Source organism: Rhinatrema bivittatum, chromosome 15, assembly GCF_901001135.1.
Source record: "Rhinatrema bivittatum chromosome 15, aRhiBiv1.1, whole genome shotgun sequence".
Lineage (NCBI taxonomy): Eukaryota > Metazoa > Chordata > Amphibia > Gymnophiona > Rhinatrematidae > Rhinatrema > Rhinatrema bivittatum.
In genome coordinates this window covers 30,730,405-30,838,071 of record NC_042629.1, presented here as the reverse complement: position 1 = coordinate 30,838,071, position 107,667 = coordinate 30,730,405, and the positions used below count along the sequence as shown (strand labels likewise).

Below are 107,667 nucleotides of genomic sequence, written 5' to 3'. Positions count from 1 at the left end.
ACATCCTTGAACCCGTTTGAAAGTTACGGGGCAAGCACCTTCCTTCCCCATCCGAGAGGGCTGCAAATCTAGTAGCAGCAGTCACCCGGGCATGCTCTGCGGACCAGCCAGCTTGTGTCAGACTGGATTCCCAGCTGCTGCTGGAGAACGTCTGATGGTGCCAACAAGAAGACTTTAGTCCTAGTTTCCAAACATATGCCCCAGTGCACTGTGGGAGCTGTAGTCCTGTTTCATAAAAGGCGCATCAGAAAGCCAGGACTGAAGAAGTGTCCATCCAAAAACTGGGTCACATGGCAGCTCAGAGTTACCCTCCTACCAACCAGGGCAGTGGTGTGAGCTGGGAGGTCAGATGCCCAGCAGAATGGCTCCATCTACCACACCTTGCAGAGTCTCTTTGAAATGAGCCTTCCCCCACCACTCTTCGCTGCATAGGAGAATGGTCCAATAAAACAAAGTTCTCCAGCTCCAGGCACCGCTGCATACAAAAGGAGAGATCGGGAAGGAGATGCGTGTCAGCCGGAGCCAAGGCTCCCACTGGCTGACCTGATGCTTGCAGCGGGGGAGGGGGACCCCTTTCCTCTATTCTACAATCACAGCTGTCACAGGTTCTGGACTTGATTTGCTTTGGTATCGGCCTTTTCAGGTGCTCTCTCAGTGAGAGAAGTCGGCTCGTTTTAAGGACCACTGCCTTTGTTGTTTCTGCAGGACTGGCTCCTAAGCGCACTGTTCGGAGGAGGCTCCGGCCAGCTTGCCCTTGCTCCGGTTCCTGGGAAGCAGTTTCTTGTTGAGGAGGCGGGTCAGCGTGGCCCCCTTGCGACGCTGCTCCTCGGCCCTCGGATGCTGCTGCTGCTGCAGAAAGACAAGATCGTTGTGGGACTGGCTCATGCCGGGGTCCTTCTGCTGGTGCCGCCGGCGGAAGAAGAGCCTCGCGCTTTTCCGCAGAAATCCACCTGCAGGGGAGAAAGTGACAGTCAGGAGGGGAGCAATCCACGCCAAAAGCATCACGCCCTCTTTCATTGGCCTTGGTCATGTGAGGGCCCAGGGGCCTAGGCAATGCTCCTGGCCCCCAGCAGGGAGAGCAGTCATTGCTTAGAAATACATTAAAACTCTAATTTCTCGGCAATTAATTATACTGAATTTATTTTTGAGTATTCATATTCCAGTAATCCTAAATATTTGCTCATAGCTGATCGCAAAATATAATATACTGAAACAACAAGAACATACAGAACAAACCGAGAGACCACTGTCATTATTAAAGTAGTAAATAAAGGTTTATTTTGATAAGCAAGCAACTACTGCGTTTTCCCCACATTTCTCTCCCCCATTCCCCCACCTCAAACTCTCGGGAACTATTACAGCTCTAGCAGAGGCCAGAACGAGAGGAGGAAGGGAGGTGAGGGGGAGGATCAGGTGTGGAGAGGTGGGCAGGGATTGAAGGACGGGAGTCTGTGAGGGACAAGTTACATGGGTGACTCTGATCCAAGCACAGGTTCTGAGTTATAGGCTAGGACTGAGAACTTATACAGCACGGAGGAGGGGTCAGCCCAACTGCCCTGCCGCCTAACAACTTCCCACCCCGGGACACTGAAGTGTTAGGACCAGGGTTGTTTAAACTTTCTCCCCCACAGCTCTGCCAGGGCCAAAAGCCAAAGGGTTAAAGCAAAGTAGCCAGCAAAATGCAAGAGTCTCAGGCCTTCTGCCTGTGAACAGCTTCCATGCAAGTGTCTCTGGGAACCTGTCATGGAGCAGGGTTCTGGTGTCAGTCTGCTATTTGGACCTGTACAGGTGCTGAAACGATGCAACAATGGCCAAGAACTCTTAGAACTTGGCCTTGCAGCCTGCAGAAGGGGGGGAAACAAGGAGCGGGCAACAGAAACAAGACAGCAGCCCCTCCGTTCAGCAAATGCAATCCACGAAAGCAACAGCCTCCTCCTTCACAGAGTTCAGAGATTTAAAGACAGAGCAATTCAGTGCTTAGAGCAGGGGGCTGTGAACCAGGGAAGCCAGGGTTCAAATCCGACTGCTGCTCCTTGTGACTTTGGGCAAAGTCGCTTTACCCTGCATTGCCTCAGGTACAAATATAAAGGTGAATTTTAAAAGCCCTGCATGCGCCAAAGCAGAGAGATACGTGCAGAAGTCGGCCGGCGCGTGGCATGCAGATTTTAAAAGTGTGTGAGTTTGCTCGTATCTCCTGGCACACAAACATTTTTTTTTTGCAAAAAAAGGGCAGCCTGGGCATTCCTAGATTTCTCAATGAAATCTGTGCACAACGTAACTAACTCTGCTATAGATGGCGTGTAAGTCCTGAAAAAACCCAAAAACCTAAAGAGGGTAGTGGAGTTTTAAGGGTTGGGGCTAGCAGGGTAAAAGGTAGGCTAGTTACCTAGGGGGACCAGGAAGTCCTGTCCTTTACCTGGGTGAACTGGGGAAAGGAAGAATTGCATCGGTGTGCACGTCTACTAAACTCCTCCCACTTACACGGTAGAGGCCGGATTTGTTCGCACATGCGTGCGGTCTATATAAGATGATGTGCACATTTACATGCATGCCGCCTACTTTCTATCATGCACACACATGTTATAAAATGCAGCGTCCATGTGCACCTGCATGACTGTTTCAAAGTTACTGTGCCCAATTGTGAGCCCTCTGGGGATAGGGAAATACTTACAGTACCTAAATGTAACTCACCTTGAGCTACCAAAGGGAGGGTATGAGCTACATTTTAAAAAAAAGATAAGTCGATTGAGGGGATGCTGTTCTATCGTCAGATAAGTCGGGACTTTGAAATCTCTTTGAAAGAGGCTTGAGTATTTTATAAATAATATCTAAGAAAAATTGGTTTTAAGGGATAAAAAATTGTGTTGCAGTTTTCACTAGGGTTTGCACAGAATTTAAAAAAACCCATAGGTGGAGGAGGTTTGGTTGATGATTATACTTGAAAATCCAACAGACCTTATGCTGGGCTGAGAAATTTATATATGAAACCCTTCCTCTACCTTTTCAAAAATGTTTTGTTGTTTAATTACCGGGTAACGTGCAAGGGTCCCACGACACTTTGCGGTTTACCTTTCAAATAGTATGTAAATTTAAGACTTGATTGTCAGCAAAGAATTATTTTTGATATTCGGCAGAAAATTAAAATACACTGGGGGTTTATTTATATATTAGATTGTCATTTTGTCAAACACCCCAGAAGATTTGGGTGCTGTTTTTGAGATTTGGTTCTATAATGTGCGACATAGTCTGTGTCTGCACCTGTGCACAAAGGGTTTATATCGAGTACAGCGGGGTACGATTTAAAAAGGTCCGAGGCACTGAAGGCTGGCTACTGACTGGCCTTTGCTACACAGGTTCAGGACAGGCATTCTTATCACGTTAATTCAAAAGTCACCCAAATTGATGAGTGGAGTTTTACACCAGGGCCTTGTTTGTGATCCTTAATCCAAAGCATATGGGCAGACAGATCCTAGTCATGGAGATTACGCCATAACAGACGTTGTGAGGAGAGATGGGCCTTGGCTGGGTTAAATAGGTCATTTTAGAGTGGTAGCTAAGCTGTAGCAGGAGATGGACGAGGACGTGATATTTGCAAGAACAGGAAGCCAGGGGAGGGTTCCAGTTGTAATATACATGATTGCATTTAGATAACAACAACAACAAGATGCATCTCTGATGATCTCTGTCTGAGAGGTGCGCAGTGCTCTGCTGTCAAAGAAGGCAGAGCCAGAGCTGGAGTCTCGTAGCTACAACTCCCCACATTGAGCCTGCAAGCGAAGGGGAAGTATTCTGGGGAAGCTTTGTACTTTGCTCTCTGACCACCCAAGTTCTTTTTTTGGCCCAGGCATTATGGAGGTGGAAAATACTGGTTACAATTTTTCCAGTATTTAGCGAAGCAACTATGCAGTGCAAGTCTAAGAGAACATAAGAAATTGCCATACTGGGTCAGACCAAGGGTCCATCAAGCCCAGCATCCTGTTTCCAACAGAGGCCAAAACCAGGCCACAAGAACCTGGCAATTACCCAAACACTAAGAAGATCCCAAGCTACTGATGCAATTAATAGCAGCGGCTATTCCCTAAGTAAACTTGATTAATAGCTGTTAATGGACTCCTCCTCCAAGAACTTATCCAAACCTTTTATAAAACCAACTACACTAACCACATCCCCTGACAACAAATTCCAGAGCTTAATTGTGCGTTGAGTGAAAAAGAATTTTCTCCGATTAGTTTTAAATGTGCTACATGCTAACTTCATGGAGTGCTTCCTAGTCCTTCTATTATCCAAAAGAGTAAATAACGATTCACATTTACCTATTCTAGACCTTTCATGATTTTAAACACCATGATTTTAAACAGCCATCTCTTCTCCAAGCTGAACAGCCCTAACCTCTTTAGTCTTTCCTCATAGGGGAGCAGTTCCATCCCCTTTAGCATTTTGGTCGCCCTTCTCTGTACCTTCTCCATCGTAACTATATCTTTCTTGAGATGCGGCGACCAGAACTGTACACAGTATTCAAGGCATTATGACATTTTCCGTTTTATTAACCATTCCCTTCCTAATAATTCCTAACATTCTGTTTTCTTTTCTGACTGCCGCAGCACACTGAGCCAACGATTTCAAAGTATTATCCACTATGACACCTAGATCTCTTTCCTGGGAAGTAGCTCCTAATATGGAACCTAACATTGTGTAATTATAGCATGGGTTATTTTTCCCTATATGCATCACCTTGCACTTATCCACATTAAATTTCCTCTGCCATTTCGATGCCCAATTTTCCAGTCTCACAAGGTCCTCCTGCAATTTATCACAATCCGTTTGTGATTTAACTACTCTGAATAATTTTGTATCCACGGCAAATTTGATTACCTCACTCGTCGTATTCCTTTCCAGATCATTTATAAATATATTGAAAATCACCGGTCCAAGTACAGATCCTTGAGGCACTACACTGTTTACCCTTTTCCACTGAGAAAATTGTCCATTTAATCCTATTCTCTGTTTCCTTTTAATCAGTTTGTAATCCACGAAAGGACATTGCCACCTATCTCGTGACTTTTTACTTTTCCTAGAAGCCTCTCATGAGGAATTTTGTCAAACACCTTCTGAAAATCCAAATACACTACATCTACCGGTTCACCATTATCTATATATTTATTAACCCCTTCCAAAAAGTGAAGCTGATTTGTGAGGCAAGACTTGCCTTGGGTAAAGCCATGCTGACTTTGTTCCATTAAATCATGTTTTTCTATATGTTCTGCAATTTTGATCTTTCGAACACTTTCCACTAGTTTTCCTGGCACTGAAGTCAGGCTAATTGGTCTATAGATTCCTGGATCGCCCATGGAGCTTTGTCATGCTTTGTTCAGGGTATGGGCCACACAGCGAAAAGATGAAGCTTGAGCTGTACAGCAAATGCCATCATAGAAACAGAGAAACGATGGCAGAAAAAGCCCAATTGGCCCATCTAGTCTGCCCAGCAAGCTCCCACACTTATTTTCCCATACTTAGCTACTTCACCTACCAAGTTCAGGGCCCTTGTTGGTAACTGTTAGATTCAAATTTCCTGCCATCCCCTGCCATTGATGCAGAGAGTAATGTTGGAGTTGCATCAAAGGTGAGCATAAGGTTTAATAGTTAAGGGTACTAACTGCCGCATCAACAAGTTACCCCAATGCTTGTTTACCCAGATTGCCTTGTTGGATGTTGTCTGAATGTAAATCCTCTTTTCCACATTTATCCCTGCCGTTTAAGCAGAGAGCAATGCTGTATATGCATTAAAAGTGATGTATGAGGCTTAATTGGTTTCAGGTAGTAACCGCCGTAATAAGCAAGCTAGCCCCATGCTTATTTGTTTACCCAGATTGTGAAGTTCAGTCCTTGTTGGTTGTTATCTGAATGCAAATCCTCTTTTCCACATTTCCCCTTGCCATTAGTGTAAATTAATTTTTGAGAGGTTGATAAGTCCAATAATAGTCAAGGCAGTTTACAGCATTATTAATAATTCAGGTACAATAACATGACTTGCCCCATGCCAGTGGGGAAAGTGAGATTTGAACCTTGGTTGCTCTGGTTCTCAGCCTATTGCTCTAATCACTAAGCTGAACAAAGTTGGGGCCAGCAGTGAGCCCTGTGAAAGGCTATTGATCTGCTTCCTCCATGCGCTTATCCCTTGCTCAAGGTGCTTTCTGAATAATCTGTTACCCAGAAGTGTTTCAATGACTGCAATAAGCCAGTCCTGGAAGTAGTCTGGACAGTTTTGGAATCAGATCAGCTGCGAGGTCCAGGCTCCAGAGCACCGCGCCTCTCTTCAGAGCCTTCTGAAATCCATTCTCAGTACAGATGGTAAGTGCTAGCACTTCCTCACATGCGCTGCTGCCCTTGCACAATCTGGCTGAGTCAATGTGAAGGATGGTTTCTATCATTAAACAGGGCACTCAAGGATCTTAGAGCGCACACAGTAGTGCAGCTGCTTGATAGCCCCTGCATGAGGTCATTACCAGGTTTTGGAATGGCAAGATCTTTTTTTCCCCCCGAGCACCACTTCTTTGGAAGTGACCTTGAGCTGGTAATTCTTGTGTAGGACTGGGTCAGCCCCACCTGAACATCAAATACAAGTTGTTTCAGTAATTCTGGTAAGATATTATCATAAAGGGAAAACAAAGAAAGGGATAATAACCAATCTTCATAATACATTTTTATTTAAACGAAAAAGAGCACGGCATCAGACGTAGATGGTGTAAGTCGGGGTACATCCACCGCCTCTCACCACGCAATCGGCCACAAGCGGTTTCAGCTTTTAAACAGCTGAAATATTATTCACTTGCCGGTTCAAATTCAATATCCAACTCTAAAAATAACCTAATCTCCCACCACGATCGAGTTAAATAACTGGCAAACGAATATTTCAGGGGTTAAAAGCTGAAACCGCTTGTGGCCGATTGCGTGGCTCTCGGCTTTCACCATCTACATCTGATGCTGTGTTCTTTTTCATTTAAACAAACATTTATTATTATTAAGATTGATTAAACTAAACTTTGTTTATTATCCTTTTTTTGTTTTGTTTTCCTTTGATTATATTTGAGGGATATCTGCCATGTTGTTTTCAAGATATCATCATAACCAGCAGCTCTACCACATTTCAGGACGTTTTGCAATGTAATGATCTCAATAGGGTTAGGGCTTATACACATCATTCCTTACCTTTCAGTCATCAACAGTCCAAAGAAGATGTGCTGGAACTTCCTCAGCGCAGACTGTGTGACCAAGGATGAGAATAAATGTAACACTATCCTTGCAGCATACAGCCTTCTTTGTACTACTATTTATAAAGTCAGCTACATGGCAATTCCTCATGGCTATCAACCCATATACATTCCTTGCCTCAGTGAAGAAAGCACAGCCTTCTTTAAATGAGTGCAAATCATCCAGTGATCCTAAGGTAGCAGATTACATCATAAACCTTCTTAATGCTGCATTCGTACTAAATGGGAGGAAACCAAAGCAATGCTAAACTTTACTCGTGTCAGCCGGAAATACTGGAGCCTTATCCACTGCCTTGGAAGAGGCCCAAAAACCACCTTCATCTGTCACCCCGCACCATTGGAAAAGAACATAAAATGCGTGATTTATCAAAGTGAGGCCGCATCGGAAGAAATACATGGGTGTTCCATGTATTTCTTCCGATGCGGCCTCACTTTGATAAATCACGCATTTTATGTTCTTTTCCAATGGTGCGGGGTGACAGATGAAGGTGGTTTTTGGGCCTCTTCCAAGGCAGTGGATAAGGCTCCAGTATTTCCGGCTGACACGAGTAAAGTTTAGCATTGCTTTGGTTTCCTCCCATTTAGTACGAATGCAGCATTAAGAAGGTTTATGATGTAATCTGCTACCTTAGGATCACTGGATGATTTGCACTCATTTAAAGAAGGCTGTGCTTTCTTCACTGAGGCAAGGAATGTATATGGGTTGATAGCCATGAGGAATTGCCATGTAGCTGACTTTATAAATAGTAGTACAAAGAAGGCTGTATGCTGCAAGGATAGTGTTACATTTATTCTCATCCTTGGTCACACAGTCTGCGCTGAGGAAGTTCCAGCACATCTTCTTTGGACTGTTGATGACTGAAAGGTAAGGAATGATGTGTATAAGCAACAGTCTGTGTTGAGCAGGGCTGGTACTTCCATTAGGCAACTAGGCAGCTGCCTAGAGTGCCACACCTTGGAGAGAGCGGCAAAATCTCATCAGCGTCAGACTCCCAGTGGAACCCATGGCCAAAGAGCGTGAGAGGAAAGCTGGTGTCACTGGCGCAACCCATCACATTGGCAGCTAAAGAGCATGAGAGGAAGTCGGGGGCTGCAGGCATCCAGTCAGCAATCAAAGAGTGCAGGAGGAAGCCTGGGGCTACCAGTGGAGCCCATTGTGTCAGTGGCCTAAAGGTGAGGTAGCTTCCACCATTAGATAAATCCGATAGGACATGGGAGAGAAGGGGAGAAGCTGAAGATTGCTTATAGCATTGGCCCCGGTGTTGACTGTGTGGGAAATCCAAGACTAGCACAGGTCAGGCGAGGAGCTCCATCCCTACCTGGCTACCTAAGGTCATGTATCAGGAGAAAAAAAATGGTTTCTTGAGGCTCAGGCTACAAGCAGTTCACCAGCAATGTTTGCATTTGAAGCAGCAACGATATCCAACCTTAGCACATGCCTACAAGCAATGGCTGGTTGATTAGAAAAGTATAAACTCAAACTTAATCCTGCAAAAACAGACCTGTTATAAGTCAGCAGACAGAAAAGGGAGCTTGACTTCTTTCTCATAATTGTAAGATTCACATTAAAGCACAAGAAATGGTCCCGAGTCTAGGGTTATATCTGGACTGCCGATTAACAAAGGACACACAAGTGTCCCATGTGGTCAGGGTCTCTTTCATGTCCCTATGACATCTTCACCAAGTGCATGCTTTTCTTGACAAAAAGAGATTTGTTGACAGTTGTTTACATGTTTTAGTAACAGGGAGCATAGATCATTGTAATTTCCTGTTTGGAATAAGGTTGCCATTATTCCTGAATGCAGTGACGTGTCTTGTAGATCACGTTATGCCAATTTTATGTACTCTGCATTGGAGAAAGGAATTCATTTTAAGACTCTCTGTGTGGTTTTCACGTGTCTCTGCCAACTGTCCCACAATCTATGTCAAAACTGTTTTGCCACAGCACTCTTGAAGGGTAATTTTATAACAGCCTGTGTGAAGCAAGTACACGGGGACTTCAGCTCTAATTTTCAGAGTGGACTTAATGCATGTAAATCTGTTTTAAAATCAGTGGGTGTTCACATACCCGGCATGGCATACGCACACATACTGACATGTGCTTGGGAGCAGGGCTACTTGTCTTTGCCTAGGATTTTGAAAATCCAAATGGTTTTCCCCACTCCAACTCAGTCTCAGAAACGCTTCCTTCAAATGTCCAAAATAGCTTCCGTGCATACAAGCATCGGGGTAAGTTTATGCATGTAAAACCACATTTTATGCGCGTACACAATTTGGAAAGTTACTCCATCAGGCTCCGCTTGCAGTTTTATTGTTTCCAGCAATTCAAATGATGGTAATCAAAGCTTATGTTCTGCCCCAATATTGTGGACCTCAGGTTCTTGAGATGCTCAGTCAGAGTTTAATTACCCGAGGTTCTGAAAGACTCGAGACTTTGGGCAGTTAACAGAATGAAAGCATTTCTGGATGAATGCTGAGGAAAAAGCAAAGCGTGGAGGAGAGTGATCTGCCTTTTTTTTTTTTAAAGACAGATGGTTTCCTCTGTCTAAGGCTAGGAATGTGTTGTGACTATTATATTAGGGATTTAGGAAGTGGCGTGACGGAAGTGTTTATTTTAGATGCACTGTTTTGAGAGTGGGAAATGTGGGTGGAATGGGTGAGCACAAGATGTGGGTGGAATGGGTGAGCACAAGATGTGTTTTATGGGGTTGCTGTAGAGATGACAGAGAGTATGTTTTAGTGATTGGGATTTTGTAATAAAAAGCAAGCAATTATAAATAAATAAAAGCAACCCCCCCCCTCCCCCCCCCCGTCCATGTGGTGGTCATTGATGTTTCTCAGTTAGGTGGCTGGGTGGGGCAGTGCTGGCTGGGAGAAGTGGTTTCATTTGAAACGAAATAAGAAATAGCAACAATGTGGATACACACTTAAGCCCAAATTCTCAATTGGCCGCGCATGTAAAATTGGGGGTTATGTGCATGGCTGGTTCTGAAAGGGCCCGGCCACACGCTTAACCCGGTTATGCGCAGAAGTGCTGGGCCTCAAGAGAGGGGCGGGCCGGGACAGCGCCATTAGACGCTGCCCCAGGGAAGCAAGCACCGGCAGCCGGCAGGCACACGGAGTTTACTTCTGCTCCAGAGGAGCAGTAAATATTGAAATAAAAAAAATTGGGGAAAGCTAGGATAGGTTTAGGGGTCAAGGAGGAGGAAGGATAGGGTTAGGGAACTGGTTTAGGCCCGATCATGTCGCTGCATGTATTTTTCTAAAATCCCCCCCCCCCCCCCCCCCCGTGTGGAGGTCACCCACTCACATGGACATTAAAATATGATGAGCACATGCGTGCGGGACCCGTATTTTATAACATGTGCATGCCGGGAACCGCCGGGACCTTTTAAAAATCAACCCATTTGGTTGCTGTCAGCGCAAGAATGTGGGACCTGCTTTTGTCCCATCACCTCTAGACTCAGCCATATCAGTCTGAAGACTGGTGCAAGCAGAAGCCCACATCTAGAGATGGATTGGCCTGTCAGGACTCTGGGCATACCCTGGAGGGCCAGTCGTGTGCCTGGTGTTGATCGCAATAGGCCCCATGCCTGCGGAAGCACTGTGATCAACACCAGGCACCCACGGGAGCGGGAACTTCCTGCAAGGCTCTCTGCTTGATTCTACTTACTTAGGCCTATATCCACTGTTCTCCTTCAGCTGCGGCAGCAGGAAACATTCTGGCTGCCTCCCCTTTGCACCTACTCTGCCTCTACCAGCAAGATGCACCTAACAGACCTCCCTGCTGCTGTTTCAAGGCCTCATCTGCAAGCCATGGCAAAAAAAAAAAAAAGTATGGGGGACTTGCAGCTCAACACTTCCCACTCCAAGGTAGATCTCTTCCCAAAATATTAATTGGCAGTCCACCTGTTCTCCTGGGGCCCTGCCTGAATCCCCCCTCCCCCACCAATTTAAGTTAAAACATTCTTTTTTAACTCGCGCCACTGAGGTGTCTGTGAGAGGAGTGTATGGGTGTGGGTGAGCATGTGCATGCGAATGTTTGTATCAGTCAGCATGGGGATCTGTGTGTGAGCGTCTGTGAGCGTGCATGCATAAGCAGGCGAGAGGAGAAAGTCTGTGCACAGACCTCCAACCCCGGCTCATCCATTAAAATCTCAGCGTGACTGGATTCAAAAGTTCTGAAGGGCAAGAGATTTTTAATCCTCATTTTTAACTATTATTTGATATGTCTGATTGGAAATACTTAATAACATAAGAAATTGCTATACTGGGTCAGACCAAGGGTCCATCAAGCCCAGCATCCTGTTTCCAACAGTGGCCAACCAAGGCTACAAGTACCTGGCAAGTACCCAAACATTAAATTAATAGATCTCACAGCTACTAATCTTTATTGATTAAATAGCAGTTTATGGACTTCTGCTCTAGGAACTTATCCAAACCTTTTTTAAACTCAGCTACACTAACTTCCCTAACCACATCCTCTGGCAACAAATTCCAGAGCTTTATTGTGCATTGAGTGAAAAAGAATTTTCTCCGATTAGTCTTAAATATGCTACTTGCCAACCTCATGGAGTGCCCCCTAGTCCTTGTATTATCCGAAAAAATAAATAACCAATTCACATTTACCCATTCAAGTCCTTTCATGATTTTGTAGACCTCTATCATATCCCCCCTCAGCCGTCTCTTCTCTAAGTTGAACAGCCCTAACATCTTTAGCCTTTCCTGATAAAGGGATGGAACTGCTCCCCTATCATTTTGGTCACCCTTCTCTGTATTGGTGTTTGGAAACTTAAAACAAATTATGTGAGTTTTTAATTATTGGACATGGATATTATTCATCAGATGTTTTCAAACATATTATTTTTATTAGTATAGTTTTATTATGATTGATGCTTTTTGTGTGTCTTGATTTTGTTTGTTTTATGAGGAATGGTAATGCTTCTGTTTTTCCATTGTTGCACTGCATACAGAGTCTGGCTTATTATGGTTTATAGTTTTGTTTTTGTGTGCATGTTTCTATTTTACTTTATGGTCTCTTTACTCTATATTTGGTGAGGGTCTGGGTGTTCTGCAAGTGTGTAGTGTCTTTGTAGGGATCTGTCACAGTATGGCTTGGTCTCTTTTCCCAGTAGGAGGTGTATTGGTGTTCTAGTTCTGGTGTAACATCTACAGTATTGCCTTTTCATAGGTATGGTTTTTCCTGTTGAGCGCTGGCAGTTAGTGCTGTTTTGATATGGGAGATTTACTATATTGAAATTCAGTTTACTCATGGCTTTCTGAGGGCCTTGTCCTCACCCAGCACACATTACAACAGGCCTAATGCAGTTTGGCAGGGGTGGTCAATTGGTCCTCCAGAGCCACAAACAATTCTGGTTTTCAACTTAGCCACAATTAATATGTATGAGATACAGTGGAGGCAGTGCATGCAAATCTATGTATATATACCTCAAGAATATTTAATGCATAAATTCTGAAAACCAGACATGTTTGTGGCTCTGGAGGACTGTACTTGGCTTCCCTTGCTATATGGATTCCAAGCCTCTTTTTTTTTTTTTTGCAGGGTTTTCTAATTGTCACTATAGCAGCACATGTAAATATAATATTCATGTCGTTCTAAGTGATATTTTTATCAGAAAACTGTACTCTGTCCTTTTGCATGTTTTTCTAAATAGTGTGTGGAGAGGATGGGACCTGGTTGCTGGGTACAAGGCTGTAAGGTTTGCTTAGGACGCCTATACTCTTGCACTGGCTCCATGTAGGAAAGCAGGATTCCATCTGGAGCTGTGCTGGTTTGGGTCTGTGGCTCTCCCCAGGCACGTGGATGGACTCAACCGGGGCTTCAATTTCTTTTGTTTTAAGCCTCAGAGGAAGATGATAGTGGGGACCAGAAGTGATAGCTGATCACTAATGGTCCCCACTCCCCTGCTGTAGGTAGGCAGAGCTGAGCCTGGAGAACTATTAAAACAATGAACTTTGTGAGCACAAATGATATTTACCTGGAAAAATGACAAGGCCTTTTTTTCCCCATTTTTGTTCTTGTTGTAATAAAACTGATAAATTTCAAGAATAAATAAAATAAAAACTGAAAACAAGGTCCCTACACAGTCAGTAGGCATGTGCTGGAGTGGTGGGGGAAAGCTACAGTCACAGAAAGGGAGGGGTTGAGCCTGGAGGAAGTGCCTGTGCAGTGTTAGTGAGGCTTCTGTCTGAGGTGGCTCGACTGAGAGGGACAGCTGCCTGTGGAACCAGTTAATCTGCTGGAGAGTGGGAATGGGAAATGGAGGGGCCTGCTGCAGGCTAGGGAAGGACTTTATATAATGATGCGGTAGTGCTGGGGGAGGGCACTCACTGAGTGAGTACATGAGCAGCAGGACAACAGCAGAATGTGTGTGTGTGCTTGATGCTAGCTGGCAGCATGGCTGCCTCATTGCTTGGAAGCTGGTTCAAGAGATGATTAGTTGGCAAGAGACTATGAAAAATTCATCCAAATTTTGAGGGGCGGGGGCACTAACCTGTTGAATAAATGGAAGGGATACTGCAGCTTAGTTTGCTCACCCCTGGTCTAGGTTGTGATCTAAAAATGTGAAATTTATGTGGAAGATATTTTGGCTCAATTTTGCCAGGTCCTAGTTAAATAATTTGGCTTGACATGCTTTTCGGCATTGGTGAAGTATATGCGTACAGAAATTGCATGAGAAATCTGGATAGGTATCCTATAGGCTGGTTTTGGAAAAAATCCCCCAGGCTGATAGCTTCCTACCTTCAATCCCTGCCCTCACTTGCTTAATGCTGCCAGCGCTTGAAAGATACAGATGACAATACTTTTCCATCAAAGTAGCCACCTGCATAACTAGCTACATCCGAAAGTATGACTAGCTACTTTTTGTTACATTTTATGTAAGGAAATAGAATTTGAACCATTCTGCTTTCAGGAACAAACCAGTATTTCAACTTTTACATTCCCCAGATCATGAAATAGATTCTTTTCATTAGCTGCCACTTACATACAACATCTGGCATATGGTTTTGTAAATTTGTATCTAGAATTAAACCGATACTTAGGAAATAAATCTCAGTGGGTCTGGAGCAAATAAGCCTTAACTCTGACTAGGGTGAGTTCTTTTGCCTTTTGAATAACCAGCAGGGTAACTGGTTACATTTACAAGACATAGGATAGCTACAAAAACGGTGCAGGGCCTGCAGACAGAGGCTTCAAGAAGACAAAAGTGAGCTCTCTGGGGGAGATAACAGGAGCATTCAGATGTCTCACATGCCTCAATGAAGTACCAGGCAGTAGCATTTTGCACGGAAGCTCAAGGAAACGTCAGAGAATGGGTTTCTCTTTGGGACTATCTTTAGAGCTTACTGCAGCGTGCGAGTATATCTATTGTCTTATGATTTATGTTGTCTGTACTGCCTTTTTATTGATTCTTGTGTAACTTGTTCTGGCTGGGTAAGAGAACTGAAAAGTGAAATGATACAATGAGAAGCTGAGGAGGATAGGGAGGGGCTCCGAGGAAATGTCGGATGCCTGGAACCCCCACCGTGACAGAAGATAATTCTGCTTGGCACAGACAGATAGGATGGGGCTAGGGAAAGAGAGGGAGATGATCAGAGATCAAGCAGGGTCTCCTGTGACACAGCAGGGAGGTGCAACTGAATGGCAAAGAAGGTCCTCATCTACCACATGGACTCCGTCACCAATGTTACTTTGAAGCAGTAACTTTTACGTCAGCATCTAATGGGGTAAGGTAAGCTTTACATGCTGTACATGAAGAAGATAAAACGCCTACTTACTGTGCAGGAAATTAATTCAGAACAGCAAAGCAATCCTCTTAAGGTTACAAAAGGAGAAGGGTAAGAGACAAAACCGGAGAGGCAGCAAGGGATGAGAGAAAGCAGAGGATGCAAAAGCAGCATAAGAGGCAGGAAGAACTGGGAGAAGATTACATCGGCTACATTTTTCTGTATTTTAAATTCAGAAATGCTAACTTTATTTCCTATTTATTGAAAAATAATGGGCAACATCCCCATTGCATTTCACTCCCAAGTGCTCAGGGATGGTGATTGCATAGTTCTAGATTAGCAAGAACCAGTCACATAAAGCAACATGAACTTTGCATTCCTACATGCTTGTAGAAGTTGGGTTTTTTTTTTTTACAGAAAAAAAGAAAAATGTTTGATGCTATGGCGCTAGATCACCTCCTCTGGGCTGGCTGAAGAGGGGCTTCAAACAAGGCACGCATGTTAGCCTGCTCCTGATTGGCCAGGAAGGGGACGTGGGAGCTTCTGCTGCACTTTCCTGGGTCAAAAAGGTGAGGGCTGAACCACGCCCCTTCTGCTCCACCACGTCAGCTGTTACCAGCACTTTGGCAAACCAATGATTCCAGTGTTGGGGGTGGGGGGGGGGGGGGATGTGCAGAGAACCTTTCTGACTCCCAAAATGGAGAAACAATTTCTCTCACACATGCAACAGCAAATTAAATAACTCTGCCACAAGGCAGGGAAGTGACAGAAGATACTGAGCAATGGGAGGGAAGAAAAGTGCTAGAAGCAATGGAGGAAGGGGGAAGTAGTTTATGATACCTTTGGATTTCTTCAAGGTTCCTATTTCTGACACACTCTGGTTGCTTCCAGACATTTCGTCGTAGTCTTGGTCCATCCGACCGTGGTCCCACTCTTGGAAGGGGCCATGCTGATCAGCTGCCAGCCCCTCCCAGTCGTCCTGCAGCCCCTCACCCGACGTGAGCACAGGTAGTGTATGTGAAGGCGCCAGCGATGGCTTTGCTTCTGCCGGGGTGGAATCCTCCTGGGCGCAGCAGGCCTCGGGAGCAGCTGTGCCATCCATGGTTGCTGCATAATTCATCATAAGCGAAGCTTCGTCGTGCTGAGCGAGTGCTGTCTGGAGTAAACACAGACAGACGGATAGGAGTGTTAAAGAGGTCTGTCACTGCAGGGGAGAGGTGGAGGATGGTGAGCAATGGTGCCTGCAACAATCAAGAAGGTCTCTCAACATACCTTCGAGACTCCTGAGATTATTATGGTGCTTTTCTTTCTGGGTGACTTTGGCGTCTGTTTTGCAGATTCCCGTAATTGGCGGATAGCAGCTTCGGCGACTGGATCAGCACCATTCAGCACCAAGAGCTCTGTAAGAAAAGGAGAGTGGCTACTAAGACAAGAAGACGACGACTATGCCGTTTCATATTGGAGAAAGCAGCTCCAGCTTGCCCTGGCTGCTCCTAACAGCAGCCTCCTTGGAAGTGCATCCTGAGCGTGAGCCCACCTGCTCTCCTTAGAGTGGCCCTGCAGTGCATGTCATCTGGGACGCCCCCAGATGAGCTGGGGCATGAGAATGACAGGGGCTTTCATTAAAGCTGCTTTTCTTTTACTTTAAGGAGACGTGACTAGTTCAAGGCTTTGGTAGGTGGGACTGGGGAGGGGAAGCCTTCTAGGAGCAAACACAAGATGGCTGCTTCTAAAAGTACCAGGATAATCTTCACTTCACCTCCTTTCAAATGAGCTTCAAAAGAACACATTTCAACCTTCTTGGGAGATTTACTAAGCCATAATAAAGTCATATCGTAGGTTAAACAGCTAAGTGCTGTTTATCACATGGTATTGCCGTATCGTGGCACTATCACACCATATTGTGGCAATATCACATGACAGAACACAAGATTTCCTCCCCCTATGGAAATAAGCTGCTTTGCATGCATAAAACTGCCTAATGAATACAAAGCAGCTTATGCATAAACATCCTATGGTAATAAAATAACATGGTTGACTTAGAAAAAAAAAAAAAGTCAGACCTGTTATTTTAGTATGTTTGAGGGAGGTGGAGTTAATTTTCCCAAGGAAAGCATCAGGCACTAATGCAGGTTCCCCGATGGTCACGTGGGAAAATTAGAGGGTTGATGTTGCCCTAAACACCCTCCCCCAAACCAGCAAAAAATAACTCTGGGGTCACTGGAGAACCCTGCTGCCTTCACTGAGGTGGTTCTGGTCCTGCAAAATAAATGGGGGGGTGGGGGGGGGAGGGGAAGGAGGGACAACATATGGGGTTGGCCCCCTCCCATCTCCACCCCCCACCCCCATTATTACGTGTAAAAAAAAAAAAAAAAAAGCGGCTTCAGTGTGTGAAGATTTCCTCTCCCTTTCCGGCACATCCCTCTCCCATCCAAATAAATAGTCCCTGGGGTCTAGGGTTACCCCACCCCCCACAATAATGACCCCCCACCCTTAAAATGAATCTTTGGTAGCCAGGGGTGGGCCTGGAGTGCCACCCAGCCGACCTGACCTCAGGGCGAGGTCCTGGGCTTGACAGGCCACATGGCCTTGCTCTGATCCCAGACCTTGCCCCATCACATGATAAGGGCAAGGTCAACTCAATGATATTTTGAAAACTGGTTTTATGGGTTCACCTCTGGCTATCGAAGATTCGTTTTAGAGCTATGGGGTGTTAGGGCAATGTTCCCTCAAATTTTTTTTAAAGTACCTGCACAAAGTTTTCTTTGAATTTAGCTTATAAAACTTGCACACAAATTTGGGCATTATGAGCCAGTATAATGCAAATAATATTGGGATTTCTTGTGCGCAGGGTTCATGACCTCTGTGTGCACACACTGCTTAGAGCAGGGGTCGGGAACCATGGCTCGCGAGCCAGATATGGCTCTTTTGAGGGCTGCATCTGGCCGCAGACAAGTGTCGCCATACTTCGCGGTTCCCGCTGACCCAGCTGCTCCCCGGTCCTCCGCCGCCCGGGCTTAAAATGCTGTCATCCCGGGCGGAACGAGGAGGACAGCTGGAGTCAGCGGCACCGGCGTGCTCTCTTTTCCCCCCCCTCCCCCCCGCGGCCCGGAAGAGGAAGTGGAGAGCATCGGGTGCCTGCGCGGGAAGAAGAGACCACACTAGCGTGGTCTCTTCTTCCGCGCAGGCACCACGCTGCTCACCACTTCCTCTTCCCGGGCCGCGGGGGGGAGGAGAAGAGAGCACGCCGACTGGAGTCATCAGGGGTGCCTGCGCGGGAGTCATCGGGTGTCAGCCGGGTGCCAGCGCTGGAGTCATCGGGTGCCTGCGCGGGAAGACCCGCGCAGGCACGCTAGTGTCCTACGGGAAGAAGATTGCAGCGCGGCTCGGAGGAAAATGAAAATCTTCAACCGCGGCCGATGGGCCTCCGCCTTCGCCTCCGCGAGGGCTGAAAATGAAGGAGGTTAGCGTTGGGAGGTGGCTGCTGCTGCCGCGAGTTCCCGGTGGGGGGGGGGGGAAGGGGAGAGAGTGAATGAATGAGCGAGCAAGCATGTGTGTTTGAGATCCTGTGTGTGTGAGTGAGAGATTGCATGTATGTGAATGATTGAGAGCCTGTATATGTGAAAGAGAGTATGTCTGTGATTGAGATCCTGCCTGTGAGAGAGAGAGCATGAATGTAAGTTTACCATTGGGAACCTGTATGTGTAAGTTTGTAATTGAAAACCTGTTTGTTTGAAAGAGTATGTGTGTATGATTGAGATCCTTTGTGTGTGAGAGAGATCATGTGTATGTATGATTAAGAGCCTGTGTGTATAAGTAAGAGAGAGATCATGTGTGTCTGATTGACAGCTGGTTTAGGTGATGGAGCATGTGAGTATGTGATTGAGAGCCTGTGTTTAAATGAGAGAGAGAGACCATGTGTGTATGTGTGTGATTGAGAGCTGATTTAGGTGAGGGAGCATGTGAGTATGTGATTGAGAGCCTGTGTGTAAATGAGAGAGAGGACATGTTTGTAAGCATGTGAATGAGAGTCTGTGTGTGAGAGAAAAAGACAGCATGTATTTATGTGATTGAAAGCCTGTGTGTGTGTAAGCGTGAAAAGATAGACAGCATGTGTGTAAATGTGTAATTAAGAGGCCTATATAAGTGAGAGAGAAAAACATTTGTATATGTGAGTGACTGAGAGCATGTGTGTATAGGTGTGTCATTGAAAGCCAGTGTGAGAGAGAGCGCTGGTATGTGACAGAGAGGAGAAAGTTCCAAGCAAACCACCCCACCTCCTGCTAATTCAGAACAATCTCAGGACACCTGGATATCAAACGTTCCCAGGTATGCAGAGCAAAAAAATGTTTGTATCCTTATTATTTTTCATTACTGGATCTTTGTGTCTGCTATTTTGAAATATTTTGTTGGTATCTGGAAATGTTTTATATGAGTTTTTATTATTGGATATTCCACTCATTAGCTGTTTCGAAATATGTTCTTTTTGTTAGTACAGTTTTACTGCTGATGATTTTATATTTCTTGATTTGTTTTATAAGGATGTGTGATGTTTCTTTTTTCCTTTGTTACACTGCATACAGAGACTCTGGCTTGTTGCAGTTTCCCAATTCAGTTTTTGTCTGCATGCTTCTTGTTATGCGTTTTGGTCTCTTTATTCTATGTTAGGTGAGGGACAGCACGTGATTCAGGTGAGGTTTTCTGCTGGCGTGTAGTTTCTGTGTAGGACTCTATAGCAGCCTGACTGGTCCGTTTTCCTAATAGGAGATGTATTGGTGTCCTTAAAGGCCTGGTGTAATATTTTCAGAGACTTATTGTACTTTAAAAGTGTGATCTTACATAAAATGCACACATTTACTTGTATTTAGTTTTAAACATATTGTATGGCTCTCATGGAATTACATTTTAAAATATGTGGCGTTTATGGCTCTCAGCCAAAAAGGTTCCTGACCCCTGGCTTAGAGGGAGTAGTGGTTAGGAAATGGAGGTTGGGGTCTCCCTCTCCCCCCCCCCCCAGACCAGCAGGGTAGGATGGGTTGGGGGTATCCTAAATAAACCCCTAAATGGGGTTTTATTTTATTTGGATGGGGGAGGAAGGATAGGCTGGGGGGAATCTTCACACTAAGAGGCACGATTGCCCTCACTTTTTAAAATTAATTTTGGCAGGGCCAGAGTTGTCCCAGAAGGCGGCGGGGGTCACTTTGGCCTTTGGGAAGAGATGTACATTTTTGGGCCTCAGGCCCTATAAGCGACGGCAGCTGTGGCCGAAGTGGGCAGCACGACTTTTTTGTTGCATGTTCGTGCCGCAATAGGAAGGCGCCCAATATCATGAAGGCGCTCCCCTCCACGATTGTGGGCTTCTCCCCCTATAAGCTATCTCAGCTCAGTACTTTCCAGTGTATTTAAAACCTCAAATTTTCAAACCACAAGAGAAATGCCCAAGTTGGCTTTAAAAACCGGGTTGGTATGCATATAAGATTTATCCACATGACTTTACTGGTTTCAAAAGGTGGCACCAAGCTCTGGTGTACAACTTCCGAAAATTGTTAAGTCAAGAATACGTCCCCGAAATGCCCCTTGCAATGTGTGCAAAGTTCTGTGCACAGTCTGCTAAAAATGACCATCGTGCGCCACCATCCCATTGATAAACAAGCACAAAGTGGTAGCTGAGATTTCTGAGGCTATGAAACCCCGTAAGACTGAAGAATTTAACAATTCTCTTCCATCAATTCCGGCAAAACGTCAATTCAAGTTCAGACAAGCACTTTGGAAAATGATAAGTGGACACTGCTCACCATTTCAGGGTTTGCGCGGTGGGGACAGAGAGCTTCCAGGTTTGTGCTGGGCTAGGAAGGGGGTATCGGGTTTAACGTTTCTGCTCTTGCATGCTTACCTGTGTCGGAGGATGAGAGCGTCTTGCTGACCGGAGGGCCATGGACTGCCATCGCCTGCATAGAGAAATTCCTCTCCATCACTTTAACCTTGGTGGGAGTTGCCCTGGGAGAATCTGAGCAATGTAAGACATCCGTTATAAATCACTAAAGCCATTTACAGTGGAAAGGAGTAATATTAGGACTTTTTTTTTTTTTTTTTAAATAGAAAGAGTGGTAGGTGACTGGAACAGCCTCCCAGGGGAGGTGGTGGAGGTAAAAGTAATGCAAATTCAAGAAACCTGTGATCTACTTCCCATGTTGGCTGAGTTTCTATGGAGACAGCGTTTACAGCCCCTAGGAATTTTGGGGGGGGTCACACAAGGCTGACACCTACTGCCTGGGTTCAGGGCCCATGATTGTAGGGTTCCATAGGGCGTTCTGGTGTATTGGGAGGGGCTATAGAATAGGAGGAGAAATCCCCAGGTTGTTCCCAATGAAGGCTTAAGGCGCCAGATCCTGGCTCTGACTCTGAGTGAGCTGAAGGCCACTGCCGAGTTGAAAAACAGAAAAGATAAAGAAGCCCATGAGCGACCCAGAGGGGCCTTGGTGGTGGGGAAGTGAGGCTCATGCAGTGCGTCTATGAGGCCGGCTGTTTCAAAGAGTCCAGTATGCCCTCATATCAAACACCATTTGCCATCCCTCAGAGCTAGGCAGATTGCTAAAGGCAACGTCAGGCATTTTAGTTGCCATCCAGGTGGTCTGGTATCAGTGCCATGTGGTGATCGGTTCATCACAGCTGGCAGGGTGTGGTCCAGTACTACAGGAGAAAGGCAGGAGGCAGCAGTAGGACAGATAGGTATAGGACAGAGATAAACTGACAAGTGACAGCAGACACAGCAACAGGGTGCGAGACTGCTAGAGAGAGAAACCGGATAAACAGAGATGAAGGTGAGGGACAGATCCTGGAAATCTGCATGAGATGCCTCCACCCTAGCCCTCTTCAGTCTACGACTTCAACCCCTGCACAATGCGTGCAACAACTTTCCCCAGACTTTCATGCATGTCCCGGACTTGTCCCCACTTCCAAGTCCAATGCGTCCCCTGACCACAGCACCATGTCTACTAACCCAAACTCCAATGCTGCCTGCCCCTGACCCCTAGCCTTGCATTCAGCCCCCTAAGTAGCATGTCCCTGACCTGAGCCCTGCAACACTCTCCCATTGGCCCGCGGTTTTGATTTCACAGCTGTGACAGTGGTGACCACAGTCCCACATGGCATCACCGTCCGATCCGTCTCCACCTTCCTGGCAGGCAGTGGGGTGGGGACCTGCCGTAACCTCCAGTCGCTGGGTTCTATGTAAGAGAACTAGAGAGAGGACAAAGTCAGACCAAGCCCGAGCCCCCTCCACGCCAAGAACCAACCCCTAAGCTCAAAACCCAGATGTATCTCCAGCTCAAAGTAAAATCCCAACCCAGCCCAAACTGAAATTCAGACCCAGACTCAAACCCAAACCCAAGCTCCAGCCGCATGGCATTGCTAAGGACAGAACGCATCTCTGGGCTCCATCGCCTTGCACGTAATTACTACCACTGAGAAGCTTCATTTCTCAGCTTCCTGCTGCTTAATAATGGCGCTCAGGCCACGGGCGTCCACAGACTCCGATTTTAGGTGTTTATAAATTGTAAAATTTAGGGGTTTATTTTCTAGCTACTTAGGAGTTCTTTGGGGAGGGGAGGGGGGGGGGAGGAAAAAATCAGTGTTTATCAGTGTTTCCACAGGCAGGAACTTGGGTATCTTTTCCAGTTGAATCAAATCCATACATTTGTGCAGCTGAGGAGTCGTCGGGGCAGAAAAGCACAAAAATGGGGCACAGCCTTCTCTTCTCTGCCCAAAACCGCTGCTGGCAACCTCCTCGCAGAGTCCATCAAGGGCGTGGGGGCCCTTAAAAGGCAGCGCACCCCTTATGACCGTTTTTCGCCTGTAGGATGGGTAAGAAAAGGAAGAATCTTGGCATCCCCTATCAGTTTCTACTCCAATTTGTGGGCCTAAGGATTCACGTGTCCTACAGGTTAAGTCGTCATTGCAGGTGTGCAGGGGACATCAGGAGACTTTAGGCTTGTTTCACCTGTTCCCAACCGTTCCTTTTTGATGGAGCCCCCTGTCAGGGAAATCCAACTGAGCTTGTTCACCTTTGAGGGCCCTTAATGGGGAAGGAACAGACACTGTCGTCAGAGTCAGTTCCTCTGCCAGGTCAGAATGGTTTTGTGGCAATTCTCTCTCCTCAGACTATTGTCTCTGGAGTCAGAAAATGTAACACTTTAGGACAGCTGGAGGATTGTCCCTTGTATTGAAGCCAATTTTTCTGCAACAGCTAATCTTCAGCTAAACTGCATGAGTTAAATACGCAAACTGGCCTACTTGAAATTGACCTTTTAGCTCACACGAATGCTGCTTCTAATATATAAAATTGTTTCTTGGCTGGTGATAAGGATAATTTATTTTCTAACCTCTCACACTTTGGATGAATTAACAAGTTACATTCTAGAAATCTACATTTGTTACATTTCCCAACGGCTTCCTTTATTTCAGGGTTTGAATTATTTAGGGAGTATGTTGTGGAAAGTTGCAGTTTTCTTCTGATAAAAGGGGCTGATGCAATAATTGTGCGCAGAAAGCGGGCGCTCGGTGTTGAGCGCCCGTTTTCCTAACGCGCGCCCAGCCACCTCTCCTGGGCGCGCGATCCAATATTTAATCGAGGGATCGCGCTAAAAAGGAGGTGCTAGGGAAAAGTGTGCGATCCTAGCGCCTCCTTGCATTGGGTGCACAGGAGAGGTGGCTGTCGAGCGGGTTGGGAAAATGGATGCTCAATCTACGCGTGTCCATTTCTTCCGCTACCAGCACAGACACACACAAGATACACAGCCTGAACCGTGTATCTTGTGCATATTGGGTGTCCAGATTTTTTTTCCCCCCAATTTCTTTTTTTTTTTTTAAATAAATACTGCTTTGTTTAGTTCCTCCTCCTTAGTATCGCTACGATACTATTAGGAGGAATCATAGAAAGCAGGATTTTTCTTCCCCCCCCCCCCCCCACACGCGCCCTTGAGTGTGGCAGAACTTTGTGCCAGCTCCGGGCTGGCGTAAAATTTGCCGCGTTGCAATGGGCGCATTGGCCGCGCAGGAAATTTATTGGATCGCGGGGATTAGCCAATAGCCTCATCTACATGAATTTACATGGGATGAGCGCCATTAGCTACGCGGTGATCTGGACGCACTAATCCCCGTATTAGATGGGGGGTGATGGACGCGCGTCCAATTGCGTACGCAGCGGCCAGCGCACAGTATTGCATCGACCCCACTGTGTTCCATCTTGCTGACAGTTTCTATTTACTGGATAAAAGCAGGAGGAGTGAGGAGTGCACCCCTCGGTCTGACATTTCTCAGTTTCTTCAGTCCTCATATGATATGAAACGTTTGCCATTTCTTTCTTGTCTGATATGGATAGATATCATTTTTTTGCCAGTATTTTAGACACAAAAGTAGCCTGTTTTGTGGGCAGTGAAGTCAGGGATTCCCAGATGTAGCTAGAGAGAGGAGGAAGGCGTTCCTCTAGTTAAAAGCTAAGCTTCTCTTTCGGGGGGGGGGGGGGGGGGGCTTTATTTATTTAAAATTCCCATGTAAAATGTGTCGTGGGGTATCGGGGAAACAAGTTTTGTCTTCTCATCTTGAAATGTTTATTATGGCCAAAACTCCTGGGGCAGGTGGGGGCTGAGTAGGTCTCTTACGGGTGTTTTCCTAACTGATAACCTTATAAATGATTTTTGTTTGGCTGCCTTCCATTATTAAGGGACTTGATCTCAGTTGGATATTTAGATATATATATATATATATATATATATATATATATCCATATATATTTGGTACTATCGTTTTCTGTGATTATACCTGAGTTTGTATCAGAATTTTGATTCAAAACTTAATACAGATTAAATGGAAAAACAATGCGGAAGATTCAGGGTGGGCATAGGAGGGTGAGAGAGCAGTGGAGGAAATGTTTTTTGTATCGGGGGTTATCAGTTAAAACCTAAAATCAGAAGCCCTACCTATAATATAATATGCAGGGACGTCAGAGGCCCAGCTGTTAAAAGGCTTTGACAGAGTGCCACCATATTATGCTCATGGCCTCACTTTCTCCTCAATCAGAGCAAGGCATGATTCAGTGGATAGTTTTGTCCCCTTTCCATTGATATAGCTGCCTCCGCTTCTGCTGAAGCTTGTACTCCAGTCCCGGTCAGGCCCGGATTTAGGCAGAGGCAACATAAGGCAACCGCCTAAGGCACTGAATTTTGAAGGCACCAAATATCCAGGGCAAAGAGGAGCCCGCTTCCACTTGCTTTAAGGCAGTGTGCCAGCACAGCTTCAAAAGGATATCACCGTGGCCAAAACTGGGTGCCAAAGTTTTAAATCTGGCCCTGATCCGGTTTCCAGTCCCCGTCCCAGTGCATACTGGTCCTTGCAGCAGACTGTAGGGGCCAGAGTGCACCATACGAGTCCAGAAGATGAAGGCTGGACTCTGAACCCTAGACTGAAATGACTCTAGGTTGAGATACATTATTCTCATCCCAATACTGTACCTCTGCTGTGAAAGATCCAGGCAGAGCGCCGCTGCCGCTGACGAGTGCAAAGCTCTGCTGCCCCGAAGGCTGCTTTCGGAATAAATCTATAGGGACTGTGGCATAAGCCAAAAACGGACCTGCAGCAAAGAAGCATCACAAGAGCAAATGTCAAGGAGAAACTAAATACTTTCACCTGACCCTAGCGAATGAAACGGATCCCACTTTTACTGAAAGGCATCGCTTGGCTGCGACGGCGTCCTGAAGTAAAAATGTTAACTCAGCCGGACAGTCTAAAATGCTGAAACACAATTCTGCAAGTTTTAGAAGCACGAGCACTGTGGCAGCAGGATCAGTGGCAATGCACAATTCTCTAGTCTTGAGCCGTAGCCCTTCTCCCAAATCAGCTCCCAGCTGCTGGGAACATGCGTTTTTTACCACTCACCTAACACAGCAGCTCTGAGAGGATAACTTTAGAACAGCTGGCAGAGCAGTAACATCTGCAGGCACATTTAACGAGTATTTGCAAAGCGAAGCCGAGCATGCGCTCAAATGATCTCACACTAAGTTACGCCTGCTCCAAGCTGGGCGCCATTTGCGCTAGGGATCTTAAGTGCATCCTGCGCATATATCCCACCACCACCCCCTGGAACGCTTGACCTCAGTGCGTGTAAAATCCACATGAAACTGGGTTAGGCGCCTGCGTTTATGTGCACTGAGCCTGGATCAATTGTACAACAGCCCCCTCTGTGCACCGGGTTTTATGCACGTAGATGATTTTGCAAGCCTCGCCCAAAAAGTCCAGACCTCTCTTACCAGCTCACACCCGCTTTAAGCATGCGGGGCGAGAATATTTTTAGAAGTCATTCTAAATGCTTATGAATGGCGAGGGACTTGTCTATATCCAGGTTAAAGTCCCGATGACAGGCACTACTGCTCACAAATTTCAGAAGGGTTCATTCAGCCATTTCTTGTTCATGCACTTCCCACAGAGGAAGGGAGCACTTTTGGAAGATGAGGCTAAGGCAAGTAGGGAGCAGGCGGAGGAAGGGTTTATTATTGGGGGTGGGGAATTGATCATCAAGGCTGGGAATGGATGAGCTGTAATTCCAACAATAGAGCATTTTCATGAATTCCTGAGCAATCCATGCACACTTTTATATGTCATTTTCCAAACTAATTAAAAAAAAATTCATTGAAAAAATAAAATTCCTTCTCTGTATATATACATACCCGCACACACACACAATTTCTGGGTAAGAAGAGAGCGGTGAGATGTTATAAGCAACCTCCCCCTGAGTATTTTAGGTTTGCCTCCGGGAGAGGGTTGGGAAACACTGATTTAGTCTGTAAGTAGTGGTACGACCCCCTCCCCCCCCCCACCAAGAGAAAGCACTGACCCTTAAGTCTGTACCCTGCTCTCTGCCTCCACTTCAGAGTTAATCAATGACCCTGACATCTGAAAACTGCTCTATAACCCCCCCTCCAGGTAATCAGTGACTCTGCCATCTACAAGCTGCTCTCTGAACCCCCTCCCCCAGGGTAATCACAAGAAGTGCTACGCTGGGTCAGACCAAAAGCCATCGAGCCCAACATCCGGTCCAGATCATAAGTACCCAGCAAACACCAACAAGTAACTCGATTTCTCGTTACTCTCAAGGATTGCAGTAGCTTTCTTTACTCTACCTGGCTAATAATGTTTTGGACTTTTCTTCCAAACCTACCCCAGTGTGCTAGTTGCCTTGACCACGCCTTCTGGCGTCAGATTCCACAGCTTGGTTTCGTGATGAGTGAAAAAGTAATTTCTAGGATTTGTTTTAAATCTGCCAGTTGTTAGTTTTACAGCATGTCCCCTTGTTTTAGTATTATTTATTTACAAAAAGTAAATAACCAACCTGACTCCCCTTCTTCTCTCCCCCATCCCCACCTGGGATAACAGGTGACCCTGCTTTCTGCACCCCTCGTAATCAGCGACTCTGCTCTTCGTACACCCCCCCCCCCCAGGGTAATTTGTGACTCTCAGTTAGTAAGCTGCTCTCTGACCATAAGAACATGCCATGCTGGGTCAGACCAAGGGTCCATCAAGCCCAGCATCCTGTTTCCAACAGTGGCCAATCCAGGCCATAAGAACCTGGCAGGTACCCATCACCCAGGTAATCTGTGACCTTGCAGGCTGCTCTCCAACCTTGGTCTGCACCAGGACACTTACTCTCAGAGACGCTCCCAGCTTCTACAATGTGCAGGGTTAACTCCTTCGATTTGGCGTTTAACTCACTGTGGAAGCAATACAGGCTGTGTTAATATTCACACATCTCTTTTTATCAATGTTATCTTAAGAGACTCTCCCCTCTGGGCAGATTTTCAAAAACACAAACACCTACTCTGCATCGATGAGCAGCATTAACGAGGTGCTTTTTATTTCTGAAGTTCTTTACCCGGGTAAATTGGCCATCTTAAAACCACCCTCCCCACATCTTCCTGAAAGCACCGTGGTCCTCTGTAGAGCAGGCACTTGGAGCCGGCCTGGGAGACAGAGTTCCCAGGGGGAGGGAAATCATGCAGACAGATTTGCATGGTCAAACCTATACAGGCTATTTTCCTCTAAAATTTCAACTGCAAAAATAAGCAGCTGCAAAGTTGATGATTTTCAAAGGAAAAAAAGTACCTGGGGACTTTGCCTCCAGCCAGGAATTTTGAAGATTGCCCCTATGGTGCTTCTTCACAATGTCCTTGGGTCACTGGGAGCAGATATGTCTAGAACTGTCTCCCCTCATCTGGATTACCCACAAGGGGATCCTACTCCTAGTCCTCCTCTAATGCAATCTTCTATTATTCCATGCCGAAAAGGTAAAGAGGAGAGGCAGCGCAATAATCAGCTCCGAGACACAAGATCAAACGCCACAGAGAAGATCTATGGGGCGAGCCAGAGCACTGCATTAATGACCAAAGGTCTCTCCTCATCAGGAAGCTGAGATTTTGGTTGTTAAAATGATGAATCATTGCAGAACCGACCAAGAAAGGGCTCAGCAGAGAACTCTGGGTTTCTTAACCCACTGCAAGGCATACATTTGCACTGCCTATCACCCTAACCCGTTAAACTCCACCTTCCCACTGTCACTGCAATGCATTTTATGATTCACGTTGTCTATGGGGTTTCTTTGTTGTTTTCAAAATGGAAGAATAGAAAATAACAGGATATTTTGTTTTTCTTCTATTGCTTTAGTGTGCACGCTTTCCGAAACGGGGAACAAAATGGGAAAAAAATATTAGTGATAATGACATGGCATGACAATGTTTGGCCTGCACACCCCAAATATTTCAATTCTAGCCTTTGTTTATTCTGTTCTACCTGAGGAAGGGAGTGTCAGCTCTTAAAATGTATTCATTTAGTCCAATGAACAGGTATCGCCATCTTTTTTATTTCCATGTTCATATGAATTGGATCAGATTGGTTACTGCTTGTATCATATAGACAGTACGGACCAACTGGATCCATGGAGCATGAGCAGGGCCATCTTTAGGCGGCTTCCTCCCGCCTGTTCACCAACAACCTGCCGCCACTGTGCTATCCTACAAATGGCTTTCCAACAGCTTCCTGCACGTGCGTAGGGAAGTGGGGGAGCCTACACCCCCTCCTGCCCACTAGGGACTGATTCAGGAGAAAATCAGTAGGGGAAAATGACTTGTCACTTTTCTGAGTAAATACTGGAGTTTATTTTGATGGACAGAAGCCAGGACAGTAAAAAAAAAAATATATTAAGCATATTTGGATCTTAAAGCATAGGGTTCCCCACACATCTTGGGAAGAGTGTCATAACTTTGAAAACCATTGACATGAAACTTTTTAATGACCTCTTGAACCTGAATCTCCCCTCGTCCTTCGCTCCTTCCTTCAGCATCTCCCCTTTTCTCTCCTCCTCTTTGAGTCTCCCCTTCTTCACCTCTCAGCATCTCCTCTCTCTTTTCCCTCACCCAGGGTCTCACCTTTTCATCGCCCTTCCCTCCTCCCAGAAGGCCACAGTCCCAGTGGAAGCTCTGGGACCTCCTCCAGCTCAGCTCCACAGTCTTTTCCCCCAGTGGCAGCAGCAGCTCAGGTCTCCCTCCTGCAGGGCGGCTTCAGTGGCGATGCCGGCTTTGGTGGCAGATCTGATCTCCCCTTCCAAAGGCACTGCCCTCCTTCCTCCTACGGTGTGGCTGCAGTGTACATCTGCATGCTACTCCCACCCTGCATGCACTATCCAGGCCCGGCTAGTAGAAAAGATCAAAAGCCCACAGCGCTGTTTTTGAAAGGAAGGTAAACATCAGTGTAAACTCATTTTCTTCTTTGCAGAACCCCAGGTCAGTTTAAACTGAAAAGGAAGGACCCTACCCTTGCTTCAGGGCCATCTTTAGGCCTGTGTGTTGAGTGGGGTCTTTCTAGCTGCAAGACCTACCTAACGCATTTGCCTGAAGACGGCCCAAAGTGTGAGGTCATTTTGCTAACAAGTACACTCCCCAGGCCATTCCAGAATCACAAGGCATGAACTTAAACAAGTTATAATCTAAGTAAACAAGCTGTATTTGCAACTCATTTGTGCCTTGGAAAAACAATGAGATGGAGAGAGAGAGAGAGACTTGATAAAGGACAGAGGGTGAGTGGGAGGGGAAAAGGGCAGGGAACAGATGAGAGCCGGAGGACTGCGCAAATCACACAGCTATGTATTCTAGTAAAGGCTGAACAGACCGGAGATGAAGTGTAAAGAATGCTATTAAGCAAAGAATCTAAGGAGAAGGCCACAGTGAAACACTGCCTAAGCTCTATTACCGAAGATGAATTTCCATAGTTTACTATCAGAGCTGCTTTCCTATGCAATGCCAAAGTCAAGATTAACTGCACACTCACCACGATTACCTCTAGTAATGCTATGGTAAGCAAATGTATTGATTGTAATGAATCAGACAGACTTAAACACTGTCCGATCCAAGCCACCTTCTCCGAGTGTGCAAACACTTGCAGAAACTGGTCCTGTTGTTTCATTTGCTCAGTCCTCATGAGGTCTTTCCTTTCACTTTCAATTTATCCAGCCTGATTCTAACTTGGGGAGTTTGGAGGGAAGGCTGGGTTTTTGTTTGTTCAGTCTTGGGCAGGCTGGTGTATGAATGAAATAACTGCTTGTCACAGGCACATCTGAAGTCTTACATGATACACGGTGGGAGCCTTCTTTAAATGATGATACACAGAGGACTGGAAATCATGGGCAAATTAGGGACTGGGCAAACTTTATACAGAGCTTTCTTTCAATCCTTTATGGGTTCATTTTGTTTTAATAAGTCTTTGCCTAGGGTTAAATTTCTACCTTACATAAAATTTGCACTACTTCAACCCTACACAGGATAACGCAAACCATCGTTTAGGATTTTTTTTCCTACATAACTATCATCATATGATGGTGGAAACTGCAAGAATCTTTGCAAAAACTTTAAACCTGGCTCAAATGCACAACTTACAGCACATAGCAAATAGCTCATTGGCGTCCCCCTCCCAACCACGTCATTCACCTCTCGGGCCTTCACCAGCATCCCCCTCCCAACCACGTCATTCACCTCTCGGGCCTTCACCGGCATCCCCTTCCCAACCACGTCATTCACCTCTCGGGCCTTCACTGGCATCCCCCTCCCAACCACGTCATTCACCTCTCGGGCCTTCACCGGCATCCCCTTCCCAACCATGTCATTCACCTCTCGGGCCTTCACTGGCATCCCCCTCCCAACCACGTCATTCGCCTCTCGGGCCTTCACTGGCATCCCCTTCCCAACCACGTCATTCACCTCTCGGGCCTTCACCGGCATCCCCCTCCCAACCACGTCATTCGCCTCTCGGGCCTTCACTGGCATCCGCTTCCCAACCACGTCATTCACCTCTCGGGCCTTCACCGGCATCCCCCTCCCAACCACGTCATTCGCCTCTCGGGCCTTCACCGGCATCCCCCTCCCAACCACGTCATTCGCCTCTCGGGCCTTCACTGGCATCCCCTTCCCAACCACGTCATTCACCTCTCAGGCCTTCACCAGCAACCCCTCATAACTACATAATTCACCTCTAAGGCCTTCACTGGGATCCCCCCTCCCAACCATGTATTTCATCTCTATAAGGCTTCATCTACATCCCCCTCCTAAACATGTCATTCACCTTTACAGGCTTGTAAGCTCTACTGGCAGGGGAACTGATATAGACAACATCCAACATGGGCCCTGACTTTTAAGTCTGGGGTACTGACATGCAGACAAAAGGGAAAAAGCACATGATGGCTCCTATGGCAAGTCCCAAAACAAAGAACGTCAAGCAGCATTGTCTGAATTATCAAGAAGGCTCCTCACCCAGTAAAAATGTTACTATCAGTAATTTATGGGTCTGACAGTTGCTTGGTTTTGATTGATTGTAAATATTACTACCCTATCATAAGGCTTGGGAGAAACTGCATGGAGCAGCAGTTACTACCCTTGAAATAAACATGGGGGTATCTTGCATGGAGCGGCAGATACTACCATAAGAAGCTTGTTGGGCAGACTGGATGAGCCATCTGGTCCTTTTCTGCCGTCATTGCTATGAGCAGGTACTATCTCTTCTGTTTTTGTATAGCGTTACGTATGTTGAGTAGCGCTATAGAAGTGACAAGTAGCAATAGGCTTCACCACACTCAACTAAGTATTTCACCACAATATCACCAGGTCACACAAACCTCACCAATGAGTGGCTCTGGTGATGGAGGTATGTAAAGCTAGGAGGATTGTGTGAAGAAATCCATTTACTAATCCAGTTCTAAAAGCTATACTCAGAGCATGGCAGGGCCCTGCATTTCAAAACACAAGACGGCTGCACAATAAACACCATTTTTTTGTTTTTAAAGTCCTGGTCTCAATGCACTGGATCCAAATTTTCTTCAGCATAGCTGACGTACAGCACTTCCTAGGGTTTCCTGTCCTTATTTGCTTTCTCTGTGGCTCCTGCACTATGGTAGAAAGTAATCACTTCTTTTTTTATTTTCCAGTCATGGATAGCAGGATCTCTAGTCCTTTATCTAAAACTTACATTTCATACAATTATGGTGACAGAGAGAAAAAGATTGTCCCAAGGTCATAAAGAGTTGGCGGCAGAGCCGGGCTTTAGAATAAATTCCAGAACCCCTGGAATGGCAGCGCCAAGCTACAAGCCTTCGATCTGCTGACACGATCACTCTGGGGACCCTGATTAAGAAGCCTGCATGCATGCTCCTGCCTCTCTCTCTTCCCACCACTGTTGCACGTGACCACACAGAAGCCCTGAAAGCATTAGGAGAGGCAGCACAGACAACATCCAGGAATAAGTCTCTAGCACTTACAAGGAGAGCACCTCCTCCCAGGAGGGGGTGAGAGGGTTCTTTGCTGCTGCAGTGATGAATTTCTGGACAGGCTCGTTAAGCTGAGCCATACACACAGGATTACCGTTGCCTGTGAAGAGAAGGAAGGGAGGGAACACAAAGTCCGGATCTGAGAGAAGGTCCACAAAGCCTTCATTTGCCAAATATCTGATCCTATCCACTCAAGTGCCTTTTCTCTACCCCAGCAGGCTGCAAACCCTGGGGGTGCTGGCTGTCACTCTGGGCAACGGCAGGCATCAGTGCACACAACAGGGCTCAAAGCCCGGTCCCGAGGGCCACAAGCAGGGTTTTCAGGCTCTCGCTAATGAATATTCACGAGGTGTCACATTCATGTACACATGCTGACTATCCTGCTTGGGGGGGGTCTCAAAGACCGAATCGGAAGCTGCTGCAGAATGATGGCTGCTACTCCTCCCCAGGCAGAGACGGAAAGCACTGCCTAGGGAGCTCAGACCTCTGCAGCAGACGACAGATATCGCCCTGGCTTCTTTTGCCATCTTGGTTTTCTTGATGAAAATTACTTTGAAATTTCCCATGAATTGTACTTATACAAAGTAACTCTGCGACATACATCATGATACATCATGAGAGAAAACCTTCTACATGGTTCTTGTGAGTTTGTGCTGTGACAATTTTTTTTTTTGGAAATTGTGTCACATTTTTCAGTTTTGCAGAGGCACAAATACAGAAACACAGAATATGGCAATAGAGGGTGAGTAAAGAGCCCATCCAGCCCTTTCCTGTGGCAATACTGCAGACTTCTGTGCTTATTCCAGGCCCCCTTGAATTCTGTTACTGTTTTTGCATCCACCACCTCCTCACCCTGAGAAATATGGCCTTATATTACTCTTTGAGCCTCAGCCTGTGATCCCTTTGTTTCTTTTCAGTGAATGAGATTTGCTTCTTGTGCAATATTTATACCTTTCAGGTATCTCACAATCTCTATTATAATCGCTCTTCTCCCTTCTTTATGGAGAGATGGAGCACAACATTCTAGATGAGCTATCGCCAATGACCTGCTTTTTTTTTTTCTGCTGGTTACCCCTCTCCTCAGGCACTCAAGCATCCCTCTGTCTCTCATCACTGTCCTGCTGCACTATTTTGCTGCTTTAAAATCATCAGATATCATTACCCAAAAGGTCTCTCTCAGAGTAATGTCTCCACGAAAGTTAGTTTTACACATACCATGGCAAGAGTGAATCTCACTCGTAAGCCAGGGCATGTTGGGTATGAACTCAGTCTCTCAAATTTACTGAGAATGCTTTTTTTTTTTTTTTAATACTTGCATTGTGCCAAAGAGAGCCTACTCCTGGGGTTCATAGGATGGAATATGTACTGGCAACTTATCAAGGTGCGCCTGGAAGTTCTCTCTCATCAGGCCGGTGGTGCCCAATACAACTGGGACTATTTCTGTATCTTTCTTTCACATTTGCCTGGTCTCTGATTGCATGTCTAGATACTTAAGGATCTTTTCTCTCTCTCCATATGTTGGGTATAGTAGTCACCTGGCACCATTAGCTGTGATGATGTTGATTGTTCTCCTTTACCACAATATCCGGTTTTCTTGCATGAAAGGGAATGTCCCAGGTCTTCATACTCTGCAAGTCTACCAGGATTGTTTTCCCAGCGTTAGACTGCTTACACAGTTTCCAGTGGATGAGCCATGCCACCTTATTGTGCTCAGGCCTTCTGACAGCAGCATGTCACACCCAGTGACGAGATGTGTAACTGTTTTACAGAATCTGCATTTCCTGTACTACTATCCTATGCTGCAAATATCAATCTTTCATCTTTAGCTTAAAGTTCACCTCTCCTTAATTCCTCTGTCAGGTTTTGATCCACCCATGAGTAATTGCTAAACTCTTTGTATTTCCTACTATATTTATGCTTTTGTCAATTGTTTTTCTTTGTTTACTGGCCTAATTCTGTAACAGACTTTTATCTTGTTTTGCAAATCAGTTGCCTCTTTCACTAGGCGTGCTGGTGGATTCTCACTCTCATGCTTTCTACTTGTCAGAGTGCTTGTCCAAGTTAAAGGATGGAGACCCATTTTAGTCATTCACTTTCGTACTTCAGCACTTTTTGAGCATTTGGATCTGTTGATGCTGATACGTATACCTGGAGCTTTCTCTGTGTAATCTATTTTTTTTTTTTTAATTATTTAAAGGATTTTGAAAGAGTTAAAGTAAACCATAGGAAAATGCCATCATAAAAATCAAGCAAATTACAACACACATAAAAATCACAAAAAAAAAACCCCAAAACAAATTATAACTGCATCTAGTCCACATAATTGGAGAATGAAGAAAGAAGAAAAACAAAAATATCAGGAAAATCTGGAATAGCCATCCTAAGAAGCCATGACAACTAACAAATGACCCTAAATCTTCAATGCCTTATGTTACAAACAAAGAAAAAGAAAAGAGAATTAATTTCCCACATTTTTCTCTTTAAAAGATTTTCCAAATGAGAAGGGTCAAAGAAAGTATATTTGTTCCTTTGGCATTTGCAAGGGAACTTAAAAAAAAAAACAATAAATAAGTTTGCAATGCAAGCATCTGAGTTTTTTTTCTGAAGTGAAACTTTCCTGCTAAGCTGGGTAGACCGAGCAACAAAGAACATCCTCACTTTCTGGCCACAGAAAGAAACATCTTTCTACTTGCAGTACAAACACAGCACCAAATTCTTATCCTTCAAAGTATTTAAGAAGACTAACTATTTCATTCTTATAGATATTTCATCTGTAAGGACAAGTCCAGGCTATCCGTAGCCGGAATAATATCCAACTCCTTTTCCTCCACATTCTCATTCCGCACCCCTGATGGAAGACAATACGTGTTGGAAATCCCAACCATTCTATCATCTGAAATTTTGAGAGCCTCTCTTAAATAGTTCCTAAAATGTTCCTGAGGAGATAATAGCCTAGTTTAGGGAAGTTAAGGAGATGCAGATTATTGATCCTAATTGAATTCTCCATACCTTCCAGCTCAGAACGAAGAATTAGGGACTTCTTAATATGGGCCATCCCAACTCCTTGCAGACAAGATAATTGTTATCCTATCCTGTCCAAATGCCCTTCAATCTCTCCAAGCCTTTTCTCGTGGGCCTCCATTTTGGAAGCTGCATTTTCTTTTGTAAAGAAACAACTGAGAAATTGAGTCAGCTAGAATGCTCTCAGTCCTGCTGACTACTCCTCAAACATCCTTCAGCTTGACTCCCTTCTTAGCAGCCAGTGGAATTCCTGTTTCCCCTTTAAGGATACAGGAAGTGACACGGGTGAAAGCAGCGGTACCCAAAGCTCAGAGGGAAGCACACTGAACTGGGACATACTATCACCAACTTCCATCTCCTGAACAAAAACACATTTGGATTCAATAGGCTGGATATTCTCCAGGGCTTCTGAATCTGGAGTTAGCAGTGTCTAAGCAACCACTGTTCCTCGCTGCTCCACATCCTCCAGGCACTGCTTCAGTAGTGTTTCTTCCTCCAGCAAAGCAATCTAGCACCAGTTTATTGGCAGTGAGGGAAGGTCTCGCACTAAAGCTCAATGATGCTTCTGGTTCTGGAGAACTCTCACTCTTGGTGCTCATTTCAGAATGCAGATTCCTTTGGATAAGCTTCATTGAAGCTGCTGAAAAAGGAGAGTAAGCCAGAGCCTTCTGCTTTCTCTTCCACATAACCATAGTTGTAAGCAAAACTAATACAAAAGCAACACTAGCAGTAGAGATACTTCATCAGATTCTGCCACGGTGGCCATCTTGCGAAGTCATAAGAACATAAGATATGCCATTCTGGGTCAGACCAAGAGTCCATCAAGCCCAGTATCCTGTCTCCAACAGTGTAATCTATTTCTAAAAGGCCCATTCCGCTTTCGGCTCTTGGTATGTACAATCTTGCATCCATTGATTTATAGAATACTTGGTGGGCAAAGGAGGAGTTTATTTATTTATTTATTTTTAATTTTTATATACCGAAGTTCTTGTAGGGACTACAAATCACTCCGGTTTACATAAAACGAAGAACTGCTCAACAGAGAGCTGAGCTTTACATGGAACAGTAGAACATATGGAACAGTATAACTGGTTGACAATTTAACATAGAGCTAAATAAAGAAATAATAGTTTAACTGGTAATAAATAGTAATAAGTAAAGAAATATAATATATTATATAAGCAGTATAACTATTTAACGTAGCAATAAATATAAGCAATGCCAAATATATATATGAAATAAAGTAAATTTTTGATCTCAAAGATCATTGTCCAGTTGTAGATATTTTAGAATTAGTACTGGATACAGTGACCATAATTAGGGTAATTAGGATACTTAGTAATTAGGGAGTCTGTCTGTCACTTAAGCGTCTGGGAAAGCTTGTTGGAAGAGAAAAGTTTTCAGTCTTTTTTTGAATTCTTGATGACTGGGTTCTAGTCTAAGATCTGGATAGAGTTGGATAGAGTTCCTCTATCCAACTGTCCAAATTCTTTATGGAGCCAATTTCAAAAACTGTAGAAAAGTGTGGGAAAAGTGGGTGTTGATGGATAACTTGTATCTTATTCCATGCTGTTAAAGCACTTTAAAATCAGTTTCAGTCTCCTGTAGTATTCTTTGATGATCTTTTCTCAGAAACTTGTGCTGGATTGTTGCACCTTCCTCTACTCCTGGATATATATTTATATTACGCCTTCCTGCTCAAGCTTTTTTTATGTTACGGTATTCAGTTGGCAAAATGTTCCGTTGTACTTCATTTTCCCTTGAGAAAGGTCACTTTAGTGCATTTGACCAGGCTGAACGTCATCCTGATGTCACCTGAGAAGCTCTTCACTATTTGGAATTGTTTCACTAAAGAAGGTTCTCAACAGGTGGGTCGGGACCCACTGGTGTGTCGCAAGCTCCTGGGAGGTGCATCGCAGGGCCAGCAGACGGCTGCCTCCTTATCAGCCTGGGTGGGAGTTGGCTGACTTCTTTTACACTGGGCCCGTTGGAAGGCTCCTCTCACTTCCTTCTCTTCTTTCTGGCCCAGTGAGAGGCTGTTTCCTCCTTCACCCAGATCAAAGCTAGACATTGCCAGCAACGGCTATTCTGGGCCTGAAGAAACGTAAACTTTATCTTCCCCTGCTGAGTCTGGGAGTGATGCTGCTGATCTCTTCATCATGTGGAGGGTGGGGAAAGGAGATTGGGGATGCTGGGAAGATGAAGGTGGAACGGAGAGGGAGTGTGGGGGCTGCTGAGCAGGAAGGGGTGGGAAGCAGTGGGTTGGGGTAGCTGGGCAGGCAGGGGAGAGAGGGAGCACAGGGAAGAGGATGTGGGGGGTCTGGAATGCTGGGCAGGGATGTGAGTGGATGATTGAAAGGGAGTATTTGGGAAAAGTGAAGGATGGAGGAGGCATGGAAGGGGAGTGATAGGGTGCAAGAGCCATAATAGAAGAAATGCACATTCCCAAAACTGACCTATCTTTGTACTTTGCTTAGTGTAGGAGGTATTTTACTAGTAGGTAGGGATTTGTATCCATCTTCTTTGTTGCATTTTCTCATTCTCAATAGGCCATGCATTGGTGCTGCACTGCTGCCTTTTCACAGGAAGGGCTATTGCTGTTTGAGTTCTTGGAATTAGTGTTGCAATGGTATGAAAGGTTTGCTACACATGTACTGAGTGTTTTTTTCAAGTTTTGTATTTTACAAAAGCACCTGGTAGTAAGGGAGTTTGTGTTTCTGTTACTGAGATAGCACCAGAATCAATATCTTTTTATATGGCGAGTTGTATTAGAAATATCTTAGTTCTGCTCTGCATCCATTGTTTGGGGACCGGGGGGCGGGTTCCTGTGGATGCGGAGTATATGTTTACGTTTAGTTTGTGATGGTCAAGTGTTCAGCATGTCACGCATGTAAGCATGATCTGCCAGGTGTGTCCCTACAGAAAAAAGGTTGAGAACCACTGCACTAAAGTGATGATCACAGGAGCACTAAAGTTTAAAATCATCTACAAAATAGTAAGTGAGATGTTATCTGTAGATCATTAGTATCTCTAGGATAAAGGCTAAATTCATAGCCTAAAGCGTTAATAAGAGAATTCAGTGCCAGAGAAAACAGGAGTGGTGATAGGGAATCTCCTTGAAATATTTCTCGCTGGATGTTGATGTAGGAATGACATTGTCCATCTTCATAATTCAGATAGAGTGTAGTCTGCCACATTTTCATGGTGAAATTGATGTACTCAATCAGTGCAGGGTTCAAGCTGTACTTTTCAAGGCAATTTAGTATCCAAGCGTGGAGGATGCTATCAAAACTTTTTTTTTTTTTTTTATATAATCAATCTCTGCTATACTAGAGGTTTCAATTTCTTACAGCTGGCCTTGATGCCTTTATCCAGAATCAATTGGTCTTTGATTCCATACTCTCCTCTTTTGTTGCCCTTCTGTTCTGTTGTCATGATGTTATTAAAGTTTCTGTGCTCATATATTCTATTTGAATCTATTGCAGGCAACAGCTTGTAGTTTGTAAGTAGGCAAATTATTGGGCAGTAGGTTTTCTTGGGGGATGTTACATGGGGCTCCTTTTGGAAGAAGATGTGTCCTTCCTGCTATTATTTATGGCTATCTAATCAATTTATTTTTTTTTTTTTTTTTTAGTTTGCCAGGTTTTGCAGAAAACAGCCATTTCAAAACTAACTTTTTCCCACATCTGCTCCCACATCTGCTTCACTCCTCCCCATCAATCTGTCCCAGACAAACCCACTAGTACGGTGCTGCTCCAAAAGAGCCAAAACAGTTGATTTGTCCAAGAAGACAAATCAAGGAAGAGGTTTTTGGCCCTGACAAGTCCAATATTTGATCCGCGACACCTTCCTTACTTGCTGTAAGCTGCAATTTTTCAGAGACTAGGGCTCTCACTTTAAATAATGAATATTTCCAGCAGTGGTTCGTAGCCTTTGCCCTCCTGAAGAACCCCCACGAGTGCCCTTATTTTAACTACAAGCTTCTAACATCAGCATTATCAGATACCGTGAAAACCTCTATAATTATCAGAAGATCCAAGGAGCCACACCAGGTGTATTTAGTGAATCAAGGGTTTTGCCTAGCGCTGTTCCAGAATAATTGTACCTGCTGTGTCCCGGCTGGCTGGCAGCATGGCTGAAATGTTTTTCACCTGCAGCCTGAGCTCGTGGATCCGCGGAGGCTTAGGGGGGCTCATTCCCCGAGCAACAGCTCCTATGCTCTGCGCGTTCTGGAGGAAAATGGAAAGAATGCAAGATGGGATGGAAGAGCACTAATATTCAGATTAACAGAAGACTCATTAAACACAGGGTTTAGTTCAGCCAGACTTCTTCAAAAATATGAAAGAGTGCGGATTTATTTGAATTAGTGTAGGAAAGGAAGTCCCGTGGAGAAAAAAAATGATGCAAACTTTCACTAAAGATGCCTAGGATTTTAATCTTGCATTCTGACTGGCTCATGCTTGATGGTCCTTCTCAGTACAAGAAAAGCTTAGAGCGAGTGGATGCCAGGCACTGTTCTGTTGGAACATGCCATTACCTGTTCTTGGATCTGGCTATTCAGCTTTGGAACGTCCTGAGCTGGAAGGAGAAAAATGCGAGGAGACAGCAAGCAGGGTTACCTGGATTTCCTTCACATCAGTGGGTTTTGTGCTTAACATGACTGATGGACGGACAGAGCTCAGCAGAGCCTGCACGGCATCTCTGAGCGTTGGGTCGACCCCACATGTCCCAGCCATCTGACGGTAACCGAGAGGGAATTAAAAAAAATCAGAAGCTTTAGTCAATGACAGCATGATGGGCTGCAAGATGTGCAGACAGAGAAACAGACAGACACACAGTCACAGCTAAAAAAAAAAAAACTGTAACAAAATTTGCAACTAAAACAGGATGAAGTACAAATCTAAATCTAAAAATCACCCCATGCAAGCAGAAAGTAGTGGTTAGTGTGCTGGACTGTGATTCAGAAGTCCTTGGACAGGAGTTCAAGACTCTCCTCTGCTACAAATCCTGCATAACCCTACTCAGCTCTTGCAATCTTGCTGGGTCCAGAGACTACGCCCTCTGTTACATTGTTGTGCGATATCCAGTGAATTCCTGGTGAATGAGCTGGCAGACAGATTACCTTCTTGGCAGAGAAGGGAGAGCCTCCTCTCCTAGTACAATAAAAGCACCTAGATTTATACTCATTTGCAAAGGAATGTTGATCTTTATCTGCACTCTTGCCCCTCAGCATAGCCTAGTTCTTATCTGTACTCCTGCAATATGTATTCTTTTGGGCGGTCAGTTGTTCTCCTAAAACATGGGGTAACTTGAAAGGAGCAGCATTATCTGCTTACTGGTATCCCAAGGTCATTATTTTGTGATTGTGCAACACCTCTCAGAAAACCCTTGATCAGGCCTTGGCCTAGTCATACCAATAAGCCTTGCTGCTCTGTGTTGTGAGATACTGATGCATGTGTTTCAGTGTGATGTCTGCATGGAGCTCTGATGAACATCTCCTGTCCATTATGACCTAAATAGCAGTGGTGGAGCTGTATCTGGGAAAACACTGGGATAACTTGCATTGAGTAACCATGGTTAAAAAAACAAAACAAAGTTCAAAGACCATGGGGAAGCCAGATGTTTTGGACAATGGCCTTATTAGTTTTGATGGCTGAGTGAATTATTGGAAAGCTAGGTAACAAGACAGGGAAGGGGGATCTGGGCATTAGATTCAGTGATGGTCTTATAATAATAAAAGTGAAAGATGACAAGACCTTAAATGACCTACCAGTAGGAGCAGTGGAGACCAGTACTTTAACAAATTCTAGGCATGTTTATAACATACAGGAATATGGAGTTACTGTGGAGGAGTTGCTTAGCAATAGTGATCATAATGCAATCCAATTTAATATAATTAATGGAGGGTGGACATTAAGTAAACCTACTGCAGTACCATAAACTTTAAAAAGGGCAACTATGATAGAATGAGGAAGTTAGAAGAAACTAAAAGGAGCCGTTTCCAAGATTAAAAGTTTGCCTGGCATGTGGACATTGTTTAAAAATACCATTCTGGAAGCCCAGTTAAAATGTATTCCATGCATTAAAAAAAAGTCAAAGGAAGACCAAATGACTGCCAGAATGGTTTAATGAGGTGATAGAAGGCAATTAATGCCAAAAGGGCTTCTTTCAAAAAAAATGGAAATCAGGGCCAAATGAAATAAAACAGACAACAGCATAAGCACTAGCAAGTTAGATGTAAAACAGTAATAAGACAGGCCAAGAGAGAATTTGAGAAGAAGCTTGCCATGGAGGATAAAACTAGTAATGTAAGTTTTGTCAAAGTTCATCTAAAGCAAAAAGATTGCGAGGGAGTCAGTTGGACTGCTATAGATGATACAGAGGTAAAAAGGGTGATCAGAGAGGACAAGGAAATAACAGGAAAACTGAATGAGTTCTTTACCTTGGTTTTTACTGAGGAGGATGTTGGGAACATACCCACATCTGAAACATTCTTTGATTTTGATGATTCTGATGAAAACAAATTTCTGAGATAATGAAAGATATAAAAGATCAAATTGACATACTAAAGAGTAACAAATCACCAGGACCAGATGATATCCACCCCAGATCCTAAAAGAATGCAAACATGAAATTGCAAACCTGTTACTAGTAATATATAACCTATCATTTAAAACAGCCACAATACCAGAGGATTGGAGGGTGGTCACTGTAACCCCAATGTTCAAAATGGGCTCTAGGGCTGATCCAGGAAACAATAGATCTGTGTTCCAGGGCACAGACAACCAAGCCTGATGGGAAGGAAGGCGATGGACTTTAATGTTCTGTGTGGGTTCAGTTACATGGGGGATATGCAAAGATGATGGTTGCTCGATTTTGACTATGGCTTTGATGTTGTCTATTTATTCTGTGATTTTTTTTTTTTTTCTATTTTTTTTTTTTTTTTTTTTTTACTAGAGTAAACCACTCCAAACATCTTGAATGAATGAAGCGGGATATAAAATGAACTAGTGAGCCTGATGTTGGTGCTAGGCAAAATGGTAAAAACTATTCTTAAATTACTGCCCAGATAGCCACTTAGGAAATTGGATATAGTGGAATATAAGTGTCTTAAATAAAATAAGATAGGTAAACATAGCTTAATGGGGAAGAGGTGACATGGTTTAGGAAAGGGAAGTCTTGTCTTACAAAACTATTAGATTTTTTTTTTGAAGATGTAAATAAATATGCAGATGAAGGTGAGCTGCTTGGTATAGTGTATTAGAATTTTCTGAAGGCATTTGACAAAGTCCCCCATGAGAGACTCCTCAGGAAATTAAAAAGTCATGGTACAGGAGGCAGTGTCCTGTTGTGGATTAGTGACTGGTTAAAAGCCAGGAAGCAGATGGCAGTTTTTCTAATTTGCAGATGACACACAATTATTCAAAGCTGCTAAAGCAGCAGTAGATTGTGAGGAACCGCAGGACTACCTTGTGAGATTAGGAGACTGGGCATCTGAATGGCAGATGATATTTAATGTGAAAAAGCATAAAGTGATGCACATAGAGAAAATAATCCCAGCTACAGGTACATAATGCTGGGTTCCATATTAGGAGTCACCACCCAAGAGAAGTGCCTTGTTGTGGACAGTACATGGATATCCTAAGCTCAGTGTGTGGCAAACAGAATGTTTGGAATGATCCGAAAAAGGTATGCCTGTACGGCAATTAGATCTATTTTCTGAAATTTTTTTCTAACCTGCTTAGAATGTAGGATAACAAATAAAATAAATAAATATTCCCTCTGTATCGATCAATGGTGCATCTATACCTCGAGTACTGTGTGCGGTTCTGTTCACCCCATCTCAAAAAACACAAAAACGGACATAGAAAAGGTGCAGAGAAGGGTGGCAAAAACGATAAGGGGGATAGAAAAGCTTCCTTATGAAGAAAAGCTAAATAGATTAGGGCTCTTTAGCTTGGAAAAGAAATGACTGAGAAGGGATATGTTAGAAATTGATCAAGTCATGAGTGGGGTGGAACAGGAAAATAAAAGGATGGTTATTTGCCCTTTCAAGTAATACTAAAACAAGGGGACACTCCATGAAACTAACAGCCAGCAGATTCAAACAAATTGTAGAAAGTACTTTTTGCTCAACGCCCATCAAGCTGTAAAATCTGGTGCCACAGTACATGGTCAAGGCGATTAGCCTTGCAGGGTTTAAAAGAGCTTTAGACTCGTTCATGGAGGAAAAGTCCATAAAACGTAATTAGCCAGGTAGATCAGAGAAAGCTATTGCCGTTCCTAGGAGTGAGTAACCAAGAAATGGATCTATTTTACAGGATCTGCCAGGTACTTGTGACCCGGACTGGCCACTGTCGGAAACAGGATGCTGGGCTGGATGGACCGTGGTCAGACCCAGCAGGACATTTCTTGTGTTCTTATGTAAGCAGTGGTGGAAAAGGGGTTAGCAGTTCAGTTAGCGGGCAGAGGTGGTGGGGAAAATGGTGTTGGGTCGCGGGTGGGAACGTAAGATACTCAGCTACCCAAAGTGAAAGAATCGCAACTGGGCAGACAGGATGAGCCAATTTGGTCTTCCTCTCCCATCATTTTTTGTGTTGTTATAAAATTTGTGCTTCACATGTATCAGTGCAATGCCTGCATAGGGTCCTTCATCTGCCCATGCTGCTTTCCTGCACAGTTATTGAGGACAATCAGCCCAGTGGCACTGATCAAGTGATTTATTTTATTTCATTTACATCTGATATACCACCTTGTCATACAAGACCTAAAGGTGGTTTACATAATAAAAATCAAATTGCACAATACAATCTATTGGATTCCTAGTATTGCAAAACTCTCTCTCCTAGTTCAGCCAGCTGTTATTTTAGTAGGGCACAATTTGGATTGCTGTATTCCTCGAATAAAAGGCTTATACAATTAGCTAATCACATGCTGCTGACAGCTAGAGAAACTGTGCCAGGCACTGGAGCCCTCCGTGTAGACCTTCGCTGGATTTCTGACTCTGAGGCACACTTATGCTATAGAAAGTTATTCTGGAGTGCCGTGGATTTGGAAACCTTTCCTAGAATGTGTGAAAGTTAAGGGATCTAGCTAAACTGTATATTGCTGTATGTGGGTTTATCCATGTATTTACATTTTCTTTATTGTACTTTTTATTTGTGAAAAGATGTCTCTTTAACAGGAGGGTACTGTGTATCTGCGATATGTGGAGTATGTATTCTGTTTGGTTACACTTTGCGGTTCTCTCTTGTCTTGTTCTGCTTATTTTGTAATGGCGTTATCTTTACAATAAATTTTTTTAAAAATGTAAAAAGATATATACAATATAGAAGTGAACAAACATTGCCCAATTCCCCACAATATAAAATACTTATAGTACCTGAATGTAATCTGCTTTGCAGTGTCGAAAAGCAGAATATCAATCAATTAATAACTCAATGAACAAGCCTCAAAAAACAGTCCATCAGTAACCCACACTGCAGCTAAATCATTCATCAAGCTAAGAAGTCAGCATCACACTGGGAAGTCCAATTAACTATCAGCCATACAATAAAACAGTAAAAACAGCCAAGCAGGAGCATTAAAAAATGTATTCATCATCATCACCATTCTCTCAGGAAGGAAATGAAAGTAGGATCTTCATGATTTCTATTCTGCCTGCCACAGAAATGATCCCAAAATCCGGCTGCTTTACAAGCTGCCTCTGATAAGGCTGGGCTGCAAGATAACACTCAGAGACTTGAGCATCAGAAAAAGAAAGCAGGAGATTTAAACTTACTCACTGACCTCCTGCCCTGGCTTTGGCTGGATTTCAAGATTCACATTTGGGAAATTGATAAAGGACCACGTGACCTGGATATCTTCTCCGTCCTCCTTCATGTGAAGCTCCAGCTGGAGAGAGACAACAAAATTTGGCAGGTACAGACCTCGAGAGGAAGGGAACCACCAAGCTAACCCAGCAGCTGCACCTTTTGCTATTCCAGCCTGTGAACCCCCCCCCCAATCCCCAGTGACGCCATATACCAGAGTCCCAAGCGTTGGGCCAAAAGGAGATGCACCACTCATGTACTCCTTACAAATAAATGGACCACAGCAGATTCTGATCAACAGGGACTGCTGGGCTGCTGTCATCCCATGCTGCTAGCTGGGGTTCACAGGCCAACACACGAATATTTATTTATTTAAATCCTTTTCTATACCGTCGTAAAGGTGGGTACCGTCACAACGGTTTACAGTAAGGCACAAAAAGTAATGCTATTAACCTCTATCAGTTTACACAGGTGCCATAATGTTCAGTAACATGGTTTTCATCAATGTTAGTTGTTAAATGAGTGTGAACACTATCACGTCCCGTTCGATTCTATAGCGGTTTTGAGTCTAGGACTCATTCTATAAAGTAACTTATCCTTTACTGATGAATTCTATTAAAACAAAAACATACACCCTTAGTGATTACTGTTTGCGTGGGTGTTTTGTCCCTTGCACTTCCCTGGATTCTATTCTCCTCTCTCTTTTTGAAAGGCTTGTTTGAATAGCCAAGTTTGAAGATTTTTTCTGAAAGTTTTGTTTTCTCTTTGTAGTCTTAATTCCAATGGCATGGAGTTCCATAGTATGGGTCCTGCCAAGGATAACGCCCTTTCTCTTACCTGCGTTAGTCTTGCTGTTTGACTGATGGAATAGTTAGAAGAGCTCATTTTAAAACAAGTGCACCTCTACACACACGTATCGGCGCATGAGCGGATACACACTGGAATTTAAATAATGCGCACACTTTTTAAAATGCACCTACCGCAGGTAAGCACGCTCCAAATTTTAAGAGGTTACTTGAGCAAACCTACTTCACATTATCTTCCATAGCACTTTGCCGGTTTTTACGATCATACGTAAGTGGATTTTTAAAACATGCACGCATTGGGTACATTCCCAATTTTTCCCCAATTACTCCACCAGTTTCCCCAGTCAATCTTGAGGTCATCCAGACCCCTCTGATTCTTCATCCTGCATGACCCCCAGTTGACCCAGATCCCTCACCCTGCCCTATAAATCCTAAAACACGAGATCTCCAGCCTTGCTCCTCATTTATTTGCAAGTTTTTGTATACTGTCATTCGGTGGGTTCCATCATAACGGTTTACACCAATATCATAGATTCTAATACATGGTCAGTTCCTAAAATAAAATATTAATACAACTCAGCAGCAGCAGTAAAATTACGCGGCTAACAAGCCTGCACGTGCTGCGGCCTCCGGTTTTAAAATGCGGAGTTCCGTCCTGGAACGTCCATGCCCTGCCCCCTTATTTTTGGCACACGCACTCCTATAGTTGCACGAAAATCACGCCTTTAAAAATCCCCGATGCTTGCACGCAGCCCACATACGCGTGTATGTGGGCATTTTTGCACAAGCAAAGCTTTTAAAAATCGCCCCCTAACTAGTGTTCCCTGCAGAGCAGGAAATCTACTGCTGCGGGAGGGGGGGCGGGGTGGAGAGGGAAGAGCGATTAGGATTGTGAGCCTCTTGATCTGACCTCTCCGTCTAGAGAGGGATCCTAGAGCAAGGTGGTTGGCTCTTCCAGGCTTAGGCTATCAGACATTGTCCCAGCTGCATAAGATCATCTTCCCTCTGGGACCCGATACACCCGAAGCCTCTAACACAGATTTTTCCATTCCAGTTCTGGAGCCTCACCTACCAGGCTGGATGGCATGATGACTGCAATGAATACACATAAGATAAAGGCCTACAGAGGGTCTCCAATATATGCAAATACACTTTATACATATTCATTACAGACAGCCTCAAAAATCATTCCTGTGAACTAAGGCACCAGGACTAGGAAGATTGGGCCTTTTGATGCTTGCCTATCCATTCACCAGAACCGGGACAATTACTGCTCAGCCAGCAATTTAGCCGATTCATATCGGCACAGTTTTCTGTAATTCGTACTAGGGAGAGTGGCTCCCTTTTCCACCTGAAAGGTGTAACAATCATGAAAGGAATAACAAAATAAAATACCCTCTCTCACATAAATATATAGAAAAAGAGAGAACCAAAATAGGGGAATAGAAGGAAATATGTTTGGAAGATAAGGAGAAATAAAGTGTGGAAATATCAGCTTTATATTGGAGAAGAGTCCCTGAAAGAGACTGGGAACAGAAGGAATTATAATTTGGAAGCTAAAGAGGAAAAATAAGTATGAGATCATGAGGATTTCTGTTGGTGATTAGTTCCTGAAAGAGACTCTGATTACTTACGGGCACATTATGACATTTCGGGAAAATATCATCTCTAAAATTCTCATTAATCCTGCCAGTTATTTTAAATAATATTTTGGAGGTAGGTTTTTAGGGATGAAGAAGTGTATGAATGGGTATGAGTGTTGGGCATTTTATTGATTTACGGTTCAGCGATAGTAGTAATCGCATGTTACATTATATTTGTGCAGATATGTGAATGTATTAGATACGCTGTATAATATTTTTTGAAATTTGATCCCTTTTCCACCTCCCATATTTATTTATGTAAGAGTTTGTATATACCGTCATTCAGTTATTTACCATCATAACTGTTTACATAGTGGGTTCCCCTTCTGCAGAGACCCCTCAGGTACCTCAGAAGGATTCTTACAGTCGGGAGGAGCAAATTATACTTAGGCTAAGGCACGTCAAGGATTCAGGGAACACCGCTATTGCCCCTGCCTCAGGATTCTCATCTGACTTGGGTGTTTTGTTTTAAATGTATTAAAAGTCATAGAAATGCCCGAGGGCCATCTTTAATCTATCACTCCTGCCTCCTTTGTTTGGGTGCAATAATGAGTGATGTGCTTCATGCCCACAAACTGAGAAAGGGGCAGAAAGCCCCAAGGGATGCATCTGTTGAGCTGTGCTGATGCAGGTTCTGCACGGCTAAAAGGCGAGAGCAAGGGGTTTTTCTATATTAAAATAGCCTAGAAGGCAACAGATGTGACAGGGGATCCATATCTGGAACAGGGTTTTATTGTGTTAATGTCTTTATAACTTTAAAGACAAACCCCACCCTCTGCTGGGAGTAGAAAGGTATCAGTAAATGCACTGTAGCCTCCCCATCACCCTGGGTCACCAAGCAGCTAGTCAGACTACCCCTTCTACTTCTTATCTGTCTGCCAGAAAGGGGTGGACCTTAGAATACGACAGTGCCGATTGAGAAGAGAAACGCTTCCCTCCTTACCTGCAGATGGAGCGGGGAGACGCCCACGCTGTACGCTCGGTGGCTCCCAGCAGCAGGAGCAGTGCCCGCCACGGTAATGGAAAACCACATGGCCTGTCCCACGACATTGCAAGATACAACCTGAGGAGAAAGAGGTGCAGGGACAAGGTGAGAGACACTCCTTGTCACATCTGGGTGCAAGGTTCTGGTCAATTAATTTGTCTGACAGTCGCTCTCTGTCTGGCTTCCATGGCACTTGTACTTTTAGCAGATTTTTAAAAAAATCCCAGAGAGGTGCTCCCAGGCATTCATTTAGATCAGGGAGGCAAAACCGCATGCATACATTTGATTTTCCGATGCAGGGCTCATAGTAAATCAAATGTACACATGCATGTTTTGCCCCTACCTGGCTACCTGCACAAACAACAGATACAAAACAGTGTACCTTTTATGTGGATGCAATTTGCATTAAGTAATTTTCACAGGGAAACTACCTGCAATGTATGCACAGACTTTTGCAAATAGGCCGGCTACACAAAACTACTCCCAGATTGACTAGGTACAATAAAGCTGTAAGCACTATCAAAATCCCAGACCTCAGCTTTGTTACATCACAGAATCTGGCCTTCAACAAGAGGCATAGCCTGGTAAGCAAATAGCACAGCTTAGTGGCAGGCAGCCAGGTCAAGAGCCACACAGTCTAAGGAGTCTCTGCAATAAAAAGCTCTGTTTTTTCCTTTGCATGCATGGGGAACTCCAGGCTTCTGTAAGAGTTTGTCTAGCGGCTATTAAGAGATGGGAGTGATGCTGGGAGGCCTAATAACAGCAGCCAGGGATCTGGTAGTAAACAGACATCAGTGCTCTGGAAAATCCAAACAACTATTCCCCGGATGGTTGGGCAGCCCCACAGTCTGGAAAGCGGCATTTTACTTTCCTGGAGCCAGGCCCAGGATGCAGCTACTCCAAGAGTACTTGCAGTTCTTTCCTGCATTTGCAGTTCTCCAAGGGGCATGAACCCACATTTGTGGACACCCTGAATTCTACCTGCAGATGGCACCCACCTAGAATGATAGACCCGGTGCTCCCTGGCGTTGTCCATGGAAAGGAGCCAAAGATGGGAATCGCACCCAGCACTTTACACAAACATCAGGCCAATGGAGCAGTCCAAGTCCCTTAGCATTTACAAAAGGGTTCTCCCCCTAAAGCCTGGAAATAGTAAAGGAGCTCCTAAAGCAACCTGCCGGGGTTACCAGGAGTCGGGGCTCCTGACAGACCGAGACTTCCGGCAGCTCCCCAACCTATGGATTTATTTCAGAAGAACAGCAAATTAGAAGCAGCGGGGGGCTGTGACTTATACAGAGATTGGAGAAGTGTTTCAATAAGCATTAAGAACTTATAGACCAGGAATCTCACGTTCTTTTAGTGTGGTTATTACTATAGCATTTGAGAGATTGCATTTTCTTCCTTTTATTAGTTTGCCTTACACAAAGATTGGCTAGAAAAGGGGGTTGGGAGCACTGTGGCATGTTTTCAGGAACATTTTTGCATGTTGTAGCAGCAGACAATGAATATCTTATGACCTTGATGGAGGTATAATAGGGCTCTACAATCGATACTCTTAAGCAGAAAGCATTTCAGCTGTGTCTCAGTCAGGCTCAGAGAGCAGCTCACCCAGCCAAGGCACCTGACAGGACCTCACAGGGGACAAACAGCGGCTCACACAGCACAGGCATCCTTACAGGACCCCACAGGGCTCAGCCAGCATCTCACCCAGCACAGGCACCCTGATAGGGCCCCCTCAGGGAACAAGGAGCAGTTCACACAGCACAGGGCTCCCTCAGGGAATAAAGAGCAGCTCACAGAGCACAGGCATCCTGACGGCACCCCACAGGGTTCAGAAAGCAGTTCACACAGCACAGGCATATTGACAGGACCCCACAGGGCTCAGACAGCATCTCACCCAGCACAGGGCCCCCTCAGGGGACAAGGAGCAGCGCACAAAGCACAGGCATACTGACAGACCCCCATTGGGCTCAGACAACATCTCACACAGCACAGGGCTCCCTCAGGGGATAAAGAGCAGCGCACACAGCACAGGCATCCTGACAGAACCCTGCAGGGCTCAGAGAGCTGCTCACAGAGCACAGGCACCCAGATGGAGATTCAGAAGAGCCAGAAGGTCTGTTCTCAGTACATACTAGTCAAGTATGTAGAAAAATAATAAATGAAATCTTTCACCTCCAATACATGCCCAGTACTGTATGTACATCTCATCCCACACTCACGCCCACACTGCTCGGTGCTGCAGTGCACCTTTTCACCCTGCCTCCTAAACAAAGGCCAACTCCCTCTGCACTTACACATCCAGCTCGTGACACATTCTGTGCAAACACAGCAGCCAACCTCGTCGCACACCAGGAGGATCTGTCCACTGGCAGTGCACAGCTCTCCCTCTGACAGGACCAGGAGCTCCTGGCCTCACAATTAGAGCTTTGCTAAACAGAAGAGTGGGGAGGGAGGGATAGAAAGCAAGGGGAGGGTGTGTGTGTGTGTGTGTGTGGGGGGGGGGGTAGGAGTGGACTGAATGACCAAAAGTCGGGGCTCCTGACAGAGCCCACCCCTGCAAATTAAATACTTGCACAAGGGGGCTGAGGGTTAAAGGGGATAGATTCAGGAGTAATCTTAAGAAATATTTCTTTACAGAGAGGGTGGTGGAGGCAAAAAACAGTATCTAAATTCAAGAAAGCATGGGGGTAAATACAGGGGCTTTCCAAGGGTGTGATGGGAATTGAAAGGGCTACAGAAATTGGACGGATGGGCCATATGGTCTTTTACTGCTGTCCTGTTTCCGTGTGAGCAGAATGAGCGCTGATAGAGATTTTCAGCTGAAATGGTCCTAACTTTTGATTTCAGCTGAAAATCTCTTTCAGTGCTCATTCTGCTCACACGGAAACAGGACGGCAGTAAAAGACCATATGGCCCATCCGTCCAATTTCTGTAGCCCTTTCAATTCCCATCACACCCTTGGAGAGCCCCTGTATTTACCCCCATGCTTTCTTGAATTTAGATACTGTTTTTTGCCTCCACCACCCTCTCTGTAAAGAAATATTTCTTAAGATTACTCCTGAATCTATCCCCTTTAACCCTCAGCCCCCTTGTGCAAGTATTTAATTTGCAGGGGTGGGGGAAATACCAAGAAATGTAACTGCAGGTCAAAGGTTACCAAAGAAACAACATCTCCTGTTATCTACGGTGCTATGATTAGAAAGGCCACCAATCGGATTGCTGGCAAGGCCACGGCTGCTCCGCGAATGGTTGCTATTTTATGACATGGCTGCAGCAGCTAATAGCTGTGTCAGTGCTGGAGAAAATGTGATTTTGTGTGGGTCCTGACACTTCTTATTGGTCCAGCACAAGGACTGTATAGGCAGCATGGGATATACAAGATCCCTGACCCGAGGAGCTGCTCAGAAGGCTTTTATTACTGCTGAATCTGCAGCAAGCCCCATCGAACACTGCTGGGGAGGGGCCCAGAGGGACCAAACCCCAGGGGTGCTGGTGAGCACCTGCCACCGGACTTTGTCTGTTCATCTGGCCAGATGTACTCAAGCAGTCTGCCACATTTCTATAAGCAGACACACCCAGGAGAATAAAGCACCATCATTTTCCACATGGGGATTGTGCAACTCTCCAGTTCCATGTGGCTACAGTCCTTCTCATACATATTTTTTTTTGGGTTCAGCATCTCAGTCAGAACCAGAGCTGGGATCCAGTTCCATGAACCTTCATTGGCAACTACCCAATAATTCCCCCCCCCCCCCTATTTTAAATCCCCTCCCAGTTCCCTTAGCTCTCTACTACCACGATGACAGTCAGCTGGAGCCATGCACCAGGGCTGCTTCCGGATCCCTGCAATCATGCGCTCTAAATCTGTCCCCTAGGTGTTAGTGCCGTCTCTGTAGCATCCCCAACACCGGCCTAGCAGAAGTGGAAGACCTGAGCCAGGAATCAAACGTCAGGGCCACCAAACAGATCGCTTACACTTGTTTTTAATGTTGTCATTTTTCCTTCTGATATAGACATGTATGTTGAAACGATCATGTCAGGGTTAGTGTTTCATACTTCTCATTTTTAATTGGTGGAGGGGCTTTAGTCACTTTTTTGATGTGATTTATGTGCCTTCAGATGAATAAAAAAGAAAGAAAAATAATGGGCTGATTTGAATTACTACAGGTTGCTAAGCCTATGCCAGAAGAGGAGGTGTCACCATGGGGAACGTGAATGCACACTTACTGGTGGTAGCATCCGGGCTCCATCCCTTCCACCCACCACTTGGCCAGCTCGAATATTTGGAGTTAACCGTCCTTGTTTGGCCAGCTGGGGTCACCACAGAAGCAAGTGGACATGTTTCCTCCCTGGGAATGCTAGCCTCCTGCACCGCAGTGCTACAGCCCGGACCACAGAGGTTTATTTGCCCAAGACAATGCATCAAACATTGCTCCACCTCACCTTCTCTTCAGCTGATTTGACGACACTCATAACCTGTCTCACAGATAACTCCAGCGGCTGTTTACTACCATCATCTTCAAATGTAAGTCTTGGTGAATCCTGGAAAGAAAACAATGAAAAAAACAGCTCAATATACAGAAAACAGAGAGCCAGGCACACCTCATAGCCAGAGATTATAGGGGAACATTGCAAAGAGTAGCAGAGATTTATAAATCCTGTACTGATTGAGTATATCAAGTTTACTATGAAACGGTGGTAGACTACACTCCATCAGAATTATAAACATGGACAATAGGTTATTCCTAATATCAAAATCCAGCAAGCAAAATTTCAGAGAGATTCCCTTTCACCATTCTTGTTTTGCCTGGTGCTGAATCTTCTGAATGCTCTTATTAACTCTTTCAAGTTCCAGATATTGCCCTAATTGCAGCTCCACTAATGATCTACAGACATTGCACCTACATGACGCCTGAGATTTACGGAACAACTCAGAAGAGTTTCTCAGGTAGCATCAGCCTGGAGAAATGTGCTAAAGGGGCTTTCCATACAGGAAAAATAAGCAAAACTGAAAGCATCTGTCCAACTGAGAACTTCAGCAGGAAGGCCTTTAGAAATGCCAAAGGGTGACAATTTAATACAAGTTACTGAGAGAAAGGACCAGTAAAGAATATGGCTGGAGTTTGATTCTGAAAAGTGCTTTTAACACAAAATAAAATACAAACTACTAATCAACTTGCAATTCCCACACTCTCCTATAATTTTGGAATAGTAGGCTGGCCCAATAAAGATCCTAAACAACTGGACGGAAGAACAAGGAAACGTCTCTGTGCCCATCAAGTAATCTATAAGAATTGGGTAGGTTAGAAGTACTTTTATTTAATGTATGTTTGATTATATTGTTGTTTACTGCTCTGGGCAGGTCTTGCATCAGGAATCGCAGTCTATAAGTAATAAACGAATAAAGAATCAGCATATGCCGAGATTGTAAATTCCAAGAGCTGAAATTGGTATTGGCCTTATAAAAATAGATTATACTTATAAAACTGCTATTATAGGCCTTCAAGCATACCTAACAGCAGCAACAGATCAAAAAGTGCTGAAGTACCATAGTTAATGGCCAGAATCGGTGAATGGAAGGGACTGAGTGAATTCACCAGCGCATGAGAGGAAAGAAGCTATGGAATTTGAAAAACAAGTGTCTTTAATGAATCCGATCAGCAAACAAAGAAGAGTAATTGGCAAAAGCACAAAACTATAGTGGGACATACAGAACATAAGAAATTGCCATGCTGGATCAGACCAAGGGTCCATCAAGCCCAGCATCCTGTTTCCAACAGAGGCCAAACCAGGCCACAAGAATCTGGCAAGTACCCAAACACTAAGAAGATCCCATGCTACTGATGCAATTAATAGCAGTGGCTATTCCCTAAGTAAACTTGATTAATAGCAGGTAATGGACTTCTCCTCCAAGAACTTATCCAAACCTTTTTTGAACCCAGCTACACTAACTGCACTAACCACATCCTCTGGCAACAAATTCCAGAGCTTTATTGTGCTGGCTCAGGAATGGCTAAAGTGAGGCGAGTTTAAACCGGAAGATGAGAAACTGACAATTGCAGCACACAATCTTAGATTATGAACAAGCAAATTTACAGCCAACACAAACAAAAAATTGATAAAAACAAATAAATGCAAATTTTGTGAAACAGCACTAGAAACGGTGACACGCTTCATCGCTGGATGTCAAGGATTGTCAGAAGGCCTGTATACAGAAAAGCATAACAAGGTGGCACGGCTCATCCATTGTAAATCGTGTGAACACGAACATCACTGTTGAATGTATAACCATGAAAGTCATCTTGTAAACCATTGTGATCTAAGCATGGAATGTCTAAATGTTGCAATGTAAAGATAATATGACCACCATCACATTATCAAAACAGTTATCTTGTAAACCAACATGATACCCACGGGTGAATATCGGTATATAAAAACAAATAAATAAATCACTGTAACAGAAAAGCACTGGGATCACGGCCCTGATAGAAGTACAGAAAATGAAGAAGTTGTGATCACCTGAGACATTCCTATTCCAACAGGTAAAAAGATCAATGCAAGAAAACTGGAGATTGTGGTAAAGGGAAAAAGCATAAGAACAGCACTACTGTCTGTACCAAGCAACTATTCTGAGGATCATATGGAGAGAGAGAAAATCCTCAAGTACTAAATGGTGCAATCAGAGACTGAGAAAATGTGGCAGAAAGATACAGAAATAGTCCTAATTGCCCTGGGTGCCACTGACCTGATTAAAAAGGACCTCCAGGCGCATCTAGATATGTTGCCTGTGCATCTAACACCTTACGAACTCCAGGAGGAGGCTTTCTTTGGCACAATGCAAGTATTAAGAAGGGCATTAGTGGTAAATGATATTAAGTTATATTAGTTCTGGCACCATCTGTCATAGTTTGACAGACGGTGCCAGAACGTTAAATTAAAATAATTCTGTACTGCTGGTTATGTGTAAGAGATTGCTTCGATATGGACTTGCTAAACTACTCTAATTTATTGTAATCCACTTTGAGTCCAATTCGCATAAAAGCGGGAATATCAAATCTTTGGAAATACATACATGCATTTGAGAGACTGAGATCCTATTCAATGCACCCTGGCTTCCAGTGAGGTTTAGTCCTGTAAGGGCTGCGCAGAATTAACCCATTTGGAGACATTACTCTGGAGATTATACAGAATACTCCAAAGAGTAGTAGAGATTTAGAAGCAGTTAATCAGAATGCACTTCCCCCTGACACTATCAGTACAAGTTCTATATTGTTTAGTATACTGTGATTTAAGAATAATCAATTTAAAAAAAAATCAATTTGCTGTGGACCTGGGTGTACTTCCCAAGCCCTAGGCAGGCCAGAGCTGGGGATACTGCAGAAGCAGCGTTCACAGACCAAGGAAGAGGAGTCCCAGTCACTGCGTAAGCACACATGGTTTCGGAAGTCACGGTGACTGTGGCTACGGACTTTCACTGCCATAGCCGAGGTAGAAGGTGGGAGGGGAAGGTTAAAAATGAGGCAATCAGCTTAGTTGGGCTCAGGTTGCTGTAGCCCAATGGAGGCCAGTTCTAACTGAACTGGATTCCCAAGGATCATGAGGAAACTGCACCCATACTCAGGAATAGCTAGCCAAAAGACCTCCAAGTTTCAGAAGGATTTTTGCTGCATGAACTGCTTTGTCACACTGTGCATGCAATAAGGCATCGGAGAACCTGTTTGACCATCTGCATGGTAGCCAGAGATGGCAGTGTGCCCGGAGCTGTCTCCACACTCGCCCATTCCCTGACCACACAACTGAGCAGGGGTGTGGCTTCCAGCAACAATGGCCAAGGTCTGTTTGCTCATTGCTGCTGTCCCTGGTCCTCTCCTTTCCCCAACCTCATTCACAAAACAATAGACATGGCTGGTGCATTTGTGCTCTGCAGAAGGCCCTGGAGGAGAGGATGTCGAGGCCCTTGCTCGATGGTGACACCTACTGGCTGGCTCTAAAGAGCACCCATGGTCCACACCTCTTAGCCAAAGGACTATTACTTAGCCTAAATGATGGGGAAGGGGACGAGGGGAGTAGCACAGGGAACTATAGCATTATTGCAGGTTCTGAATGAACTGGAAGTCAACTGCAGCTGAAAAAAATCATTCTTAGGCTAATTTTAGGCTGCATCTCCTCAGTGCCTGCTGAAGCATATTCTGCCTGGGCCACGCGCACCCGAAGAGGAATCGCATTCATTCCTCGAGGCTGCTGTGAGGACAAGAAGGACAGCAGACTGCACTGCCAGGTTTACAGGTATTTGTTTTATTTATTTATTTTTTTAAAATGATTTATAACCCACCCTTTCCAGTCTTTCAAATTCAACATACATATAAACCATACAAGACCATAAATAAAAAAACAAAACAAAAATCTAAAAAGACTGAGGTGGTGTCCCTTAAGATGGAAATGAATACATTTGATCGATATTCTGCTTTTCAGACATTTCAAAGTGCATTACAGTCAAATAGTGTAGAGTGATCCTCCAAGCAGGAAGGGCGAGGCCACAGGAGGCCGGACTGCCAGCTGCACTATCCGTTGCCAACCATACCCAGAAGAATGCTGGGCTGCATAGAGAGAGGAATAACCAGTAAGAAAAAGGAGGTGATGATGCCCCTGACCAGGTCCTTGGTGAGGCCTCACCTGGAGCACTGTGTTTAGTTCTGGAGCCCATGTCTCAAAAGGGATAGAGACAGGATGGAGGCGATCCAGAGAAGGGCGACCAAAATGATGTTGAGTCAGTATCAGAAAACCTATGAGAGGATAGGATGAAGGATCTAAATATGTATATCCTGGAAGAGAGGAGGTGCAAGGGGGGTATGATAGAGACCTTCAGATACGTGAAAGGTTTTAATGTTGTGTAAAGGTCAAACCTTTTCCATTGGAAAGAAATCAGTAGAACTAGGGGTCACGAAATGAAACTCCAGGAAGGACGACTCAGAGCCAGTGTCAGGAAATATTTCTTCATGGAGAGGGTGGTGGATACCTGGAATGTCCTTCTGGAGGAGGAGGAGGAGAAAACCAAAACAGTAAAAGGATTCAAAGGGGCAAGGGATAAACACTGTGAATCCCTAAAGATAAAAGATGGAACTGAAGAAAAGAGTGCATGGGGGTAACTTGCTGGTGTGGCGGTTTCTACCCTTAACCAATAAGCCTTGATACTGTTGGCAGAACTCCATCCTTGCTCTCTGCTTCAATGGCAGGGGGAGAAGGGGAATTGGATTCAGACAGGGCCCCGACTTTTGCGATCTGGGAAACTGATGGGCAGACACACGGGAGCACACACAGGACTCATTCTACAGCCAAGTCCATAAGTAAAGCACGTGAAATAGCACGGTCTGAATTTTCAAAAAGGCTCATTACCCAGTAAAAATGTTGCTAGCAGTACATTTTTATGGATTATCATAAGGCTCAGGGATAATTGCAGCAGTTGCTACCCTTAAGAGAAACGTGGGGTAACCTGCATGTTGTGGAGGATACTACCATGGGAGGCTTGTTGGGCAGACTGGATGAACCATTTTGGTCCTTTTCTGCTGTCATTTCTATGTACCCACAGCAAACATTTGGCACACAGTTTCCTGCTTGCAGACCTATCTTGGTTTCACTAGTTTAAGACAGCACACAGGGGTTATTTTTGTTTCCGGCCATTTTGCAATGCACATCATCTGGGACGGAAAGCCTGCCAAAGTTGTTCTTCTACTGTCACGGTCTTATTTTTCATCTTGTACTGTTTTTGGCCTCTTTGCTGCCTGACTCGTATTTCTTCTCCTAAATTCTGGATCACCATTTAATGTTACACTTTCTTCTCAGTTTTGGTCTTTGCCAATGGTGCGCACCTCCTGTAGTGGGGGCTTGTCCGATTCTGTCTTTCCCTGTGTCTATTCCCCTTCTGAGCAGGAGATCTGCAGCCCCAGCAGAGAAGCGACTCTGGCTCAGCAGGACTGACCTTAGATGGCTGTGGGGCCCAGGGCAAATCCCCAGAGCAGAGCCCTTGATCCCTTTCCCAAAGATTAAGACTGAAGAGTGAGCAGGTATTTAGGATCCCCACACATTCACACACACACACCTTGCCTACTGCTACGGCTCTGGCACAGCACTTTTTCCTTCACTGTCAGCAGCTCCAGCACAACATCCCTTGCTTGCTCACCCCACCCACTGCCGAGCAGTGCTCACCCCCTCTCTGACCACATCCCCCTAATTTTCTCTCCCCCTCACTCTGCTCAGCAGCTCTCTTTCTCCCCCCTTACTCTTCAAAACCAAGCCAAGAAATTCAGCACCCAATCCCTCCTCATCCCACCTGCCTCCTCCTGCCACTGGTCCATGCTCCAGGGTTGTCGTAGACTGAATTGGGGCCTGGTGTAGTACCGAAATGTGCAGCTCGTCATGGGCTCCACATTTCATTGGCATCCTGCTGGCACTGTGCTCTCCTGGTAGCCAGGCCCATGAATGGTCCCAGCAGCTTCCCTGCTTTGGGAGAGTGCTGGTGTGGGCAGGAGGTGGGTACCTGCCCCAGCGCCACTATCCCACACTACAGGGCCGTCTTTAGGCCTGGGTGGTGCAATTACTGTAGATCCCCTCCAGCAGTGGGATCTGGTGCCATTCACCTTTCACCCCTGCCCCTAGTGGCCTTGAAATGCAGGATATAACTTTCCAGCACAGAGAACAGATGCCCCTACAGCAGAAGATTTTCAACTTTTAAACAGGCAACAGACCTAGGAATGACCATCTCAAGGCACTGGAGCCAGCTGTGTTGGTGCAGTGAGCGTTTGAGCAGCCCCAGTTTTGAACAAACTCCTTCATTGTGTCCACGGAAGGATAATGTGTGTTGAACTTAGCATCCCGGATTGGTTTGTAAAGTTGGCTCCTATGATCTCAGGAAACTTGAAGGTAGTCAGACATTGTAATAATGGGATAAGGACAGCTGACAGGCAGGAAAGAGCGTGTAATGTGCTCTTATATAGGGCACTGGTGATGTTCAGCCAGGGGCGTTGCTAGGTACTTAAAGATATAGGGCACAGACCCATAAGCTTTTCCCTTTCCTCTCCCCAAGATTTTGGTAATTAACTCATCACGATAAACTGCTTCCTCCCTTCCCTAGAACAAGCCTGTACAAACGCACAATTGGACATCACACTTTCAAATATTCAGTTTTAAATGATTTCTATTCTACACTGCCATGCAGCAGTCATCAGGGAATCATCATGAGACCCGTGTCGGGGAAATCACCCAGTCAGCTCGATTCCACACCCACCTCACATCCCTGCTCATAAAGCAGGAAGCACTGCTATAAACATTTTGCATCATTGTCACAAAGTGCCAGGCATGTATTTCAGTGGCATCTTCTAAGTAACAAAGAAATGCCTGGCCAGTTTCATCCATCTAGTAAAACTACCACTAAAATTATTCAAGAGCAATCAATCAATAAAAGTTCTTTTGGTGGTGAAGTCTAGGGTCTCCACAGAACCCCAATATAAAACCTCCATTCACAGAACCTCCCTCAAAGAATGTCAGAATTACAGAACTAGGAAACGTCTCCTTACCACTCGCCATAGAAAAATACTACTCAAACTCTAGTGTCACCTCACTTTAACAGCAAAACATCAGCATACCTCTGTAACATTTAAAATCAAGCAAAAACCTACTCAGAACCTATAGCAAACCTGCCATACCATAACAGACTAACTGCCAGATTCAAACAGTAACAACCCTACTCATGAAAAAAGACAACACTGCAAATATTACACCAGGCCCTAAAACACCAATACACCTCCTATTAGGAAAACAGACAAGTCAGGCTGCTATAGATCTCTACACAGAAACTACATGCTGACAGAATACCTCACCTCAGTTACACATGCACAACACAACACCCTCACCAAATACAGAATAAAGAGACCATAAAGCATAACTAGAAATGTGCACACAAAATCTGAAATGGAAACTATAACAAGCTAGACTTACTTTGTATGCAGTGCAACAACAGAAAAAAACGAAACATCAGTATTCCTTGTTAAATATCAAATACAATCAAGAAATATAAAATATCAACCACACCAATAAAAAAAAAAAAAAAAGTCAAATCATCAAATAATTAAAAATGCACACAAAAATGTTTTAAAAATTACTAGCCAGGTTCTTATGGCCTGGATTGGCCACTGTTGGAAACAGGATGCTGGGCTTGATGAACCATTGGTCTGACCCAGTATGGCATGTTCTTATAATAAAATATTTCAAAACAGCAGTAATTACAACTAATGAGGTTCATAGTCAAAAGCATTTAACCAGATAACTCAGAAGATATTCAGCTAAATGAAGATTTGGGCACTTATCGGACTTTTCAGCCAGGCCTTCGCGGAGAGATAATCCTCCCACTGTAACTTGCCCGCTAGCTAAGTCAGCTCTACCTGTTATCCATCAGCTACTCCAGTTTTTCCCGTTATTATGGCGTTCCCCTAAGATTATTTGGAAGTTTCATCAGGAATAGCCCTATGTTTATATTATACTTTAGTATATTTCTATTGTACCACATGTTCATTGTTTCTTCATGTTCATTATACCTCATGTTCATTGTATCCGCCCCACGGCGACATTTCAGTTTCTCTGTAAACCGGTGCGATATGTATCCTATACAGGAACATCAGTATATAAAAGTTAAAAATAAATAAATAAAATAAATATATTGGAACTGACTAATAAGTTAGCTGGCTAAGTTTGGGGCATTCTGGGGGCGTAACTGGGAGGAGCTGAGTTAGGCGGATAAGTTATTTTCCTAACTCGGATAATTCAGAGTTAGCAGGATAATGTTGCCGGCTCAGTCTGATCAGACCAGAGATGTCCTAAAGTTAGTGGAAGAAAGTTAGCTGGCTAGCTTTTACTGTGCCAGCAGCTGAAGATGCACAGACTCAGGGCACTCTGTGCAGGTTACTCCTATAGTGCCACTAACTCATGCTTCCCATATCTCTTCACTTTTTGCAACTAAAGATGCTCTGTTTATCCCATAACTTTTTGAAGTTCATTACCATTTGAACTTCTCTAACCTTTTCCAAGAAGGCATTCTTGGTATCCACTTTTTCTGTGAAAACAAATATTTCCTGACATTGTTCCTATAATGACCCCATAGTCAACAGTTTCCTTTCTACTGAAAAAAGTTTGCTTCTTGTACCCGATTTATCCCTGTCCAACGTTAAGTATCCCCTAAGGAGAGGAGGGATTTATTTAAGTTTCATCTCATATGGCTTTTGGTGCAGATCCCACACCATGTTGCCTTTGTATAAGAAGTGATATCCTACAAGTTGTCTAGCTTTTACAGCTGACAGCTGGGAGATAACTAGCATTGCATAAATGGAAACAACCTGATAGACTAGGTGGGCAAATTGGTTCTTTTCTGCTGACATTTACTATGTTACTAATGGAAATTGTACTTTAAAAGGCCATCACAGGAAATGTAATATTCCGAAGTACAGTGTGCTCATTAATAATAGCAGAATTTAGCATCTCCTACAATCCAGACATAATGTAGAGAACATGCTGAGCAGAGCAGTTCCAGGAATATGCACCAATCCATCTGCTGAGCTGCAGCTAATGCTGCCTGAATCTCAGTCTCATATACTAAAAGCTGGGAGACTTCAGCCAACATGGGCAGGGCTGGAAGCACAGGCAATCAAAAGCAAAATTGTAGAGCGCTGTAGTAAAGAAGCAAAGCCTAGGGTTTGCATCACTAGAAGGAGCCCTCTGGTCAGTTGCATCATCCAAGAGGGTCCCAACAACTGCCCAGGGGACCATGGCTGTATAAATACACAAAAAAAAAAAAAGACAGTCCCTGCTCAGTGGAGCTTACAGTCTAGTTGAGACACCCAGCAAGACAAACATTTCTGACCTCAAGCAGGCTGTAGCAATAGGAAGGCAAAGCAATGTGGGGCCTGTCAGCTGGCCTGCACTCACCAGCCCTTTCAGGAGTCTCCTTGGTAACAAGAAGTCCTTATGAGGGTGTTTCTGCTGCAGGGCCTGTGTGTGCGTGCCAACTCACAAGCCTCACACAGCTTTTTCCTCCTATTGCCAATGCCTGAAGATCTCCGCCAGCACGCACACACAGCAGGAGCTGCTTGGGCAGAATTTACACCAATGTTTCTAGCAGAACAAAGCCAAGCCACCAAGAGATAAACAGAGTGTGAAGTCTGTCACTAAATTCACAAGCCAGGTCTCTCAACACTTTTCAAACTCTTTCCATCCCTGCATACTATTCTTTCTCCTACATTCATTCCTTTAGTCCACTTACCATCCCTGTTCTTAACGTGCCCTTCATATAAAATAACTGTCCCCAGTTTCCTGCAGCAGCTCAGAGGTAAATTCTGCACCATATTTACATTTTTAATACATAAGACTATTTTACATTATAAAACTCAAGTCATTTTCCACCCTTTCTTTCTGGTGACTTGCCACTTTCCAACCATTTCAAAAAGACGACATTGACACCCTACTCACTATCCTTAAAGTGACCACCTGCCAGAAAGATCCTTGCCCCTCCTGGTTAATCTAGTAAGCAAAATCCTGGCTACTAACCCACCTCCAGGCCACTGACAATACATCATTGGTGGAAACCCATCTACCTGACTTTGCTTAGCAAGGTCATTGAAAAGGGATGCACTATCACAGTTATCTGGCCACCTGCTCACCATAAACAGCATCTGGCTTCCATCCTCACTATAGTACTGAAGCCATACTAGCTAGCCTGGTTGATGAACTGAGGCTCTGCCTATATTGCAGAGAAGCTGCTCTGCTTATACTCCTAGACCTATCTGTTGCATTTGATACAATAGACTGATCGTTCATCTAAGCAACCTAGGCCCAAGCAGCCCAGCACTACCTGGTTCATATCCTACTTACATAACTGCACCCAGTCTTCCTTGGACTACCTACTTCAAAGCCATACTCTCTCACTTATTGAGTACCTCAAGGATCTATCCTCTCGTTGACCCTATTGAACATCTACATGGCACCCTTTGGCAAGCTCATTAGGGAGCACAAGATCAGTTATTACTTTTATCCAGATTGTCCTGCTTAGCCTAGACCAAGACAAGAAGATTGCCCACCTAAATGACTGCTCAAGTACAAATGTGAACTGGCTACACTAAACACAAACCAAAAAACGTAACCCTAAGAAAGCAGCGGTATTATCGGTTGGTAAAACAACCCATAGCCAGTGGCCACCTATACCCAAAAGGACAACTCTCCCCATTAGCTCCCAAGTTCAGACATTTAGCTTCATACGAGACTCAACTTATTACAAGAACTCAAGTCCAAGCAATAATTAAAGCGTCTCACCTTTGTAACTCTGCCCCTTTCTGGATGTCTTTGCCTTCGCCACAGCTATCCAGGCCTGGGTGATCTCCCACTTAGCTTAAGATAATTCGCTGTACGTTAATCTCAAATAAACTAAAACTATCAACTACAACTCATTTAAAATGCAGTAGTCAAGATGATACCAAATGTTAGCAAATTTGACAAAATTACTCCAGTCCTAAAATCACTAATCATTGGCTCCCTACTTCCTACTGAGCCAAATTCAAAATTCTGGTGCTGGCATACAAACCCCTCAAAAACTGTGCACCAACCTACTTCACCCGCTACACACTCTCTTGCATGCTGCACTCCCTACCTCAAGCACAACAGGCCGAGCCCAGCTCCCAAAGCAATGTGCCTCACCGGCCCCAGAAAAAACTGCCCCCACCCTATATCAGCTCCATGACACTGGTAAAAACCTGGCTCTTGAACGGAGCACTCAAACTGCTCATGTAGCTTGAACCACTTCACACTCTCCCTTAAGACCACTCCCTGCCCAGTCTAAATTTAATTATCTATATTTGGTGTTTAATTGTGTGTGTCCTATATTTACAACTTATTACAGAATAAATTACATTCACAATTAGAACAATTATCATACTGCACATATTGCATTCTGTACTACAAGGACATGATTCCCCCCTAACATCCTTTCCAAGCCAAGCCCGCAGTCTCCCGACAATACCTGTCCAAAATATGTCAGTATTGTGATAGATAAAAACAATTCTAAACCAAGTGCTATTTTTTTATGTTACCTGCCCTGATCTTTGGAGGGCACAGGAGACAAGTGATTTTACATAAATCAAATAAACACGGGGAGATTCAAGATGGCCACTTGAAGAGAGGCACGGATTCATGGAGCTCCTCATTTCTTTAATTTATTTCCTGATACCTCATAAGAAGCAGAAGGCGAAGATTAGGGAGATGGTCCCAGCCACCCCCAGGTCCGACTCTTCTCAGCCCACCATTGAGGGCTTCTTTTCTCCGGCGGCGTCCTTAGCATCTCGAGCCGTGAGTGGGTGGCTCCCTTGCCGGACCGGGAAGTTACACTTAGCCCCAGAGCTCCATCGATTCCGCCTTTCCCCCCTTCGGTGGTGAATTTGGATGACTTCTCACTGCCATGTGGGCTTATTAGCCCTAGATCAATGGCTTCTGGGGAGGGCCTTTCTGATGAAACCGTGGTGTGTTCGGTTGTCGAGTCGGATGCTGGCTCAATGCCTCCAGAGCAGTTTTGGGAGTCTGTGAGCAGAGAAGATCCAGTGTCAGGCCCCAAGTGATTACCTCGACTTCGGGGGGGGGGGGGGGGGGGGGGGAGAGATCTGCGGGAGCTAAATACTTTGCAGAATAGCCAAGGCACAGAATCTTTTCTTCTTCGTCCTGCATTGCCAAGACCTTCTGTGATTACTTTAGACTCTGTTTGGTCTACATTGATGGTTCTTGAAAAATCTCTCTCTGCTTTGGCTGATGTTACTTTGACATTTTCTTCTTGCATCCATACTGTTGAATCAGAGTTGGATTCTCATTCTCAGAAAATTGATGTTTTGGCTAAATTTTCTTCTTTACACCAAGTTCAAGATACTTTGATCAAATCTGATATGTTTCATTCTAGAAAGCTGGAAAATATTGAGATTTCTCTTTGTTATTTAAATCTCAAGATATTGAATTTTCCTCTGTCTAATATGATCTCTGTTATTGACTTGTTCAAAATATATACATCCGAGGTCCTTAAAATACCTATTGAAGCTATAGCTTCTATTGCCAAAGCCTACATGTTAAAGCCTTCGGACACCAACTCAATTGACCATGTCCAAGAACTGGATTTAAATCTGACCCAGCTGTTGGAATCTTCAATGGATGTGGTTATTTCTAAACGTGGGATTCTTTTATTTTTTCTCAAGAAAAAGATTTTGTTTTAAGATTATTTTTTGTCCTCTTTTTATGGCCAGCGAGTCTGGATATACCCCGATATCATATGTTCTACTCAAGAACATCATAAAAATTTTCTTGCTATGCGTTTTATAGGCCTTGGCACTCAGTGCGAAATTTACTTTGAGATTTTCCTGACAATGTGCGACTTCCCATGTTGGATCTAGATTTGTTTATTTTGATCCTGCCCATTTACGTCTTTATCTGGATACTCATACCTCGGCTATTTCTGCTTAGCTTAAATGGAAGTTTAAAGATTTAAGCGCTTGTCTCTCTTTTCTTCAGTTTTCTCAGTGGTTCATAAGAAAGAAAATGCCATACTGGGTCAGACCAAGGATCTATCAAGCCCAGCATCCTGTTTCCAATAGTGGCCAATCCAGAACCTGGCAAGTACCCAAAAACTAAGTCTATTCCATGTTACCATTGCTAATGGCAGTGGCTATTCTCTAAGTGAACTGTATTACCTATATATACCGCTTCTTTTTCTTCTTGAATCCCCCTATTTCTTGATTGAATATGGGTAATGTTTGTTGACATTGACCAATGTTCTCAATTATTGTTTACATGAATTCATGGTATGTTTTTATGTTGTAAGTTCTATAATCATTTACTTATGTTCTTATTGTAAATCGCCTTGACCTTTTGTGAAAGGCGATTAATAAATTTTAATAAAAATGAAAAAAAACATGAAATATTGTATGGACCCTGGTTTATGAATATACTGATTTGGCATCTTGATATATTCCTTGTATAATTTCCATTTTGTTTCTTGTACTGGTAAACCAGCTCTCATGTATATTGCCACAAGTTGTATGCTTGTTTATAAATTTGAAATTTCAATAAATAAAAGTTTAATAAACACAGTAATACAACACTTATACATACATAATGAACAACATCCCATATACAGTTTAAAAATAACTAAAAGTCCCTGCTCATCATATAAGTCAGATCATAGTATTAGAAAGGAAGCAGTTAAGAGATGCATTTTTAATACCTGCCCACAAAAAAAAAAAGTTATTTTGCCCAGGTTAGTCCAAACAACAACTGAATTGTTTTATTTTTATTTACAGATTTAAATTTTGTATTTTACTGTATTTTATTAGTTTGTTTTAATTGTTATGAATGTCATCTATGGAATCCATCATGATCTACTGGACTGTGCGGAATATAAACGCTGTGACATAAGTTAAGTTTTGGGCAGTGCAGGTTGCCTTATCTCCATGTAATCCCCCCAAGCTGGTTGGAACTGGAAGACTTGGGGGCCCAGCGCTACATAAGGGAAACTGCAATACTGAGCATGTCTGCCTGGACTGGCCCCTTTCATGCCCTTTATCCATTAACATATCAGGACAGGCTAGGGAGGTTTTCTATGCCGGGAACCAGTGAAGACCCTTTTCTTCAGCAGTATATGGATGGATAAAAAGATATGAATCAGGCTTTATTTACATTTTTTTTTTGCTTTTCCTTGCAACCTCAGGACGAATTAGAACAGAAAATTTGAAACAATAGTATCGTACAACAATAACATCCGTTGCACATGGCAATCATCATCGTCGTTTTAGGACATGCTTTTCCACCAAGAGGGTTCAAAGCAAGTTACAACAGTGGATATATAACTCAAATAGTATATAAATACAGAAAATATAGATAATGAATTGCATAAATAAAACTGCTTTGATTTTTTACATGTAAGGCAGTATATTAAGATAATAAACTAAGGCCTTATAGATAATATTGTATTGGTCTGATTAGAAAAAGAGATTCTTTTTAGATAAAGTGCATGAGAAAAATCCTACCTTGTCTTCTAATTGCAGTCCAAGCAAGCAAACATTCTTTCCCCTCCCCCTTTTCCCCAAAGACTTCAGGCTCCTTGGGAAGCCCATCCCAGCAGGATCCATGACTGCCACAGCAGAGCTCCACTGGGACCCAAGACTGCTGCACGAGAGATCTAACAGGCCGATACAGTAAAGCACGCTCAGCTGAGCGCACTATTTAACATGCAACCAACCTCCCCCCCCCCCCCCCAAGCTAATAGCGCTCATCACATGCAAATGCACGTTGTTGAGGCTATTAGGTATTCGCCCCAAGTACCAAAAAAGAAAAAAAAAAAGTGCGCTCGATCCGCACATTTGTACGCTCAGAAACTAACACCAGCCCAGAGCAGACAATTTCTGAGCGGCCCAAAAAAAAAAAAAATACCGTAAAGCAGAAAATACTGCTTTTCTGTACATCCTCTGACTTAAAATCGTGGCGTTAGAGGAACCAAAAAAAAAAGTGCCGGCGGTCAGGTTAGGGAAAGGGATGCTCAATTAACGAGCAGCCATTCACAGGTTAGGAAAAACGGACGCTCGTAAAATTGAGCGTCCATTTTCCTAACCCTCTTGACAACCACCTCTCCTGGGCTGTCAAGGAGGCACTAGGGGCGTGCGATTGTCTCTAGCGCCTCCTTTTAGCATGACCCCTCATTTAAATATTGTATCACGCACCCAGGAGAGGTGGCTGGGGGTGCTTTAGGAAAGAGAGCGCTCAACACCGAGCGCCTGTTTTCTGCATGACTTTATTGTATTGGCCTGTAAGTGAGGAAAGAGGCAGCAGAGTCCTGCCAGGCCTGAAGGATGAGCAGACAGTGGTTCTATGGGACCTGGGTAAAGGAGGCTCAGACAGAGGATCAGGCAGTGAGTAGGAATTTTATATAAGATGACCATGTTATATTCTGGGTCATCTTATAAATTGGGCCAATACAGTAACTTTTAAGAGATGGAGCTCAAAGAGGTTTATCTGGACGAACTCTGAGGTCTGAATACTTTGGCGACTTATCTGCATAAATTGTATCTGTTATTAATTAGATGAAATGTATCCCAGATACAATGTTCTGGGGCAGAGCTCACTTAACCAAATAAGTTATTTGGCAAGTCTTGACATCTCTAAGAACAGGGCTAAAAGTTGTCCAGAAATATGTTCCCAGATACCTTTACCTTAATTGGCTCTATTCAAATAATATAGCTCGTTAAGTGATGACTCAAAAAAATAATTAAAAAAAAAAAAGTTTAGCAAGCCTGCCAGTCTAATCTCCATCCCCATCACCCTAATGAAACAAATATTGCACATTGTACCTGATCCCTCTATCCCATACCAAGCCCCCCAAAATATACCAAAAACGTAATGGGCCTATATGCCTGAAAAGCCTCCCCTTCCCTTCAGTATTCACAAAATACAATTTGCATATAGAGTCCCCTCTTTCAAGCCTAACCCAAACTCTCCTGCCCCAGGCACCACCAAATCCTTACTGCCATTAGGAGCATCCAGCGTTGCTTTGACAGCAGCGCAGGTAACATAAGCTATCAGCGCTCCTGTCAGAGCACTGGATAAGTTACCCATTTTCTGATTTTTATTATAACAGTGGCTTCTAAATCTTTAAACACTGCGCCCCCAAATCAAAGCCTTCTCAATTTTAACATTGTGCACTATTATAAATACATTTTCTGAAACCTCTTATCTGTTTTGTCTATGTCTTGCTGGGAAGTAAGCTATAGAACAAGGACTGTCCCTTCAAAGTATCTATACAGCAATGCATCCATCTAGCAGCACTATAGAAATAAGCAGAGGGAGCAAAAAGTAATGTGGTCAGTGACTTGGCACAGTAATTTTATGCACCAAATGATGTGTTCATCCATGAACTAGAAGTGGGATCCTTGATTAGCTGCTTTTTTTGTCCTTACCAGTTTATCTGATCATAGAACAGCCCCTTCTCCACCCCAGGATCCAGATGCTGATTTGGCCAAAGGTGAGGTCAAATTTCTGGGAGGAGTTAGACTAGTACAGGAAGGAAAGAAGGCGGGGTTTAGAACAGTTGTAAGTGCCCCTACACTACACTACAGCCAAGCCTCACTGGGGGAAACCCGGAGAGTGAAAAAGGACCATGCGCCTGATTTGGGAGTGCACTGACAGTACAAGAGGAACACAGATACAAATTTGTGGCTGCACAACACTGTAAATCCAGACAGACAGCTCCACTTTTCAGCGCAGCACACTGGTCTGGTTTTTAATCAACCTCCTTCTGTTGTATTTCCACACATTTGATCTGATATCCATGTACTGATTTTGGTTACCCTTTAAACCACTCTGCAGCCCTCAAAGAGCAGCAGTAGCAGCAGCTCTGTTTTAAACCGATCAATTGGTGCAGAATTACATAGATGGACAGGACGAGGCCCAACTGGCCCTTCCAGTCTGCACAGTTTCCCTCTCTGGGAGGACAAGCACTTACCCCACTCTTGTTAGCCTCCGCATTCAGGGCAGATATCCAGGCTCGTAGCCACTGGCTCTTCCAGCTCTTCAGAGAGAGCACCCAAGCTAGTAGCGAGTCTGTTTCTTGCAGGTCTGACAGAGGGGGAGCCTCAAATTGTCTCTGAAGGGTGCCCAGGGCATATTGAAGTAGGTAAAGCACAAGTGTGACTAGGGCAGCGATGAAAAGCGACACCAGGACGAACCAGCCGATCTCACTCAGCCAGTAATGCAGCCACGCCATGACTTGGCATAATGCTCCGTCCTCAGATGGCCACCAAGCTGACTCTGCCCCTTCTTGCTTGTTCGCTAGGAAAAGCCAGGAGCCATCTGGAAGGCTTTATCCCGGGCAGCCACCCTCCCCAAGGGGAGGAAATTTAAGGTTGAATTCACGTGTCAAGCAGGCACACTTGCATTTAGTTCACTTTTCCCCAGCTGATGATGCTTACGAGGCTGGACCGCCCACATGTCATCGTGGATAAAGCTTCAGAAAGAGGGAACAATCCACTTCACAGCCCTTTTAAAGAAAAGGATTCAAGCGGAACACAAAACCCTACAACCTGAGTGTCCTCTGGCTGCGGAAGAGGGCAGCTAAACTGGAAACGGAAGGGTGCTTACTGGCACAGCCGGCTCGGCTTCGGGGCGAAGATGCAGATCAGGAAGTGGGGCTGGGGCTCTTCCGTCGGGCGAGGACGGAGAGGAAAGTCCCAGGCTGCCTCGCTCGCCAGCCCGGGACCTGGGGCGGGGAGAGGGCGTGACAGCACGGGACCGCCCCGGGGGCGGAATCCGCTCAAGTTTCGGGAGCGGCAGAGCGCAGCTTCCTCCTGCAGCTGAAGTTTGGGTTCTCGCCGGGGTTCTAGGTTTCTTGTTTGCTGTTCTTAGGTTCACCTAAGTTTTAAGTTTCATTTATTTGTTAAGGAGTTTTTTTGCTTCCCCCTTTCCTCTCTTAAATTATCATCTCCTTTTTTTGTTAGCCCCAATTCGTCTTTCTTTTTCAAGTGAATTTTTATTGGCATTTAAATCATATTCACGAAATACCGCCAGGCAAAAGAGAATTACAATAGCAACTTTCAACAAGAAAAAAAAATCCACAAAGCGAAAAAGTCTCAAAATATAGCTGAATTAAAGTCCACACTGAGAGGAAAACAAAGGGAGGGAAGGGACATTCAGCAAGCACCCATGACCCAAAAATGGCCATCTCGCTTTAGCCAGAGGAACATGCTCGGGGATGGTAACTTTCAAACCGGTGTGCGGGCATACGGTGCATGTGCATTGGCACACGCCCAGGAGCACAGCCTTTTCATAACTTGCGTGCATTTTATAAAATGGCCTGGCCGTGCACACACGTGTGCCAATTTTTAAGTAGACGCGTGCACGCACAAATCCCACTTCTTACGTCGGGAGATTTAAAAAGGGGTGCACATCAATGCCATGTTTACCTCTTTGTCCACCAGTTCCCCCAGTTAACCGTTAGGGCCTCTACCCCCCCCCCCCCCCCCCCCCCGGGTTCATAGCCTACACTGCCCCCAGTTACCCCCGACCCTTTAAACTCTTCAGAAGTGGCGCAATCCTTTTATTTTATGACTTGCACGTCATCCCTAGCAGAAGTAAAGTTATGTGGCAGGGCGAGTAAGTATTCATGCATTTAAACCACCACTCTCCCTGGCGTCGCGCGCACGAAGGAGCGCGACAAAGGGGCCTGCCCCTTTGTTTCGCCCCTTCGTTTCGACCCTCACGTCCCCGAGCAGTTTTCACACCAATACCGCACTAGAGCTCAACCAGCATCCAACATGCTCACGTCCTTCCAGCTCTCTTCCGCCAAGCAACCATCCAGCGCCCATACAGCGCCCTCTAAGTAATCAACCATCCTGCGCACTCATCAGCAAGCACTCAGCAAGCATCCAGTCTGCGCCCTCTCAGCAAGCATCCAGTCTGCGCACTCTCAGCAAGCACTCAGCAAGCAACCAGTCTGCGCACTCTCAGCAAGCATCCAGTCTGCACCCTCTCAGCAAGCATCCAGTCTGCGCCCTCTCAGCAAGCAACCAGTCTGCGCACTCATCAGCAAGCACTCAGCAAGCATCCAGTCTGCGCCCTCTCAGCAAGCAACCAGTCTGCGCACTCTCAGCAAGCATCCAGTCTGCACCCTCTCAGCAAGCATCCAGTCTGCGCCCCCTCAGCAAGCATCCAGTCTGCGCCCTCTCAGCAAGCACTCAGCAACCAACCAGTCTGCGCCCATTCAGCAAGCAACCTTCCAGCGTTCTTCCAGAGCACTAACCAACCAATTATTTATCTCCTAATCCCAGCCTATCCTCCCATCTGCCTTCCGCCTACACTCTGCGCCAGCCAGCTAACCATCCACAATGTCTCTTGCCCTTCCAATACCAACTCTACAATACCGCCTCCTACCTAAAAGAACATCTACCAGACGAGCCCTTCACAATAACTTAAAAACCCTCACCCCTATCTTGATTACACCAATCACCCAGCTTCTAGGCCTCTCCCTCTTCTCACTCTCTCTTTTCAATGCACAATCTCTAACGAAGAAATCCCTAATTTTCAATGATTATCTCACCGACGCCAAGCCAGATATCTGTGCAGTTACCGAAACATGGCTTAAGCCCTCAGATACAGCTTTAATAAACCAACTACCTACACAAACCTATGATTTCTTTTCACTCCCGAGACTGAAAAAAAGAGGAGGTGGTATCCTTCTGGCTACCAAAAAAAGCCTCAACTTCTCCCAACATCCTTTCAGCTCTAACTCTAAACTGGAAGTCGGCTTCTTCACCTCACAACATCTTCAAATCCTTCTTGTCTACGCCCCCCCGGGACTCCTAGAATCCAATGTCTCCCCCATCCTTGAAATCACCACCATGCTCATCAACCTGGATACTCCAGCAATCATTTTAGGAGATTTCAATCTGCACATAGACAATCCCTCACCATCTAACAGCTGCGTAACACTCATCACAGCCCTGTCTGCTATGGGATTCCAACAACTAGTCAACGAACCCACACACAAAGCGGGTCACACTCTGGACTTGATTTTCGTCAACAAGGGCATTACGACTACATCCAATCTGAAGAACAAAAAGGTTCCATGGTCAGACCACACTCTCATCTCTACTTCATTCACGCTGAAAAAATTCAACACTCCCTACATCCCCTCTCCTTCATTCCACTACAAGAGGCGATGCTCACCAGAAGACCTTAACAACCAATTGGTCTCACAGCTCCCCCTATTAGACCTCACCGACCCGAACACTGCCATTCGCTCCTGGAACAACATAACAGAAAACATAGCCAACAAGCTCTGTCCTTCAACTACAAAAAAATCTCACACCAATGCATCCAACAGACAACCTTGGTTCACTAATGAACTCAGAAAACTAAAACAAAGTTTAAGAAAAAAAGAAGCGACTTGGCGCAAAACCCCTTGTGACATCACCATCTTTTCATACAAATCCACACTATACCAGTACAAATCCCTCACTTCAAAATCAAAAAAAGACTATTATGCTTCTAAGATTCACAGCCTGGTCTTTGACGCCAAAGCCCTCTTCGCTTATGTCTCCAGCCTCACTCAAACCATTCTGCGAGAAATCCCTGGCAACATGGCACAACCCAAAGCGGAAGAACTCGCTCAGTTTTTCCAAGAAAAAATCACCAATCTCCTAACACAACTGCCTCCCAATACAGCTGACCTCCAGACATATCAACAACCTGCCCACAAAAACGTCAGCTTAAACACCTTTGAACCCGTCTCTTCCACGGAAATACAAACCATCCTGAGAAGAATGAAACCTTTGTCTCATCCTGCAGACCACATCCCCTCCAAACTACTTCTATCTGTTCCAGACACAATAGCCACCTCATTGAAAAATATCATCAACTGCTCTCTAGCCCAAGGAACCTTCCCAGATGATCTCAAAATGGCCTCAATCTCACCGCTCCTAAAGAAACCTAACCTAGACCCGAAGGACCCTAACAATTTCCGCCCCATAGCTAACCTCCCATTCATCGCCAAGATCATGGAAAAACTAGTGAACTCCCAACTCTCAGATTTCATCGAAGACAACAATCTTCTCTTCACACCACAACACGGCTTCCGAAAAAATCGAGGCACAGAATCCCTCCTCACCTCGCTGACAGACCATATATTACTGGGCCTCGACAAAGGAAACTCTTTCCTATTGATCTTGTTAGACCTATCCGCAGCGTTCGACACTGTCAACCACGCCATCCTCCTAAACCAGTTGTCGTCCATAGGAATCTGCGGCACCGTCCTATCTTGGTTCAAAACCTTTCTCAATAACAGAGGTTACAAAGTTAAACTCCAAAACAAGGAATCCTCAAGATTTGACTCGGCCATAGGAGTCCCACAAGGTTCTTCATTATCTCCGACTCTATTCAATATTTACCTGCTTCCTCTCTGCCAACTTCTCACTGACCTCAATCTAAAGTACTTCCTATACGCAGATGATATTCAAATCATCATCCCCATCAAAGACTCATACTCTAAAACTCTTGACTACTGGGAATCATGCCACCAAAAAATCAAACATCTACTCAACAGCCTTCACCTCATCTTAAATTCCTCCAAGACAGAAATCCTACTCATCTCTCCTGAGAACAATACACCTAACATTGCTCTTCCTACCAACCTACATACCACACAAGTTAGAGACTTAGGAGTGTTATTGGATAACCGGCTAAACTTCAAGGCACACATCAACAAAACAACCAAAGACTGCTTCTTTAAACTCCAGGTTTTGAAAAGGATAAGACCTCTCTTCCATGCTCAAGACTTCAGAACGATCATCCAGGCAGTCATTTTTTCAAAATTAGACTATTGCAATTCCCTATTGCTAGGTCTGCCTTCTTCCTATTCCAAACCATTACAGATGGTGCAAAATTCAGCAGCCCGACTACTAACAGGCACAAGAAAAAGAGACCACATATCACCCATCCTGAAAGAGCTACATTGGCTACCCGTATACTTCCGTATCATGTACAAAGCCATATGTATCATTTTCAAAACTATACATCAATGCACTTCCCTCGATCTTCAATTCCCTCTCCAAGTATACAACTCGAAAAGACCTACAAGAGATGTTTATAGAGGCACACTCCAAGTTCCCCCTGCGAAAACGACTAGACACATTACCCTAAGAGATCGCGCCACCTCCACAGCTGGCCCCCTTCTGTGGAATTCCTTGCCCACAGATCTCAGACTAGAACCCTGCCTCCTAACTTTTAGGAAAAGACTTAAGACTTGGTTATTCAAGCAAGCTTTCCCAGACACAATTTAATGACACAATTTAATGACACAATCCAAGGACACAATCCAAGGACTCCTCTAAAACATTCAGCCATTAATCATGCCATTTGCACATAACTTGTAATTTGACTTGTATATCGTTTAACCAGTTTATTCTTTCCTATTTCTTCCTCTTCACCAAGTTTTGCTACCCTTGTTAATTGTAACTGTACCTTCGGTCACCTCAGTTCTAGTTTGATGTATTTAATGCACTCCCATTTCATGTAAACCAGCAAGATATGTTCTCATGATTGCCGGTATATAAAAACCTTAAATAAATTAAATAAATAAATAAATCTCTGATTCATGCTCTGAAACACCCATGAGCCTTTTTGGAAATTTTACAGATGTGCGCACAACGGGTTTTGCACGCACATCTGAGCGCTTTTTAAAATAGGGTCAGCACGTGCAAGCCTGACTTCTTCACACATCCCCTAATTGATGCACGCGCCAAGCTTTTAAAATTCACCTTTGAATGAGTAGGGTCAGCAGTGACAAACTTATTTCCCTGATGGACTATTCTACAGTTACAAGGGAACTTTAGGAAAAAATGAAGCTCCCAACAGCAACCCACTTTGTTTCAGCTGGAGGAAAAGCTTTCTCCTCAGCTCTCGCCACATCAGGAAATAATATCTGAACTTTCTGACCACAAAAGGAATCATTCTTATGTTTAAAATACTGTTTGAAAAACCACGTCTTAGTTGCATTCCTGAGCAAAGGCAATAAGAAGTGTAGCTCTCGTTGCAATATTAACTTGAATTTTGTAGGAGAAATGTCAAATCAACACTATTTATTTGTTTAAAAAAATTATAACCCATTGATCTACAATGGGTGGTGTTCTCCATGCGTGCAGGGGGGGGGGGAATTTTAAAAGACAACCCGCAGCAACACGAGTAGGGCTTCCCCAGTTCCCTCCCAGTCCACTCCAATTAAGGAGTGGACTGGGAGGGAACCTCCCTATCCCCCTACCTAACCTTCTTACACCCTTTCCCCTCGACCCCTAACCCTTTCCTAGCCCGCCCCCGGCCTGCCCCTTCTGAGAGGCCAGGCACTTCAGCGCATACCGGGGTTTACGCACATGGCCAGGCCCGTTGTAAAATGCACGCGGTGCCCACGTGCCCTTTGAAATTGTACTTGTAAGTAAACTATAAACAAACACTGCAGCCTTGAAGAATCCTGAGGACAGCAAGCCCTGCTTGTGCTGAGTCCATTCTGCCACAATTTTTAAAAGGAGTAAAACCCCAGCACCAGTTAGTACCCACAAACTATCAGACAGGGCAAGGATAGCCATTCCTCTCTCCTTTTCTCTGATGTCCCACCTCATAGCTGATATGAGTAACGTTTAGAAAGATTAAAGCCCCTGTCATGGGAATTCTGCAAGACCTCATGCAAGTATTTTCTGAAGAACTGATGTGCGAAAAGTAAGCATGACTTGGGAAAATTCAAAAGGCACAAATTCCTGGACCTAGCCAAATTCTCCAAGGACTCTAATTAGTTTGGTTATTGTACTCCAAAACAATCTTAAATACTGGCTGCTCCAGAATTTTGCAATCATTTTCGTAGAAATACTGCTTTCGGTCTCACCAAGCCTCTGCTCACGATCCACAAAGTTAGGCGAGGCACCCATGGAAAAATTACATAATTAAGAAACAGTATGTGCCAGGGTGTTCTCGGTGAATGCAATCACCTTCCCGCTGTCTAAAATGTTATGCTGCCTGGTGAAACCGAAGTCTCTCCAACCTCCATGGCACCCAGACCCTGAGGCAGTGACATGGCTTCCAGCACCGGAATCCCTCTCCTCCCGAGGGCATCACTACTGGCAACACCATAATCAAAATCTGTGCCCATTCCCACAGACTGAGGCAAAGGGGCTCATCCGCTGGACAATGGAAAGTTCCCAGGCATCCACCAGCCCTTACAAATTGACTCACGATCCCAACATCTGGGAACCCACACTGTTCAGTGCTCTGCGACGCCGGAGCCACCACCAACTCATCCACGGCTACACTCACATCCGGGGTTCCTCCCGATTCTGTCCCAACAACTCCAGGGAAGGATTCACCATCTACACTCCTAGTGTACTGAAGAAGGGGAGGAGGGTTTCGCACGCTCAGATCGTCTTTAGCTACTCTCACTGGACGCTGAATATGCACGCCCATTGGGCCTCTCATTGGCATGGCTTTATCCTTTAGCTTATACTTTCTCCCTTGATTTAAAGGTGTAAACCCCACTTTCCCTTTTAAGACTTATTTTTAAGACCTCTCAAAGCTCCAGGTGAGATTTAAGGACACCTGCAGCAGCAGTCAAACTAGCAAAGGGCTGCTAGCCCCAATCGCCTTACTTGGCACTGTTTTGGGTGAATCTTTTTTTCTATCACTCTTTTTATGCACCATTATAGGATTTTTTTCCCCTTTTGGAGCACTGCTTTTGCTTTTCCTTTGTGCACCCATGGAGTTTCCTATATTGTTTTCTTTTTAAGAGGCCCCTTCACTCCCATTCTCCATTGCCTGCACCCCCTCACCTAATAAAAGCACAGGCAGGGATGAAAGGTAGGTAATGTGGAAGAAACATTTTTGAGCAGGTTCCAACAAATCTTGGGTCAAAAGAGGCGCTGGCCATAATTTTCCTGTGAAATAGGGGATATCTCCAGTTTAATGCCAGCGTTCCTGAGCCTGCAGCCAGAGCATCCACTGTAGCCTTACTCCTAGTAACAATAATACCTACAACCCTGGAGACCACAGCTTCCACCCCAGCAGCAGGGACTCCTGTCACCACACTTGCTTCTGGTGCTGTTACTCATTCCATGGCCCTCCCTAATACCAAAGACTTTCCAAGTCACATCAGCACCTGTTATATTGTCACCAGCCGCTGTGATCAATCATAACACCAGACTCAGCACAGTGCTGTTGTAGGGACCCCTAAGCCTGAGACACATCAAGTTGCAGCTGCCCCAATCTCTTTGCTACCTGCCATTGTGACAGTGACTGTGGTATCAGGCCCATTTGAGGCTGAGACAGCCCTTTCTCCATCCAGCACTACCTTTCCTTCCACCTCAGAGGGGGCCACATCACCAAGCAGAGAAGTTAAGAAAAATCCAAACATATTCTCCTCTTTACCCGAGATGGCAGCATGCCCCATCCTGTCCCCTGTATAATTATCCACCCCAATTGTTGTCAGAGCACTGCCTCCATGCTTTTTATGCAGGAGCAGGCTCTGGCATAGCAAACGGCTTGCAGGAGGAGGGGAAAACCAGCTAGCTTGGTGCTGGAGCGGGCATGCCATCTAAGTCAAGCCCTGGTCTGTGCTGCAGCTTAACTTGGAAGCATGGGGGCAGGTACTTGGCTATGTGGGGAACCTTCGAGGCTTATGTGAAGGGCCCAGGCAGTGGATCCTGCAGCCATCGCAAAGGCCAGAAGGTTGTACAATAAATAGTATCCTTCCTGTGAAAGTTTGTGGACTTGTGATGAAAGGAATATTTATGCAACTAGAATCTCTGGGAGCTCCATCTATTACTTTATTTATGATTTGGTAGTAAAAAAGTGGGTGATAAATCCAAACATGCCATCCTATATACCTCCCGGCAAGTTTTATAAAGAACCTGCGCACCAGGGAGGAGATCTGCTTTTCCATCTCAATGGTGCTCCTAGGGTGTAAGGATAAGACTGTGGCACAGAGGATCCCTTTACCTCTTCAAACTCCTGAAGCAGCTGCAGGGTAACATGCTGCCTGAAGGATATTTTGTCATCCCTTGGAAGGGGGTGATGCATATGGTGTATTACACATGTTATACATGCTGGAAAAGAGGCCATGCACGCAAGGGGTGTCCCAAAGTGAAACTGCGTGTGCCATCTACCACTTCCGGCCCATCCTTCTCCACAGCTCCCTCTGCTACTATCGCAGCCTCAGGACACTACATCTTTTTTCCTTTGGAGGCCCCAGTCCCAGAAAATGCTGGGATATATGCAGTTTCTCATCCTATTTTTATGGTGAAACCCTCCACTATAGTCAGTGATGCTACTACCGGTAACACAGAGGACAATCCACCAACCAGCAGCTAGACTGGCTATGGTGAAGGGGGCCTCCATGTAATTTATTTATTTATTTATTTAAAGTCTCTTCTATACCGATAGCCGTTCACACATCGCATCGGTTTACATCAGAACAAATAACTTTTGGGCAGGGCCCTTACAAGTAACATTCGAGGACATAATAACTGAACTAATTACATTATGAATAAAAGGAGTAACAAGAGCAAATATAGTAAGCAGAGAATATAGATAGAGCTGATTGGTAGAAATAGGTAATTTAAAATAAATAAGTAAGTAAAAGGAACAACTATAATAGAACAAAGTATAATAACATAAATACAATGTAAATAATTTTTTAGCATTCTTACTCAATTGACTTTTGCTGCCAGCCCACCCTGCATCTGGCAAGAGGGTATCCTGCTCAGGCTCATCCTCAAAAAGTCATCAAGAAAATCAAAAGGGTGAAGCCCCTACAGCTGACACTGCCAGGCGAGTTCCCCCTGTTCCCATTAGTGTAAAAGCAGATGTTGACCTCATAGAAAAAAATAGCTGCTTTTGTATGAGCTAAAGAAACATCTATAGCTGTCCTAGGGTTGAGCTGATGGTGTTGAAGGCCTCCAATGTGTCATCTGTGGGGGGAGCTGATTCGTCCTCCTTAGAAGGTTTTTTTTAGGTCATTTTATCCCTTGTGGCATTAGGAAATCCTCTTTGTCATCCCTTAATTTCCATCTCTATCGCAAGGAGGGATGGATGCAACAGGATATTTTTATTTATTTAGCTCGCGCCTTTTCATTGGTAATGCAAGGCAAGTTACATTCAAGTCAAGTAAGTATTCCCTTGTCCCCAGAGGCTTACAAGTTTCTACCTTAGGCAATGGGTGGGGATGGAAGGACTTGCTTAAGATCAATCTTGGCTTCCCTGGTTCTCAGCCTACTGCTCTAGGCTACTTCTAGTGTGTACGTAGGGATACAGCAGGTAGTGGGAAAATGTATGAACCATTTCAGACGGGGGAGAGCTCTGGACTCATACCAGTCAGACAGTTTTGCATTGGACCAAGAGTTGGATCCCACCTCCCCCCACCCCCGCTAAATGGGGCCTTGAACAATGAATCCTTAGTCCTGGGGCAAGGCTCCATGAAATTGTGATCCCCAAAACAGCTTTTCTCCTGGGAGAAGGAAATCTCTCATGCGATTTCTTTTTCTGACCTTCTCCTTTCTTCTTTGTTTACATTTGGGGCAGAGGAAGTTCTTCAAGATGCTGCCACTGAGGCACCATATCTCTTTTCCCTGCAGCCACCACTGACTGGCCCACAGGTCAATGAGATTTGGGCAGTCAAAAGAGAAGGAGATGAGCTCCTTGGGTCTGATGTCTGGACAAGATGGGAAGCCAGATCAGGCCCCAGTATTAGAATCCATTGGGAAAGGAGAGAATACTTAAGGGGAAAAAGGGAAGAAGGAGAAGCCTGAGACTTCAGATCTTGCCATGAAAACCAACCCTACTGAAAAATCCACTCAGAAATAGTGAGGAGGGAGATGGAGATTGTAGCAGTCTCTTTAAAGGTTGCTACTCTTTCCCTTATGAATCCCCTGAGGTCTCAAATAGGTTTACCCATACAGAGCTCCTATCAAAGGCCTTCAGGCATACCTATTTTATTTATTTATTTAAAGTTTTTTTATTCTGCCTAATTCAAGACAAATTGTACTAAGACTTCCGATGAATAGAAGAAATGAGCGAAAATCCAGCACACATGGGGAAAGAAGCAGCAGAAGTTGCAAAATGAGAAGAAACTCTTTAAAGTTCAGGACCATTGAACAAGGAAAAACAAGTGGCACATGCACAAATACAGCAGGAAACACAAAGAGTTAGTTCAACCATAAACCCTGACACAGAAATGGCTAAAGAGAGGTGAACGTCAACCGAAAGATGCAAGATTGATAGTTGCAGCATAGGACAGTGGACCACAGACAAGATGGTTCATAGCCAGTATCGAAAAAACAACAACAGAAAAATGGACAGATGCAGATTCTGTTACAGATGTTAGCTTACAGGTTGATGCCACCTTGTGGCTGTTTGTTATATTTCACTGTTTTTCTACTTCCTCTCTCTGCTGTTACTGTAACCTTTTATGTTGCTTGCTGGGTAATGCAACATGGCATCTATTCACTAGCAGCTTTCAGTTGTCTTTATTTCTGTACATGAATCAAATTCTGTAGCACAGAACTTGAAATGGTTACACGTCATGTTGCTGGGTGCAACATGCTGAAGGCCCTTCTACAGAAAGGCACAATAAGGCAGCAAGCCTTATCCACGGGAAACTGTAAACACTATAACATTGTTGTGTCAGATAAAGATTAGAATCATGATCCTGAGAGAATTGCAGAAAATGAAAAAGTTGTGATCACCTGTGCGGGACTGATCTTAGGACAGTATGGGGCCCAGAGTGAATAGACTGCGGCGAGGTCCTGGAATGCTGAAATTATAGTATTAGGGATGCAGCTACCATGGTGGTGCACAGCCAGGGTGGTTGCCGTTATTCACCATCATCCCAAGGATGGCCCTGCACTTCGGACATTCCCACTGCAACCAATAAAAAGTCTGATGCTAGAAAACCAGACATAGAAGTAAAGGAGAAAAACACAAAAACAGCATTGCTAGTAGCAATGTCAGTACCAAGTGACTATTCATTACTATATAGCAAGAGACAGAAGTACAAGAGATGCAATCTTAGACCAAGAAAATGTGGCAGGAAGAGACCACCAGCTTGATTAAAAAGAACATACAAGCGCACCTTGAGATTTTGCCTGTAGAACCTGCTGTTGAGGAATAAGCCAAACATGGGTTCTAGATTTCTTAAAGTTATGGTCAAGCATATGTTGTAGTAAACCAGTTGGGTGAAACTTTCTCCTGGAAGGGCTTAACACACCCCTCTGTGGACAGGAGACTCCTCTTAGGATGTTACAGAGTAGGTAATGACTTGGAGTATCATCTCCTTACACTTTTAAGCAGGCTGAGAACTGATGCAATGAGTTCAGACAATGCCAGGTAGAGTGGTTCCAAAACCAAGTTAATTTATTTACATGAAAAAGTTATTTACCATTCTAATCCACAGTTCAATCAGACAGAGCTCTAGAAAGAAAGTCTCTTTGGCATAATGTATGTAGTAAGAAGGGTACTAACAGTAAAATTAAGATCATACCCAACATATCATTACTTTTAAGTGATGTTCATTTGTGTCATAATATGCCCAAAACAACCACTTTGGAGATACAACCCTGAGGTCCTAATGAACATAAACTGAAAGATTCCAGGGCCTCCATCCCACTCACTTCAGGAGTTCCCTGGTCCCCCTTGGTTTCCCCTATTGAGAGTTCCAAGTCCCCTAGCGCTCACAGACTTGGAAGGGACCCAAGGCCACCGGGTACATCCATATTAAGAAGTGTCCATGGGGGGGAGGGGCTTCTGCTGCACACAGACCAGGAGAAACTGGAGACTAACATCAGAATATATAGAGAGGGCAGTGATAGGAACAGGGTTGAGAGGTTGGGTAAAAGACATGGGAGCTAATGCTGGTTTAAGTTTGGGCATTTAAATGCTCATCAACCCAATGTGGTAGAAAACCAGAGAGGAGGTAACCGGGCAGATTGGATAAGACAGTGAGTCCTTATCTGGTATTATCTACTATATATACAACCTGAGAGAATCCCAGGAGCTCCCAGTGTGCACGCACACCTGGAGAGTCCTTAGGAGCTCACCTCCTTTCCTCTTACCTGGGCCTGAACTCTGGCTTGCACTGTGCTACCTCTGCTCCTGCCCTGGCCCAGGAATTGATCTTGTTCATAGCCGCTAGGCTGGAGAGGATCTGGAGGAGATTGTCAGGCCTCCATACTACTTCTGCCAAGGGAGCAGGAGCGACATCTGTCCCAAAGGTGGAGAAGGGGCACTGAATGGAGAAGGTTAGCAAACTGTTGCCCTAGTCTCTACAGTCTCCTGTATTACCTTCCCTGCAGGCTGCACCTCACTGCAGTCTTATTTTCCAGCCCTTCCCTTCTGCTGTATTCTATAGTATTTTCCTAGTCACTTGCATTTTTTTCCCTACACTCATTTTCAGCCTCAGCGGCTTTTGCTGGAATCTTTCTCATTTTTGGCCATTGCAATTTGAATTTACTGAATAAAGTGGTATGGTTTCTTCCTAGCTGTTTAAATCATTTTACTAGAGTGTAGAAGATTTTCCAATAATGCATTCATCCATTTGCTGGAATCCAGATGTTCAGGTTCATTTGAGTATCGACATGTGAAATAAAATTCCATTTCTTCAATTTTGAAAAGCCAAGCAATAATAAAATCCAGTTTTTAAGGCAGAAAAAAAATAATTGCAGAAGTAATTTACATCTAGCCACTCATATTTGGAGAGTTTGGAAAGTAAGCCTCTGAAGCGAAGTTAGGGGAAGTGGTGCTGGAGTCTCTGGCCCACATTATTACAATTTATTGTTCAGCATCTCTGAGTTGCCTTTGCCACCTGCTTCTTGGCACCTGAGAGGCCATTCAACATGCCTGAGTTTTGAGCATAAATCTGAAAGCACTTTGGTCTCTTCAAAGTTCTTGCATTATGTGAATATTTGGCCCACAACAGTTTTATTTTTCTCCTGCAGAAAAATAAAAAAAAAGATATCTTAAGTGAGCTGAGGGGGAGGGAAGGACAATTAGAAACTATCTCGCAGAGATTTCCTCGACATGAATTTCTGCATGCCTGTTACTACTGCTGTTCATGTTGAGTTTTGATTTCATGCTATAATTTGGGTATTTGTTAAATAGTTTATTACTACTGCTCAGCATTTCTACAATGCTGTTCTATATACACACTCCAGTGCTACAAAAAACAGAAAGTCCCTTCTCCATGGAACTTAAAATCTTCAAAATATGATACAGACCTTTGGGATACCTGAAAGGCTTTAATGATGCACAGGCATCAGATCTTTTCCACTGGAAAGAAAAATGTAGGACTAGGGGTCACAGTATGAAACTCCAAGGGGAATGACTAAGAACCAACATCAGAAAAGATTTCTTCATAGGTGGATGCCTGGAATGCCCTCCCAAAAGAGATGGTGAAGACGAGAATGGAATTATAAAGAGGATGGGACAAGCACTGCGGATCTCTAGAGACTAGAGGATGGAAACGAAGACATAGGGTAACCTATATTAACTTTAAGTGCAATATTTCATTTTGGGGTAACCTGCACATAAGGCTTGGGGAGACTAGCATAGAGGTGGGATGACCAGCCCACACAATTGAGACCAAAAATCCATGGCTAGCTTGTGGCATAGAGCAATTATTATTTTGAGACACTTTTGTATTTGCGGATCAACTAGCCTTGATGCTTTTGACACAACTGCAACATTGTTCTCTGGTTTGACGGTGGGGATGGGGGAAGGGGAACTGGATTCAGATAACAGCCAACACTGAGCCCCAACTTTTACGGTCCAGGACACTGATATGTATATATACATAGGGAAAAAGCCTAGGAGTGCTTCTATGGCCAAGCCCAAAAGTAAAGCACATTCAAGCAGCATTGTCTAAATTATCAAGAAGGCTGCTCACCCCCATAAAAATGCTGCTAGCAGTAATTATATTTTGGGTTTGACAGTTGCTTGGTTATGATTGTAAATATTATTACCCTTATCATAAAGCTTGGGGGTAACTTGCACAGAGTGGCAGTTACTACCATAAGAAACTTGCTGTGCAGACTGATGGACCATTTGATTTTTTTCTGCTGTCATTACACTATGTTAAATAAGAAGCTCTCAGTTTTGCACTCAGAGGCCAGGCCTTTGTGAATAGGTTCTTAAGAACATAAGAAATTGCCATGCTGGATCAGACCAAGGGTCCATCAAGCCCAGCATCCCGTGTCCAACACAGGCCAAACAAGGCCGCAAGAACCTGGCAATTACCCAAACACTAAGAAGATCCCATGCTACTGATGCTAGTAATAGCAGAGGCCAGGTCAGCATTTTTAATTAAAATATAAGGTTTTTCTGTCATAATTAATAACATGTATTGGAACAGAATGTTACAATGAATGTATTTTCCCTCATCATATCTAAGGTTGAGAGACATACTCTCACAGTTTACTCTTTTGTGATAAATTATCTTTATAGAATATTCTAGTCAATTGCTCTTTCAAAGATTGTTTTTTAATGACTGTACTAAATAATTAAGACAAATGGAACATTTGATATTTTGAAATACAATTGCACTGCTCTTAATCTGGAGGTTCCCTAGTACTATGGTTTCTGTGGTTTCAGTATAGTAATGGAGAGAGGCTGATATTAAAGGAGCGATACTAGTAAGAAAAAACTTCTAAACCTGTTACAGTAATATAGGCATGTGTCTAAACACACGGAGTATATTTTACAACTCACCCTCCCTGGGGGAGTAGAGCATAAAAATAATTTTTTTACTTTCATACCCTACGGTTGGCAATGTAGACCCAAGCTTCTTGCTCTGGGTAGGTCAATAGCATTGGCAAACAGAGATGAGTTTCAGGGATATAAGTCTCTTGCAATTTGCAGAAGGCATCATCTCAGGAGGGCCTGATTTATCATAGCATGGAAAAATGTCTTTCATAAATCAGATCCTAACTGTGTAACTAATACTGTTTTGTTTTTTACTGTGGCCCAGAGTGTCTCTTTATTACTGTTTGCAAGGATAACAGAGGAGTCACTTAGCTAAATTCAGATGAGTAAGACACCGTCAAACAAGAAGGATGCCTTAGAACAAATACCACTTACCATTTTGGTAGCCACCCTCTGGACCAACTCCAGCCTCCAGAATTGTACACAGTATTCCAAGTTAGGTCTCATCAGGGACCTATACCGGGGCAATATCACCTCCCTTTTTCTGTTGACCATTCATTTCCTTATGTAGCCAAGCATCTTTCTGGCTTTTACCAGTGCTTTATCCACCTGTTTGACCACCTTAAGATCATCAGATACAATTACCCCTAGATCCTGCTCTTCCTTTGTTCTTAGAAGAATTTCACCTCCAATACTGTACCTTTCCCTTCGGTTTTTGCATCCTAAATGCATTACTCTGCATTTTTCTTTCAACCTTAAATCTTACGTGCCAGACATTAGACCATTCCTCGAGCTTCCCCACGTTTTCCACTCCTTCTTGGCTGTCCATCCTGTTACAGATTTTGGTATTATCAGCAAAAAGACAAACCTTTCCCAACAACCCTTTCATTATGTCACTCACAAAAATGTTGAAAAGTACCGGTCCAAGGACCGAGCCCTGAGGCACACCACTAAGTAACAACCCCCTCCTTAGAGAAAATTCCATTTATCACTACCCTTTGTCGCTTCCCACTCAGCCAGTTTCTAACAGTCTGTCACTCTAGGATCCATACCAAAGATGCACAATTTATTTATATGTCTTATGTGCAGAACTGAGTCAAAGACCTTGCTGAAATCCAAGTACACTACATCTAACGTTCTTCCTTGATTCAGCTCTCTGGTTACCCAATCAAAGAAATTGACCAGATTTGTCTGACAAGATTTCCCTCTGGTAAAACCATGCTGCCTCGGATCTTGCAATCCATTGGATTCCAAAAATTGCACTATCCTCTGTTTTAGCAGAGATTCCATTAGTTTGCACCACAGAGGTCAGGCTAATTGGCCTGTAGTTCACAGCCTCCTCCTTACTTCCACTTTTATGAACAGGAACCACATCCACCCTTTTCCAATCCTCTGGAATTACAGACTCAAAAGAATCATTGAAAAGGTCAGTCAGTGGAGCTACCAGGACATCTCTCTTAGAACCCTTGGATGTATCCCATCCGGCCCCATCGCCTTATCTACATTGGGCCTGATATTTAAACAGCAGATAGCTGGAAAAGTAGGACTTATTTGGCTATCTAGCAGCCACTGAATATCCATCCATGTTCAGAAGCCACTAGTAGGCAGACAAGTCACTTATCTAGCTATATATTATCAGACAAATTTGTGGGCTGGCAGTGGGAGGATTGAGCAGTGCTACTTAGCCGGATAACTTATCTGGCTAAGTAGCAAAATTGATAAGTTAGGTCTAAACTTAGATGGATATAACTTATCTGGCTAAGTTGCAATATATACGCGAATATTCAGTGGCAAAGCCGCGCTGCTGAATATTCTTGTAACTAGCCAGATAAGTGTTATCCAGCTAAGTTACTTAGCCAGCCAGGATTTGAATTCTGACCCTTCTAAGTTTAGTTAGTTCCTCACAAATACACTGTTTTGAAAATCTATTGCAAATCTTTCATCCATTCCCAGCTTTGTACCATTCTTTTCCCACTGTGGAGTGGTCAGAATAAAGTCCAATAATTTATCAGAATGTGAGTCCCAATTCTCATATCTTTCCTGAAATCTTCTCAATCACTTTAGCTCTCTCTCTTTATCTCTCCTCTGGAAGCACCTGTGGACACACTCCTCTCAAGCAAAAACCCAGCTTGAGTCCACAGCAACAATGTTTCGAAATACCTTCATATATTTCCTTCTGCAAAAGCAAAGATTGTGTTCTCTGATATTTCTCCAATTTTCAGGTTCCTTCAGAGTGAAAGATACCTCTTTTCCAACAAAGTGAATACTGAGTCCCTGGTACCAAGGGCACTCAGATCCAGATGGGAACCCAATTAAATAGTTACTCAAAAAGGGAAAAGCAGAGTTGCTTACCTGTAACAGACAGGTGTTCTCCTAGGACAGCAGGATGTTAGTCCTCCCAGATGGGTGACATCATCAGATTTATTTATTTATTTGTGGTTTTTATATACCGGACTTCGTAGAAAACATCAGTTCGGTTTACATTATAACTTCAAAATCAGCAAACAGAGGAAAACTTTGACTGGCACACTGAGTATGTCCAGCATGCCACTAGCCGCATAGCCACGCGGGGTCCCTCTTCAGTCTCGTATCTTAGCGAAAAAAGTCGTGCAAAAAATAAAATAACAACCTGATGGAGAACCCAACTCCATGGAGTGGCGGCCGGGTGGGTTTCCTGAGGACTAACATCCTGCTATCCTAGGAGAATTCCTGTTACAGGTAAGCAACTCTGCTTTCTCCTAGAACAAGCAGGATGGTACTCCTCACAGATGGGTGAATACCAAGCTACAGGCTGCCCCCGGTAATAACAGAATGCACAGCACTTAACCATGTCCCAATGGGCACAACCATAGAAGTGCTGAGGGTGAGAACAGGAGGCAGCACGAACCAGATACTGGGTCTTAGGTAGGGAGAGTTGGGTTCTTAAGCTTGGAACAGATTACTGAGACAAAGGTACTGTCATGTTGACCATCCTTGTCTAAATAGTAATGGGTGGGGAATGTGTGTAGGGAGCTCCACGTCACAGCCTTGCAGATCTCAGTGATGGAGACCGCACAAAAGTGCACCACTGATGCTGCCATGGCTCTAACTGAATGCGCCTTGACACGACCTCCAAGCAGAAGGCCTGCCTGCTCTTAGCAGAAGGATATACAGCTGGACAGAGCCTGCTTGCCCTCCGTAACGCTAAGTCTGTTTTTATTAAAGGAGACAAAGAGTTGCGTGGACTGCCTGTGGGCTGCCATGCGCTCAAGATAAAAGGTGAGAGCACCTTTGCAGTCCAGTGACTGTAGTACCCTGACCGTCAAGTGGAGGGAGCATAGAATGCCTTCCTGCGTGGTGCTCCTGATAAGCCAGTCGTCCAGGTAGGGCAACATGTGCACCCCACTGCGGTGCAGGTGTGCCCCTACCACTGCCAGACATTTTGTAAAGACCCGCGGGGCTGAGACCAGGCCAAATGGAAGCACCCAGTACTGGAAATGTCTGTGGCTCACTACGAAGGGAAGATACTTCCTGTGATGCGGGAATATTGCTATGTGGGCAAATGCATCCTTCAAATCGAGAGAGCAGAGCCAATCTCCTTTTTGAAGGGAGAAATCAGGGTGCCCAAGGAGATCATTTTGAAGTGTTCTTGCTGCAAGAACCTGTTTAAGGCTCTGAGGTCGAGAATGGGCCAGAGGCCACCTGTTTTCTTTGGCATCAGAAAATATCTCGAATAGAACCCCTGACCCTGTTGAGAGCAGGATACGGGTTCTACTGCTCCAGCCTTTAACAAGGCCAAGATCTCTAGCTCTAGAGTTTCTTGATGCCCTGACAGGTCCCACGTTGGTGGTGGCAGAGAATCCGCCGGGACTGTCCAGAAATTCAGGCGGTAACCGTGGTGTACGATGGCCAGAACCCAGCGGTTGGTGGTAATAGAGGGGCCAGTGATCTGCAAACAGATGCAGCCAGCTGCCGACCGGTGGGTAGGGGTCCATGGGCATCGTAAGTTGGCCTCCACTCTCTCGCCATCAGTCAAAATCCCACAGCTGGACTGGGTTGTGGGGCTGGTTGGGGCCTGGGGACAAGCTGTTGGCGAGGCCTGCCCCTGGTTGTGGAGTGTGGTGCCCTGGTATGGGAAGCAGGAGGATAGTATCTCCTCTGGCAGTAGAAGGACTTGCAAAGTCCGTGATGCAGAGACTTGAGCACAGAGGACGGTGGATCTGAGGTACTGGCTGAAAGCTGCTGCAAGGTCTCAAGATGATTCTTGAGTTGAGCGACTGCGTCTCTGATCTTGTCTCCAAAGAGATTCTCTCTGGTACAGGGCAGGTCCACCAGTCTTTCCTGGACCTCTGGCCGAAAGTCAGAGGCCCGAAGCCAGGCCAAGCGCTGGGCACTAAAGCTCACAGCCGATACCCTGGCCGCCGTCTCAAAGATATTGTAAGTAGTTCGTACCTCATGCTTCCCCCCCCTCTAGGCCCTTTTGTACCAATGCCTACAACGCATCTTGCTGTTGAGGCAGGTGCTCTGCCAATTCTTGAACTTGTTTCCACAAGTTCCTGTTCTATTGAGCCATGTAAGAACATAAGAACATAAGAAATTGCCATGCTGGGTCAGACCAAGGGTCCATCAAGCCCAGCATCCTGTTTCCAACAGAGGCCAAAACCAGGCCACAAGAACCTGGCAATTACCCAAACACTAAGAAGAACCCATGCTACTGATGCAATTAATACTCCAACTTGACCATGCAAGGGAATGTTTGCTCGGTGGTGATCTTGTACGGGGGTTATTCAATGAGGGTAACCGATTTGCAGTTATCCTCTCATGAACCTCCGTCTATTATTCTTTTATTAAGTTGAACAATATCTCACGAACTTTTTTTTAATTTTTCAATTTTTCTAAAAATCCCTTCTCCCCTGCTGCTTTTCCGCCACCACTAATGTCTTGTTTCATACTTATCGGGACGTCGCCTCTGCAGTGTTTCATGGGTGCGGGGCTGCTTGTCCGACACGGGCCATGTTTCGGCACGATGTGCCTGCTTCAGGGACTATGGGAGAGCGCTGTGTCCGATACTGGGTTCACAGCATGTAGGGAAACCTTTAATATATACAAGGGTTAATCCTAAACAGCAAAACCTCCTGCATACTTTATCTCATATTCAATAATAATGCTTGAATTAAGACCCACCTTGCCATTGAAAACTTACTTGTATGTAGCTTCTTTCTGTCTCACGGGCGACGCCTATTATGCTTGTCTGGGCGTCGGAACTGTTCTGACTCTTTATATATACCTGCCTGGAAGACCTACCTCCTCCTCTTTTTCAGACCGAGGCTGTCTCAGATGTGTGCTAATTCACCTAATAATGTTATGGGCCATAGCGGACCTGACAGGGAACTATGTCTGCGGGGTATTGGGTTTCTACCTCATAAGGCGGACCTGGTGGGGAACTAGTGCTCGACACGTCCGCTATTGCTGCGTTCGATTTTTTCTATTTGAGGGCGGCGTCAATTAGACTGTGGGCGTTTTCCGGGCGGGGCTAGCTTCTTATGATAGTTGCAAATTTAATGAAGGGCGTTTTTCGGGGCGGGGCTGACAGCCGCGCCTATCTGAAAATTAATAACTTTCCCATGTTTCTTACTGATCTGCCTATTTTTAAAAAATTGATCCCAACAATTATTAAATTTATAATGCTACTTTAACACTCTCGACGGTCCGTCGTGCAATTCATGGTGGTAGTGCTCGATCTTTCCAATGTTTCACTTGCCGGTGCCAACAAAGCCGCACACAACCTGCTTATAGTGAATCTTGTATTTCTTGGTGGACGGCGGACCTAGTTGTGAACTAGTTCTTGCCACGTCCGCTGAAACTGCTAAGACTTTTTTCTCTTTTGTCTTTATTATCAATTTCTACTGTAGTGTTAAATAGTTGCAATTTTGATAAAGGGCGTTTTTCGGGGCGGGGCTGACAGCCGCGCTTGTCTGAAAATTAATAACATTTCCCTTGTCTCTTAATAATCTGCCTCTTTAAAAAGTTAATTTTAAAAAATTGTTGAATTTATGCGATGTTTCACTTGCCGGTGCCAGCAGACCTGCCCACTGCTTATGTATTCCTTGTTGAGAGGCGGACCTGGTTATGAAATAGTTCTTGCTACGTCCGCTTGAACTGCTAAGGCTCATTTCTTTTTATCTTTGTTTACTGGGGGCATCTTCAATCAGGCTGGGGGGCGCCGTCCTGGTTATGAAGTGGTTCTTGCTACGTCCGCTTGAACTGCTAAGGCTCATTTCTTTTTATCTTTATTTACTAGGGTCATGTTCAATCAGGCTGGGGGGCGCCGTCCTATGAACTAGCTATTTTCCTAGTGTGTGATAGGCTACTGTCCTTTTCTGGGTTATTGTTAAACCCTTAGCGTCCTCATTCTTTGAGATTGATATCCGGCTGATTTCACCAAAATACTGTCCAGTCGATTTCTCGATTAAGCCCATTCGGGGCCACTGTACCCCATGTGTATATATACTTCTGTTCCATCTGTGTTAGCTTTGTGTTCAGGTCACCTCCCCTCGGATGTTCCTGTAATTTCATAACCAGGTCCGCCTCTCAACAAGGAATACATAAGCAGTGGGCAGGTCTGCTGGCACCGGCAAGTGAAACATCGCATAAATTCAACAATTTTTTAAAATTAACTTTTTAAAGAGGCAGATTATTAAGAGACAAGGGAAATGTTATTAATTTTCAGACAAGCGCGGCTGTCAGCCCCGCCCCGAAAAACGCCCTTTATCAAAATTGCAACTATTTAACACTACAGTAGAAATTGATAATAAAGACAAAAGAGAAAAAAGTCTTAGCAGTTTCAGCGGACGTGGCAAGAACTAGTTCACAACTAGGTCCGCCGTCCACCAAGAAATACAAGATTCACTATAAGCAGGTTGTGTGCGGCTTTGTTGGCACCGGCAAGTGAAACATTGGAAAGATCGAGCACTACCACCATGAATTGCACGACGGACCGTCGAGAGTGTTAAAGTAGCATTATAAATTTAATAATTGTTGGGATCAATTTTTTAAAAATAGGCAGATCAGTAAGAAACATGGGAAAGTTATTAATTTTCAGATAGGCGCGGCTGTCAGCCCCGCCCCGAAAAACGCCCTTCATTAAATTTGCAACTATCATAAGAAGCTAGCCCCGCCCGGAAAACGCCCACAGTCTAATTGACGCCGCCCTCAAATAGAAAAAATCGAACGCAGCAATAGCGGACGTGTCGAGCACTAGTTCCCCACCAGGTCCGCCTTATGAGGTAGAAACCCAATACCCCGCAGACATAGTTCCCTGTCAGGTCCGCTATGGCCCATAACATTATTAGGTGAATTAGCACACATCTGAGACAGCCTCGGTCTGAAAAAGAGGAGGAGGTAGGTCTTCCAGGCAGGTATATATAAAGAGTCAGAACAGTTCCGACGCCCAGACAAGCATAATAGGCGTCGCCCGTGAGACAGAAAGAAGCTACATACAAGTAAGTTTTCAATGGCAAGGTGGGTCTTAATTCAAGCATTATTATTGAATATGAGATAAAGTATGCAGAAGGTTTTGCTGTTTAGGATTAACCCTTGTATATATTAAAGGTTTCCCTACATGCTGTGAACCCAGTATCGGACACAGCGCTCTCCCATAGTCCCTGAAGCAGGCACATCGTGCCGAAACATGGCCCGTGTCGGACAAGCAGCCCCGCACCCATGAAACACTGCAGAGGCGACGTCCCGATAAGTATGAAACAAGACATTAGTGGTGGCGGAAAAGCAGCAGGGGAGAAGGGATTTTTAGAAAAATTGAAAAATTAAAAAAAAGTTCGTGAGATATTGTTCAACTTAATAAAAGAATAATAGACGGAGGTTCATGAGAGGATAACTGCAAATCGGTTACCCTCATTGAATAACCCCCGTACAAGATCACCACCGAGCAAACATTCCCTTGCATGGTCAAGTTGGAGTATTTTTGAGAAGGGAAAGAGGTTGGTTAGTGACTGATGCAATTAATAGCAGTGGCTATTCCCTAGGTATAATTGATTAATAGCCATTAATGGACTTCTCCTCCAAGAACTTATCCAAACCTTTTTTGAACCCAGCTACTCTAACTGCACTAACCACATCCTCTGGCAACAACTTCCAGAGCTTTATTGTGCGTTGAGTGAAAAAGAATTTTCTCCAATTAGTCTTAAATATGCTACTTGCTAACTTCATGGAATGCCCCTTAGTGCTTCTATTATTCGAAAATTTAAATAACCGAGTTACATCTACTCATTCAAGACCTCCATCATATCCCCCCTCAGCCGTCTCTTCTCCAAGCTGAACAGCCCTAACCTCTTCAGCCTTTCCTCATAGGGGAGCTGTTCCATCCCCTTTATCATTTTGGTTGCCCTTCTCTGTACCTTCTCCATCGCAACTATATCTTTTTTGAGATGCGGCGACCAGAATTGTACACAGTATTCAAGGTGCGGTCTCACCATGGAGCGATACAGAGGCATTATGACATTTTCCGTTCTATTAACCATTCCCTTCCTAATAATTCCTAACATTCTATTGCTTTTTTGACAGCTGCAGCACACTGAGCCGACGATTTTAAAGTATTATACACTATGATGCCTAGATCTTTTTCCTGGGTGGTAGCTCCTAATATGGAACCTAACATCGTGTAACTACAGCAAGGGTTATTTTTACCTATATGCAACACCTTGCACTTGTCCACATTAAATTTCATCTGCCATTTGGATGCCCAATCTTCCAGTCTTGCAAGGTCCTCCTGTAATGTATCACAGTCTGCTTGTGATTTAACTACTCTGAATAATTTTGTATCATTCGCAAATTTGATAACCTCACTCGTCGTATTCCTTTCCAGATCATTTATATATATATTGAAAAGCACCGGTCCAAGTACAGATCCCTGAGGCACTCCACTGTTTACCCTTTTCCACTGAGAAAATTGACCATTTAATCCTACTCTCTGTTTCCTGTCTTTTAACCAGCTTGTAATCCATGAAAGGACATCGCCTCCTATCCCATGACTTTTTAGTTTTCGTAGAAGCCTCTCATGAGGGACTTTCTCAAACGCCTTCTGAAAATCCAAATACACTAACATCTACCGGTTCACCTTTATCCACATGTTTATTAATCCCTTCAAAAAAATGAAGCAGATTTGTTAGGCAAGACTTCCCATTAAATCATGTCTTTCTATATGCTCTACGATTTTGATCTTGAGAATAGTTTCCACTATTTTTCCTGGCACTGAAGTCAGGCTCACTGGTCTATAGTTACCCGGATCGCCCCTGGAGCCTTTTTTAAATATTGGGGTTACATTGGCCACCCTCCAGTCTTCAGGTACAATGGATGATTTTAATGATAGGTTACAAATTTTAACTAATAGATCAGAAATTTCATTTTTTAGTTCCTTCAGAACCCTAGGATGCACACCATCTGGTCCAGGTGATTTGCTACTCTTTAGTTTGTCAATCTGGCCTACTACATCTTCCAGGTTCACAGTGATTTCGTTCAGTTCGTCTGAGTCATTACCCCTGAAAACCATCTCTGGAACTGGTATCTCCCCAACATTCTCATTAGTAAACACGGAGGCAAAGAATTCATTTAGTCTTTCTGCAATGGCCTTATCTTCCCTAAGAGCCCCTTTAACCCCTCTGTCATCTAATGGTCCAACCGACTCCCTCACAGGTTTCTTGCTTTGGATATATTTAAAAAAGTTTTTATTATGAGTTTTTGCCTCTATGGCAAACTTCATTTCAAATTCTCTCTTCGCCTGTCTTATCAATGTTTTACACTTACCTTGACAATGCTTATGTTTTATCCTATTTTCTTCAGATGGATCCTTCTTCCAATTTTTGAAGGATGTTTTTTTGGCTAAAATAGCCTCTTTTACCTCACCTTTTAACCATGACGGTAATCGTTTTGCCTTCCTTCCACCTTTCTTAATGCGCGGAATACATATGGACTGCGCCTCTAGGATTGTATTTTTAAACAATGTCCAAGCCTGTTGAACACTTTTAACCTTTGCAGCTGCACCTTTCAGTTTTTTTCTATTTTCCTCATTTTATCAAAGTTTCCCTTTTTAAAATTTAGTGTTAGAGCTGCAGATTTACTTATTGTCCCCCTTCCAGTTATTAGTTTAAATTTGATCATGTTATGATCACTGTTGCCAAGTAGCCCCACCACCGTTACTTCTTTCACCAAATCTTGCGTTCCACTAACAACTAAATCTAAAATAGCTCCCTCTCTTGTTGGTTCCTGAACCAATTGCTCCATGAAGCAATCATTTATTACATCCAGGAACTTTATGTCTCTAGCAAGTCCTGATGTTACATTTACCCAGTTAATATTGGGGTAATTGAAATCTCCCATTATTATTGCACTGCCAAATTGGTTTGCCTCCCTGATTTCTCTTACCCAAAACACATGGGATTTCTACCCATATAGATTCTACTGAGCATTTACTCTCTTGTATGATCTTTATCCTATTGGACTCTATACCCTCCCGGACATAAAGTGCCACACCCCCACCAAGTTGATCCTCCCTATCATTGCGATATAATTTGTACCCTGATATAGCACTGTCCCATTGGTTAACCTCCTTCCACCAAGTCTCTGTGATGCCAATTATGTCAATCTCATCATTTGCTGCTATACACTCTAACTCTCCCATCTTACTTCTTAGACTTCTGGCATTGGCATACAGACATTTCAAAGTGTGGTTTTTTGCTTGTTTTAACAACCTGCTTTTCAGTTGTTTGGGATAATTCGGAAATCATTAGCTTTGGCGATTTTTTACATATAGGCATATGAACTAAGTTTGCTTTTATTGGAACCTCTCTGTTGGGATGCCCTAACTTTCCTGTTTCATTAGTATCCTTCAAGGATACATTTCTCCAAACCATGCACTGCTGAGTGACTGTCGGCTTTCCCCCTTGTTCTAGTTTAAAAGCTGCTCTATCTCCTTTTTGAAAGTTAGTGCCAGCAGCTTGGCACTAATTTTCAATTGGCAGGAGGCGATGCGGGCAATATGCATTGCCCCTTGAAAGACCCTCCTTCCAAGGGCATCCAGGGCCCTATGCTCTTGGCCTGGAGGAGCAGAGGAATGGGAACGAGATCTTTTGGCCTTTTTTTTAGGGCAGACTCCACAACCACTGACTGGTGGGGAAGCTGACGCTTCTGAAAGCCAAGGGCCTGTTGGACCAGATAAAGGGCATCTGTCTTCCAGTTGACCGAGGGGACAGAGCCCGGGTGCTCCCACATCTTGTATAGAAGTTGTAAGAGAATTTCATGGATTGGGATAGCTACCACCTCCTTCGGGTCATTCACAAACTGGATCACCTCCAGCATTTTGTGGTGGGCGTCCTCTGTGAGGAGCTGGAAGAGAATGGTTTCCACCATGGCCCAAACAAAGCCTGCAAAGGAGAGGTGTTCTGGGAGACAGCAATGCTGCTTATCCGGCGAAGAAGGTTCAGAAGGCAAGTCGCCAGAGTCATTGGAAGAGGAATCCGATGAATCATCGCCCCAGGGATCATAAGGCACATCTTTCTTGCTAATGTCCACCAGGGGACAAGGGAAGCCGGCACCCATATCCCTCGGCAATGGCAGACACTGTGCCTGGGGTCTCAAGGACACCGACAGAATTGGAGCTTCGATGGTGCCAAGGGCACCAGTGGCCCCGAGGGAACTGACGGCCCTGGAACTCCCAATGGCCCGGAAATGGGCTCGGGGAGTGGAGGTGCCCTCAAGGGCTTCAAGCGCGGTTGTGCATGTTCCTCTTTGGAGAATCCAGGAATCGGTATCGCTCCAGAGGGGGACCTCAGTGGTCGATGGGGAACTGAAGGAGCCCTGGGCACCGGTTGCATTAGTAGGATGCTAAGAGTACATCGAGATGCTCCAACAGGGGCACTAACAGCACAGGCACAGGTTCTGGCACCGGTAAGGGAGCCAGTGCCAGGGGAGGTTCAAATTTCGGAGAGCTCGGAGCACCGCCTGTTGCACCCTGCAGTCCAACTCCTCCTGAAAGTCCAGTGAAGAGCATGTGGACTATGGGGGAGGAGGAGGAAGCATAACTGGAGCCTCCATGGGGGGCCATGAAGGCTCGGTGCCCGGCACTGCAGTTGGTGGGGAACACCTGGGACTCCTGGGTTTGGAAGTGGATGGGGCCTCTTCACCACAGGGTCGCTTTGGAGGAGGCTAGGCATGGGCCAGTGCACCTCAGAAATTGGCACCAGTACTGTGCGAGGACAACTGCCGGTGCCGGTGATTCCCTTGGTGCTCGGCCCGGTCCTTCTCCAGCGCCGAGGCTGACAACGATCTGGATGTCTTGGATCGATCCGACGATGGAAAGGGCAGATCCCCTGAACCCATCTCTTCATGAGGACGGGACGTGGATGGCAACAGAACGTTGGAGCGGTCTCTGCGGCCCTTTGGTGTCGAGGCTCCTGATGCCGGAGTCGATGGAGCCAACATTTGGCACCAAAAAAGCTGCTCCATCTTGTCCAGCCGGGAACAACAGCCCTTTGGGGTCATCTGAGCACAATCGGGGCACCCGCGGATGTCGTGGGAGGCCCCCAGGCAGAGGATACAGACCTCGTGCGGATTGGTGAGGGACATGGTCCGCAGGCACTGAGGGCATTTACGAAAATTGGACGACGCCATGAAAACAAGCCAGTAAGCAGTCGATGGCTGACAGCCACTAGGAGGCAACACGCTCGAGAATTGCCCTCAAAGATCGAGATAAATACCTACCGAGATGCCGGGGGAACTGACCGCGAAGAGGGACCCCGCATGGAGGTGACTGCTTTGCAGAAAAAAGAGACTGAAGAGGGACCTCGTGTGGCCGTGTGGATAGTGGCATGCTGGGCATGCTCAGTATGCCAGTCAAAGTTTTCCGTGCTGGTCTCCATCTGATGATGTCACCCATCTGTGAGGACTACCATCCTGCTTGTCCTAGGAGAAAAGCAAACTAGAGACAGGAAGGGTGGAAAAACTTCCTTGTCTCAAAACTGAAGAGATAATTTCTTAAAGTTGAAACTCCTCTGCAGACAGTTTTATCCTCTGTTATCTCTGTTATCCTCTGTTTTATCCTCTGTTATCCTAACTCTCGATCTAACCCTAATCCTCTGTGAAGGGGGGTACCAAGGCTCTTACAGGGAAAAGCATCCAAAAATTGGGTTACAAGAGCAAAATAACAACAATGCAGAATTTTACACAGAGTCCTTAAGGGAAAACCAGACTCTGCTCCCTTTAATAATTAGGAAAACTAAAGGCCAGGTGACATAGAGCTCCAGTCCTCTTGAAAGACTAACTAAAAGTATGCAATTTATCTAAACAAAGGCCAAACTAAAAGCTATGAAGATTGAGGATGATAAATAGCTAGAGCACACTATCTGAAGCTCCCACATGGGGGAGTAAAAACCAAGCCTCTCTTTTTACTGAATAGCTCTGAATCTTCCCAGCATAGGGGCCAATGCAATACAGTGCGCTCAGCTGAGTGCACTGTTTAACTCGCTGTCGGACGCAGGTTAAATAGGCGCTAATCCACCCCCTAATGCAATAGGGGGATTAGCGCCTATTTAATGCACGTCCGATGCGAAGTGAATGAGTAATAGCCTCATTCACATGCATGTGAATGAGGCTATTACTCATTCACTCCTAATGCAAAAAAATAAATGTGCGTCTCAGACGCACATTTATTGCTCAGATATTAATGCCTGCCTGGAGCAAAAAAAACTGCTTTTCTGTACTTTTTTAAAAGTTAAAAAAAAGAAAAAAAAAAACCTCTGCCAGCCGCTTTGAAGACAGACGCCGTTATGCTCGGCGTCGCTTTTCATAACCGGCTAACTGCAGTTATGAAAATTGATGCCGAGTTTATCGGCATCGGTGTTCATAACAGACAGTCCACTGGTAACCGCGGGGTCCCTTGCTAGTGTGCCCCCCTAATTTGTTTATTGCATGGCGCCCCCCCCTTGCGGGCGCCATGCGTGCACTAAGAAAGCGGGCGCTGAAAAGTCAGCGCCCGCTTTCCGCAAATTTTATTGATAGTACACGCCTTTAGTCAGGGAAACCAGAGGTTCCCTACATTGGGTAATAGGGTGTACAATTTTAACTGAATCATAATCAAACAAACTGTACAATGCCCACATTTATAATGATGGAAAGCACAGAGTTGAGAATTGGCAGTACAGAAGAACTGTTGCGGTCTCTACCGCTTCCCTCCGGTCAGGGCCCAAGCCCGCCTACCTCCGCTGCAGGGATCACCGCATTCTGCCCGCTCCGGACCCCGGGGGCTTCTCTCACTCCACGTGGCGGCCGCCATTACGTGCCTGCTTCCCTTCAGTCTCGCGCGCGAGGACGTCCGTCTTGAGCGCTCAGCTCCTGGAAGCCTGGCCCCGCCCGTGCTGCTGACGTCAGGCCCAAGTCCCGATATAACCGGCGCTCAAACTCTCTCTCATCGCCTTGCAACGAGTTCACAACTCCATAGTTGTTCTTAGTTGCGTTCCTGTGGTCTCCACGTTGCCTGCTTCAGACTCCGGTTTGCTTCCGACTCCGCTTCTGCCTGCTGCCTGCCCCGACTCCGGTTTGCTTCCGACTCCGCTTCAGCCTACAGCCTGCTTCAGCCTCCAGTTTGCTACAGACTCCGCAGCCGCCCGCTGCCCTGCCTTCAGCCGGCCCTCGGCCCTGTACAGCCGGTCCCCTACCTCCCGGGTACCTTGGACTTCCTATCCTTCCTGCTTGCTCTGGTCCCGGTCTAGCCTATCTCAGTTCCTGGACTTTCTGTCTCAATTCCAAGTCCCGGGGATCCGGGGCCCTACAGGCTCCTCCCGGGGGGTCCCTGGTTCCTGGGTGAACACCTCCTGCTTGTGGTTCCGCCCCCCGGCCGGCCCAAGGGTCCACTATCTCTTCAGCAGTGTCCAACTGCAACAGTAAGGGCACAGATAGAAGTGATTTGTCCGATGAGCAGAGTGCATAAGGAGGGGTGTAGAGAAAGTGTAGAGAAAGATAAGAAATAAGAGAAGAGAGGTAGTGAGGTGTTGCAGAGTGAAGGCATTTGTAGGTGAGAAAGGAGCTCGAACTATATGTAGGAGCAGATAGGGAGTCAATGCAGTGACTTCAGAAGAGGGGTTATGTGAGCTTAGCAACTTTGGCAAAAGATAAGACATCAAATGTCCTTAGATAATGGTGAATATCTACTCAAACAAAGTCACAATGTCAGATGACGTAGTCCTGTGTAGTTAACAATGAGCCTATGTCACTAAATAGCGCCTTCTTACATGCATGTCTGACACAGACATAACCTCTGGCTCAATGAATGACGTTCAGTCACATTAGTGCAATTCCTTCTAAAATGTCAAAACTGTGATAAAGGTAAACTCTTCTTTAAGGGTACTGGATTTGAACTAGAAAAATGCAAAAACATATTTCTATCCATAGATTTATAATAAACAGTAGTGTCAAAAAATCCCCTTGATATCTTAGTATTTAAAAAATCAAATAAACAAAATACTTGAGAAATCATAATTGAGAGAAAATTGTATGTTGTAATCACATAAGAACATAAAAGTTGCCATGCTGGGACAGACCAAGAGTCCATCAAGCCCAGCATCCTGTTTCCAACAGAGGCCAAACCAGGCCACCTGGCAATTACCCAAACACCAAGATCCCATGCTACTGATGCCATTAATAGCAGAGGCTATTCCCTAAATGAAAGCTCAACAACTCTGCTTCGATGCCCGACCATAAAGCAAAACTGTCATTAGTAAATTATTTTCAAAAAACATATTTGATTTGAAAATAGTGAACATAAAATCCACCAAGCATCAAACTATGATGTTTAAATTTGCCAATGATGGTGCCATAGTCGCAGATCCTGAAATTTGCTGGTAGAAAGAACTTTGAAAAAAGAAAATAATTCTTTTTCAAAAGCAATAAATGCTAATTGTACTAAAAAATCCATTGGTACCTGATGCGTTCTAGAATGGGTTTTTAAAGGGTCCTTAATTTACTGTCAATGCTTCTTCCAGAGAACTGATGTATAGAAAGACCTGACATGCAACGTCTCCATTATCAATTGCTGATTCACATCTTCTATACTGCGTAACATGGTTATAAAATGAGAAGAATCCTGTATAAAGAGAGGGGATTGAAAAAGCAAACAGTCTTAAAAATGGATTTTTAAAGATTTGGCACATTTAAGAAATGAAAATAAAATGGTGGAGTTTTTGACCTATGATTAAGATAAAGGAGCTCATTTGAGGTACTTATACCTTTTATGCTGAGATCTTTTCCCTCCAATTCTCTTCTCATTGCAAAAACAAAACAAAAACAAAAAATGGATTATAGGTTACAGAGTAAGTTTACTTCCATACTTTCAATATAGTGAATCCATAGGTGGCTAACTATTTCTACTTTTCTCATAATTTTGGATTTCCATTTACCCTGAGATTGTCACGGATTAGTTGGCGGAAGATGGGGATGCACAAACTTTATCCGCGCTCTCTCTCAAAAACATGCATTAAAAAAACAGTCAGTAAGTTCATTCTCTCACTCACACACTCTTCCTGCCTTTCTGGAATGGCACAATTTGAAGCAACTTCCAGCTTTGGCCTGTGCAGCTGACGGGATTACTCCTCTTTCCTCTTAGAGTGTGGACCGATGAAGCTCCTGCTCCTTTTTGGTAGCCACATGGGCTAACCTTTCTCCTGCTCCTTCCCTTGCCTCACTCACCCACCTTCCATTTCCTTCCCTTCTCTCTCACCCCATTTCTTCCTCTCCCTTCCCCTTACTCCCTTCCTTTTCACTCACTCCTTTCTTCTCCTTTCCTTTCTTTCCCCTCTCATCCCTTCCCTCAAACACCTCCTCCCTTCCACTCACTTATTCCCTTCCCTCTCACTCACACCTCCAATCACTCACAACCCACTCCCTTCCCTTATTCAGCTCAGCTCCCTTTCCCTCCTCCCTTCTCAGTGAGAAGGAAGGGGAGGGGAGGGAACTGAGTAAGTGAGATGGGATGGGATGGGAAGAGTTGGGGAGCGAAGACAGGGGATTGAGAATTCTTACTCGCCCTTCCATTGCCTGTTGGACATGATCTCTGGTGCTACAGCAGTTTGTTTCTGCTGCACGCACTGAAGTGGAAATCCTCGTGGGTGCAACACCACTGCACCGCTGTAGTTCTTCTCTTCTATCCATGGGGGGAGGGGACCCAGTGGGTGCATTATCGCTATGCTGGCTACAGTTCTCTTCTGCCTGCGGGAGGTGGAACCCTATGGGCGCATCATCACTGTGTCACTGCATGAGAGGTGGAGCTCACCACGCTGAGGCGCCATTATATGGTGGAAGAGCACATGTGAAGGAGTTAGTTGGAACGCTGAGGCGCTTATTATAGTGTGCAAAAAAGATCGTTTTGACTGTTCAATCGATGGTTATAGCTCTCTTGTTGTTAAAGATAATAAGCATGGGTAAAGGAGGCGTCTGGATTACATGCTGATACAAGGTGTCCCCTGATGAAGGCTGGAGACAGCCGAAACATGGTCCATGTTCAGTGGGAGCTAAGTATTTTTTAATATAAAATATATCAGTTTAATAAAAATAAAAAAATTATTGTTGGTATGTGAAAATTGGGTTGAGGAGACGGGTTAAATGGGTGGTTAAAGGTTTGGGTACAACGTCAAGTGATTACATTACAGTGCTTTTAAGCAGCTGATTGCTGTTTGTGGCCCATTGCGTGGCGAGAGACAGTGGATTAAAAGTGTAGCACTTAAGTCTGATGATGTTGTCCCTATTTGTTAAATAATTTTTTTGCTAGTGTTGTTGAGAAATCGATTTATTTCCTCTCTTTGTTTGGATATTGTTCATTTCAAGAAGGACATTTATCCACTTCTATTTACCTGTCAGTCCATTGACTGTAACAACCCTTCTAAATTTTTCAAGTGACTACCAATTTTAAGCCTTTGACGCCTATGCTCTATCACCTTTGATTTTTCCACACATGCTCAGGATTGTTTTTCCTGTTTTCTTTTAGGGGTTATCTATGCAGTCTGTTGTAAAGGCTTATAAACGTGCTTTATGCACTCATCGCAAATGGCCTTTTTTTGCTATCTACCACAAACTCCGAGGACAATATGATATGCGTCCTCCCTTTTTCTGGCTGCATTAAAGAAATTTGTTCAATAATAATCAAACGTTGGCAAACATTTGCCCCATTCCGATTTTTGCAAACCGGCACAGATTCGCCTTCAAAAGGGGCAAAAACCTTCAGGACATCGTAGTAAACTCTTTTTGAACCTGCAATTTTATTACATGACACTCCTTTAGGGCATGCCCCATGTGATAACTGTACAGCCTGCCCAATATCATTAACTTTATCTATGTTCACATATCCTATCACAAGGAAGGTTTATTCTTTGAATTACACATCTACTTGCAGTACTACAGGAGTTATCTATGATATTCTGTACCCATGTAATTTTATACATTGGCAAAACTATATGTAAATTGAAAAACCAGGATTTTTGAGCACTGCTCATGTATTAGAAATGCCAAATTGAAAGCTCCTTTAGTTGCCCACTGTTCGACACTAACCATTCTGTTAATGATTTTAAATTCTTTGCCTTAGAAGTGGTATTCCCATCCCCACGTGGTAGTGATTTTTCAAAGCTTCTAACCTATTGAAAGTAGCACTGGATTTTACATTTAACTCCCTTATACCTTCTGGCCTCATCAAAGACATCGAGTGGTCATTTATTTTTAGCGTGGCCCGCGCTTCATTGTCTCTCTTTGACATCATTGTTCCGCACAAGAGGTCTGATCAGGAGGCCCGCCCCCACGATGTCATCAGCCAGGCGCCGACCCACAAGTGAGGCAATGACCACCAGGAGTCGCTCGACCAATGGCGACCGCACCGCAAGGGACCACAGCAGCAGGCGGCCGGCGCCTACAAAAGAAAAAGGAAGTGAAAAGAAAGGAGAAGAGACGGGCAGGAGCCGCAACGAGAGGCCCGGTCGGGAGGCCCGCCCCCACGATCCAGAGTATTAGGGAGGCAGTATATAAGACAGATTACAAGTGAGGCACGACCACCAGGCGTTGTGCAACAAAGGGTCATTCCCCTGTGTGCACCCCTTAGTGCAAGCCTTAGCGCTAGCATTATTAAACACCCCAAACCACAAATCCTTCCTCCTACACTACGAAGAAATGGCTAACCCTCATCCTCCTGACTACAGCAAGAACCACAGAAAGGATCTAAACTTAGATAAACATCATAATGACACTAACAGGAAAACAAAAAACCCCCACAAATACCAACACTCAAACTTAATTCACAACAACACTAAAACATACAACACTACCTAGCACTATCTTTCCTGCTAGTTAACGCACAATCCATAATAAAGAAATACCTATCATTAACGACCTACTTCAAGATGACAAGCGGACTTCATAGCAATCACAGAAACATGGTTAAAAAACACAGACACAGTACTAATCATCCAAATCAACAACCCTATCTACAGATCTTTTTCAATCCCCAGAACAAAAAAGAAAGGTGGAGGCCTTTTGCTACTCATAAAAAAAAACCTTCAAATGAAATTACTCACAATGAACAACTACACCCCAATAGAAATTGTACTATTTGACTCACCAAAACTACAAATCTGTCTTATATACTGCCTCCCTAATACTCTGGATCGGAACTGCTCACCACTTATAGAATTCTCTTGAACAAATATCTATTAACAAACCCATAATCATCTTAGATGACTTCAACATACATATAGATACCTTCTCCAACATGTTCCTCAATCAATGACGCACTCTCATCACTTGGTCTTAATCAAATCATCAGAGGCCAACGCACAAAGCTGGTCACACACTGGACCTCGTCTTCATCAATACTGACATATGGATTAACCAACAAACAAAGACCACAAAGATACCCTGGTCGAACCACTCTTTAATCCACTGCAATTTATATTCACACAGTAAATTTACTACAACAAAATACCCACCTAAATCCTTCTCATACCAACCACCGTTTTGCATAGAAACACTTCAAGAAAAGTTACAAACAGAACTAACAAACATAGAACTATCTAATGCAGAGAACACAACTTTGTCCTGGCTCACCATCACTAAAACAATTGCAGACAAGATAAACCCCATGATCAAGAAAACTATAAAAAACCCAAAACATCAAAACCAATGGTACAACGACAAAATCAGAGCAGCCAAACGTGAACTCAGAAAAAAGAGAAACATGGAGGAACAACAACAAAACAACCACACTACTAAATGCATACACAGCACACCTAGCAGAATACAAAAAAACTCATCCACAAAGCAAAAAAAAGAATACTAAAAAAAAAAAAAATAAATACCAACATAACCCAAGATGCTCTTCAATATCGTAAAAAGTCTAACCAAATCATCCAATGATGACCAGTCATTATCAACATCCAAGATCACAATAACGATTTCGCAGATTTCTTTAACGAAAAAAATAAAAAAACCTCATAACTAACAACCTCAACAACATCTCACAAAAACCTGAAAATACAGAACATTCAAACATCAAGTTGGACCAACTTTGAGACAGCATCATCACTGGAAATTCAAATGATCATCAAAAAAATGAACCCTGTTAAAACACCCTATTGATTGCATACCCATAACGACAATCAAAAATATCGAACCATCAATAACCAAAAACAATAACTGACATCGTAAACCTATCCCTCACAGAAGGAAAACTACCCAGAATGCCTAAAAAATCAGCAATTATAAAACCCATACTAAAAAAGAACAACCGGCTGAGTTATGATGCGGCCTGGGGCCTCTAATGCAGGCGCCACTCTCGAATGCAGGGCGCCGATGCACGGGAGCCTCTGATCCAGGCGCTGATGTGCCGGCGTACCTCGCCACACGGCGGTCCTCCGGTACCAGTGATGCAAGAATGAAGACAGCCAATTGGCGCCCTCGCGCGCTGCGATGCCTTCGACGCCAAAATGGAAGGGGAGAGACGGCGATGCTTTGGCGCCATTTTTTTTTTCACAGCCTGGTGAGTCGAGCATGGCTGTAAAAACTAACCCCTCCCCCAGTCTCAACTCGGTGACTGCGGCCGGGTAAACCGGGGGTTAACCGAGGAGACAAGCAGCAGCAGTCAGTTGGGAGGGGGAAGAGGGTGCCCCGATGATGGTAAAAACATTCTCGTGAGGGCCGTTTTTAAGAAAGGTGGGGGGGGGTTTTATCCT

General features: G+C 44.5%; 1 protein-coding gene across 2 annotated transcripts; it reads right to left on the bottom strand.

Annotated features, from left to right (window-relative positions):
* Positions 1-314: 314 nt before the first annotated feature.
* Positions 315-71,429, bottom strand: LOC115076704 (C2 domain-containing protein 2-like). 2 transcript variants are annotated; one of them, XM_029578452.1, is made up of 15 exons: positions 70,704-71,429; positions 53,585-53,683; positions 49,097-49,216; positions 45,674-45,786; positions 42,335-42,419; positions 40,512-40,628; positions 39,998-40,121; positions 32,863-32,971; positions 27,714-27,778; positions 25,526-25,644; positions 22,088-22,256; positions 20,911-21,024; positions 16,290-16,417; positions 15,858-16,173; positions 315-950 (listed from the first exon to the last, which is right to left on the bottom strand). In XM_029578452.1, exons 1-15 carry the CDS (start codon positions 70,962-70,964, stop codon positions 715-717), a joined length of 2,175 nt encoding a protein of 724 aa, XP_029434312.1. In that variant the 5' UTR covers positions 70,965-71,429; the 3' UTR covers positions 315-714. The 2 variants fall into 2 exon arrangements, with proteins under 2 accessions (XP_029434312.1, XP_029434313.1); XM_029578453.1 differs by lacking the exon at positions 42,335-42,419 and having other exon boundaries at positions 45,682-45,786.
* Positions 71,430-107,667: the final 36,238 nt, after the last annotated feature.

Bases quoted from the DNA above. Each gene is read 5' to 3' on its own strand.
- LOC115076704 (XM_029578452.1), bottom strand. From the start codon at position 70,964: ATGGCGTGGCTGCATTACTGGCTGAGTGAGATCGGCTGGTTCGTCCTG. The intron at 53,684-70,703 runs GTAAGTGCTTGT...TTTTCTTTCCAG, and splicing joins CGGAGGCTAACAAGAGTGGG to GATTCACCAAGACTTACATT. The intron at 16,418-20,910 runs GTAAGCATGCAA...CTTTTCTTACAG, and splicing joins GCTCTCATCCTCCGACACAG to AGCTCTTGGTGCTGAATGGT.